Consider the following 144,179-nt stretch of genomic DNA (forward strand, 5'->3'; position numbering starts at 1 on the left):
AAAGAAGTGCCCTCAGGCTCATTTACAGAACACATCTCTCAGACAAATGATGATCAAGCAAGTTCCAAAAAATCCCAGTCATCTCAGTGATTATAGCTACCACTCCTTGATCCCAAAGATCCTCAACTTCCAGCAACTTGTCCAGCTCCATTCTGCAGTGACCCCATCATTACTCAGAACAAGCTGTGGAAGGAAATCTGTTTTAATATCTAACCCAACATTTGTTTGCCTCTCTTTCACTGACGGTCCACCATTCTCCTCTCCCCCATCACGTTCATTAACACCATTCCCATGGCATTGCAACAATAGAGATGTGCTGGCCTATCACAGTCCACCAACTATGTGATCCCTTCAGTGTTCAACCAAGCTGCTCAGACAGAAGAATCAATTTATGATTTTTCAGAACTACCTCTCATCTTTCCAAATTATTGTCCAGCACACAAAGCAGAATGCTTTCACACAAAGCTTGCTTCTCAATGACCACAAACTAACTGGGTTACCATTTCAAACTGCTAACACTCCACCTGCCCGCCACCCTTCAATATTAACATCGCTTAAGTATTTACTACCAGGAAATTTGGCTTTATTGGTCCATGTTGGCATTTATGCTCCGCAAGAATCTCGTCTCAACCTAGCTTATCTAACTCTATCAGCAAATAATCCTTCTCCCTCTGTTCATATCTACTTTCCCCTTTAAAGTACTTGTACAATTTGCCTTGGTGAGCTTCACATTCTCACCACTCTCTGGATAAAGAAGTTTCTCCTGAATTCCCTATTGGATTTATGCTGACCATTTTGGGTTTATGATCACTAATTTGGCCTCCTATCACATTGTTCCCGTGACCTGGATGACCAAACTCAAGAACACAACCAAAAGAGGGTCAATAGCTGACTGACACAACACAGCCCCCCTTCCAATCAGAGCTCTTTGGAACTCCCTCCGGATCAGCAGCCCAAGCCGCCTCGTGAACCCAACCCCCAGCCAAGATGAATAATTTACAATTGATTCAATGCAGTTTGGTTCTCAGATCCAGCAGCTCAGCCATGGATTGGTCTTCTCCCAAAATCTGCCATGACAGACAGGTGTCAACAACCATTCCTTTACACGTCATGCCAAGAAAATGGCCTCAGTGCCACAATCCTCTTGTTGCACATCAAAAAGCCATTCTCTCTGCTCACAACTGCACCTTGGAACTAACCCCATTATCTTTAGTGCAGGCAATCTCCAATTCCCATACTAAGCTTAACCACTGCCCTGACCTTCAACAGTACAATAACTGAGCGCACCCTCCCCTACCCAAGATATCTTGGAGTTTACTACTGACCAGTAACTTCACTGCACTAGACATATCAGTGGAATCTTTAGAAGATCATGGTAACAAGACTGCCCCCCCCCCCCCCCCCAATAAATAGAGGTCCATGTGTTGACCCACCTTTGCATTATCTACAAGGGTTCTTAAGGAGTGTGATGGAGTGGTCGCCACTTGCCTAAGTGAACACAGCTGCAATCAACAATCAAACAAAGCTCAATAGCAGACAGGCCAGAGCAGTTTGTCTAGTTACTCAAGAGTAGCTCCCATTTCTGTGGTCTCTTCCCCCCAAGAAGGAAGCAGCATTGTCATGGCAACATGTCAACTTGAAGTCATATACCACCCTCAACAGGACATACAATCAACCCCAGGCTAGCATCCTGAAACTCCCAAAATAACACCAGTTTGAGAACACCATCACCACACGAACGTCCAAGATCCAAAGTAGTGGCTAACTCCACCATTGCCCAGGGTGCTTGCCAACTGGCAGTAACTGCAGTCTTACCAGTGTCACCCCCATATTTTTCAAGGAAAATGAAAACATGCATTCAAAAAGGAAATTGTCACTACCCTTAAGAGACACGCAATGGTTTGCTGGTTCACAAACTGCCCTCCTGCTTGTGCCTCTCAGTGCCATATTATTCCGGGGTATTGGAAACTCTCTGGTACCTTGTCCGCGTACCCAAAATCTACAGCGGGCCTATGCTGCAAATCAGGAGGTGAAAGGGAGAGAGGAACTCGGTGAAGGTACAATCACCAGGGAAACGGTACTGAGCAAATTGATGGAGCTGCGGGCTGGCAAGTCTCCGGGTCCCCAACGGATTACCTCCCAGGGTCCTAAAAGAGGTGGTTAATGAGATAGTCGATGCGCTGGTGTTAATTTTCCAAAATTTGCTACATTCTGTAAAGGTCCCATTAGACTGTAAAGTAGGAAATAAAACCCCTCTATTCAAGAAGGGAGGGAGGCAGAAAACAGGAAACTTAGGCAACTTAGCTTGACGCCTGTCGTGGGGAAGCTGTTAGAATCTTCCTTAGAATTAAGGTGGTTGTAGCTGGGCACTTAGAAGAGCTCAAGGCAATTGAAAATAGTCAACATGGTTTTGTGAAAGGAAAATCACCTTTAACCAATTTATTGGAGTTTTTTTTGAAGGAGTAACATGCGCAATGGATAAAGGGGAGCCTGTAGATATACTGTACTTGGATTTCCAGAAGACATTTGATAAAGGTGCCACTTCAAATGTTATTACCGAAAATAAAAGCGCACGGTGTAGGGGGTAACATATTAGCATGGATAGAAGATTGGCTGGCTAGCAGAAAGTATGAATAAATGGATCTTTTTCGAATTGGCAGGATGTGATAAGTGGAATCCCACAGGGGTCTGTGCTGAAGCCTCAACTCTTTACGATTTACATCAATGGCTTAGATGAGGGGATTGAAGACACAGTCGCTAAATTTGCAGATGACACAAAGATAGGTAGGAAAGTATATTGTGAAGAGGACATGAGGAGGTTGCAGCTGGATATAGATAAGCTGAGTGAGTGGGCAAAGATCTGGCAAATGAAGTTTAATGTGGGAAAACGTGGAGTTTTTCACTTTGGCAGAAAGAATAAAAAAAGCAGAATATTACTTAAATGGAGAACGGCTGGGTAATTCTGAGGTGCAGAGGGATCTAGGTGTTCTAGTATGAGTCACAAAAAGTTAATATGCAGGTACAGCAAGTAATTAAGGAGGCTAACGGAATGCTATCCTTTATTACGAGAGGGATTGAACATAGAAGTTATATGTTATGCTTCAGTTATACAGGGCATTGATGAGATTGCACCTCGAATACTGCAGTTTTGATCTCCTTATTTAAGGAAGGATGTAAATGCATTGAGGGTGGTTCAAAGGAGGTTTACTAGATTGATACCTGGACTGAGTGGGTTGCCTTAAGAGGAAAGGTTGGACAGACTGGGCTTGTTTCCACTGGAGTTTAGAAGAGCGAGGGGTGATTTGATTGAAGTATACAAGATCCTGAATGGCCTTGACAAGGTGGACATTGGAAGGATGTTTCCTCTTGTGGGTGAATCCAGAACTAGGGGGCACTGTTTTAAAATTAGGGGTCGCCCTTTTAGGACAGACACGAGGAGAAAGCTTTTCTCTCAGAGGGTTGTGCAACTTTGGAACTCTTTGCCTCAGGGGTGATGGAAGCGTGGTCATTGAATATTTTTGAGGTAGATAGATTCTTGTTAGGCAAGGGAATCAAAGGCTTTGGGTGTAGATGCAATGTGGAAATCGAAACACAAGATGATCAGCCATGGTCTTATTGAATGGCGAAGCAGGCTGGAGGGGCTGAATGGTCTCCTCCTGTTCCTAATTCTTCTGTTCTTATGACAGTGCTATTATAGGTTTTAGAGGAACAAATGCTAACTGACCTTCCCTTTTCACAATTAAGCTTCTGAGCTCTCTGAACTCAACATGCACTGGGATCTTTCTATTCCACATCCTACACCAGATTTACCAAGCCATCAGAACAGTGAGTTGCCTTTACTGCAGAAATCATGTGTGTGTGTGTGTGTGTGTGTGTGTGTGTGTGTGTGGGGGGGGTGGGGGTTGTCGTCACCTTGGGTCTGATTTATAAACTTTGAATCTAATCCCATGACCCAGTCTGTAACAATTATAGTAACTAGGCCAAGCTGCAGAGGCCTGAAATAAGTTGCACATTCCAGATGGTGTCCGCGCCATTAACATTGTGTGCTACATAATGTGAGGAAATGCAGATTATCCAGTGTTAATGGCTTTACATACAAAGGACTGTCAACACCCACAGATATAGAACCAGCTCAGAAGCATTCAAGAACGATTCTTCTGATAACTTCCCTTTCACACTCCTGCACTGAAGGTCACCTTTTCCTAAGATGCAGCTGTATGGTCTCTGGTAGCCTGTCCACTGAAAAGGTCCAGCAGGAGGCCATTGAGCTGATTCACTACGTTATCTGACTGTAGATGATGTGCATCTCAAGTCATTTCAGACTGGTTCAGCTCAGATATTCAGACACAACAAAACTTGATAGACCTCGGCCTTCAAAGCTCCAGTCGCCCACAAGATTGACAGCCTTTAGCAGGGCTACAGGGTTCCATATTTCAACCAACCTCAGTGTGAAAAAGGACTTGCTGATTTCATTTTCAAATTGTCTGGCTAGAGCTTGAAACATTATTGCCCCCTTATATCCTGGATTCTAATACCCTAAATACCCTATCAAATCCTTCTAATATTCTCAACATCTCAAGACTCATTAACCCGCAAGATGGTCCACTCAGAGGAATACAAGTCAAGCTTACCGAACCTCATGATTTAACTGTTTAAACCCTGCCAGTGATTCTGCACTCTAGTCCTCTACTCATTCCACAATTATAGTAACTAGGCCAGGTTGCAGAGGCCTGAAATAAGCTGCATATTCCAGATGGTGTCTGTGCAGTTGACATTGTGCGCTACACAATAGCACTCCTAATATGTGGTGCCCAAAACCGAACACACCACCAGATGTGGTCTACCCAAGGGCTTTGCGTAACCAAAGTTTCGTAAAATCTAGAGAGTTGGCATATCTGACCTGGGAGTGCTGGACAATAAAAGGCAGTGGAAGGTTTACTTTCTAAATCAAACCCATGCTTTATTTGCCCTAGGAATGGTGGATGGGGAGGTGAGGGATCGAGGCTATTTTCTAAGCAAAGGGCACTAACCACAAAACTCAGTGTTCAGCCTGGCTGATGGGCAATGATGTAAAGCTGGGGGCCTCCATGTACCAATAAAAGATTGGTTGCAGTTTAGTTGAACAGATATGATGCAAACTGAAGACACAATGAAACTCCCCGTGCCCAGACACTGCTACAGCCAACTGAAATATTTAATTAAAGGTCTCAAAATGCATTAGAATTAAATATATTCAATTGAACAGTCAAAACCAGACTCGAAAGATAATCACCTTCAGCAGCAGCAGGTCTATCTAGACAAGGACATGGCGAGAAGATAGGAAGGAGGAATGGAGTGGATAAACGAGAGAGATAGGCTTTTTAGGTTAAGAAACCTCATTCCCTCGCCCTCAAAAAAATGCTGAAGAACAGAGCACGGTATTATTCCAGCAGTATTTCCACCAGTTTCAGCTTGTCAAAGTGATGGATGTTATGACCCAATCTCCACGCAGAGAGCAAATGAGCCTCTTCTGGCCCCAAACAGAGCTCCAACCATTTAAGGAAATGTTTGTGAGCTGTTTCTATATCTCCTCCATGCGAGTACCCCCCTCCTGACCTCCCATGACATAAAGCAGCAAGAGATGCTGGATACTTTCCAGTCCTTGCATCTCTGCCAGGCTTCTCCGCACGAGTGCTGTGTGCAGCAATGGAATGTTTTCTACTGGATCCTTACACCACATTACGAGAAGAAAAAAAGACACAGGGACTCAGTGGTTGAATAACCTTTCATTTTAGTTCATCAAAGCAAGAAAACAAATACCTTCTCCACCCCACCCCCAGAGCTGGAACTTTCTTACCAAGCCCAAGGGAGGGAGCATTACTGTCCGAGAGACTGACAGCGCGAGGTAGAGAGCGAGTGGGCTCACTTCAGCTGACCGTGAGCCACACAAGCCAGTTGAAAGCACCACAGAAAGTTGGAACCTGAAGCCTTACCTATTTCTTTCAGAGGCTGTGCCCTCCAGCTTCACCTCATGTTGCCTCAAGCGTGTCCAGTTGCTCACATAGTTACTATGCCACATGTGGCAACCTGGGGACCTGCAGATACAGTACTGACGTACGATACAACAGAGTAAGAAACTAGATCACACTAACCTGCCAGCTATTATACTTTAGCCTTCAGCTCGGACAGGTATAAGCTTGAAGGAGTTTCCAATAGTCATTTATTTGTTCACTGACCTCTTCATCCAGGTTCAGACTCAATGTCTTGTATTTGGGCCAATGTCATCAATGCTGTAATGCAAACTGCAGGTCTACATCTACAATTCCAACCCAAAACAGGCAGCTCCTGGACTCAGCTGCCGTGAGTGCAGCAAGCAGCGAAGGGGAAACTACATGGCTGAACGATGCACTGCAAAGTCATCCTGGGACATTGACTACGTCTTTCCCCGATATGGGTGGTCTCAATAACTCCCAGTTCAGATACAACGGTGCCAAGTCGCAGAGCTCCCTCCGCACTGTACTCTCCAGAAGCACTCCCGGGTCAGGCACAGTAAAGCTCTGGGCTGCTCTCCCTCTCCTCCTAGCTATTGGAGTGACATTGCAGTGACATTTTGCATTTCCCATATTGGGCATCTTTAGTGTCCGTTTAGTCCTGTTGGCCCCTACACCCACAAGGAAACCATACACAGTTGTTCAAAACTTATTTCATTGATGATCCTTGTACGCAGTGGGGTGATTTTTTCCCTCAGTCTAACCTGGGTTGGGACCCAAATTCCCAAGATTATATGACACCTTTAATGACTAAAATATCTCAAAGTGCTTCACAGCCAATGGGACGACCTTTGAAGTCACTGGTGTAATGCATAAAACACCGCAGCAGCTTTTACACACAACTTCCCACAAACAACATTATGAGCATTTGCAAACAATCTCTTTCTCACTTGCGAGATTGGTTGAGGATAAATATTGCTCAGGACACAACGGCTAACTCCCCTGCTCTTAAAAATACTGCGATGGGATCTTTCACATCCACCTGAGGGGGCAGATGTGGTCTCATTGAACACGTTATCCAAAATACGGCACACCCAACAGCGCAGCACTCCTTCCGTGTTACACTGCGGCTACAGCTTAAGTTTTTGTGCTCATGTCCTTTAAGTTGAAGGTGGAAGTTTCAAACTCCAGAGATGAACGTGCAAGCCATAGAGCAAAGATAGAAAAGTCGCCAATTCAGAAAAGAGTGAATTGAAGCATTGTCAAAACTAACGGCCATCTGAAGTAGGCTGCAGTACAAACCACCCAAACTTTAAGATAAAAAGAATTGGAGACCGTATGTGTTTACTAAATTTTAAACTTTTTTAATTGATATAAAAATACTTTCATAAATATTTTTGGAGAGACTGTACAATACTTAAATTACATGCTGAGCGCAATAAGTTACATTATAAAGTAGAATACCACCTGCAAATTGATTCAAGTACATTAGACACAGCCACATCCCGCACAGATCCACAGGACTGAGTACAATCAACAGCAGATCACTTAACTCCTCTTCTGCTCACTCCTCTCTTCTCTGCCAAAGCAGCAAGCGTCTGAGAGGCAGAGAAAAAACATGGAGTTGTTGCCTGTCCCCTCCTCTCCACCACTGGCTCCAGGGCAGCGTGACTCAGCCAGTATGATGGCCATTGTTTTTGCCCCTACCTCAGTAAACTGTACTCCGCCCACAGTTCAACCGGGGGTACAGATATTCACACTATGGCCAGCATTTAACCATGCGGCTGTATGGCATTTTCCTCATGCACCCACCCACACCCCCCCCACCCCACCTGCTCACTTTCTCATGACACCTGCACCTTTCACCAATCCCATCACTTCTACTTTCTCAATTCAGTCCTGCAGGATTTGCAATTTCTCCAGTTCTGCCTCTTTCTCTGTAGCAGCTGCTAGTTCCAATGTGATGCCACAGGAGCTGGTTGCTCAAGGTGGCACACTTGGTCTCAGGTCTTCTTCCTCACATCTACCACTTCTGTCAATTACACATATTCTGACAATACGTCATTGTCCTGAAATGTGAACCCACTGTTTCTCTCTCCACAGATGCTGTCTTGACCTGCAGAGTATTTGCAGAATCCTTTCTTCATGTCACACAAAGTTAATCCTTAGTTTCTCTCACTCCTGTCTGATCAGTATGCCACATCTTGCCGAGCATACTCTCCATCTTAACTAATATTCCATATTCACATGTATAGGATCTTCATCTGGCAATTCTAAAAATTCAAGGAACGGGTCATAGTTGATTTGGGATCTTGACTCGTACTATAGAGAGACAGTCTAACAATGCCATCGTATTCCTCCCTGTCAAATTCAGACATCCCAATCAGCTTTCCCCACACAACATATGATAGTTGCACACATGACCCCCAAAAATCAAATTGCTTTTACAACGTCTTCAACAGACTCTCCACCAGAAAATGGTCTGCCCAGAAAACAAAGATTAGCAGACAGATAAGCAAACTTCCTTCTTGTCATATTTACAGATACACACAGTTATTCCCACTAATTGCCAATTAACAATCATTGAGCTTAGTCATTATTTGACAACCATTAATCTTTCACTGGCACGCGAGCACTGCTGAGACAGCATCAATCCAATGCGGGCTTTGAAAACCACCTTTAAATTGGTTAGAAAATGTTTTCAAAACAAACCCCATGATATTCTTGGTATTCAATACAGAAACCACCCAAACCCACACATCGATTCCTTCCCAAAAACCCACATTCCAAGTACCCAACAGTCCAGGCAGAAACCATCTAAATCCTTGGTTTAAACTCAAGCATGAATCTGTTGCCTGGAGTCCAGAGTTCTCGGAGAGCACTGATTTCTTAATTATTCAGCCATGTTGAACAGCAGAATTGTTCTCGTCACCATTAACAATGGCTCATGCCATCAGCACCAAGTCATGTGGCAAATTTCACATCTCTCAACAAGGTAGTAGGAGAAGGCAGAACAGCCAACAGTCAGAGAGTGCACCTCATCAGATGGCACAGTTGATTTCAAAACCAGGGGAGCAGATCAGTGTCTTGTTGCTATGCTACATGATGCAATTAGCCTCAGTGCCACGAGTTGTAGCCTCAGTAGAACGAATGGACTTGGCTCATCAACGTGCCCATGTCTGAAGGGTGTGTGGCAGCAAGGAGTTTCTGATAGGTTCACTGCAGCAATCTCTGGTCTACTGATGGGTCACACTGTGGGAAAAGCATTGGTAGAGTTATATGGAGAGGGGAGCACAGGCAGACACTACACCTTCTGATGCCACACGTCATGTCTCAAGATCAAAATCATATTCTCTTGGCTACACAGCTATATCCGAACCAGCAGGTCTCACATTTTTACTGGTCGAGGTATTAATGTTGAGAGCTAGAACACATTACCGTTTCACAATCCAAAGGAGGAGACAGCAAATAGGAAATAACTGGAAGCAGAGAACAGTTCCGCCTGAGCAACCCTGCACATCACCAAAATGTCCACTTATAACATAAGCTGTTGTGGGCCTTGGAGAATGAGATGCAGATTGGGGCGCCCAGCAGAGCAATTCAACCAACATCCTACACAGAAACTACGCAAATCTTTGGATTAAACTCAGGCCTACATCAATGGGCTGAGGCAGAGTGGAACACCAACTGTGCCGATTTCTTTATTCAGCAACGTGCCCACTGAAAACATGAGGCAGGGTCAGCTTGAGCCCATTTTATAGAGAGCTCTTCATGACTGCAGATCACACGTGACCAGAACTTGTAAGACCATCAATGTTCTCAGTTCCTTCACATCCCAATCCTGCCCAGCAGCTGAAGGGCAGCATTGCCCGAGTCTCTTCGCACCCTTGTCTCCACACATTGCCTTTGTGAAGAGAGGTTGAGACTCCTGGCCAGTCCATGCACCTTAACCCATCACAGAACAGAAAGCCCTCAACACCTGTGATAGATTTACACCTACCTGACCAACCTGGCATCCACCTCGAACCACAGCAACCGTTGTAAGAAGGGGAAAAGTATCCCAGTTCGGAGCCTCTCTTCCTGTTCACAGTATCACACAAACTTGGCTGGAGAGATGGCAGGTACAGTGTATATAGACAGTCTGTGCGAAGTTAGATGTGTTACGTTTTAGGGATTTGTTTTGGTTGGGAACTTTAAATCTTTATGTTTTAAAAGCAGGTGTATTGTGGAATATATACATAATCTTGACAAAGTTTAGGCTTCAATGTGTGTTTGTTTTTATTCTGTCCTATTTACACAAAAGGTGAGGTAGCCTTATGCTGAATGGAGAGCCAACAGTCCCTCACACTGAAGACTCCTCCGGGTTTGCATCGGGCAACATCTGCCGCTGCTTCAGTTTCTTCCTCAGCTCCTCTGAGAAGGGGTCCACTCCCTCCTCGCCCAGTTGCAGCCGGATGTAGCCGTTGGTGTTGGCCCCGCGGATGTTGGCCAGGTTAAGGCGGGTGGGAGACTGGACGGCGGTGGGCAGGGGCTGCCCAGGGATCCCATTGGCGGTGCCGTTGTGCGACGGCGAGCTCCCGTTCTGGCACAGGGCATGGCCGGGGACGATCTTCAGGGAGCCGTCGGAGTAATAGTAGGAGGGCGACTCCCATAGCTTCTCGTCCGAGCTCGACGTCTGGCTGGGAATGAACTTGGTGCCTTTGGGCAGCTCCTTGGGCAGGATGCGCTCGGTGGGGTACACATTAACATGATCAGCTTCCTTGGTCACCACCGTTTTCTCTCGCCTCTCCTTCAGCTTGCGATTCAGATAGATGACCACTCCTAACAAGCAGACGCAGACTATACCCAGGACAAAGACGTACAGCCACACCAGTCCCAGAGTACCTATTGCAGCTTGGCTCTCCAACGCCATGGCTCTATTCGAAACAACACTGAGTGAATACTTGCCCATAAGAAAGGGCTCGCGTTTCTCCTCCGAGAAACAGCAGTAGCTGCCACCATGCTGTGATCCCACATCTGATATTAACAAGGCTTTTCGTTGGATCTCATAGTTGGCGTCAGATACATGGGCAAGGTCTTGCTGCTGAAATGTCCACTTGGGCACGGCCAGGTTGGAGATGAGTTGGCACGGCAGGAAGATGTTTGTGCCAGCTACAATGGTGAGGTTCTTCATCTTCAAGTTATCTGGAAAAATGTAGAAACAAAGACAGTACATCAGCCTTTATTCAATGCAAACATCATGGTGGCTGGCAAGTGGCAAAAGGAATACATTTTTATACAGCACCGCCCACAACCGCTGGATGTCTCAAAGTGCTTTACAGCTAATGAAGTGTAGTCACTGTCGCAACATAGCAAACGCAGCAGCCAATTTGCACACAGCAGCCAATTTGCACACAGCAAGCTCCCACAGATATGTGATATTGACAAGATAATCTGATTACGTCTAGGGCAAATATTGGCCACGACACCAGGAAGAACTCCCCAGCTCTTCTTTATAATAGTGTTATGGGATCTTTTATCTCCAGGCAATAAAGCAGATAGGGCCTCAATTTAATATCCTGTTTGAAAGATGGCACCTCCAGCAGTGCAGCACTCGCTCAGTACTGCACTAGAGCATCAACCTGGACTTTAGGCTCGCCCCTGGAGTGGGATTCGAACAATTAACTCAAAGAAGAGTGCGACCACTGCGGCTAGGCTACAAGTCACGTGCATCAGATGATTTTGAGTACAATATTGGACGAGCTCTCCTACTGCTGTGTGGCAATATAAGTATATGGCCTTAGCTGGAACAGGGACAAACACCAACAGCAATTGCATTGTCCCAGGTTTTTGCTCCATGACCTGTGCTCAGTTAGGAAATCTCAGCACAGAAGAGAGCCGCCCCCTGAGGCCTCATGAAAATGAGGAAGGGCACAAGCAATGTAATTCATGTAGCACGAAGGGGGTTTAAAGTTGTTATTTCCTCTGGCTGCTTGAGAACTCTAACAGCAGCTTGCCTGTTCCTGATGGGAATCAATGTTTTTACATTGGCATCTTCCCAATGCTGCCAGTGCCAAGAAAAACAACTGCTTGACCACCCACCCTGCCCAAGGCACTGAGCTCCTGTTACCTGAAGTGCGATGGCACAGACTGACATCTGCAAACTCTACGTCCTGGCCTACATCCTGGTCGACATCAAAAACCCTAAGAAAAAGCACAGGAGTGACCTGGGATTAGTCCTGACAGAAATGCACACATGGGCAACTCAACAGGGAGGTCAACACAACACCAACAGCCAAATGTTAAATTCCTCTTGCCAATGTTTAGGGGGCAAAGACAACCTAGCCTCCCTCATTGGCTCACACTGGCCATCCACACAACGTGCAGGTCTCTTGTCACTGAGCCGGCTCTAACACCACCAGTTAACCAAGTGCTTCAGGACACAATGCTCTACCCCTCCCCCACTCCTGTGAAAAGGAAATGTTTGAGATCCGAAGGCAACAAGGTGAGGGAGTGCCAGGAGTCGGGGCCCAGCACTGATTCATTTCAGCAATTCACGTCTCCAGTGATCGCTTCCTTTAAACACAATGCTCTAGTCCCAGTGGGCTGACAATAAACAGAAGACGCCCCAGAATTCAAAGCCTCAACGCTCTTCCTGCAAGGAAACTATGTACCTCTGGATATTAGCTGGATGTGGACTAAATAAAAAGTCATGAAACAGATCGAGAGTTTCAGCATAACTACACTGAGAACCTTACGTTCAGTGTGCCCAGGTTTATAAATCAAGTTTGCTTCAATTGTTTTCACACCAAGAGCTTGTGAATAGTCTCAATCAATTTTTGAATCAATGTCATGTTCCTCTCTTCTGAATTCATAAAATAAGATCATAAGAAACCGGAGCAGGAGTAGGCTGGAGCCTCCTACACCGTTCGATCAGATAACAGCCAATCTGATTCTGACTTTCCTACCTGCCCCGCAGAACCCTTAACTCCCTTGTCTCTCCCAAAATCTGCCCCAACACAGACTTGATTATATTCAATGACTCAGCTTCCCCAGTTCACCGGGGTGGAGAATTCCAAAGACCAGTGAGTGGACCCTCAGAGAAGAAATTCCTCCTCATCTCTGCCTTAAATGGGAGGTCCCGTATCTTTAAACTCTGCCTCCTAGTTCTAGCTCCCCCATGAGGGGGAACATTCTCTCAGCCTGTCAAGACCCTTCAGATATTTCTATGTTTTAATAAAATCACATTTTATTCTTCTAAACTCCAATGAGAAGAGACACAACCTGCCCCTTCAGCCCAGAAATCAGCCGCGTGAACCTTCTCTGAATTGCTTCCAACTCACTGGCTCTCATTCAACTACAGTTTCCAGGTTGCCAATTGCTGTCTGCTATCTCATCCAAGTGGCCAATTTTCATGTGTATCAATGGCTTATTTGACAAGGGAAGAGATCACAAATTAGCTTAACCTAGTCTTCACCCAATGCATGCGTTATTCTTTAATCAATAATGAGGTGGCTATGGAAATCCTATCTGACCTCCATTCCCTTTCTTAAACCAAGGACAAAGAGACAAATAGCGGTGGCTTAACGTAGAAGGTATTAACACAGTACATATCTTCCTGCTGTGGGTGGCTTACAATACAACAACACACACCATAGCATACAGGTGCGAACTATGCCCTTGGGTGACCCAACTCCGAAGGATTTCCCAGTGTCAGCCCAGGAAATAACTCTCCCATGCTTAATTCCTCTGACATTTACATTCGCCTCACATGCTTTAGACCAACCATTGTGCCCATATTACACTAACATTTGGTTTCCCTCTTGACTGATGCCAAAGCCCTGGAGGCTCACCAAGATGATAACAATGATGAGGGAGTTCATTTATTTACAGAGGTCAAAGAAGCTGAGTTTGTTCTCCTTAAAGCTGAGGTGATTAAGGGAAGACTTAGTTTACAATTGCACATATTAACTTCGCTCATCTCTCCATCTGATGCTTCCTGACCTGCCTTTTATTTCACATTCCCAGCAGTGGGTCAAGGCCCCAAGTCCTGGCTATGTATTTCCTTGAATTCAAAATAAGTCCACCACAAATTCACAAGCCACACTCCTTACTTTGGTAAGGCATCAATCCTCGTGCATTCCTGCTTTGTCCAGACACAGTACGGGTCTCTTGCCAGGATGCAATCCGCACAGCTTCTGTACTTCTCACAGTCCGCAAAGGGTATCTGGACAACCTGACTCCGAGACCCAGCAAACAGGAGCTTCTGAAGGAATGAGAGGGAACACCAGGATTAATGATACAATTATGAGAGACTCTTGCTCACTCTGCAAATCTTCACAACAACCGCCTGGGTTTATGGAACAGATTCAATACAGTAGAACACTGCAAGGCGCTTTGCAGCAACATTATCAAACAAGCTCTGACAGCGAGCCACAGGTGTGAGACTTAAGGCCACTTGGTGAAGCAGGAAGGTTTTCTGCAGTGGCTCAGAGGGAGAAAGGGTTAAAGCCCAAGCAGCGCAAGACACAGCTGCAGTTAACCTGCACCGCAGATGCACAAGAGGCCAGAATTAGATAGCGAAAGGGGTTATTGGACTGTGTGAAGCACAGAATTAGGGAGAGACAAGGCTGCAAAGGGATTTAAAAACAACAATGAAAATTTGAACATGGAGTCATTTTTCAGACCAGAAACCAATCCAAGTCATTGAGCACAGTGTGATAGTGGGCCAGAGGCAGCAAAATTCTGTGGTTTGTGACTGATGCTCAAAATTTTGATGGAATTGCACACCATCTGAGGCAGTTTTTTTCTGCCCAAACCTTCCAGCTGAGAAAGTTATTTTTTTTTGTAGGAATGGGGCAAGGGGGTTGGCGGAGACAGGCCAAGAAATAAAAACCTATCTTTCTGTGCAATAATGACAGTTTGCCTTGTCCCACTACTCCCTCTGAAGACAACGTGGCCCCAGTTTATCATGTGGCACTCCTGCAGCCATTATCCCGCACTGGGCTGCAGTTGCCAGAGTGTTTCTGTGACCTGGACACTCAGCGCCGACAGGTTATCTGACAACGGAAGCCCTACCACCCAGGAGGGGAGAACCCAGACAGCACAGGGTGGCTGCGTCGAGTCTGAAAAAGCCTGCTGTGACCGAATCCTGGTGGGCAGCCAAATGGGATCAACTTACCTTCTTCTTGGAGATGGCCAAGCTTTCCACCGGCTGCATTTCCTCAAACAGCTGGAGCTCTTCAATAATATGCATCTGGGAGCCAATCATCACAGCCTTGTGCAGCCAGCCTGCTCCTATTGATTGAGAGGGGTGGGGGGGGGGGGAAGAAGGGAAAAAAACAGGTGCCTCAAGGAGCTGTTTAAAATAAACTTCAGCAAACGAAACATTACCCCTCCAAAGCAGAAAATCACCACATAAACACAACTGCATGAAGGTCAACGCTGAGTGCTGCTCTCTTAGCTTAGTGAATTCAGCCAAGGGGGCCAGAAGGTGCCAGCTTTAGTCTGCCTGAAGTGAGCTGATCTTACAAGAAACGGTCCTCTCTCTCCTGAGGACACATTCTTCAAGCCTAAATGTAGACAAGGGCCAAGCAAGAACAACTTTTCAATTTTATACCATCTCTGACATGGTGTGTATCACCCCGAGGGTGTTGTCAAATATAATCTGACACTGGAGCCACCTCACGCTCCATTCGGGGAGGTGACCAAGAGATCAGTAAAAGGGTGACATTTTAAGCAGCATCATGAAGGATTGGAGAGAGGTCGAGGGAGGGCATTACAGCCTTGGCAGCTGAAAGCACAAGCATTAATGTTGCAGCGATGGAAACCAGGGGATGCACAACAGGCCAGAATTAGCGGAGGGCAGATATCTGGGGAGGTTATGGGGCGAGAGGAGGTTACAGGGTGGGGATAGAGGCCATGGAGGGATTTGAAAATAAGCCACATGACCACAGTAAAAACAAGGTGTTGCCAGATCAGTCAGCGAGTGAATCTATCAGAGGACCTCACCGAATCTGTCCCTGTAATTTCAAGACACATCGATACATACCAATAAGATGCCAGACGGGGCCAAGTTATCCCTACTTTAAGTCATGGCTATTTGGCCAATCACAGGAAGCCAGCTGCCAGAGATCCATTATGTGCAATGTAGACAAGGAACGAAAGCAGACACCTTTCGGGTCTAGCACAGGTCCACAGTCCGACGTTAAACATAACACAATGCTAATGGAGACTGTGCAAGTGCTCTGGGTAGTGGGCCTCTCCCAGCAGAAGAGTGGCCAACTACACCTTTCCTGACCCTCACACAGAGTTCCAAGACACAGTAACGTTCCCTCCTGTCAACAGCGGGTCAACTTAGTCTTTCCCCCCTCCCCACCTTATAAGCAATATCATGCTTGATTGTAGGAAGAAGGGCATTGCAAGGGAAGAGAGAAGCTTTACTCTTATTCATAGCTGGGACAAAATGATTTAGACAAGGAGATAATTAAATATTGCCATTGTGTGACTATTACCACAATTTGACCTCTCCTGCACTGCGCCCACCCCACCACCACCCCCCAAACCCGCACACACCCCCAGTTGGTGATCTAGCCTTCAGCTACCACAACCCTATATGCTGGAGTTCCGTCCCTAAACCTCTTTGCCTTTCTCCTTACTTAAGACACTGTTTCAACCAAAACTTCCTGTCCTCATTTCTCAAGTGGTTCGGTGTCAAATTGCTCCGGTTAGGTGCCTGGGGGTATTTTACTCCATTTAAGGTGGGCAATTGGGGGCTGTTGCTGCATCATGCCTTGAGTGTCTTTCCCAAATTATGGGTGTGCACATGTTTTTGGACTGAACATGTCGATGAAAAACTTCCAAAACAAACCATCTGCAAGCATCAGACATTTTCACGTCATGCTCCCTGCAGTTTCAGTCTGTTTGTTGTCAGTATCACCTTCGAGTTCAATCTGGCTGCAGTTTCAAGAGGGCAGATTCCCCACAGAGGGAATGTTAAGTAGCAGGGTCTCAGGACATGTTAGTCACTCCTCCTCAACAGCTTTTCCTTTTCAATACTGGTTTTCCTTTCGATGTTGGACAGAGAGAGACAGACCGTGGATTCACTGCAGCTTCTTGAGTCTCTCCCACATCCATTTGCTGCACTCAGTCTCAGGCTGTTTCTCTAAGCAATGCTTTTCTGCCAATCATAGAAGTAGATCATTTTATTCTCAGAACAGCCAAGCCATAATTAAATTTAACAGTTTGGTGGATCATTTCTCTGCTTCCTCCAGTATGGGGTACAGGAGCACAGTAGTTATGTTACTGGACGAGTAATCCAGAGACTCGTGATCCAGACAATGGAGTTGAAACACAGGCATGACCACCGGGGAATTTAAGTTTAGTTGATTAAATAAATCCGGAATAAAAAGTGATTATCTGTGATGGTAACCATGAAAGTACCAGACTGTCGAATAATATTCATCTGGTTCATGAACGTCCTTTTGGGAAAGGAATCTGCTGTCTACACATGTAACGTGCCTGCCCAATAAGGAACTCCAGACCACAGTAATATGGCTGGTTTTTAAATGCCCTCTTCAATGGCCTAACAAGCTACTTGGTGGTCCATGGGTGGACAATAAATGCTGGCCTGAATGAATAAAAATAAAAGTCCAGTTCCCAGCACACTTTTCCTCTTCCATTGCATTAATATGAAGACAAATCATCCATTGCTCACTCGAGCTCAGTCTTTTCTGGACCTTGCATGCTGTGGAATTCCTCACTTTCCTCATGTTCTCCTTCCTTCCGATTTACCTCGTAATTCACCTCATAATTTCTCCTGCTTCTTTGAACCGTAACAGCATCCTGTAATCAAGGGCCTCGGCCTGGGTTTCCTCGTTCAAAAAAAACATAAGCGCTCTTGGGTGACTTTCCAAAAACCATCTGGATCTCAAAATTGCCCCAAACGTTTAGTCTAAAGCCCAGGATTTTCTGGAAGGAAATCTGCCATTCTTGCTCAGTCCGGCCTACATAAGGCTCTAGGCCAAGAGCAGTATGGTTAACTCTTAACTGTCCCCTGAAAATAACCTAGCAAGAGCTCAGCTCAAGGGCAATTAACAATGGGCAACAAATGCTGGTCTCACCAGCCATGGCCACATCCCATGAAAGAAGAGGCTGTTAAAAAAAATTGAAGCATTAGGCACGTGGTCGTCTCCTTTTCTCCACAGCACAATCACCTGGTCCTTGCGAGCTAGTGTCAAAAACAACGCAAAGTGAGATTTCAAAAAGGCACAATCTTCTGACTCAGGTTTTTTTCCCAAATCTTTTAAAACAATTATTTTTCAGAGCTCTGCACTTACCCAGATGAGGGACAGTGGCAACAGACAGAAGGTGCCAAATGGCAGCATCAAGCAATCCCTAAGTTCTGCCCAAAACAAAACACATGTAACTGGATCTCGGCCTTTTGCACCAGTGTGCCAGCCACTGGGGACACACTGTGCGTTAGGAATTGCATTACAATGGCCTGACTCAATTTGCATGAAAACATCGATCCAAACTGCATTTCAGCCCAATACCTGACAGACACACAGCCTCTGCTTCCACTTCTAGCTTAATATAGATCTTAACCAGGACTGACCTGTCCCAATAAATAGGACATCGTACTGATTCCCGTTCACAGCCAGGACCCGGTCCACCACAATCTGCGTGTAGTTGATGTTTTTCTGGATGAGTAGAGGCTGGTTGTCTACTGGCTGCACTAGGTCGTCCATCAGTGGGTGCTTCTTGGCAAAGCTGAGGGTGTTGTCGGGCAGCTCCAGTGAAGTGTTGTAACCGTTCAGCCTGTGGCTGTTCATGATGCACTGGGAATGAGGGAAAAGATCACCATGAGGTCATGGAAAAACCAATACTGGAACGTTCACATACATCAACTTTGAACAATATTACTGGTGATGGCCGCAGGTAAGAGCTCCGCAGCACAGGAAGATCCCAGATGCACTGCAAAACATTCAGCTGATCAATCTCCAGCAAGAGGATGGTTGGGGCTGTACATTCTAGAAAAAGAGGCCATAGTTTTAGGCTAAGGGAGGGGGGGCGCGTAGATTTAAATCAGAGATGAGGAGGAATTACTTTTCTCAAAGGTTCATGAATCTGTGGAATTCACTACCTCAGAGTGCAGTGGATGCCGGGATGCTGGATAAATTTGAGGAGATAGACAGATTTTTAATTAGTAACGGGTTGAAAGGTTATGGGGAGAGGGCGGGAAATTGGGGTTGAGGCCGAAATGAGAAGATCCATGATCGTAATGAATGGCGGGGCAGGCTCGAGGGGCTGAATTGCCTACTCCTGCTCCTAATTCTTATGTTCTTATGTACGTGCGAATCTAGCGCCTCTTGCTGTGTGGTGGTGGTGGTGGTGGTGGTGGGTCAGGGCTGGTGGTGGTGAGGGAAGGAATCATTAGGGCTCCTGACTCCCGCTGGAGAGCGAGTGCCACTGTGAAACTGGTTTCAGTTGGTCACCCAGTTTCACAAAAGGGCAGCCGAGTACTTCCAAATATTCCCAAAACAGCCGGAGACTAAAATATGCCCAATGCAGATACAAGATTCTTACAGTTTGAGCATTCTGCAGAGTGAACTCCGGCAATTTGGGAGCTCCAGCATGCGCTGCGTGCTTCCAATCACAGTAGGTTGCAAGTTCCTTGACGATTCTCCAAATTAGCAGCCATAACTTCAGCACAATCCCCAAATTCGAGGCGTGCACAGATACTGACACCATTTATTTGGGGGTCTACCGCTAAAATTACAGGAGATTGACTCTACAGCGATATCAAGGCTGCTGCTGTCAGCGTCTGAACAGTGTCTGTCCTTGCGTATCATGAACTTACTTCGGAACATCAAACATGCATTCTATTCCACGGAATATCTCGGCTCTTTCACCCAGGGGTGGTGGAGATCCAAAACTCTCTGTCTGAAAAGGGTGGTAGAGGCAGATCCCTCCTAACAGTTAAAAAGTGCTTGGATATGCACTTGAATCCCCATCAAAATCAAGGCTATGGATCAAGAGCTGGGAAGTCCAATTAGGCTGGATGGCTACTTGAATGAACACCATGAGTCAAAAGGCTTCCTTGTAAATTTCTATGATTCTAAGGTTATGGGGTGAATTGATTTTTTTTTTCCGGGGTTTTTAGGATTTGGAAAGGAATTGATAAGGGAGAGATAAACACTTCCTGCTGGTGGGCACGTAGAGGGTGAGGGGTCAGAACCTGAACGATCAGAACCAGGTCATTCAGATAGCAAACACTCCTTCAGAGGAAGAGTTGTGTGAAACTCTCTCTCTCTCTCAAAAAGCAGCAGACAGTAGCTCAATTAGATGCAAGTCATTAAGAGTTACTTTTTTGCTAACCAAGTGTATAAAAGAATATAGAGCCAAGGCAGATTGACGGAGTTTGCACACGCATCGGCCACAATTTCCCATAAACAGGCTTGTAGCAAAATGGTCTTTTCCTGTTGCTGCAGCTTCAGGATGAGTAGAAACCCACAGTGGATTTCAGCATACATTGCCGCTCCCCCTACAATACACCCCAATGCTGCCTTGTCCTGAAAGTGCAGATTCTTCCTGAGTTACAGCTTCACAGGTGTTGCCCAACCTCTGGTACCTCAAGCCACGTCAGCACGGTTCATGTACAAGGTTAGACAGGCAGTGTGGGCAAGTTTTCTGACCCCCCAGGTCCCTCACAGCTTAACTCGAGCTTGCTCTCAGCCAGGCTGCAGGGAAGTTACGCCCACGCTGTATCGAACCTTGGTGAGACCAGAGAGCTGTGAGCAGTTCTGGTCACCATATAATAAAAAAAGGATATAGAGGCACTGGACAGGGTGTAGAAAAGGTGTACAAATTAGGGAATATTTGGATAGAGTGGATACAGTGCGAATGTCTCCTCCGATAGTGACGAACTTAACCACATGCCATCAATACAAGATGGTCATCAAGAAATCCTGTAGGGGACAGTGAAGAAACTTCTTTACCCAGAAGAGTGGCGATAACATGGAACTTCTAGTATAAATGCATTTAAGGGAAAGCTAGACAAGCGTATGAAAGAGAAGGGAATAGAGGCTTAGGATGATAGATTTAGATGAGCAAACACGGGAGGAGCATGGATTGGCTGCATCAAACAGACTGTTTCTGTGCTGTTTATCCAATGTAATCTAACTAGTGCTTGTACCTTCGCCGGGGGAGATGAAAATTTAGAGTGAGAAGTTATAATAATAAACTCATTTTTAATATCTTTTCAACCTTCAAAGCTGGAAGATATCTAAAACAGGAATCTTTGGCGCTGAAAGGGAATAGAATAAAAGCCTGTCCTCAGAGGAACTTACTGCTCCAGGCCTGGGACTTGGCACTTTGCCCGAATATCGACCCCATTTCTGTGCTTGGTCCCGGTACTCTTTGTAGGGTCCGTCGAAGGCCTGTTGGATGTCTTTGATCCTGTACTGGCAGACAGCAGACACGTCCACATCGGCCCTGTGAGCAGACAGAAGGTAGAGACACCGGTCAGGCAGGTAACCCCAACTCCCCCAACCGACCTTGCGGTTGTCAAGCTCCCGCCAGCAATCACGGTGCGCACAAACCGACTGACACATGAACTGGCTTGTACCGTCACTGCTCTTCACTCTGCGTTTGGCACCCGGCACTTACAGATGGTTGCTCCATTTATCAGGAATGCTTCAAGCTGTTTCATCACTCCTTTGCCAAGCCTGAAGTGATACGCTGCAGCTCAGCTTCCTGACATCATGGAAGAGAGGCACAGGAAAAACAGATACCAGCGAGAAATCCATCTGTTAAAACCGTGTCTAACCCATGCTGTACTGTGGGACAGTGCATTTTACTCCAGATAGCCAGGCTGAGAGAGATCGAACCGGGGTCTCAAACCTTAAACATTCTAGGGCGGATTTATGGCGATAAGTTACCAACATGCTCCTCATCTAACAAGCACAGTTTCAGCCTGAGCGCGTTACTCAATTACTGCACAATTAACCAAGTGTGGAGGGAGATTTCCTCTCCAGCAAACTCATGCAGTGCCTGCCCTGGAACAATGGCCAACTGCAACTATTCTGGCACTCAGCGCTGAAGCTCTCCCCGTGACATGAGATGGCCGATTCTTCAGCCAGTTGCAACAGACAAAAAAACATCTGTAATGTCAAGAGCAAACTGCAGTGGGAAAAAAAAAATTCCACTGATTTATAAACTTGCATAACGCTGATAGCAAGCTGCACTGAAAAGAAGCCTGGTCTCAATCACAGGCCAGACTCTCAGGCCTTTATCTGCTTACTTGTCCACAGCTAAAGACACCTTTCTTTCTCCAAAAATCTGAATCCTTGACCAGGTCCCGAGTTCATTTTGTTGTATTTCAATTTATTTCTGTTTAAAACACACCTGGAGCTGTAGGATATGTTGATTTAACTCATTTTTCATCCTTGACTGACCTTCTGCCCTGCTCACCTCACCATTCCCTTTTTCCTCTGTCCCTGTTCAGGTTTAGTTCAAATGCCCCCCCCCCCCCCCCCCCCCCCCCCCCCCCCCCCCCCCCATATTTGGAACTAGGTAGATTCTCTTTTTAAACAAAAGGGATAGATTCTGCAGTCCGTTACCTGGATTTCTGAATCACAGAGGAAATTCTGCCCCAGCATCATTTGGGAGTGAAAAATGTTCATGGGTTGATGATAACAACAAATGCAGGAGCTTTCCCGTGGATGAGACAGAGGCCCAGGTGAATAACTGCTGAAGATGCGGTACTGATCAGGCTTTGTTGAACCTGACACGACAAATGGACTCTGACAATTCCATTCGTACATCTTTTTCTAAGACTGACAATTCAGATACACTTCAGATGCTGGTCATGAGAAGATCTTGTACATTGTTCTGTTGTGGTACTGTGCCTTCATGTACAGTAGTTGCAAAATAAAATGTGAAAACTCAAAAAAAGTCAGTGAATTATCCTTTCAAAGCCAGAATCGTTGGGTTAAAAACGGGAACAAAACACAAATCAGTAGAATGTTAAATCAGGCTGCTGCTGCCTGCTGAGCTCATGTTTGTCACCTTCTGCCAAGTGGCAATCAGAAAAAAAACACACTACCTGCACCTCCCCCCACCCCCCCACCTCCGCCACCCCCCCCACCCACCCCCCAAGCTGATCTTATCACTCACGACCCCCATCAACACAATCTTCAAGTCCAACAGTTATACTTTGCCGTGTCTCATCTTCGCGATGAGGGAACAAACTACATCTCATCAAGCACGTAGAACTCCCTCCAGGGAACAATTAAAATAAAATCTCATTGGTGCAGCCTGCGACTCTTCAGTTTGCAGCCTCCATCCCCCGCCATTTGTGCCTTCACATACCGGCTGCGAAGGCAACAGAGCCCAGCCAGATTATGCCAGCTTCCTCGCCAATAAAGCAGAAGGTGAAAGGTGTCTTCCCCTCCCCACAGTCTCGCTTCATCACTCACATTCACCCCATTCCTTCCCCCACCACCACCCCCAACGCTTCACTGAGGTGTGGTTCCGCAGGCAATGGCAAGTCCTTTTGGCTGCTCTGCAGTCTTCCTTCAATGTGCCAGGCTGCAGTGAATGCTGGTAGGCTGTTTGACTACAGGGGGCATCGCAGCTGAGCAGAGCTTCCTGCCCGATAATCTCACATAGACTCTGCCCACTGGGAATTGCTGGAGAGCGATCATGGGCAAGAAAACCCCCCAGTGCTGATCCTCTCGGGTCTAACTCAGTGGAACGACATCCATTGTACATGGCTGGTCAAGCTGTTCACCTTGCCTCATCATCCTTCGGGGGTGAGTTTCCCCAATGAGTTCCAGTGAGGGGTGGGCAGCTGGGAAGAGGAGGGAAAGCATACAACTGCAGTTCTTACCCATTGCACATCATGTCTGTGATGTTAAGGGGGGGTCGAGACTTTCATGATAGCACCAACGCATAGACAGGCAGAGGGTGAGAACTAGCAACAATGTCACTCTCGGAACAATAAAAACAGGAGGCAAACCTTCAGCCTCAGACAGTGCAACGGTTGGAATTTCTACTGCAAGGAAGATTTGCCTCCTGCCATTGGTGTTCCAAAGTTTCAAGGTCTTGCTGCAGCATTCCTTGAAAGGCTGGTTTCATTTTCCCATCAGGAGAAAGTGCTTTGATAAAGATAAAGTGCTGGGTCGATAGCTAAACTGCTGACTGGCCGCACTGCATTCCGAGAAAGTGCATCAGGTTCTGGCCAGCAAGCTTCCAGCTGTGCACTCACTCTCCCTTTCAACACATGGAAATCAATGGAGTCCTTACCCTCCCCCAACCCCACAGCACCATCAGGCGCTTCAGCACTGAACATGCCTGGATTCCTGCTGTGATAAAAAGATGAGAAAAGCTGCCTGTCTGTTTACGGCAAGCAATGTCCAAAAAACAAACTTATGGCCTTTGGTCTATCGGGATGGACAGGACTTGGTGGCCAAGACCGGCAAGCAAACGCGGCCAGCAATATCTGTTGGGCTGCCTTGTGTGGAACCGCACAGACTGTGAAGGTCATGCTCAGTAGCTTGCTGCGAGAGCAGGGGTTCACCTCCCTGGGTGGGGTGGGGATCATGGACCTGATCGCCATCCAGACACTCATCCCAGGAAGATGCATTACGAAAGGTCTAAGGCTAAGTAGCGATGACCTGGCAGCTGAGTAGTTTTCCACCACTCAAAGGTCTAGGCTTACACATGCATACCACAGATTTGGCAGAGGTATTATCTCAAGAGTCAGCATCAGGACAGAGAGGTGGTGGGGGGAGGCTGCTGTCTTTGATGACCGGAGGGCTAAGAAAGAAATCAGAACTGCTCGACTTACCACTGCGCCCGGAAGATACCAAAGAACACAGTGCTCTGCCAGTTGCTGTCGATCAGCGTGTAAACAGACTGGAAATTGTTGAAGTGAAGCTGTTGCTCAGGGACCGAGCACAGCAAGCGGGCCTTCAAGAAGGTTGTCCATTTTTTCTGAAGGGTTCGAGCCCCACCCATGTCGCCCTGCCATTGGAAAGAGCAAACTAACATTTATCCAGCACAGTCAATGCTGATATGACTTCAAACATAGCAGCCCATTTGTAGACAATAATTTCCCACCCCCTCACCTCACCCTAGCCACCTGCCTCCCACAACAACGAATCAAAAACTACCCATGAATTATTTGCTCAATGAAACCTTTGGGATCGTGGCCGAGAAAGGAAGTTGGCCAAGTCACCAACAGATCTCCACCCCTACCGTTCTATTAACGGTGACATGTCATCCTTAGTCACGTGGCAACCACATGTATTTGCATTGCATCTTGAACATAGCACAATTCCCCAAGGAACTGTGTAGGAACTTTTATCAAACAACATTCAATTAGTTGAGCCACATACAAAGATACCAGGGTCTATGACCAAAAGCTTGGTCAAGAAGAGGCAGGGCTGAAGGATCACCTAAAAAAAGAGAAAGCGGTAGAGGACTTTGGGAAGGGAGTTTCAGCGCTTAGGGCCTGCAGAGTTGAAAGCACAACTGCCAACAGGGCAGCAATTACAGTCAGGGACACTGAAGACACTAGAACCGGAGGAGGGGGTGAGATAGGACCTCGGTTTAATCATTTGGGCAAAAGGCAGCACCCCCAGCAATGTGGCACTCCCTCAGTGCTGCGATGAAGTGTCAGCAGAGATTGCTGGTAATTAGATTAGACCTGGCTGCGGATTCAAATTTTTCGAACCAGTGATGAGAATGTTACTGACTGAACAAAGCTGGTCTCTGCATGTCAGATTTATTTTAAACCTGTGACCTCTCCCAATCTCGCTGTCAATTAGTGCGGAAAACAAGTCAACTGGGAATTGGATAGAGGCAGTCCAAAAACGTCTCAGTCAGTGCCCTCACCAGCTGTGCGGAGACCTTTGTGTGATGCTAATTGAATTGGAAATGAGGACTGTGGGGTCACAAGGCAGTGTTGTAAACCATAATAACTTCCATCTCCCTCCCCCAGACGGACAGAGAGAGAGAGAGAGAGAGAATCCCTGCTAATGATGGGATTTTGGATGGTCATTGCATGAAGGAGGAGGAGATTTTATTGGAAAAGGTTAGACCCGGAATGAGATGATGGGGGAGGAAGAAACACAAGGTTGTAGCAGAGACCAGATGTTACAGAGCAGAGGAAGGGGGATGGGAGATGACAGGCATGGAGATGAGAAGCTAGCAGGCGGAATATAAGGGTAGAGCCACACTACAATCAGCACAAAGGAAAGCAACAGATCATGCTCAAGAAAGGATTCCTCAATGTTCTGCACATCAGGAGCCTGAGGAACAAAGCAGGAAGAGTGCAAATCTGTGCAACTGCAGAGAACACAGAGCTGTGGTTGAACAATTATACAGATTGGGCACCGAATTCACCAAGAGATAAATTACTCCAGAGGGATGGAAAGTTGGGGAGGGAATGAGAGCGTGTCTTCTAATCTGAATGAAGCCACAGTGGGAAGAATGGTACTAAAGGAATTAGTAAAGGCTCATTTGGAGAGCTGCTGCAGACATGATGGGCCAAATGGCCTCCTTCTGCATTGCAACAATCCTGGATTCTGTGATCCTAACAAACCTTGCTGTTTCAGATTTCCAGCATCCGCAGTATTTTGCTTAAACCTTGATGTGGTGTGGAATACCAGGGCAGCATTGAGCCTCACAGCACAAAGAAGCAAAGTGAAGGGGTCGAGGCTCAGAGAAGTTAGCACTAAGATGCTGTTATCTTTGACGCTGGGAGTTCAGGGATAAGGATTCAATGAAAATATTATCTCCAACCAACAGCTTCATGTCTGTCAGAGACAACTGTAACTAGGTAAAAACCTTCACAGATGCAAAGGTAGCAAAATCTCTTACTGCATTGCCAGTTCACTGAAGTGATGATTAAAGGGGCAGTGTGGAGGGGAAGGGAAGAATGGAAAGGACTTTTACACATCATTATGTTCCAGCTTGTTTTACTTTATTCACTATCTTTGCAGTGTAGCAACTGTTGTAACGTAGGAAACACAGGAGCCACCTGTACTCAGCATGATCACACAAACAGCATTGTGATACATACGAACAAGGAACAGGAGTAGGCCGCTCAGCCCTTCGAGCCTGCTCCACCATTAAATAAGATGATGGCTGATCTGACTGTAACCTCCCGCCTACCCCGGTAACCCTTCACCCCCTTATTTACCAAGAATCTATGTACTTCAGCCTTGAAAACATTCAAAGGCTCTGCTTCCTCTGGCTTATGAGGAGTTCCAGACTCACTGCCCTCAGGGACATTTCTTCTCATCTGTCTTCAATGGGCAACTCCTTACTTTTACACAGTGACTCCCAGTTCCAGATTCTCCCACAAGAGGAAACATCATCTCAACATTGACCCTGTCAAGATCCCACTTGACACTGGTCCTGTCAAGACCCATCAGGATCTATTATGTTTCAATCAAGTCGCCTCGTACTCTTCTAAACTCCAGTGGTTACAAGGCTAGCCAACGCAATCTTTCCTCATAAGACAGCCACAAGTTCCTGGTCTTAGTTTAGTAAACTTTCTCAGAACTGCTTCTAATGCAGTCATATTCTTCCTTAAATACGGAGATCAAAACCTGGAATCCTGTGCCCATATTCCAGCTGTGGTCTCAGCAGTGTGCTGTACTACTGAATCATAACCTCCCTACTTTTGTATTCAATGACCAGATCATCTGCTTTTAGTTAAATGGAAGAAAGTACTGCAGGTACTGGAGATCTGAAATACAAACAAAAAGTCCTGGAAAAACTCAACAGGTTTGGCAGCATCTGTGGAGAAAGAAACAAGAGTCAACATTTCAAGTCCTCTATGACTCTTCTTCTGAAGTGCATTTAGCTATTTTGGTTGAGGGATAAGTGTTGGCAGGACACCAGGGAGAACTCCATTCGTGTTCAAAGGCTGACCCAGGGCCTTTTAGGACCAGCGAAGAATGCTGAGAGCTTACAATGGAGTTTAAAGCAAGACTTTTGAGAGATGGAGAGGGGAGTAGAATGGGTAACATGAAACTGCAGCCAGGAGTAAAGCGAGGAGATAAACAGGCTAAACATTGTCAGACAAGGAGAGTCAGAGCAAAACTAGAAGACAATGGGAAGAGGCTACCAAAGTAACCTTATGTACCACAGAAAACTGACAGCAAAAGGAAACCCATTTTGACGAAGGAACAAGCATATAAGACACACAGAGATCCAGAAGTCAAACATAGGTGTAAGGTGCCCTAACATCAATGTAAAGGTCAGAAAACTGCTCAGACTAGCAAATAAAAAACAAATATGGTGGCAAATATTCAAGCTCACGTTAAATACTTGCATAGCTACATCTACCATGTTCATCATTTTCCCATCCCTTCCCTAGCCTGAGGGGTGGGTGGAAAAGATGGGGGAAGAGAGGGAAAGAAAGGGAAATAGAACTAATTTCAACAGCCCTCAACTAGGGAGTGTGATTAAAAAACAGACAGGGTGCCCCCTCTTCAGTCCCAATCACAGCACAAACTCAGAATGAGTCCTCAGGGTTGTTCCATCTCAAATTGCACAATTAATTCCATGCAACAGGGCCATCAAAAAAGCCACCTCAGTGTGTGTCCTCTTGATTGGACTGACATGTTGGCAAGCCGACAGATGTCAAAGCTCATCTTACCTTACACACACGAGCAACCCTCGCCACCACCTGCTCTCTGTAGCAGTCGTACTCTACAGCTCTCTCGCTGAAGAAAAAGTAGATCTTATCATCATCCCCAGTCTCGCTGTTGGCACTTTCTTGGATGTACGCGGAGCCAACAAAGTTTGGTTCTGGAATAAATGGTAACAGTCAGTGTTCGGAGGAACAATGAAGTTTGCCATTAGCTTACGTTTCCTTTGTGTGCTTATAAGCCCTAACTTTGTGATACCAATGCACTGTTATTTGTCACAGTCCTACAACTGTTCAGGAAGAATGGGATTCAAAGTTGCTCTTCAGACACGTGGGTATACTTCTCCAAATCATTGAATTTGGACTGAGGTATCACTCGAAGTTGCACCCAATTAAACAGAGGTTTTGCCCAAGAAAATCCACATGCTTGATAGAGCAACTGAGTTTCACAGGAGCAACAAAGCGGCCAAATAGACTGAATAGATAATGGCCAGATCCTAGTTCAGGCCAGGCAGCAGTTCGACTATTGCCATCAGGTTTCAGCACCCCAGGCAGAGAGGTCTCCCAGTCCCGATGAGCATCTGTTGAACTTTGCTGATTGGTGCACACCCACTGAGATTAGCGAGGACCAGGCCCAGCTTGGCTGTGATGCTCCAAAAAAGATCAATTCTGTCTTCAACGTTCAAGATATTTTAACTTTCCTCAGTGAGTAAATGTTGCTGCTCATGGTCGGAACTGAGCTGTACAGATCAGGAAGATCCCCAGTTCGAGCCGTACCCTGTCTCCAGCTGGCTGAGGCAACAGTTGGGAGATCCAAGTGTTTCTACATGAGGAAGGAGAATTCAGATAACTCATGACTCCTGCCCCTGTATGCAAGCCAGTGACTGCATTCACGTCAACCTGTCCTTCCACCTTCAAAGATTTCTGCTGTGAACCCCCAGGTCTGTGCGTGAGTGAGTGGGTGAGTTTTTGAATGGGAGACTGGGCTGACGAGTAAGAGGTGTCACCGGCAGGAGCAGATAAGGAAACGTTTTTCAGGGTGATGTAGTTGTGTGGAAACAAAGGGAAAAACCTGAAGATCTGAAAAGCCTACCTGGGAGAATACATATCACGAGGGTAGGAGGAAGCTAGTCTGTTATGGTTACACAGTTGAGTAATCTCCTGACACACAATCCCAATGCTTACATACATCGAACAGTTTTTCGTAGCGCAAAATACCATTTGACACTCATGTCTGCTCTTTTAGTTGTCTAATTATTCCTACTTGCTGACTCTTTTCCCATGACCCCTGCAACACTTTTCTTTCTCCAAATTCCATTGAAGCTGTTTTTGCCACCTCTACAGATTGGTACAATTGGCTGCAACAAAATCTCTCCTCCTTTGGCTCTTTTGCTATCCATTTTCACTTACCACCTCTGGCGACCGACCCTTCTGCCAGTCAAACCGTTTCTCTCTATTTAGTCTATCAAAACTCCTCACAATTTCAAACACCTTTCATAAAAGTTTCTCCGTAACCTTCTCTGCTTGAAGCATAGCAATCCCAGGTTCTGCAGTCTTACCATGTAACATGATCCCTGGAACCATTCGAGTAAATCTCTCCTGCACCTTCTCAAAGGCCTTGACATCCTTTCCGAAGTGTGGTGCCCAGAATTGGACACAGCACTCCAGCTGGGGCCAAGCCAGTCATTTATAATCACTCAGCTTAACTTCCAGGCTTTTGTGTTCAGAATCTATTTATGAAGCCAAGGATCCCACATGCCTTCTCTTTAAAAATAAAGCAGCCACGTCAACCTGTCCTTCCACCTTCAAAGATTTCTACTGTGAACCCCCAGGTCTGTGTGCGTGAGTGAGTGGGTGAGTTTTTGAATGGGAGACTGGGCTGACGAGTAAGAGGTGTCACCGGCAGGAGATGAGGAAACATTTTCCAGGGTGATGTAGTTGTGTGGAAACAAAGGGAAAAACCTGAAGATCCGAAAAGCCTACCTGGGAGAATGATCCCAGGAATGAAAGGCTTAACATATGAGGAACGTTTGAGGACTCTGGGTCTATACTCGATGGAGTTCAGAAGGATGAGAGGGGATCTGATCGAAACTTACAGAATACTGAAAGGCCTCGATAGAGTGGACGTGGGGAAGATGTTTCCATTAGTAGGAGAGACTAGGACCCGAGGGCACAGCCTCAGAGTAAAGGGAAGACCTTTTAGAACAGAGATGAGGAGAAACTTCTTTAGCCAGAGAGTGGTGAATCTATGGAATTCATTGCCACAGAAGGCTGTGGGGGCCAGGTCATTGAGTGTATTCAAGACCGAGATAGATAGGTTCTTGATTGGTAAGGGGATCAAAGGTTACAGGGAGAAGGCAGGAGAATGGGGTTGAGAAACTTATCAGCCATGATTGAATGGCGGAGCAGACTCGATGGGCCGAATGGCCTAATTTCTGCTCCTATGTCTTATGGGAGTCAATTCCTCAAAGGCCACAACTTTGTTTAATTTATCCATTTGGCCCATCGAGCTGTTGACTTGCTCCCGACACTGAATTGGCTGCCTCACAGTTATGTGTTGCCTCTGCAGAAACCATACAAGTGCCTGGCTGTCACTTACAACCATCACTTTTCACAAACCAGGGCCAACAATTATAAGCCGTCTGCCAACCCTCTTTTCTGTTATTGCAAAGGAGGTTGTGTTGCTCTGACTCCCTGAGCACAGTCTCCCACTTGTTCCCATGTTGGCATGGGGCCTGTTTCTCAGAGACCACACCACCTGGCAGATTGAAGGGGAGATCAGCGCAAACTAATTTAGAAGCTTATTCCGTTTTGGGATGTTACAGAGGGACCTGGCAGTTGTCACATCATCTGCAACCCTCTGAAGCAAGACAATGACAGCCTGGACAATTTTTTTATGATTCACCCCAAATCACCAATTACTGCTGGGCTTCAGCCCACCACATGGACTGCCATCTTGTCTAAATAATCGAGCTTCACATGTCAGCCATGAGCAATGCAACGGAGCTCTGAACCTGCCCTTAACATCAACCTCACTACCGACAAGTGCGGCTGGACAGCAATCACCCCAGAATGGCTTTGGCCTCACCATTCCAAGCTCCACAACAATTGCAGCTTTTCCTCCGTTTCTGCACTGCAGCAGGGAAAGGGATGCTAATATAACAGGGGAATGCACTTGGGTCTTCGGCTAACACTATGTTTTTGCTGTCTTCTCCTTGGTTCCTATGTTTCCGGCTGGAGAGGCAAGCTCCAAAAGAGTTGGTGGGGGGGAGGGGTTCATCAGTGGGAGTGGGGAAATGAGGTAATCCTATGGCTAGATGCGGTAGTTCTTGGTTTTACTGAAATATTAACAGGGATTTCCTGCTTCAGTTGAAGAAAACAGGTAAAGGCTCTTGGAGGACTGAATGAAGCAGGAGGGCCAAGATGAGTTAAAAAAAAAAAAAAAAAATCAGTATTCTGGTATCACAATAAGAACGAGACCAATGCAGAACATGCGGGTGGAGAGAAAGCGACAAGCTTTCCTACAGCAATGCACCAGCCTTGGGGATAGGGACCAACGACGTTGCAGACTTCCCAGTTAACTTTGACTCGTCAATTTCTGTGGTCACCGTAAGTAATCTGCATTCAACTAAAAGGCTGGCAATGCACATGATCTTTATCAGCATCTAACAAGGGAGTTTCGTTCTATCTAATCCTGTGCTGTAGCCGACCTGACGCTAACATTCAGTGCTTGCTGTACAAATAATCCCATTGCTCAGAATTCCCACTGTTTATATTATCAGCGAGTTAATACTGCAGGGGGTGTAAGTAGTTACAAGACCTTACCATTCAGCCAGGAAGCTAGATGTTCTGTCTTCGTCGAGTAGTGTTGCCCCAGATGCCGCAGGATAACTGCTTCTGTGCCAAGAAAGTTGTTCAGGGTTGCGGAATAAAATTCTCCATCTGGAAAGAGAGCACAGGAGCAAAATCCAACTGAGATCTGCTTTTGTTGACAAATAAAACACGCCGGCTGAAAAGGCACCTGAAGCAACCCACATGTTTTTCACGTCAGCCTGCAACAGGGAACGTGGCCGAGCAGTTCACCTCGGTGGGCTGTCACGGAAAAGGAAAGGTCAAAGACAAGAAACTGCCATGCAGTGCACGGAATCACTGCTTCGAGGGCTAGCGAGGGGAGGGAGGCAACTCCCCAATTCACCTCCCCGCACACAACTCATCGTCTACCTCCCACTATTTCAGTTGGTAGATCATTGTCAACTTGGACCCAAGATTTGTTTGGAGGGCTGTTCACCCAGACTTAAAGCAACACACAAGCCCAATTCTCCTTCTTGTTTACCTAGACACCATGACATCAAAGATTCGCAATTCAGAAAGGTCCCTCCCTGCCCGGCTTTAAGCTGCTTTCTTTCAAGTACCTGCCTTTTGCCTTCAGTGCTTTTATGTGGGTGCGAGCCAATTGATGCACAGAATTCCCAAATGCATTGTGTAGCTCAGCGTAACCTGTTCTCCGTGCTTCCCAAAATCCCATTTACTTCACATTCTCCCCTTATCAAAAACACTGTATCTGCTACTGCTTTTCCCCCCTCCCCCGACTCCTTTCAGAGCCTCCTCCTGCCAATGCGGTTCCCTTCACTGCCCATCTGTCGATATTTTCCAAGCCAACGTCACTACGTCGGGTTTCATGGCGTTAAATTTTATTTTCCATCTTCTGTAGAGCAGCATAACTGATGTGAACCTTTTGAAAAGCCATTAGCTTCACTCTCTGCTCCTGCTGGCTCCCTACTTTAGAACCAGCTATAAATTTAACATGCTTAGAATTGGTTCCAGAATTCCAGGTCACTTATCCAGATGAACACAAGACTAAGTACTGGCCCCAGCATGCCTCCTCCATCAGTCTTACTCTCTATCTCACAAACACTCCATTTTCTATTCTTCAAGAACATCCTGCACTGTGCCACATTCCCATGACATTTAGTTTATTTTGTTCTTTTAACAAGCGTCACATGCACTTTCGAACAAGAGCCAGTTGAGAGCAGTCAGAACTGGGAATCCTGGCTGATTTCTTTTGACCCCCACACTCTTCCTCTCCTGAGGAATGACAGCCAAGCAGAATAGCTGACTCCATTGCAAAGTGAGAACACAGCTAATGCACAAAGGTGGGATTGCACACAATCTACAATCAGGTAGCCTGCCAACATTTCTGGTCCAGGCAACCTGCAGTAAATTGTGGAAAGGTTGCAATGGGGGGGTCACTTTTCCTTCTCCCCATCAAGCCTGTGCCAGCTCTCAACCAGAACCATCTCCTCCAATTTCAATCTGCTGCCCTTCCTAGTAACCTTCCTGACCAACAGCTAAAGGGAGACAGTACTGGGGAGTAAAAGGAGAGCTGGTGAGAGTCAGAAACCTTAGACAAGGAGAAATCAGAGGGTGGGGGAGGAGGGGAAAGATCTTTCAAAACATAACCAGAGTTGACGTCAATGCAAGGTCAACCATGTGAAGTTTACAGTGCAGTTGAGCACTTCCACTCCGTTTACAATTATCATATCATATTGCCACTTCCTGTTATGCATTTCCCATGCAAAGATAATTTTGTGGAAAACTAGCTCCCACGTGAACCAGAATTGACTTGTGCATTATGGAAAACTCAGAGACGCACACAACTCCCTGACAGGACTGGGTTTTGTTGGATAAGGAGTTTTGGAAGGAGAGACAGCTATCTTTAAGTGTAGTGAACACCCCTAGGCACATGAGAAGTCTACTGGGATATGCTGACAGTTGTATATGAGTTGGCCAGCAATGTGTGTTTGGATGGTTTAGGGGGAGTGAGAGGTCAGAGGGTGGCGGGGGGGGGCAGTGCAGTGTTTGGAAAGCATGCTCAATGTTTGTACAGATCAGTTTACTCTAGTAATCAAGTGGAAATGGAGCCGGCAGACAGGATAACTGGTAAATAAACACGCCCGTCCAACTTATGCAAACTATTCCCTCCCTTGAACATCAACAGTCCTCATTTCTGGGACTCACAAGCCTCTTTTGGCAAAGGAGCTCAACAACAAGCCTGGCACAGACCCTTGTCTCAGATACCTCTCCTGGGCTATTTCAATCCCATTTCCTCAAACCTGGCTTCCTGTGTTAAAGGCATTGACACACGCCGTGTGGCAGTTTTCATGGTGAATGGCACAATTCTCGCCAATTACAAGGTTGAGGAATGGAAAGCTGGAAGTCTGCGTGAGGCAATAAAGCGAAGCCCAACCCTGCCCTCATCCCACAGCGGCCAGCAGGAGCCGGTGGATTGGCCCAAGGTGCTTCCCTTGCCCACTGCCCCCACCCCACACATCAAACTGACTCAACGCAGACCACAGGGTGGAATCTGGTAACTCTGGTCAAGGTGTCGCCATTATCCAGGAGGGAAACTAAAACACTTCTGTTTATTTTCACACAACACAGCGGAAACATTCTGCTTAGTTTGCATCAACCAGCACCGGCTGAGCTTGAATCACAGACCGACGGGTACACAGCTTTCCGAGGGAGCCCATTACCTGGCACGCAATTGCACTGCGGTCCCATTGTCACTTCTAACTCACTGAAGCCACGATGTGGTACCACATCCAGGCTCACATTTCAAATGCATTGCCTTCAGGTGCACTAAACTACATACAAACATACGAACATACGAATTAGGAGCAGGAGTAGGCCACTCGGCCCCTCGAGTCTGCTCCGCCATTCAATACCGTCATGGCTGATCTAATTGTAACCTCTCGCCTACCCCTGAAAACCTTTCACCCCTTGCTTCTAAAAACATATTTGCTTCTGCCTTAAAAATATTCAAAGACTCTGCTTCCACTGCCTTTTGAGGAAGAGAGCTCCAAAGACTCATGACCCACAGAGAAAAAAATTCTACTCATCGCTGTCTCACATGATTTTTAAACAGCGGTCTCTAGTTCAATATTGTCCCACAACAGGAAACATCGTCTCCACATCCACATGGTCAAGACCCCTCAGGATCTTAAAGGTTTCAATTAAGTTGCTTCTTCCTGTTCTAAACCCCAGCGGATACAAGCCTAGCCTGTTCAGCTTTTCCTCCTAAGACAAACCGCCCATTCCTGGTATTGGTCTAGTAAACCTTCTCTGAACTGCTTGTAACGCATTGACATCCTTCCTTAAATAAGGAGACCAGTAGTGTACACAGTACTCCAGATGTGGTCTCAACAGTGCCCTGTACAACTGAAGCACAACCTTCCTACTTTTGTATTCAATTCCCCTCACAATAAACGATAACATTCTATTAGCTTTGCTAATTACTTGCTGTACCTGCAAACAAGCCTTTTGTGATTCAGGCACAAGGACACCCAGATCGCTCTGGAATCTGAGAGCATTGCAATCTCTCACCATTTAGAGAATATATTTCTTTTGGATTCTTCCTGGGAAAATGGACTATTTCACATTCACATTATACTCCATTTGCCAGATCTTTGCTCACTCACTTAACCGATCTATATCTTTTTGTAGCTTCCTTACGTCCGCTTCACAACTTAGTTCCTACCTGAAGAGTCATTTAGACTCGAAATGTCAACTGTGTTCCTCTCCGCAGACGCTGCCAGACCCGCTGAGTTTTTCCAGGTATTTTTGTTTCAGATTTCCAGCATCCGCAGAATTTTGCTTTTATCTTAATTCCTACCTATCTTAGTGTCATCAGCAAATTTAGCAACCGTACCTTCTGTCCTTTCATCCAAGTCATTTATATAAATTGTAAACAGGAGAGGCCATAGCACAGATACCTGTGGCACTCATTACAACCTGCCAACCAGAAAAAGACCCCTTTATGCCTACTCTGTTTCCTGTTAGCTAGCAAAGCTTCTATCTACACAAATACGTTACCCCCTGCACTATTAGCTTTTATTCTCTGCAATAACATTCGATGTGGCACCTTATCAAATGCCTTCTGAAAATTGAAGTACAGCACATCCAATGGTTCCCCTTTTTCCACAGCATATGTGACTTCTTCAAAGAGCTCTAATAAATTGGTTAAACATGCTTTCCCTTTTACAAAGCCCTGCCATAACATCTCTAAGAATAGCTTCTAACATTTTCCCAATGAGGGATGCTGCTAACTGGCCTGTAGTTCCTGGCTTTCACGCTCCATCCTTATTTGAATAAATGTCGTCACATTTCCTATTTTCCAATCCAATGCAACCTTCCCCAAATCTAGGGAGTTTTGGAAAATTAAAACCAACACAGCAACGGTCTCACCAGCCACTTTTTTTAAGACCCGAGGATGAAGTCCATCATTACCTGGTGACTTGTCAGCCCGCAGCTCCAACAATTTGCTCAATACCACTTCCCTGGTGAATGCAATTTTCCTGAGTTCCTCCCTCCCTCCCATTTCCTGATTTACAGCTATTTCTGGGATGTTACATATATCCACTGTAGTGAAGGCCGGTGCAAAATATCTGTTCAAATCAGCTGCCATATCCTTATTTTCCACTTGTTTTCCCAGGCTCACTTTCTATTGGACCAACGCTCACTTTCTTGACTCTTATCTTAAGTATCTACAAGAACTCTTAATATCCGTCTTTATGTTTCTAGCAAGCTTTCTCTCGGACTCTAATTTATCCCTCCTTTTTGTCATTCTTTGCTGCTCTTTATATTCTGTCCAATCTTCTGACCTGCCACCCTTCTCTGCCCAGTTATATGCTTTTCCTTCAAGTTTGATACCGTCTTGAACTTTTTCTAGTTAAACTAGTTTTTGTTTCAACATCAGGGACCAGGGAGAAACAAAAACAAAACGGATGCCCCAGATGCAACCCTCCCTCCAACTTTTCCCCCCACATTCAGCCACCAAGCAACAAGATGTCACAGCTCACAAAAACACAAGTACTTGTTTTGGAGGGATTATGCAACCAAGGGCCTGAGTTACTCACCCACAATCAGACCAGTGTGACTTTGGGCAGGGCCATAAGGGAACTTGCCCTTCCCATCCTCCATGGCCGCACTGTTTAAAGTGAAGTTTCGCACATCCTGGAAAATGAACAAAATAATTTTATTCCCAATTGTCAGACAATACCTCAATCTTTTCCCTTCATTGAAGTAATTGCATGGCGTAGATAAAGTACACAAGTATCAACCGAGAGGAAGTGCTACTAATTTGAACAGACCCTAGATCCCGAGATGAAAGGAGAGGCAGTGCCGTCGTGATATTGTCACTGGACAAGTAATCCAGAGACCCAGCGCCATGCTCTGGTGACCTGGGTTCGAATCCCACCACGTCAGATGGTGGTATTTGAATTCAACAAAAACAAAAGTCTGGAATAAAAGTCTAAAGGTACCCATTGTCGAAAAAATGCATCTGGTTCACTTATGTCCCTTAGGGAAGGAGATCTGCCATCCCTACCTAGTCTGGCCCACATGAGATTCCAGATCTACAGCAATGTGGTTGACTCTTAAGTGCCCCCCGAGATGATCTAGCAAGCCACTCCCTTTCTCAAGGGTAATTAGGGATGGCTAATACATGCTGACCTAGCCAAAGATGGCCACACACCATGAATGAATTTAAAAAAAAAAACCTTACCCAATAAGCACCTTTTGAATAGCAGCCAAGAGAAATGATGATTTAAAAAATGAATGGCTGGTGTCACCCTTCCCATATTCAGACGTTATCCATCTCTCCTGCCTGGTTTCACTCTTCCACCTCCCAAACCTCATGAGAATCAGCTGATAGCTATCACTGGCCATCCAGACAAGGAATACGCCAACAACAGTCATCACCCACCACATGCAAGCTTTATCTCTCTTGCACCCGCCCCACCCTCTGGTTGGTGTCACTGACCCAGTTCAGATACTACTGACTTCTGCACTTCTTTCATTCCAGTTTAGTCTCGATCTCCACAGTGACCAAATTTGAGGTATGACTGAAATCAACGCTCATTTTCAGGGCCTCCTTTCAAAATAGAACCAGTTCAGGGTGACAGGGTCTGACGACAAAATGGTCCCCTTCTGAGACAAGTCCTTTCCATCAGATCCACCCAGTAAACAACAGGTCTACTATTACCCTGGTTTAACCTGCCATTGCAGAGGATGGAGATTCTGCTGTGTGCATCCTATTGTGTCTCTCCCCAACCTCAGCAGAGCTGTGATCTCTGCTGATTCACAGTTTGATCAGAGGACATACAGAAAGCAACGGGTGGGATTGATCATGTGCTGGATTGGGGATTTGAAGATGAGTTGCTCTCCCCTGTAGCTAGGCGATTGGTGCACAGTTTCAGTGCCAGTGTAGATATGGAGGCTCGAGTCCCAGTCTGCTCATTTCCTGCTTTGTTCCATGCCAGCCAAGGGACAGACAGTGAACCAAGGCTGAAAAATGAGAAGGAGAAGCCATTTTGAGACCTTGGGCACCAGGCAGATTGTGTTACTGGTGAAATATAGATACCTGCAAATTTGTGTCACTGGAACGCAATGCTTGAAAGGGGAATGGAAACAGTTCAAATGATAACTTTCAAATAAGCACTGAGTATATACTCAAAGTGGAAAAGGTTACAGAGCAATGGGGAAAGAGTAGGGGACAAGGAAGAACCAGTCAGCCCTTTCAAAGAGCTAACACAGCCATAATGGGTCAAGTGATTTCCCGTCAATTCCTGGTGTGTCACATCATTGCATAAGTCCACACCCACTGCTAGAATGGAGAAACGACTTCTCCAAGACAATCGCGCTCCCCTCATCAGAAATCTCCTATGTCCACCCATAGAAGGCACTAAGGCAGGCAAAGGTTGCAGGAAGGGAGAAAAGGCATCATCTCCAGACTATCTCCAGAATCCTGCACAGACTCTGGTGGGATAGTGTGATTTTACCACATGACAGGGGAATGGGACATGGATTGGAACCTAGAACTCCAGCTGTCACCCCCCCAATAATCCCATGCTTTGAAATAAAAAAAGAGGCCTTCATTTAAATTGCTCCTTCTATGACCTAAGGACACCCAACGCCAGACAATGAAGCATTTTCACCTACATCCAGCCACGTGATAATGACCAGTAATCCATTTCAGTCATGTTGCTTAAGGGGTCATTTTTGGCCAGGATGCCAATACTGCTCGTCTTCCAATTGCGGTGAAGGGTGTTTTACATCAAGGGCATCCGTTTAACATCTCATCTAAAAGGCAGCACCTCAGTGCAGCGGCTCCTTTAACACCCCATGAGAGAAAAAAAGGAAGGAACAAGAAAACCATAATGGAAGACAACTGGAACCAGCAGCCTCACCATGCAAAGGATACTTACGATATATGTGCACCTGGGCTGAAAGGCATAAGTCCCACAGGCGTATAGATGAGTACTGTTGAAGTTCTGCAGGAAACGAATGTAATTGAAGCAGTCAGTCTGCAAGGAGAGAGCAAACAAACAGCTTAGTCCTCAATCATTAGCAAAAGCTACTTACAAGATTCAGGCACGGTTGCCTAAAGCACAAAGCTGTCAAGTGCCAAGTCCATTTTGTTGATTGCCTGCTATACAAACATTGCATGGGGTATAGAAGTGAGCTCAGGCTCACTGATCTCTGCTGGGTGCTGGAATTGCCCTCTGTACTCAAGGGCTACAAACAGAGAAGACAGAAGTACAGAATTAACTGTATTTATCACTCCTGAATTACGATCCAGTCACTCAACAACAACCTGCACTTACCTCGTGTCTTTAACATGCTAAAATGATTCAAGGGAGTATTATCTCCCAAAAAAAAAAGTTGACATATAACTTGCATCAGAAGATACTAAGACCAAAAGCTTGGTAAAAGATGCCAGTTTTAAGAAGTATCTTTGAGAGGAAAGGCAGGGATGCCCGAAGCCAACAGAAAGAAGAGAAGGCATTAAGCCCAGACTATCTACTGGAGAAGGTGGGGTGGAAGAGGTTGGGGGCTGGGGGCGGTGGTGGGGGTGGCGGGGGGGGGGGGGCAAAAGAGAGAGAAAAAGAGGCACAGAAAGAGAAGAAGGGAGAGAAGAGGGGATAAGACTGTAGAGCAGCCAAGCCCAAATGGTCTAATTCCAGTTTCGCGCGGCAACAACGGGCTTCAGTTTAGAGGGAGATTAGAAAACCGTGTCCAAAATGTAGCCCTGTGCAGCAGTCTGGCTTTTGTTCAGGATGCACAAACTTACAGCCAGAATTTAGGCGCACTGTGTTTATTTAAACTCATAGCACTGGTGCGCTGTCAAAATTTCTTGGTTCTAATGAAAAATGGCAATGGTGTCCTCAGATTGGCAACCACCCAGCACAAATTAGAAGGCAAAAGGAAAAACGCCACCTTATCCCAACATAGTCCAGGCTGCAATGTTATGCTCCTGTGCTGTGTGCCTGCAGGATGACCCCAGGTTGCCCTTTGCATGCCTCGGTCTAATCCGTTTACAGTACGCTCTGTGCTTCTGGAACAAACAGCCATTTCATAATCTCACAGCCGACGCTTGAATATACCTGGTTATCTTTCCCCTTCTGAACACACTCCATTTTCTTCTCAATTGGAGCATCCCAAACAATCTGTTTCAATAATGAAAAAAAAAAGAACCCATTACAATGCAAATCACTGAAGCACACAAATGGCCTTTGCTTTTCAGACCCTGCCAGTGTCGCGCACCCTCAATTTTCTCTCCCAAGGTGCTGACTATCTGGGATCCAGTTCCATGGGCACGGGCGATTCTCTGGTAGCTCACCCAACCACGCATCCCTCATACATGCCCCCAGACTAAGCATGATACAGTACAGGTTATGTAAAGTAGGCTTGGATTCTCTGACATATCAAAGGCTAATAGGTGATGGACTGGAACATTTCTGGCTTTTGAAAAGAATCGATGAGGCGGTTGGTGGTGGGGGTGGTTAAATCAAGGACAAAATTATAGCCAGGCCACTCAGGCAGGTGTTTCAGAAACATCCTTCACATGAACCGTGATCTAAGCATGCAACTCTATTCCACTCATAGCAGGATTAGTTATGTTAAATCTGTGGTTGATAGATTTTTGCAAGCCTATGTATTAAGGCATATGGAGTCAAGGCACATAGGCTGGGGGCAGTATGATCCCACTCAATTGTGAATCAGGCTTGAGGGGCTAAATGGCCTCTTCCTCTTACTATATGGGCCTGTCACAGTCGGACTCTGGGTATTTGACCTGTGCTCCCCAGCAGGGATTGCAGGTCAAGGATTAGGGCAGGAACCCTCTCTCCATTCCAAGAGTGTGTGGCCAAATCGAGTACTCGTGCCGGAGGAGTCAGCTAAACTTGCAGTCTTGACCATCTGCATTAGTATCATAGCAAGACGTGCATGTACCAACTGAGACATGCCCACTGCCCGACCCAGGTCCCTCCTGCCAAACTCCACACTGATGTTTGCTGAAGCACCGGTTCCAACATCACCCTGCAAAATGCTTGCTGCAAAGGGGTCTGCTGTTATCACCAATAGTTTATAGTAGCATCCTTAAATGTAGCAAAACATCCCAGTTAAGATTGTGGCAACAGTGCTGCCATAGAAATGACCCCAATCAGGGACAGCAACAGCACAAGGTGTTGTCGTTCAAGAGGGTCTTTGAAGCAGGGCAGGGGAGCAGGGGAGTAGAAACCAAGGCAGAGCGACACAAGGCTATACAGGGAGGCAGAATTCCAGATTGCAGGGCAATAATGGCAAGAGAGTTTGCAATCGACAATGGAGGAGTTAGGGCAGGGGGAAAATGGAGCCCCATTGTGCTCCTGAGTATTAAGGCTGGAGTGTGAACCATAGTTCAGAGGTAGAAAGAAACAAAACCATTGATCGCGTCATATACCAGGCGAAGGAGTTTGAAACAACATGCTTTGGGTAGGAACAGGGAGCAAGTGAAGGTTGAACAAGACAATGGACAAATGGCTGAGTTGTTGGATGAGTTATTCATCCTCTTTCTACTGCTATTCAGACCAAAGAAGGGAACAGCAGCAACCTCCCACCTACAGGTACTGGAACTCCCACCTCCTTCCTTCATTCACAGCTGCCATTTCCTCTTTGGTTGGAAGGCAACCACACAAGGCCAAGGGCCGGAACATTGTTAATTGTGAAGTGCATTACACAACTTGGCCTGCTTCACAGCCTCAGGACATCCTAAAGTGAGTCAGAGTTAATGAATGACCAAATAAAACCAGCCAGGCTTGGGGATCTGACTTACTCGCCACTACTTCGCAACTCGACCAGTGTACCAGAGGGGGTGAATCCTAAACAGTGTGAATAAAACTGAGAAGAGACTTTGATAACAGGGCCCATCCTGTTCCTGCGGCCTGTCAGTGTTTCTGGGTTTACGATGTGGGGTGGTACACACATAGCAAATTTCTTCTTCAAAAGACGAATGCTAAGGGACAGCAAATAACTGATTCGACTCCGATTAGTTTATCAGATTTTATCCAATTCTCATACTTTGGGTCTTTTTAATTTTTTTTTCTCTCCCCACAGAAAGCATTTGGGAATGCGAATGTATTTAAATGTGGATGTTTTCTGGCAACTTGCACTGAGGCATAGGGTTTGAAAGTTATTCAGCTGAGCTTTGACGTTGCTCTTCATCAGACTGAACATTGAACAGTCAGGTGATCCCAGTGATCGACGAACATCCCCAACGCCAGTGTTAGCTTCTGGTCGTGAACACAAAAGGAGATGAAGAGGAGAGGTGTGGGGGGGTGGGGGCACGCATGGAGTCAGTTTGACCCAGCAAAGACTGAGAAGCCAGTCAACTTTTTTTAAAAAAAAACTTCAAGTTGGAAAGGCATTTAAGCGCAGACCAGGGCAACATGGAGCCAGCATGAATTTAGCAAGGAGTTATTTTGTCCAGGCCGTGCTGCTGCAAGGAGATGTGCTTTGCGCAATATTTTGCATTGTTCACCAAAAACAATTTGCACACATGGAACTGAGAGAGTCAGATTACAGCTGTTCACCCATTGTGAAAGAAAGCAGCTGAACCATTCTCATGTGGCCTGTCTTATCATGCCCACTCAGTTCTGAGATTGAAGCAGCACACGTGAAGTATGCTGACTGAGGCACTGATACATTTACGTGAAACCGATTAATATCTCAGGTCAAAAGAATCTGGAACACACAGACACAGACACAGACTCTCTCGCTCTCTCTTTTTTCAGGCTTCAGGGGGCTGAATAGACTGGCACAGAGCTACAAGCCCATTTGTCAGTGAGCAGAACAATACCATTCATCCAAAAACGCCCTTGAATTCGAGCCAATGCCACCAAAATTAAACATGGTAATTAAGGAGATATTTATAAGACAACGTGTGAGCAGCGGGAATGGAGAACTGATTTTAGCTGTAACTTAAAACTGGCTATCCTTTCTCCCCCTGACGATATTGTTATGTCTCTCTGTTGTGACAGGTAAATATGCTAGGTTACATAACCTTGCTATATTCTGCAGGTTGCACCGAGTTTAATAGAATAAAAATTCTAATGACCCCTTAGGAACAGTGGTACATGCTGTGTGTGTGTGTGTGTGTGTGTGTGTGTGTGTGTGTGTGTGTGTGTGTGTGTGTGTGGGGGGGGGGGGGGTGGGCGCCAGGGGTGGGGCAGTCAATTAAAGCCCTCGTCTTGCTCAAAAGCCTTTTCGGCAAAGCAGCAACACGGCTCAGATTAAGAGCTGAGCCAGTGAGGCCCCACTCCCAAACCTGACCCACAGATGCACAATGAAACCTCCAGATTTCAATTGTTGCACCATAACACAGCCAAGTGGACACTAGACATTTCCCTACACAACAGCCCTGTAAGCACAGGAGACCATTCGGCCCGTTGTGCCTTTTCCTGCCCTTTGCAAGAGCTATCGAATTTGTCGCACCCGCCTCATCACGCCTAGGCATCCCGGAATTTTCCCTTTGTGCAAATACTCAAGTCCCTTTTCAAAATTATCTGCTTCCACCGCCCTTTCGGTGCGTTGCAAATCATAACAGTTGTTTGCATTCGAGAAAAATTCTCATTTCTTCTGTTTATACCCATAACTTGTACCCAAATCTGTGTCCTCTAGCTCCTGACCTACCCGCTACTGGAAGCAGTTTACATCTTTTGGAGGGGGGGGGGGAGGTTAGGGGAAGATACATGGGCAAACTGTAGGCCCCGACCCCCCACCCCCGAAGAGGGTGACGGAACTAGATTTTGGGGTTGCCAGCTCCCAGGCTGCGATGGCAGCCATGGGGATCACAGCGAGTTTTGAGAGCCGCACGATCCCTTCAAGATGTTTGGGTTTCTTGGTCCGTGGGCATGATTTCATCATCTGTCCTCTGAGGCCTGATTGTTGTGACGGCCACAGTTTATACTAAGGTGGGTCTTGGCTTTTCTATGGGAAAAGCCAGCTGTTTTAAACCTCGGCCTCCCCCTCCCCCTCAAGCACTCACTCCCCGCCCCCTCACTCCCATGTTCACTCTGGGGTCGCACAAAGTCATGGGCGTTAAAATGGCGCCACGTTGGTGAAAAAGGTTTGGGAAGTACTGGTTTACCCGATGAAAAGCATTTCAGAGGGTCAGTCGTACCAGCTGAATACGTTTCCCCCCCCCCCCCCCCCCCCCCCCCCCCCATTTGCTGTATGGGGGACCACAAATAACTAGTCTTACTCACAGCCTGGTTGGCTTTGGTCAAAGAGCAGGAAAAGCAGAAGGAAGCTGCCACATCTCGCACACTGGGCAGACCGTAACAGGCTGGCCAGAAGCTGTCCAAGAAGCATACGGACCTGCGCTTTACTCCACGAACGGCCAAGGAGGGGGACTGCAAGAGTCAACTGTAACAAGCCTAATGTTGTCTGGCTTACCAACAAAATGTCCTTGTAAACGAGTGTGGTGCAACGTCACACGGTTAAGTGACAGAGACCCGGCGGGAAGCAAGAAGTGCAAACCTCATACGTTGCACGGCGATATACATGCCGACCTGAATGGTTCTTACGAATAACAGCCGGCAGTAGTATCGTCGAGGTGACGGACGACCTCTCAAGAATCCTATTCCAAGCTCCAAATTCAAGACGAAACAGAGGACAATACAGGTAACTTATAACAACTTGCCTTGGCACCATTAAACGAGAGGATTATTACGCTTCCCAGTTGCTCAACTTGCCAGCAGCATCAAGGCTAATACACAAACACTGGTCATTTGGGTGAGGAGCACTGAGTCATCCCAGCAGACTGCTGAAGTCATATCTGACACAGGCTGTGTAAAGTAAAATGTTCCTTACCGTTTCTTTCACCTCCTTTGTAATATTGTGCACGAGAAGAGCAAACACTGCCTCTCGAGCACCGACGTACAGAATCTGTTCATCTTCATCCAGTCGCAGGGTGGTGTAGTTGAAGATATTGGGTTTTGAGAAGCGTTTCACCTCTTTCAGGGCTGCAAGAGAGAAGGAGATTAGCTTCCAGGTAATTGTCAGCTGTCATTTCAAACTGCAGCCAAAGCCTGCACATCAGGAAACTGAAATACCAGTGAAAAAAATCCCAAACAAACCACAAAACCCCTCCCATCTTCCCCACAACTTGGAACGTTCTGTGTCGGCACGATCGCAACCCTTCATCATCTTCAAGTCCTCTATGAGGTGAGCCCTCGGCCTTTCTCTTTTCCAGAATGAAGATACCCAGCCTGTCAATCCTTTCCTGCTATATTATCCGTGCATTTTCATTATCATCCTTGTAAATCTGGTCTCCGCCCTAGCCAGAACCTCCTTATATCCTTATTGTAATATGGCGACCAGAACTGTACGGAGTGCTCAAAGTGTGGACAAACCAAGGTTCGATAGACATTTACAATAACTTCCCTACTCTTCAATTCCGTTTCTCCCGCAATAAACACCGGAACTCGGTTTGTCTTTTTTATGACATTATTAACCAACATCACAACTTCGTGATTGGTCTATTTGGTACTCGTAGATTCCTTTGTGCCTCCACCACATCTAGATTCATTTAGGTATGTTTGCTCCTTAACTTTATTGGCACAGCGTGATACCTCACGGTTAGAGAGTTTGGATGTGAAAGGTGCTGGGTTCAAGTCCCAGTTAGGGGCTTAGACATAGGCTCAGCTAGAAGAGGTTAGATTAAATAATTTAATGGTGGGACTCAGTGCAGAGTAAGATCAAGTGCAAACTTAATGATAACTGTAGGGAGTGCCACCAGAGACTGCTCAGTTGTTTTAAACTCTGACATTGGTGGTTCAGTGGTAGATTCTCGCTTACCATACAGCAGGCCCAAGTTCGATTCCTGGCCAATGCAGAGCAAGTCCCTTTATTTAGATATTCATTTGCATTGTTATAACCTCCAGGGCCATGAGCCAAGTGCTGGAAAATGGGATTAGTGTCGTCAGATCTTTATTGACCGGCGCAGACACAATGGGCCAAAAGGCTTCCTTCTGTGCTGTAAACATCTATGAGGAGTCATTGTGGGCATTCTCCCTGCTATAATCTCACCACTCTTAACTCATCCTGCTTTTCGAGGCACACTGGAGGTTACTAATAGCTAACAGCCAACACCAGGAAACCACAAGGGCTTGCATCAGCTGTCGCTTGTGGTCTGATTTTTTTTAGGAGATCAAGGAGTCTCCGAAACTACAAATACCACATAGTTCCGGTTTCACTGGAGGTGGAGGGCGATTACTACAATCTGGTACTGCCCCTGGTGAATTATTTCCCATGGTTTCAAACTTCAGTACCCACCCAGGACACGAGTACCATTCCAATGGTGGCAGGCAGAGCCCCAACCCACATTATAGCTGCCCATGAGATGACTTCGTGTTTTATTACTACAATGACTCAGAGAGCGGAATGCTTATTTTTAAACCCAACATGCTCGAATGCAACAGCATAATTTTCTGTGTGGCACTTATCCTCCCTTCAAACCTTGCTCCCACAATCAATGACAGATTGGGAACCACCAGCACTTGACCCTAGTGTTAAACTCTCAATATGTGTCTATGGGGAAGGGGTAAATACATTATTGTCCTGCTCCATAGTTGGAAGAGTCTTTGTAACAACACTGCAGTGATAATGAGAAATGTGTGCGCAGTACAGTCAGATATTCCCCTCCAGAGGGCACAGGGAGGTATCCAACTTTTCCTGTCTCCCGTAATTCCTCTAATCGGCACAGCTGAGATCAAGGAGATAGCAGAAGAGGTTGGGCAGGTGACATCAGATGCCCGCATCACCACGAGAAACCAGGCCACAGTGAAAATGGGATCAAGCTCAACTTTAGAGCTGGTATTTCTGTTCCACCAAATGTTGCATTGCTGCATGTCCTTGATATTACAAGTGAACACGAAATCAGGCAGTCGGATGTTCTCCCTACTTGCTGCTGTCACACTACGAACACTGTGGAAGTGTACTTAGCACTTAGAACACTCAGCACACTGTGGAAGTGTAGAACAGCTCCCTGGACACAACTGGGAGAAATCTCAAAAGATTCTCCTCCCTTATCGAAGGTTTCAGGAGATTTCTGTTATCGAATGAGAATAGCCTCTTAATTTCAGAGTGCTGGAAATGTGACATCCTTTTTCTGCAGGAACACGCACTTGTCACCTAAGTGAGGGTATGAGGCCGATAGAACATGAACAGCCAAAAACTGTTGAGTCAGCTCATTTGGCGAATGTTCACTGAACCGGCTGCATAGAAGGAGTTATCTTTAGAACTGCTTGCTTTTAATCTGCTGACACTGAACGCTACAATGCAAAAACATAAGAGGAGAGCGGTTCCCAGGATCCAGCCCCCAAGTCAGACCCCAATGATAAATGCATGAACACTTAATCCATGATGACATGGAATCCACCCCTTTTACACTGGGCTGCTCCACATTCCTCCAAACATTCTCCACAAGGGTTCACAGATGAAACCTCTCACTCTGCTGCACAAATGCTGACTGTGCTGTTGTGCCTTCGCCCACTTTAAGCTTTTGTTTCAGGTTTCAAACATACAAAGCTTTCTTTCTTTTCCATTCAGACCCAGCTCAAAGTCCTGAAATCAATTGCAAGGAGTGCTCAGTTACTCCAGTCAGATCCTGGTTAGGCCAGGCAGAGAGTGATCGTGTACCAAAACATTTAAGTCATCTCATTGGCCACAGTGAGGTGGGCTAGGGCTCTGCCTGCGGTCAGTGGTACAATTCCAATGGTGTCCTTCTGGCTGCAGCAGGTGGCACACTCATTGCTGTGCACAACTTGCTCAACCCAGATCACCAGTGTTGCCAATTCCCTCATCCCACTACAGTCCAATCATGTTCCATCAGGCTCACTGCACTCTCCAAAACCACAATATACTACTCATTGCAGTGTCATTAAGCATTCATGCAATTACCATGCTTTAACGTGGAACCTGATACGATGGCACTTGCGGTGGGTTGGGGGGGGGGGGGGGGGGGGGGGGGGGGGGTGGTCTAGATTCTGGGAACCACTGGCCTCCCCTTCATATCTTTGTATTCTAGTGCTTAGTATCATTGCCGTGTCGCTCTACCGATGCCCGAGCTGCTTTGGACAGTGAAGGAGCCGGGAGACAGGGCAGCAAGGAGGGGGGGGATTAGAATGAAGACCAATAACCAGGGTTCCTGTTCTTCAACACTATGCTGTGACTTCTGGTTGGGAAGAGCGCCACGCGCCTTTGATCTGAAGCTCTCATCCACACATGTCCCCCTGTCCTCCCCTACCGAGAAAGGCAGCCAGATATCTGCGTCGTACTCCCCATGTTAGCTGAGAGATAAAGAATGCCATGGAGCAACCAAATAGTGAAAGGACAAGTGACAACACCTTCAGGAACGGACAGCATGGAATGAAAAAAAATTTACCACCATCACTGTGCTGGTCTTTTCAACATTAGTTAGTGGGCAGGAATTTTGTAAAGGTGTAACAAGAAGTTGTGCTAATAAAAGGTGGCGGGCAAGGGGTGCTCTAGCCATTAAATATTTTCACTTGGCAACTTCAACAAAGTTATTCAAAACCTCAACGAACAAGAAGCAGGTGTAGTAGGGGAGATGAGTGGGACCTCCGCATCCTGACTTCTGATGCAGGTGTGGGGTTGGATGCCAGTACCCACCCACTGCAGAGCACTTGGCCCCAGCCAAATGCCGGGCAGGAAACCCTGGCTCAAGAAGAAAGGGGATGCCCCAGCTCAGCAGGTAGGGGGTAGGCTGGCAGACAGTGGGTGTTGCGGAGCCTGAAGCCCAGGACCCAAGCTGAGGAGGGGAAGCCAGAAGCTCAGGGAGAATGAGAGCGCAGGCCAGCAGCAAGGAGCAGCACCACAAATCCGAGACTTCTGAGCCACAGTGTCGAGGAGTCAAGGTCACGAATAGGGCAGACCAGAACCTCTGATGGTGACTGGAGAACCGGGAAGTGGCACTGCAGCAGGCCAACAGCAACTGCAGACTCAGTGGGCCGCCTGGACAGCACCCGAGTTCAAGAAGCCACGAGCAGGGGAAGGCGCTGTTCGTGTCCGGGAGGTAAGGTAATCTGGTCAACGTGGTCATAGCAGATGAGCAGTAGGAGCTCCACCAACTGAATTTGCTTCCCGGGTGATTTATAGGTCAAGGGTTAATCTCCGGCACGTCAGCCACCTATGTCCTCTGTCGTTAGTCCATTGCTCTAAGTTGAGCTTTTCCATTATCATTTATAGGTTTGAGGCCAGTAGAAAAGGATCCCCATTTTGTAACCTTCGAGCATTCAAAGTGGTTGAATTTCACGTTACACAGGCAATGGAACCAGTTCAAGGGATTGACTCGAGAAAAGCAAGAGCACAATAGGCACCGGAGTTCAGGTGATCCTGCTCCCCCAAGAAGCCCGAAGAAACAGTACCACAAGCTCAACTCTCAGAAGGAGTTCCAACATTAACAACAGACGCACACAGCGACTCAGGCTGAGCTGAGGTCGTGTTAAGACTGGGTGACCCTGCCCATGGCATCATCCTGTTTTAGCATTTCACCTCCCAAACACCATTTGAAAACTGGCAGTAAGGGTCAAATACTGAAAAGATTGAGCCAAATCCCCTCACTACCTGAAGCTATCAGCAATTAACACTCTCCTCCTACACTCCTGCATTGTGTGAGCTCATGTGACCCTCACCCAGTCAAAGCAAAGGTGCTGGAGTGGCACACTAAAGGTTGGGGCAGGGGAAGGCAACTGTCTAGTACAGCCAGGGGCAGGAAACAATGAAAAATCCTTTTGGGCTGTATGCTAAACAGGTAAAGAGTATGATAAATATTAAATATTGGTTAAGTATGGAAGAAACTGATTTGGTTCGATTTTATCTAACATCAACCTTGGATGATCACGTCATATACTTTTGTATATTTTATGAATGAAGAATATTTCTGGCATACAAGACTTTAGCCCTCCTACCCTAATATACCTTGGGGGCTGATGACCGAGCAAAAACACTCAAGCTTGTGAGGCGCTTGTAACTGGAAACTGATCTGTATGGCACCCTATGTAGTGTCAAACATGAACTGTTCAGTGATTTACCTCAACAAGTTACAGTTTTGAAAAAAATAGTGATGGAAGGTTGTTGACCTGAAACATAACTCTGTTCCTCTATCGAGAGATACTGCCTGTCCTCCTGAGTATTTCAAGCATTTTATTTTTGGGAGAAGTGTATCTCCTGTCAGCCAAGTTTTAAGTGCGATTGTTGACTCCCCTCAAAAGGTGAAGCAAATTGGGTAAAGTTCATGATGGCATCAGAACTAAAACTGCAACTTTACTTGTGTGAAAAGGATTCTGGATTTACTGCCAACTTGCACTGAGACGAGATGCTCCCACAGTACTGACAGGCTAGCTGCGCAACTGTCACCAATTCCTAACCATAACACAAGGTGCAGTCAGTTTTGGCTTATTTTTATCTTACCATTTCTCCTGGAGACTCCTTCTGGGCTAGGATTCCCCTTAGTACTTCACCCCGAGGGAGATGTTCTTGGCTGAGAGCTGGACAGCCTTGGCCAGAAGTTGGCAGCAGGATAAAGCACAGCAGAGACCAATCTAACCACAAAGGTTAAAACTGTGACTCACTGCAGGGGTTCAAAATCAAATGAAGCACTTTGATGCAGTAAACAGGGAGAAACTGTTTTCAGCGCCAGACACGTCACGAACCAGAAGACAAAGACAACTGAAGACAAATTAGAAGGACCAAAGAGGTGACATCAGGAACCTGCAGGGTTGATGTGCAATCTGGAATGCACTGGTTGCAGGAATCAATACTAACTTGCAAAACTGGATTAGATAATCACATGAAGGGAAAGTTATCAAGAATGCCAAGCGTGGGCAAGTGCAACTCATTGCATAGCCCTTCAAAAGAGCAAGCATAGACATGATAGGCCAAATGGCCTGTCTCTGGACATGCAGACAGTAAAATCCTGCCTCAACCAAAACTCGACAATAGCTGCCCTGACTGCTATAGCATGGTAAAAGCAAAATACTGCGGATGCTGGAAATTGAAACAAAAACAAAAATAGCTGGAAAAACTCAGCAGGTCTGACAGCATCTGCAGAGAGGAATAGTTAATGTTTCGAGTCCGTATGACTCTTCCTCAGAACTAAGGAAAAATAGAAATGAGGTGAAATATAAACTGGTTGAGGGGGGTGGGACAGGTAGAGCTGGATAGAGGGTCAGTGATAGGTGGAGGCAAAGAAGAGATTGCAAAAGATGTCATAGACACAAGGACAAAGGGGTGTTGACAGTGGTGACATTAGCTAAGGAATGTGCTAATGGGGACATTAAGGGTAGAAAGCAGGACGAGCAAGTGACAGCCCGAGTGGGGGGTGGGGTGGCTACTAAGGCTATCTTTACCTTGCTCGTCCTGCTTTCTACCCTTAATGTCCCCATTAGCACATTCCTTAGCTAATATCACCACTGTCAACACCCCTTTGTCCTTTTGTCTATGACATCTTTTGCAATCTCTTCTTTGCCTCCACCTATCACTGGCCTTCTATCCAGCTCTACCTGTCCCACCTCCCTCAACTAGCTTATATTTCATCTCATTTCTATTTTTCCTCAGTTCTGAGGAAGAGTCATCCGGACTCGAAACGTTAACTGTATTCCTCTCCGCAGATGCTGTCAGACCTGCTGAGCTTTTCCAGCTATTTTTGTTTGTGATTGCTACAGCATGGTGTCTGGATGATGGGATCCCTTTCCTACATTACTACACTGACTGCACTTCAAAAAGACTGGATATGTTATGGTAAGAGCTGCATAAATGCAATTTAGTCTTTTGTCCTCCACATGGACTTGCCCAATTTTGCTTTCATATTTTGCAGATTTTCGATGGTATCTCCAGAATATTTCATTGCACTACTTGTAGACCCCGCAAGTGGAAAGTGTAACCCTTTTAAAAGATTAAGACAGAACCACTTCCTCCTTGGCTTCATATTTTCACCCTGTAATGTTGCATAGCTCAGGTATTTCCAGGTGCTACTTTTGCCAAGTTATCCCACTGCTCAGACAAAAAAACTCCTCCCTTAAACCTGACTTACAGGCTAAAATGCAGATGAACTTGTTTACTCCAAAACAGAAGTATCAGCTTGCGAGTCCAAACGTTGAGGCTTGTTGAGGACATGTTGAGGCTTGGAGACAAAAACAATGTGATATTGATCCCTGGTATGCGATGAGCGAACACAGCTCAGTGGAGGCAGCAAGTGGTCACCATTGCTCGATTAGATCCCAGCCTGCAAACTCACTCCAGTAAACTCTGAAATTAGCTCCCAGCGTCTAACTCGCTCCAGTTAATCTATTATTCTATTTATAAACCATCCAAATTGCTTGGTTAGATTGTCCCCTGTAACTCATCCCCAGGTGTCCAGTCATGTATAAGCCATTCGATCCGCATTAGATCGTAGTTTGTAACTCACTCTTCAGGTATCCATTATGCTGCACATAAAAAACTTTAATCAGTAAGTGATTCAGAAGGTTAAACTCACTCTGCGAATCCATTACTGTCAGCAGTCAGATCTAAATTTTGGTGTCATTTCACTTCACAAGGCCAGCAACAACTCTTCCAGATTACAGTACTCAGATGTCATCCGTAAAATGCCAGATCACAAACATCATTAGAAGCTGAATATCTCAATTTTGGCTGGAAAAAAATCTTTCCTTGCAAACACTGCTTGCCAATAAAAGTTCAAGTAACTTGAGGGCTGTCATCATACCTTCCATCGAATTTTCCACACAGCCTATTTAGGTGAGAAAGAAAGGCTATTCCATCAGAATACAACTAGAGTGCTTTTCCCCACTCCTCTGCTGGGGCAAGGAGTCATCCACAGCATGACCCCCTTGAACAATTCTTCTCAAGGTACTGGCCCTTGCTAGGGTTCAATTCAGGATATCATTCCAGCAGTATGTAGGTGCTAATACATAGGTCAGTTCCCAATGTTTCTGCGCATTTAGTTCTGTGAAAGCTGCCCATCATCTTGTCTTTAGCTGATGTTTATTCTGTTATGATCCCTGTGGAGACCCATAAGGTAAAGAACTCAGCATCCCAAATGACCCCAAAAGGAAGAAACCAATGGACAAGATTTCACTCTTTGAAACTTTTACTGCAATAATCAAAATCGACATACATTAAAACGTGAATTAACAGGCTAATTGTATTCAATAGATTACACTTAAATTACACTTGAAATAGTCAATGCAACAAATTTCTTAGGCAGCTCTCTTAGTACACATGTGGCACTGCGCACATGTGCATTCCCAAGTCTTTCATAATAACTCAGTCTTCCTTTGGTACAGTTCAACCACTCCGAAACGCAAGGTCTGACCCTCAAGTAGCCTCCATCAACTGAAATTTACAGATACCAAGGCATAGTTCTACAGAGCCTCCTTCATTCAATTCCTGACGGTGCTGATAGCGTAGCTTTCCCAGAGTCATCTGCATCCGACCACACAGCAAGACATCCCAGTACATGGTATGGTCGGCTATGGTTTAAAAAATAAACACCCGGCTTCTCAGTGTACCTCAACTGTTCATGCAGCTCATGGCTTCAGTCCTTGCAGCTGATGCACCACACACTGCTTCACAGCCACAGTCTCATTTTGACCACTGGCTGAAAGCCGATCTCTCAACCTTTACTTTTACCCAATTAGTTTCATTTTTCTAGCAACGTACCAGAGTATTGATTTCTCAGAAAGTTTGATGTCACAGCCAGGCAATCAAATAAATTGAACCCCCCTTCCCATTAAGCGACTGGCTGTTCCAGTTAGGGGCCGTCTCAAAAAAACACAGGCTTTGAAATTCCAATCAATACAGGTCACAGCCTACAAATGTCAAGTATTGGTCACAATGTGTGCACTTTAGGAACACACAAAAATAACAGACATGAAAATCCTACCCCACAATCATAATGGCCAGCCCAACATCATCAAATACTTGTTCAAATCGTAGGGCTGAACAGACAATGCTCCAGAAAATTCATCTCCGATCTCTTCAGATTTAAGATCGATCCAAGAGATCACATGAACATCTTGCTATTGTATATAACTGGATGGTGATCAGGAGCTGAAAACCTTGGCTGCTTTCTCCCTCTTCAACAAACCCAGGGATCCTACTGCCTAACAGGAGATAGACTTGCGCCCGCTGTCCTTGGCGAGATTGGCTGGCTCTGCATCGAGCAGGGTGGGACCTGTGAACTTCTGTTCTGCATGATTCAGTTACCACACTGGGCAGTGCATTCACCAAGTGAATCTCTCAGAAAGCAACATGGAATATTCCTGACCACATTTATTTTGTTAAATGCTTGATTTTACAGAGTGCACAATGAGATCATTGACAACGTGGGTTTTACAACAAAGCTATGGCAGAGTGTGCTACCTCTGAGGCTCCCTGTGCTACGAGCCATCTGTCAATACATCTGAGGAAGTTGCAATATCATCCAGCTCAGCAACTCCCTCATGATGGAGGAATCATCAACCAAACGGACGATTGGACATCTGAAGTTTCCAATGCAATGACTAACAGATATCTCTTCAACCGCCTACAGTACACACGTACAAGACACATTCCTAATGTCTAAGGAATCCTGCAGTCTTGCTAATTTGAGAGTTGGCAACTTTCTCACTTCAGCATCAGAAGTTTTTTTTTTGAAGTATCTATTCTTTCACGGGATGCAGGAATCGCTTCCCAGTCCAGCATTTTTTTCCCCACCCCCAATTGCGCTTCAAAAGATGAGTTACCTGCTTAAATCACGGTAGAGAAATCTGGTTTAGGTAGAATCACAGTGCTGTTAGGAGGGAGTTCCAGAATTCTGACCCAGCGACAGTGAATGAACAGCGATATAATTCCAAATCAGGATGGTGAGAGGCTTGGAGGGGAACCTCAGGTGATGGTGTTCCCATGCATCTGCTACCCTTGTCCTTCTCAGTCATAGAGGTTGTGGGTTTTGAAGCTGCTGTCGGAGGCAGCTTTGCAAATTGATGCAGCGCATCTTGTAGAAACTAGAAACTGCTTCCACCGTGTGCCAGTGGTGCAGGGAGTGAATGTGTAGGGTTTTGGATGGGGTACAAATCAAGTGGGCTGCTTTGTCCTGGATGGTCTCAAGGTTCCAGTGTTGTTGGAGCTGCACTCATCCAGGCAAGGGGTGAATATTCCATCACACTCCCAACTCGTGCCTTGTAGATGGTGGACAGGTTTCAGGGAGTCAGGAGGGGAGTTACTGCAGAATTCCCAGCCTCTGACCTGCCCTGGTAGCCACAGTTGTGGGATTATTCCCAATCACTCCAGATTGAGCACAAACATCAAGGCTGGCATTCCAGTGCAGTACTCAGGAGTTAACCAACATCACCTAAAACAGATTATCTGATCGTGATTACAATCCTGTTTGCTGAAACTTGGTGTGCAAACTGGCTGCCACATTTCCCACATAACACTGCTGACATTTGAAAAGTACTTACTTTGCTGAAACGAGCTTTGGTACAAGCAAGAGGTTGCGAAAGGCACTATGCAAATGCAAGTCTTTTTAATCTCATCTATCGTTCATTCTTCATACTGTTATGAAAATAGGGTCACTGCTTCCCCTCAAGTGATTGCTATTGGAGCAGGTGCAGTATTAACACTCTGCAAGCCATCCACATATCGGTTAGTCATTGATTCCAAACAATATGCAAAGTTATATGCCTGGGTTTGATCTGTGTCAGGTTAAAAAGGGCCAACCACCTCCATTGTTTGTGGTCTTATGGAGTCTGTGGACCATGTGTACAGAGTGTTGTAGGCTGCACTCACTTTTCAGTTACTTGAAAAACCTTTTACCTTTGTTTTGTTTTCACTTCAGTCCCATGCTCCTGATCTACGGGCACCCGGTGCAGAGGGGAGCAGGGAGGGAGGAGGACCTCCTCATGTATCGGATCCTGGGCTTGGCCAAGTTGGCCATTAACAGGTCCAGGCAGCAGGTGACCGAGGGGGTCACCCGGCCCGACTGTCTGCCCCTCTTCCACGGCCACTGTCATGGCTGGGTGCCCCTGGAGAGGGAGTACATGGTGTCTACCGGCACCATCAAGGCCTTCCTTGGTCGGTGGGCACCGCGGGGTCTGGAGTGCTTTATTGGCCCCTTTCACCACATTTTGGTTTGATGTTGCAAGTTTCCTTTAAGATTAGTTTTTATTTTTGCAGTATCCCTTTAAGGGCCTGCTTTTTTAAAAAAAATTTGTACCTCACTGTGTTAATTTAGTTTAATTGGTTTAATCAAGAGTGAAAAGGGCCAACAGATGAGGGGCAACTGGTCTCAGCACCCAGTGCTGGGGAGGGTAAATGTGTGCAGCTCAGACAAAGTCCGAAACAATTTGTGCCATGATCTCCTCCACAACTGAGCATGGTACCGACACACAGAAAGACACCATCTGGCTCAGTCTCTGCCTACATTCCACACAAGCCCCCTTGCACCTTACTTCACCCAATTCCACCAACAGAACCTTCCATTACTTTCTCAACCACAGCCACAGCCCAAAGAGTCAGCAGCTTCAGGACAGATGAGAAAAACAGGGAACCAAAAAAATCCTCTGAAACGTCTCCAGCAATGTTTTCTTGCATCCACACGGCGAGGGAGCCCATGCACCTGGGGACCTCAGTATACTAACTGGCTTGAGAGAGATGCAGGATATCATTGCAGATACTGACTCGCTGGAGACTGCGGAAATGCTGGAGAATGCTCAAGCTAACAATATCTTCCAATTCTGGGTTAAGCAACGTGTGTCCTTACCACATCATATAGGCTGCATCTGAAACCATTTGAACCTGGAGCGTCTTCATGGTGGGAGGAGAATAGTGGTACAGCTGGTTTGACTGTGAGCTAGAGCGCAGGGGGCCAACTCTCCTCGGAGATATCGGCACTCCAGCTTCCCAGTGATTCTGCATTTAAATATGGCACCAGTCTGGAGTTGCTCCAAGTTCAGCATCAAGAAAAACACACCCAGTCTCAAGAATAAATGGGATTAAGCTAGAATGTGGGCACCTCTTTGAAGAATCCTGGCACACTCAAATCTAGTATCCAGTTACAAAGGAGGAGAGCTGTTGTTTAAAAATTATTCTCCATGCTCACGTCTCAACAGAGTGTGCTGGGAGGCTATTGAATTGCAGGGGCCATCATTGCCAAACCTCCTGCCCTCCTCCATATGTGGGCAGTCACCAGCTATGGTCACATGGGCCAAATGTAGCTCTTCAGTTGCTGCCTAGGCTTAGTACATCCTGGGGTTCTGGGGAGGGAGATCAAAAATGGCATCTTCTTGTGCACTGAGCATTGCACACATGACAAAGTAAAACAGGGAATCTGGGCCACTCAACTCCCTGGCTTCTTCACTCATGGGCTGACTGGGGGAGCTGGCTTGACAGAGGCCGCTCGCTCCCAACATGGACAGGCCCACCTCCTCAGAGATGGAAGGTGCTGCCAACACGGTCAGAGAAAAGATGCCAAGCTGCCTCTGATCAGTCAGCTGCCCTGAGACTTACAGCTTTCCAATTCTGAGTGCTGCCTGGCGAGCTGCGGAAACCCTCACTCGAAACGATCAAACAAGCAGCTGCTGGGCAAAGGAGCCGTTTGAGTCATGGGATTGTCCCACAAACATCGGAGTGGCCTTATGCAGATCTGTTCCTGGATAGCAGGATCGCAGTGTATTTGTAGATTGGGGACTTCATAAAGCTTTCCAAGTCCTCTGGACAGCTGTGTGGGATCTATGAAATGGATTTATTTCAGAAAGTTCATTTCCTGTTTGCTTAACTTAATGACGGCCAGTTGGGCCTCCACAATTGGCTTTAGTACTGAGTGTTCTGGACAGGGGTTAAATTTTTAAAAAGTCAAGGTTCTTGTCCCTGTTTGCTGGAAAAAGTGTGCATGTGGATTTTGTGCCAGGGCATCACCTCCCTTGACCGTGAACCCTCAACTGAAAAGGGCAGAGTTTGACCGAGAACTCATGACTTGCCCCAATGACTGAGGCTGCAGGAACATTCAGGAGGCTGGACAACTTGAGGTGCTCAATCAACCAGTGCCTCAGCCACTGAGCTCAAAGCCCATCCCATCTGTCAATGGCACACAGTGGCAAATAACAGGGTGCAAATGCAGCAACTCACCCAGGCTACTTGCACAGCACCTCCCTCTCCTGCCAGCAAGGGCCAGAGCAGCAGCTATCACCTTCAAGGTCACCAACAATCTGACGTGAGCATTATGTGGCCATTCCTTCACAATGGCTACAGTCAAACCCTGGAATTCCCTCACTCACACCACTGTGGGAGCACATGGGACTGCAGCCGTTCAAAAGCAAGATCCAGCGCTGCCACCTTCTCATGACCACTAGCGATGACCTTGTCAGAGATCCTCATTAGAGCTGGCCTGCCACCACCCCGCCACCCCGAGACATAAATTAACCCACATTCGCATCCCAGAGTTAGAAACAGAGGTCCTGTCACAAAATGTTGACAATGAAGCAGGAGATAACTGGAAATCTTGCTGATGATCCCCAAGTGGAAAGACTTGGGAGCATTCATCAATCAAGCCTAAGGCTCCTCCGCCAAGAATACTTGGCAAATAGGCAGTTACACACCCTTAAAATTGAAGGGGTCCAAGCCAAAGCACGATCGGGAATAAAGAGCAGTCCACGTCATCTGGTAATTTAACACCCGAGCTCCTTGCACTTGGTTGGCTGAAGTTGCATTATTTCAAAGCCAAGTTGGACTGGAAATTCCCGTCTTCAAACTTCCTGCAAGCATTTTGTCATTATTTTAATTGAAGGATTGCATGTCCTTTCAACGCAGCCTGTGCTCAACTCCGTGCGAAAGGTCACGGGTTTAATCCCTTCAACTAGGCACTCACTTAACTCAGCCAAGCTAATGAACTCAAAGTGACCTCGGTGCCACCAACTCCCATCTCCATCTGCTAACCCCCACATTGGAAAGCATGCATTGCAGGAAAGAGCTGGTGACCAGCAAGGACAGCATCAGGCCTACTTCCGGTGAACCCCAATTGACTAAGACACACTGGTCATGAAGAATGACTACTTGGGCAAGATGCTGGAGGGAACTGGGAGCTGTATCCTTGCATGATGCAATACTAATTGGCAAAAAAAACTACATCTGAAGGTGGAGCAGGAAAACCTCAACTGTTGGGTGGAGCAAATGAGCAATTGCAAAAGCTATTGGCTCATGTTGCAGTGCCAGTGAAGCAATCAGCTATTAAACTAAAGTCCCAACCTTCTTGCTACTCAGAAGGGTACAGAGGACCCCCTTTCCTCCCCCACATGCCAGTTCTCACACCTGCATATTCAACCACTGAGGCATCACAAAAGAGCTGAATCCTATCCGCACCCAAAGCCTACTTTGCACCCGTTGGCCCCAATCACTGGACAGCGGTCAGGAGCGCAGGCTCCTGGTTCGTCAGTCTCCTTTCCCCTACCCAGAGGAGTGGTTAGTGCCACCCTTTACTGCTGCACCCACTTTTAAACAATGCAAGGTTATAAGGTTAAGCATTAGAGTCTCACTCAGTGCCAACTTTTAGGTGGGTGAGTGGGCACTATGACTGGTCACCACACCACTACGACCCAGTGCTGCAAACACACAATGGTTTTGGCTGACTCAGCAATTCACTGGCATATAATAGGGCACCATATTTTATTCTAGTAGACTATAGCTATTACTCCATCATGCACAAAGGAATCTTCAGAAAAGCTTCTGGAATAAAAAGCACAAACGTTCATTGGCAATAGAAATGCAGAGTGGTTGCCTGATCCAATTCGACTCATGAAACCGTAATTCCAAGGGCCAGATATTGCAGTGGGTTGAGCAATGGCCCTGCTCCTCCATGGCAGGTCAACGACTGGTCAATGAAAGCCTTCTGTGCAATAAGTCTGGGGCCTCATCAATCCACTTTTCACAAAACAGGAGCCAACTAACTAAACCTCAACAATTAACAGCTTCACTCCAAAACCACAGAAGCAGAAATCTTACGATTACTGCCCTTGATACAGGAAGGGCCCTCAGAAACACACCAAGCAGCCAAGCCTCAGAGGCCTCATTTAGACCTCCTGGCAATTTGTGAATGAATTTTCACTCTATTTAACCTGCCTATATACAAACCTGGGAGTATTTGATGAGGCGATGTGGACAAAGTTTAGTTCTGTATCTGCCTTGGGAGTGTTTGGTGTGGAAAGTGTAGTGGGAGCTTTATCTATACTGCAACTGACCAGCTGGTGCTAAGAATGGAAAACAACATATTTCACACCGGCAAGTACCAAATCCATAAGCGGCAAAATAAAAGAGGAACCTTGAATGGATATGAATGATTTTCTTTACAAACCCTCGGCTTCCACACCCTTTTATGCTATTGATCTCCACTCTTCCATAATGGAAACAGGAAATATTATTTCCCTCGAGGAACTCTACATGCTGTGTATGATGTTACAGTTTAGTAACTAACTGGCAGTCTCTGTTGATGTTACAAACCTGCTCTCACTGGTTGTACTATTAGTCCGTTCTCACTTCATTCATACAGCATGAAGGTGCCAAACCAATGTGTACACGTTGGCAATGGCTGGACCATTTTCAACACCCTGCCACAAAGGCATACTGCTGGCCAAAATGGACAAAACAGTCAACCTAAGTCCTCTGGTGCAAAAGTTGTGCAGTCTGCAATCTTTCTGCCACTCCCTTTTCAGTTCCTTGCCAAACAGACCTTTCAGACCCACTGTGAGCTCCTTGCTGATCTCATGACAGTTGTCCTACCTACTCAAGAGAAATCTGACCTTCAAAGATCACAGCGCTCCTCTCTTTTTCATCTGAACATTCTGGTAGGAAACCTCCCACCAAGTGAACCAACAGCATGTTTCCTTCCTCCTTTCAGATCGTTTGGATTCTCAATCTATTAGACTCCATGAAAACCTCTGCTATCTCCCCTGTCATCCTGTAAGTACGTGGTTTAAACTTGGCACTAACTTCTGCTGTTTTCTTTACTCTCAGTCCATCTATCCTCCTCCTTCAAACGTAGCCTGTGTTCAGCTCACCCAACTTGCAATTATGAAATATCTAGAACCAGAAAAACGCCTGCAAGCGCTTCATAGGGAGCAAATTTAACACCAAGCCCTATACCGGGACATTGAGATGTTTATACAAGTAGGTTGTAAGGAGCATTTTGAAGCAGGAGAATTTTTGGCATGATCAAATTTCTGACAGTCTTGCTTTGTTGCAACATGCCTCTTGAACTAAAGTTCTATTGAAGGGTCATGAGGACTCAAAACGTCAACTTTGTTCTTCTCCGCCGATGCTGCCAGACCTGCTGAGTTTTTCCAGGTATTTCTGTTTTTTATTTGGATTTCCAGCATCCGCAGTTTTTTGTTTTTATGCCTCTTGAACTGTTTGGTGAGTCATCTTCCATTGTTTTGTAAAGTTCCTCAATCTTTCATCTGGCTTCAGTCATCTCTAAATACCACCAGCATATTGCCGTCATCATCTTTACCCTCCAATTGCTCCATCTGTGTTGTACTTGATAGTAAATTTGCTGATGGTTTCCATTCCCAAAGCTCTCTCCCACACTCTGTTCCTTCCTCATATCAGTAACCTCCTCCTACGCTCATGATCTAAAGTCATTCATTCTTTTGCTGATGACTTCAATCTGTCATTTCATCAACTGCCTTCAGACTGCACACTAAGTACTCAAACGACTGAATTGCAACACCATCATCACCCAAACATCCCTCACTTCAGTCAACAGAATCCTCTTTTACTTTTTCAAAGGTACAAGTCAACACCATTTATTTGGAACAGGTTCTTGTCCAATGGAAAAATCAGGTGATTTTCTGTCTCTTTGCAGACTGAATGAACTACAGTCCTTCTTACCTTCAAAGACTGCACCTTTGCTCCTCCTCAATATACTGGCATTCTTGGCCATAGCATCTCCTCTCACCTCAAGTGTAGTCCTCAATCTCCTTCAACTGCTGAAACAACTTCAAGAATCATGCACACCAAACCTTGCTTTCTTCCTCAGCAATTTATAAACAAGACTTATATATTACACTGTAAAAAAGTGGGGTGAAAAAATACAACGCACACCCGAATCTGAATGGCACAGACCAATAAAAGCACCAATGAAGGTTTTTGATGCAACCCCAATACTGGCACTGGTTTGTTCAGGCTGAGAAGAGGGTTCCCATTAGCAGCCCTGAAACAGCCTCAATGGCCTACTCCTAGCTCTCAAAAAAAAACCAAAGACGACATAAAGAAACACTTAGATTTTGACAGCTAGTGGCTATGATCTGAAATGGAATGTGAAAAGGAGCGATGGGAGCAAATTTAGTCCTAACTGAATTAAAGGAATTGATGAAGTACTTGAAGAGGAAGCATTTCCAAGGCTATGGGAAAAGAGCAGGAGAGTGGGATTAATTTGACAGCTCTTTCAAATACCCGGCATAGCCAGGACGGACTGAATAACTACCTTTCTCACTGCAATATCCAAGGACGACACCACATGTAAATAATTTGCTCATCTGGTCACTGGGCTTCAGTACCAGTGGAACCACATTCTCGAGGCAAAAAGGAAGGAAATATAACTCCCTCATAAGATTTTAAGTCAAGGCAGAAATCTCCCTAGTCCACTCTCGGGGCCACAAGGACACAGTTTTTTTTTTTGTTACAATGGTTAACTCACTTTTCACTTGTGATATTGCTGGTCTGCTTTAAACAGGAAGCAGATGTTTGCTAACTCAGGGGGATGTATGACCCTAGACCAGTGTGTGGTCATGCTGTAGGAAGTACATGCATGTATTTGCCAACCACCTGCATTTGGTGCAAGTGCTGAGTTTTGAACTTATGCTCAATGACAGGAAATCAACACTAGTCCCAGCTTCTGCTTAAAGGAGCGAGCCCAGTGGTCATTGAACCTGCAGGTGGTAATGCTTGCACTGACGTTGCCAGAGATCAGTTGTCAGTTCTCACAGCTCACATACACTTTCAATCCTCTCTAACGGGTAAGAGTTTTGAAGCAGTGTGACAGGAGAAGAGAGAAAGAGGCACAGGCAGGTCAGCATCCTTGTACTCTACTGAAACAGAATGCTGCCTGTTCCCACTCTTCAGGCTATCCAGGGGTTGTCAGCTTCTGGATTTGGTGTCATTATATGTCATTGGCCTACATTCAGGGCTATTGCTGATTTTTCTGCTTTTTTGAAGGCTGTTGCTCAGGTTGTGTGAAATGTTCCTGTGGGCCTGTCTGGGTGCAGGCTTTCTCGGAGTTCCAATACAAAAATTGTAATCCTGTGACTCTGCCACCTGAAGCCCAGTCCCTACTGGAATGCAGAGGGGATAGTGAGTAAGCAGAGGCTCTCCCTCAGAGAGCTTCAATCAAGGTTGATCCCAGATCTGGTGAAATCCCTGTGGGTCACAGGCTTTCCTGATGCAAAGGAAAGACACCTCTGGTAATAGGGAAACTCCATGAAAACACTGACCAATATGTTCAGAGGGAAACACAAGTGTAACCTGACTTAGGCTTTCAGCTTCTCTAGTTCAACCAAGGCACAAAAACAGCAATGAACAATACTTTTGTTCTCTTTGAAGCAGCCCACTAAACCCCCTTTATAGGCTCTTGTACAGGTAAATATCTTGGGAGGACCAGTCCTCTCCAGCACCCCATCATTGATTTATGAGCTCAGATAGTGACTTTCATAAGATTATTTATTCAGTACGGAGGGCTAGAGCAGAGGCTAATGCTGTCCTCAAATATACTTTCTACTTGGGAATCACAGGAACAGGGAAGAGGCCATTCAGCTGCTCAAGCCCCTGTTCTGCTTATTCAGAGATCATGGCTGGTCTGTATCCGAGCACTATTTGTCTGCATTGGCTAGCAAAGCTCTACCAATCTCAGATTTAGAAGATTAGTTCAGGTAACATCTACTGCTTTTTATTGGAGAGAAGTGCACACTTCTCACGCTCTTTACATGAAAAACTGTTTCTTAAATTCTCTTCAGAATGGCCTGGCACTGATAGTACAACATGCTGCATTTATTCTGCTAATCATACATTCTGCTTTCTTACCTTTATGCCACTACCAGTACCTTCTTCAGCCCTTACCCTACCTTTATGCCACTACCAGCACCTTCTTCAGCCCTTACCACTACCATTAACACTCCCTTTGTCTTGTGTCCATAACATCTTTGTCACTTTCTCTTTAGCCCCCACCTATTGCTGACCTTCTATCCTGCTATACCTGCTCCACCACCCTACCCCCCCATCACTTACACAGTATAAATTCCACCACTTTCTACTTCTCTTTAGCTCTGAAGTGTCATGTGGACTCGAAACATTAATTCTGTTTCTCTCCCCACAGATGCTGTCAGTCCTGTCAAGTTTTTCCAACATTTTGTGTTTATTTCAGATTTCCAATATCCACAGTATTTTGCTTTTATCCCTTCATCCTCCGCTTGCCCCACAAATGCAAAATGTTTTTCTCTCTCTCCCTCATACCCTCAAAATTTCAACAAAGTAACCCCCTTAACATTCTGCATTCTAGAGAATAGAAACATAGTCTATGTAAAACTCATAAATTGACCCTTCTACATCTACATTTGCAGCTCCCTATCCTTCGGGTGTCAATGGTGAGCACTGTGACAAGAAGTGTCATCAACAATGGAAACATGCGAAGAGTTCCTTTCAGAAACAGCATGTGGGACGCTCAGGTTGCTGCCCAAATTTGTGTCCAATTCTTCCTAACATCAAGGTCCCAGGATCTCAATGAATGAAAACAGAAGGCTTTCTGTTCATTTTTTTTAAAAAAAAATCAGTGGCCAAAACAACTTTAACTGCCTTCAACTGCTTTTGTATTTTTGTGTGGGAGAATTGATGTTTTTGAGATGACACAGGGAATTGATGGGATTGGTCTGGGGCGAATGGGAAATGATGCCAAGGTTGCAAACACCAAGCACTGCTCTCTTAAAGACCCGGCACAAATGACCTCCTCCTGTGCAAGCTGGGATCAAGGAGGAAATGTTTTTTTGTCAAAACATTATTGGAGTTCTGGAGTACAGATGAGTTCAAATCAGTGTAATAGGCTTTTGGGCTCACACAGCATTTGAGTTCAAGAATTTTTTTTTTTTTTTTTTTTTTGGGCGTGAGCAAACCTCCAGCGCCAGAAAACAAAAAAAGGTTGAGAATTTGTCCCACAAGCTTATCCAGAAGTCACTCACCAAAGCCGAACAAAAAGCAGAAACAACTCCAACTAGAGCCGGACAAACTGAGTCACAAGGCCAGAAGCCTGCTCCTCTAATCCACAAACATAGGGTAGCCCATATTCAGATACTATTTCGGTTTGCAGGAAATTATATTCTTTGCTCTAATTATAGACCTGTAGCCAAATACTGGCAGAGATGCTGTATAATCTGTGGAGCTCCAAAGATTAGATACAAAAACGGGATCTGCATTCAACTAAAACACAGTGCGCAGAGCACGGACTGGATGCTGGGCGCAGGAGTGCGGTGTTTAAGTAGACAACCCCTTGCTATCTCTGTCGAGTGCTAACCTGTTTCTTAGTTCTGAAGAATCATCTTGGATCAAAACATCAACTCTCTTTATCTCTCCACAGATGCTGCCAGACTTGCTCAGTTTTTTTGCCAACTCCCTGTACTTCTTAGCCTTGTTTGCTCTGATGTCCCACGTGCAGGTGGCAGGGTTGGGCATGTCACAAATAAAAACAGAAAATGCTGGAAAAAAACTCAGCAGGTCTGGCAGCAGCTGTGGAGAGAGAAACAGAGTTAAGTTTTCGAGTCTGTACAACTAATGGCCCTTCTTTGGAGCATATCACAATGTCACTGAAGTAGCAGCAGCAGCAGCAGACATCCCAGTGAGGAATGGAAACAGGAGTTGTGGGAAAATGACTGCAAAAATGAGGAATAGATTTGGGAGTTGGCAGAAGGTTCAAGCACTTTCGCAGAGGAACAGGAGTTTGGAGATGGTAGGATAGTCTAGAAGGACAGCAGGGTCATAGGCATTGTTTTTAGAAACATTAAGAGCAGTGGGGTGGGAGGGGGGGAGAAGCAGGGGAGTGTCAGGGGTGGAAACAGTCCCAGAGGAGAAGGAACTGTTTACAATATCAGCTAACATGCGGGTCAGACAAGAAATCCGGGGGGGGGGGGGGGGGGGGGGGGGGGGGAGGCGGGGGGTGGAGGAGGGTCAGCAGACTGCAAGTGGATCTCATGAACAAGATAAGGTCAGAGAGGACTTGAGTTATGGTTAGCACAACATGGTGACTACCAGCTCAGAATCACTGGGCTGAGGGACAAACAAAGTATTTGGAAAACAAACAGGCGATATCTTGCATTACAGAACCAGTCGGATGAATTGATAATAAGTCATGTTGGGTTGGGGTGAGCTCACTGGAAATCTTCAAATCCAGCACATTGGAACAACGATCCATGTCCACCCAGCACTGAATACTGGAGAGCTGGTATGTCTGCCAGCTTACACATTACGATCACCAAGCCAACTGACAGAATGGCACAACAACAAGCCTGCTGGCCTGCCACACAATTTCCCTGTGTCCTCTACTGGGCCAACAATTAGCTGCCAACATGGTCACTCAGTTAAGAGATGACAGCCCGTAGGCAACTTAGTGTTTTCACATGACAGGGAGCTCATTGTGAAGGAGATGGGCACAAGCCACTCAGAGATAGCTCACTGCCATTTCTGCATTTTCAGTGGGACAGAGAGGGAGAATCAAAACATTTCACCAGCACAGCGAGAATAAAAAAGACTTGATGACCAGTTTGCAGTCCTGGACAAGGCAAGAGAGTTCCACAGACAAGAGGATCAGCAAGCTAAACTTTGCAGCCATCCCCCATCTTTTGAGAACTTGACATCAGTGTTATAATATTTACTACACTGTTTGGTGAAAATCACTTGTTCTTTAAAAGCATCGAGTACTAATTGCATATACCGAGTCAAATGTCAAGGGAGCTGAATTCCTGCCCGCAGATACTCTATTACTCAGTAGGGCTCTGGTGTGATTGCATTCAAATTATCCCTGGTAATTGACTTCTCTCAGACATTTCCTGACACAATAACTCCACTCCCAACTCGCCTACCATCCCCCAACCCCCTCCCCCACTCCCAACACCCTGCCAGGTCCCTCACTGAGGATAACATCAGTGATTGAAGACAGCAACAATAGTCCCACTGGACACAGGAATGGGACAAGTCCCACAGAGGAGGGTGATGCATGAAAGTAAACTCTCTTCCCTTTTATAAAAGCAAAATACTGCGGGAAAGTTAAAATAAAAAACAGAAAATGCTGGAGAAACTCAGCGGATCTGGCAGCATTTGTGGAGAGAGAAGCAGAGATAATGTTTCAAGTCCATTTGACTCTTCTTCAGAGTTCCCTTCCGTTTTAATTTCCTCCCCCATCTTGCCTCTCTTTATCCACCTCTAATATGTAAAAACAATTATAATAGGTACTGCCCATCATTGCTTTCTTTGTCCAATCAAACTGCCTTCAAGGGCTTCCATTTTGACTTTTGTGCTCAAGACCACAATTTTTTCTCCACTCAACAACTCATGAAGAAGTCCAAGTCAAAGCATGACATCAGAGGACATTCTTACAGGATATCACACACGCGTTTCAGGAGACCCCTCCCATATACCCCTTACTTCCATACACAAGCTACAGCAAAGGCTGCACATCGCAAGATTAGTTTCACTTTGTTCTATCTCATGCAAGCAGTCCGTTCTTGCCTTTCATTTATTGACAGCACTCTGGTCAGTGCTCTTCTGAACTCCTATCAACTGTTCCACATGGGTAAGCATGAAGGGAGGAGGCAAGTCCATGTTGGAACAGACAGTGCGTATCTTGGCACGCACTGTTCTTCTCCAATTCATGGGATCCCAGAATGTCACCTCTCTGGAACTCCTCACCTCACTCGCTTTCTAGCTTCAGACATCAACAGGCGTTTCAAATCCAGGCTTGGGCACAATCTCATCAGTGCTACCTGATTTAGATTTTCACTCTAATTTTTAGCCTTTGGTGAAATATTGCATCGAGTGCCACGGTTGCTTGGTTTTGGTTGAGTTTTGAGTTGCTTTCCCACTTGCTCAAACACCAGTTTGGTCACCTACCTCAAGGGTGAGGTCACACCCAAGGCTTAAAAGCAAAAGTGACACAGAAAGAAACGTGCTACTCACCACTGTGGCTCACTGTCTTGCGTGGCACTACCTTCCAGCCACTGGCTTGTGTGAATTGAAGTAGCGTCATAATCACAAAGTTGAAGACGAGGAAACGTGAGCCGCCAACAGCAGCCATCTCTTCCATCCCTTGGCAGAGCACCGTCACGTCTTTGTCTTATTTTGTGGCTTCCCTCACCGCGTCAAGAGTCTTCAACTTACTGGTCACCACTGCAATGGTTATTAAATAATAAGTGAGTTTTAGGTGACGAGCAGAGACCATGTCCACTTGCAAACAGCACAAAGCCTGCACTAGGGAAAATGGCTAGGCAAAGTCCATCTGGTCAATCAAGCCCATTGCATTTAAGCAGTGAGACCTCGTAGAGCCAATCGGCCACTGCCTCCTCCCCACACCCACCATCACACAATACCTTATGAGATGCAAAGAGGAAACAGTATCACAAGAATTATACATAACAGAGGCAGCATTCGGCCCATTGCCTCTGTACTGGTTCTTAGACAGAGCTATTCAATGCTTTTCCATTTTCTTGCAAGTACTTGGTTTACATCTATCCAATTGCCTTTTGCAAGTTACTATTGATTCGGTTTCCATCACCCTTACAGACAATGCATTCCAGGTCACAAGTTATTACATTAAAAAAATTCTCACACACCTCCCAAGATCTTTTTGCCAATTATCTAAAATCTGTGCCCTCTGGTTACTAACCTCCTGCCAGTGTGAAGAGTTTTTTTCCCTTACTACTCTGTCAAAACCTTATTTATTTTAAATATTTCTATCAAATCTCACTTTACCCTTCTCTGCTCTCAGGAAGGTGATTGCAGTTTTTCTACTCTCTCCACATCCCTGTTGCCGTTCAAGTAAACGCGCTTCCCTTTCAATTACAAGAACAATTTCTAAATCTGTGCGTGAGTTTCTGCCCAACACTGAAGGATACAAGTTAAATTAACCCGAGGGACTGAACAATTCTGTTGCCCATGTTATAACAAAGGACATAGAAGCACTGGAGGAAGTGCAAAACATCACAAGGGTCACAGAACTGAGAATATAGGCTCTATAAAAGCAAGCTCCAGGAGACAGGGTTAACACCTATCTTTCATAGGATTGATGGGGCAGTTTCTGTCTAAACTTATCCAACTCCTTTTCAAAGCCTATTAAATCGTTTCAGGTGTGGTGAAGTGCTAAGAAAACTTACAACCCGAGGTTAGGCTGATCAATGATCTAACTCAACCCCAAATCCCATGCCCCACTGGAAGAGGTCTGGAACAAGTCAGATTGCATCATGTGTAGTGTTACATGCACAAACCAGGACACGCACAGATCTTTCTCTGCAATTCGCTTCCACTCTCTCCAAATCTAAAATAAAAACTGAAAATGCTGCCAACACTCAGTAGGTCTGGCAGCAGCTGTAGAGAGCAAGAGAGTTAACGTTCCAATTCGAATACAGTTTCTTCAGAACCCAAATCTCGATGAGTTTACGATTTCCAAGAACCTCAACAGCCTCCCAAGAGGCCAGCCCTCTAGTGAGAACCGCCGACATGAATAACATTAACCATTGGGTGCATGGCTGACAAGCCCAAACTCTCATCCAACTTTGTCGGACATGTACACTTCCCAAAAATTGGAAGGGAGCTTGCAATTTCTCCAGAACTCAGCATGTTATAGCTCGGCGCCTCAGCTGCTTCATCGTGAGCACGGGGAATTCGACATGGAAGCAGCGAAATAAAACTCACAGGTCACTAGCTAATTGTTACATCAAATGTATACCACAGACAGGCCACTCAGCCCAACTGGTCTATGCCAGCCCTTGTATTCTACCCAAGCCTCCTTCCCTCAACATTACAATGACAAGTTCCCAGAGGAGTGCCGCCCGATACTAGGCTCGACAAGGTCAGCGATGAAACCAGTTACCCTATCGGATCTGCATGGCTTGTGGTTTCTTCAGTCAGTGAACCCTACAACTGTAGTCAGTGGTGCAATGTAGGCAAGTTGTTAACATGCAGACAGTTATGCAGTCTGGATACAACCACAATCTGTGTCATAGTTACCATCCAACTGCAGTTCAGCTATCTCAAATCCCAACCGAGCATTCCTATCCAAGCAAGTGAGTCCTCAGCAGTGAGATCATTGCCATCATTAAACGATTCGTCATTGACATTACAATGACAAGTTCCCAGAGGAGTCTCATCCCCCTAGTCGCCCTGGCGTAATTGCAGGCAAATGAGATCATGGCCTATTCCCTCATCACCATGCTGTGTTGCGGGCAAATTAGATCGTGGCCTGTTCCCAATTACATCATGCCAATGCTGCGGCAGGGAGCTTGCAATTTCTCCAGAACTCAGCATGTTATAGCTCGGCGCCTCAGCTGCTTCATCGTGAGCACGGGGAATTCGACATGGAAGCAGCGAAATAAAACTCACAGGTCACTGGCTAATTGTTACATCAAATGTATACCACAGACAGGCCACTCAGCCCAACTGGTCTATGCCAGCCCTTGTATTCTACCCAAGCCTCCTTCCCTCAACATTACAATGACAAGTTCCCAGAGGAGTGCCGCCCGATACTAGGCTTGACAAGGTCAGCGATGAAACCAGTTACCCTATCGGATCTGCATGGCTTGTGGTTTCTTCAGTCAGTGAACCCTACAACTGTAGTCAGTGGTGCAATGTAGGCAAGTTGTTAACATGCAGACAGTTTTGTAGTCTGGATACAACCACAATCTGTGTCACTGTTACCATCCAACTGCAGTTCAGCTATCTCAAATCCCAACCGAGCATTCCTATCCAAGCAAGTGAGTCCTCAGCAGTGAGATCATTGCCATCATTAAACGATTCGTCATTGACATTACAATGACAAGTTCCCAGAGGAGTCTCATCCCCCTAGTCGCCCTGGCGTAATTGCAGGCAAATGAGATCATGGCCTATTCCCTCATCACCATGCTGTATTGCGGGCAAATTAGATCGTGGCCTGTTCCCAATTACATCATGCCAATGCTGCGGCAGGGAGCTTGCAATTTCTCCAGAACTCAGCATGTTATAGCTCGGCGCCTCAGCTGCTTCATCGTGAGAACGGGGAATTTGACATGGAAGCAGCGAAATAAAACTCACAGGTCACTGGCTAATTGTTACATCAAATGTATACCACAGACAGGCCACTCAGCCCCACTGGTCTATGCCAACCCTTGTATTCTCCCCAAGCCTCCTTCCCTCCAACTTCATCTAACCCTGTCTGCTTTCCCTTCAATTCCTTTCTCCCTCTTTTTATCAAGCTCCTCCTTTAATGCATCACAGTTATTTATTTCTTCTGTCACCAAGCTCCACATTCTTAGCATACTCTGCGTCAAAACGCTGCTTCTGAATTCCCTACTAGACTTATCAATGACTATCTTATAATGATGTCTGCTCCTGCTCCCCATCCTGCTTTCCTTGTGTTCAAGCAGGGCAGAAAAAATGCTAATGTTAAAACAGTACTTCCAAACTGGGTTTGGACCATGCAATATTTATCAAATGGGTCGGTCTGTATCAAGATCATACAGCTCAGAAGGTAGCCATTCAGCATATCATGTTTATTCTTTCAAAGATAGATCCGTAAATTTCTCAAGTAAAAGCTCTCTTCCCTTTGAAAAGTCACTGCTGAATATGTTTCTGCCACTTTTCAGGCAGTGCACTCTACATTCAACTCATTCCCTGTATAAAAAGGGGAAGTTTTCTATGGTTTTATTTTGCCAGTAACCTTACATCTGTATTCACTGATAACCAACCTTTCTGCTCGTGGCAAGTTTCTCCCTATTTATTCTATCAAAATCTATCGTAATTCTGAAACTCAATATGAAATCCCGCCTGGGCTTTCTTTGGTTGAAAGACAACAATTAAAGCTTTCCTCACCTCTCCATGTTTTTCACTGGTACCATTGCTGTAAATCTCTTGTGCGCCCTCTCCACGGCCTCAATATCCTTCCTGAAGAGCAGTGCCCAAAACTGAACACAATACTCCAGCTGAGATCTAACCAGTCCATTTGCTATGACAGGAAATATAGCACAATCTCCCTCATTTCATTTTCTCTCACGTTCATTGTTATCGCGAGTGATTGCCAACCTGCAGTCCATTATTCTCCCAAATGGGAAAGCTCCTGATGTACAGCTGGCTGCCCTCAGGACTCTCACCCAAGTGACCATAATTCACCTATGAGTACAACAGGCAGCGCTCATGAATATCTGACCACGCCAGGAGACGGGATCATGGTCAATCCATTCTCATGCGACATTCAAGAAGAAAACACTTTGCAGCGGCGGTCAGGAGCAGGAACGTTGGTTGATTCATTCCCTCGCTGACCAGCTAACCCAAGAGGAGGAGTGTTGCCACGCTCATAGAAAAGCTTGGCCAAAGAGTCAATGAAGACAATGGTCATCAAACCAGCTTCATTACAACAATAAAGTTTTCTGGTCATGATTGCAGTGCAGCTTGAGGTAACTTGCTGAGCACAAACTGATTCCCACATTACCTACTTGACAAGTGTTACTACACTTCAAAAAAAAAAAAAATACTGCACAGGCTGTGAAGCACTTGGGGCCCTAAGGTTGTCAAAAGCTGGTAAGACTTGCTTTTCTGAGTTAAAATCGGTGGGGAGGGTGCTCAGCAGCTGAGAATCTGTCTTAAAGCAAGATCTATAATCTCTCCTGCCCTCACCACCACCTCCACCCTCCACATATCCATTTACAATGTGCTATTTGCTTTTTAACTTATCAAAAAGTTCCAAAGCACTTTTTATTTCCCCCCAAAGACAAGTTCAAGATCACTTTAAGTTACAGAGCCGACCACAGAACAGCGAGTGTGTCCAACCAGGCTGAGCAACATGGCCTCTCTCTACAAGTGATGGGCACCCGCCAGGGAAATGACCTGGCGGCTTCATGTTAAACACACTACACAGTGGCCAAGTAAGCCATTTGGATTGGAAGTGTCCCAGGTTCAATCACTGACTATTTTTTAATCGTTCACAGGATGTGGGCATCGCTGGTGAGGCCAGAATTCGTTGCTGATCCTTAATTGCCACTGAGAAGGTGGTACTGAGCCACCATCTTAAAGCCCTGCAGACCATGTGGTGTCAATGCATCCACAGTGCTGATGGGAAGGGTGTTCCAGGATTTTGACATTGTAACAGTGAAAGAATGTAGTTACGAGTCAGGATGGCGTGTTGTTTGAAGGGGAACGCGCAGGTGGTGGCGTTTCCAAGCATCTGCTGCTCTTGCTCTTCGAGGTGGTGGAGGTCACGGGTTTGAAAATTACTGTCAAAGTAGCTCTGGTGCAGTGTATCTTGTAGATGGTGCACACTGCTGTTACTGTGCGTCAGTGGTGGAGGGAGTGAATATTTGTGGATGGGGTGCTGATCAAGCTAGCCACTTTGTCCTGGACCACGTTAAGCTTCTTGAATGTTGTTGGAGCTGCACTCATCCAGGCAAGTGGGGAGTATTCCATCACACTCCTGACTTGCGCCTTGTAGATGGTGGGCAGGCTTTGGGAGTCAGGAAGTGAGTTACTCTCTGCAGAATTCCTAGCCTCCGAATGCTCTTGTAGGCACACTATATAAATATGGCCGGTCCAGTTCAGCATCTGGTCAAAGGTAACCCCCCACCCCCCACCGGTTATTAATAGTTGGAGATTCAATGATGGTAATGCCATTGAATGACAAGGGGTGATGGGGGATAGATTTTCTCTTGTTGGAGATGGTCATGGCCTGGCACTTGTATGGAGCCAATGTTACTCACACTCATCAGCCCAAGCCTGGATGCTGCCCAGGTCTAGCAACATATGGACACAAATTCTCAGAATAAGTTGTCACAAATGGTGCTGAATGCTGTGCAACCATCAGCAAACATCCCCACTTCTGACCTTATGGTTGAAGGAAGATCATTGATGACGCAGCTGAAGATGGCTGAGCCTAGGACACTGGCCTGAGAACTCCACTGCAGTGATGACCTGGGACTCAGATGATTGACCTCCAACGACCACAACCGTTTTCCTTTGCGTGATGTATGACTCCAACTAGTGGAGTGTTTTCCCAGATTCCTGTCAATATCAGTTTTTCTAAGGCTCCTTGATGCTATACTCAGTCAAATGCTGCCTCCATGTCAAGGACGGTCATTCTCACCTCACCTCTTCAGTTCGCGTGCATATTTGGACCGAGGCTGTAATGAGATCAGGAGCCGAGTGGCCCTGGCAGAGCCCAAACCGTGCGTCAGTGAGCAGGTCACTGCCAAGCAAGTGCCAATTGTGAGCACTGTCGATGGCCCTTTCAATCACTTTACTGATGATAGATAGTCGTCTGATAGGGCATTAATTGGCCAGATTTGATTTGTCCTGTTTTTACGGACAGGACGTACTGGGCAATTTTACATATTGCCGGGAGGATTCCATGGCTGTAGCTGTACTGGAAGAGTCTGGCTAGGGGCGCAGCTAGCTCTGGAGCACAATCTTCAGTACTATTTGTTGGCAAGTTGTCAGGGCCAATAACCTTTAAGGTATCCTTTGCAGAATCTGCACTCCACTCAGTCTTCAGCCAGTATAGGGGCAGGGACGCGTCAATTGGCTAGGGGTCAGCCATGATTCCCGATCCTGACCACTACCTACCAGAACATGTGCGCATCTGGGATGGGAATGGGGCTGGGCTCAAATCGGATGACCAATACTCAACAATACGTCCAGATAAGAATGAGACAAGTGACTCCTTTAGTGGATCGTTGGTGAGTACTTTTGAAAATGGAAGTCAAAAAGACGCAGCACCATTGGGAAAATGAAATATTAGTGGGATTCTTTGCAACAAAATCTTCGTCTGCAGTCTGCTGAAGGACTTTTGATAAAGTAGATATCGAGAGCCCATTTCCACTTGTGGGAAACTGAAGGCTGTTTGTTTAAAATAGTCACCAAGGAATCAAATAGGCAATTCAGAAGAAACCTCTTTAACCACAGAGTTGTGAGAATGTTGTGGGACTCACTACCATCAAGAGTAATTCAAACAAAGATTATAGAGGCATTTGGGGTAGCTTTGTAATCAAATGAAAGAATAGGGAACAGAGTTTTACACTGCTCAAGCTAGATCAGAAAAGATGGGAGGAGATGGAGTCTAACATAGATGCTGGCATGGACTCGTTGGGTTAAATGGCCTGCTCCTCTGCTGTATATTCTATGTGACTGCTGTAACCAGCTTCAGCACATAAGAGTGCCGTCAACAGCTGGCTGCAGTCATCCCTCCTAATGCCAGATGTCCCCATAGACCAGGCTCACGTCACAACCTTATCCAGGGCTGCGGGAACTGTATCCAGGGTCCTGAGTGGGCCCTTATCTAAATCATGACAATTCAAGATTTAATCACTGGGAACAAACAAGAGAGACAGCATTTGAAGACTTCAGAAAATCTCATCTCAGCTGTCCCACAGGATGTGCCAGCTTTGTTCTTCGTTTTATGAGTGCAATCATTCAAGTTCAAAAAATACAAAGCAAAACCTAGCATCAGTACTTTTTTCTAAGCTTCCTGGCCAATTATTTGCTGCCCTCATTACCTCCTTAAGCAACTGATTGATACAGTTTGAGATATTGCACGCCCTCTAAATCAGGCTTGCGTGAGCTGAGAGAGTGAATGGCAGCAGGGGTTCAGCAAACAATAATTACAGCTGAGACCCAGACCCTCAATCGAATGTCCAGATACACAATTCGCAGCAGGGGTCACTGGAGAGTGAAGAGGGCTGACAATCGTAATTGGCCTTCCTCCCCACTTTATCCAAAGGTACAAATTTATGACTCAAACTCTAGATCCTTGCTAATCACCACTTGTCCCTTGGTGTACCATTGGCAGCCTTGTCCATAGTTGCGCAAGTCCTAAACTCTGAAATTCCCTCAATGAACCTGTCCGCCTCTCATCTCTCTCTCTTCTCCATCACTCCTCAAAATTTCATGGACCAAGCTTTTGGTCATCTGATCTATCTCCTTCAATGCCTGTGTCAAATTTTGTTTGACAATTCTTCTGTGAAACACTTGGAGATGTTTTACTGTGTTACAATTTATTGCTGGAGATTAAACCTTTGCTCAGTCACTCTCAAGATAAACTGATTGTGCCTCAACTAGGATGGAGTATTTATCAATGGCTCCCACCCTCAAGATTTTACACTTGAGAATTAAGCACACATCCTTACTTTCAGACTGAAGCCTAATTTTCCAGCTCTCTTCTCTCTATTTCTAACTTCCTCTGCATCACCCCACCACCACCCCTCCCCCTCCTCCTCTGTTCCTTTTACAAAGACACTACTGTAGTGGGATAGCCAGTCACCATTTACTAGTCAGGTTCATGCCTCATGAATGGCCACCTTGTACGAGGTACCAGATGATTGCCAGCCCCCCTCACCCCACCACCAGAATCCAAATCCTGCAGCAATCAACTTCGGAAGGGAAGAAATCAGGAAGAATATAAAACTAAATTACAGCTTTGAACAGTCAGTTGTAATTAAGAACAAGGGGCTCCATTCAGTCAGCTGTCCCACCCTTGAAATCCGTGCTTCATGTCCTCAGTTACACCTGGTTTGATTCCTGTGTACTACATTTCATTGTTCCATTAATAAAAGTGGTCAGAAAGGTCGATAAAAATAAAGCCCAAAATTTAGTCTATAAATCGAAGACAATATTAATTTGCTCATGGACAGGAGTTCAACAGAAGGTGAGCTCCTCCCTTTCTCCATCAGGGACCTGGCGTGGAGGGTGTTGCATGCAGCAGTGCCATGCAATCATAGGTTAAAGTAGTTCACGGAGTCCCAGGCTACATACTTTTTCTGTGGCCAAAGGGAGCCTGTGTTCCGTTGCCCAAGGCTGCAGACCCTTTTTCATTTTTTGAAGGGGGTTGCTCCTCAACTTTGGGTTGCACTTCAGGTGACCTAAGGTCTGGTGGGGAGGGGAGCGGGGAAGGAGGACCACCTCCTCGTTAGCCTACTCCTGGGGCTGGCCAAGGTGGCCATCAACAGGTCCAAGCAGTGAGCAATCAAGGGGGTCGTTTGCCCCCTGACTGTCTGCCCCTCTACCGCGGCATGTTCGCATCCTTGTGGCCCTGGAGAGGGAACACATGGTGTCCACTGGATGCCTTCCATGACTGGTGGACACTGTGGGGGCTGGGCTGCATCACTGCCCCGGGAAATGACATTTTGATTTAGTTTTGTGAGTTTCCTTTCATGTTTTTGTTTTAGTTACAGTGCCTGTCACCCCCCTCTGATTTATTGACTTTTAGTTTAATTTGTTGATTTTGTTTCTCAAAAAAAGAGTCTAAAGGTGAACTCAGGCATTCCCAATCATGTTATTCACGGGCATAGCACTAAAATTTCCTGAATGCAGCAGCAAGTCAAGTCTTAGAGCACATCGAATGACTAGTGTAGAAAATGAGTGGAGAAGAGATCAAAGATTACAACTAAGGTAAGCTGTTGTGGCTACATCAGATGAAGCTTTACTCTCAGGCACTGGTAAGAAGAGTTTAGAGGGAGTTTTGCTCTGCGTTTAACTTGGGGTGAAGTAGGCCTAGGTGAATCACCCGAACTAAATATTTCAAGAAACAAATCCTGATCATTATCTTTATTAAATTGAAGGGTGTTAAGGAAGGAATTGTGACTAATTTAACTAGGTATGTTCCATTGATTCAAATTGGCCACATGCAGGACTCCAACTGCTTGTGCAGTGAGTGTACATATCATCATGAGTCTCTGGTTTACGCTTTAGGCATTATCATGCAGCAAGTGCTCAGTAATCCAAGTTGGCAATTCCCAGCTCAGGCAGAACAGTAATCAGTGAACTACGGTAACACCACTTTGAAGCTGCCCGCTAGGAGATGAGCTAGTTGATCTGATTGGGGAATATAGAGAGAAACGTGTGTTCTGCAGAACGAGACCACAAACACGAAGCAGGCAGAAATGTCTGTACAACCTCACCACCCATCTGCCATGCCACAGCACCTCAAGTCCATCTCCCTGAACCAGTATGCATTCAGCAGTGCTCAACTTGGACAAGGCAGCCAAAATCATGCCTGAATATGCATGGTCTGGTGTGGTATGGAGCGAGGCAAAGCACACTGGTGTGGTTTCCCTCCTTGCTTTGTGCTTTGATGGCCTCTTCAAGGGCTGAGGAACGAAGAGGAGGTTCCCAATGTTGGTCACTGTGACCTCTACAAAAAAATGTCGATATTTGGGAGGAGCCACTACTCTGCCCCACCAAGTTGAATACTTGGCCAACTGTCTGGCATCACACGAGGGAACCACTAACTGGAAAACACAGAAGGGAAGAGCCACTCACGACATCTACACTTGCTTCCCACATTTGGTAATGAAGTCATTGACCCAGCCATCAGGCATCTCCCGAGAGCTACTGGTGTGTGCAGGGAACTGAGTAAAACCCACTTGCCACAATTTCATCAAGGTGTGTGTGTGTTGAGCTTCCATGTGATTTACAACAAATCAAATGACAGGAGAGGTAGTCAATACAAGCTGTGTCTCCTGTTGCTTCAGACCAACTTGTATTTCTCGTAATACAGGAAGCGTAGGTCTGTAAATAGAACACATTGCATCCTGGATGGAAAGCCAGAACTGAACACATACAAAAGACAGGAGCAATAACAGGAGTGGCTGTATCACTGAACATGGATTGCCTGAAGAAATATGGTCACAAGATACTTGACAATTTGGTGGGCTGGCTGGGGCTGGGAGTGAGAAAGGCTGTTAGACACTGAAAGGAGCAGAAAGAAAATGCACAAAATGCTCAGCAGGTCAGGCAGCACCAATGGACATAAGCAATCAACGTTTCAGTCAGTGACTGTTCCCGAGAACCAGTTCAGAAGTTACGGCTTGTACTGAGGGAGGGTCATCAATCTGTAATGTTTACTGTTTCTCTGCACAGATGCTGCATTTTCTGTTTTTATTTTAGATTTTTAGCATCCACCGTATTTTGTTTCAGGAGGAAGCGAGTAGGGTTATTAGACCATTAGTAGAAGCTATTTACTTGCTCTTCTATGAAGTGCTCTCAAATCATACTCTCACAGAGATGACAACTGGGACAGCCACTCTCACCAACACTCCGGGACTGACAAGGTTGTCCCCGTACCGGAGCTCAATTTGACTTCCCCTTGGCTCTTCAAGTCTCAAAGCTTAAGTGTACACATCCTTATAAACACCAAGCCAAATGCATTTATTAAATATCAGCTCTTCACTCACTCTTACAGATGCAGTATTATGCATCCAAGCTCTGAACCTCACTCAGATCCTGGTCTGCAACTCACTCCTATTACTCCTTACATAAACCATCTGTATACCTTCATTACATTCGAGCCTGTAACTTGATCCTGGTTTTAGCAATTACCTTATAATACGTTTTGACTGAATTATGATCCTGTTGTATAATCACTTGTGGAAATACATTATCCCTTTTCAGTGACAGGACAATCTGTTTTATAAATGCTCTGATGCATTTACAGCACAAATGGTTGATACTCTTTCTATTTAATTTCTTGCACATCCAATTATGCACTTCAACCCAATCACGCAGAAACCCAAGGCAGCTGCTGAAAGAGCAGGCAGAACATACCACAAGCATGGAGCTAGCATGGCTAAGCAAGTCAGTAACACAGGAGGAGGGCAATTAACTTGACATTCAGCTACTCACATGCGTTAATGCAGCTGTTGTGCACATCTGTCCGAACTTCAGGCAAGAAATGAATGCACAATGTCCTGATCAAGAACAGTGCAGCAGTAAAACAAAACTGGGATAAAAGAGGAAGAGTCTCAAATGAGCCTGCACATAAATCCCACTGCAATGAAAGCAAACCACTCCCCAACTGATTACTTACAGACATCTCCAACAAGGTGGCTTTTGTTTCATTTTCATCTGCACGTTAAACATTACCGTATGCAATAGTTGTTATATTACATAACGAGAATAAAGCAAATCAAAGATTTAAGAAGGGATTTTATGTCAGTAATCTTCATAAGGAACCCAAGTGGGGGGGCTTTTCACCCCAGGCTCCTGTTTGTCTTCAAGGTACTGACTTTCACTGGAATACAGTCTCAGAAATTTCCACGAACCCTCCAGTAGTTGACCGAGCTCAAGACGCTGGGTTGGAAGCTTGGTGCGACAGAGGGGACACACTCAGCATCCACAAAACTCCTGCACATGGTGGCGCTGAAGCTCAGGCTTGGCTCTGGAAGTCTTCAGCAAGCAGAAAAGATGATAGCATCAGCTTACTAAAGATATGTTTCTTCCCTATAATTAAACAATGTCAGCTCACTCCTAGGCTCACCTAAGAATTACACACCTCCCAGTACCAAGCATTATACACTCGGAAGGTCGTCTCCTGTCTATACTGAATCAGTTCAGCTCAGCTGAAACAAAATGGTTCCACAATCAGCCTCAACATTGCTGTGCTGAGTAAGGGTTTGAAAACAAGTATTCAGCCATTTCTGATCATCGAGTGCTCTTTGCCGGAAAACGCATGTGGTTTTTTAAAAATATATTATTTCATGGGATGTGGACATTGTTGGCCAAGCCAGCATTTGTAGCTCATGCCAAATTATATTTTTATTCATTTTACAGGATTTGGGCATTGCCAGCAAGGCCAGCATTTATTGGCCATCCTGATTTCCCTTGAGGTGGTGGTGAGCTGCCTTCTTGAACCACTGCAGTCCCTGCAGTGTAGTTACACCCACAGTGCTGTTAGGAAGTGTGTTCCAGGATTTTGACCCAGCGACCGTGAAGGAATGGTGATATATTTCCAAGTCAGGAGGCCAATGGCTTAGAGGGCAACACTACCGCCTGGTATTCCCATGTTACTGCTGCTGCCCACCAGTCCTTCTAGATGCTAGAAGTTGTGGGCTTGGAACATGCTGCCTAAGGAGCCTTGGTGAGTTGATGCAGTGCATCTTGTACATAGCGTACACTGCTGCCTCTGTGTCAGTGGTGGGAGTAAAAGTGGTGGCTGGGGTGCCAATCAAGTGCACTGCTTTGCCTGGGATGGTGTCGAGCTTCGAGTGTTGTTGGAGCTACATTCAATCAGGCAAGTGAAGAGTATTCCATCACACTCCTGACTTGTGCCTTTTGGATGGTGGACAGGCTTTGAGGAGTCAGGAGGTGAGTTACTTGCTGCAGGATTCATAGCCTCTGACCTGCTCTTATAGCCACAATATTCATTTGGCTATCCAGTTCAGTTTCTGGTCAACGGTAACCACCAGGATGTTGACAGTGGGGGATTCAGTGATGGTAATGCCATTGAACATCAAGGACAATGGTTAGATTCTCTTGTTGGAGATGGTCATTGCCTGGCACTTTTGTGGCACAAATGTTACTTGCCACTTGTCAGCCCAAGTCTAGATATTGTCCAGGTCATGCTGCATTTGGACGTGGACTGCTTCAGTATCTGAGGAGGCGTGAATGGTGCTGAACATTGTGCAATCATCAGCGAACATCCCCACTTCTGACCTTATGATGAAAGGAAGGTCATTGATGAAGCAGCTGAAGATAGTTGGGCCGAGGACACTACCCTGAGGAACTCCTGCAGTGATGTCCTGGGACTGAGATGATTGACCTCCCACAGCTGAGTGCTAGGTATGACTCCAACCAGCCTAGCATTTTTGCCCAGATTTCCATTGACTCCAGTTTTGCTAGGGCTCCCCGATGCCACACTCGATCAAATGCTGACTTTACGGAGGTCAAGTACCAGTCAAGGGCAGTCACTCTCACCTAATCTCTGGATTTCAGCTCTTTGTCCCATGTAATGAGGTCAGGAGCTGAGTGACTCTGGTGGAACCCAAACTGAGCATCAGTGAGCAGGTTATTGCTATTGAAGTGCCACTTGATAGCACTGCTGATGGCCGCTTCCAACACTTGACTAATGGGGTGGTAATTAGCTGGGTTAGATTTGTCCTGCTTTGTGTACAGGACATACCCGGGCAAGTTTCCACATTGCCATATAGATGCCAGTATTGTACCTGCACTGGAACTGTTTGCCTAGAGGCACAGTAAGTTCTGGAGCACATCTCTTCAGTACTATTGCTGGAATGTTGTCAGGGCCCATAGCCTTTGCAATATCCAGTGCTTTCAGCTGTTTCTTAACATCGCATAGAGTGAATTGAATTGGCTGAAGACTGGCATAGGTGATGCTGGGACCTCCGGAGGAGGCCAAGATGGATCATCCTCTTGGCACTTCTAGCTGAAGGTTGTTGCAAATGCTTCAGCCTTATTTTTTTGCAGTGCTGTGCTGGGCTCCTGAGGGTGGGGATATTAGTGGAGCTGCCTCCTCCGAGTTGTTCAGCTGTCCACCACCATTCACGACTGGATGTGGCAGGACTGCAAAACTGATCCGTTGGTTATGGCTCTGTCTATCACTTGCTGCTTGGCACTCATTTAGTCCAGTGTTGTTGCTCCATCATGTTGACACCTCATTTTTAGGTAATGCCTGGTGCTGTTCCTGGCATGCCCTCCTGCACTGTTCATTGAACCTATGCTCATCCCCTGTCTTGGTGGTAATGGTAGACTGGGGGATATGCCGGGTCATAAGGTTACAGGTTGTGGAGGAGTACAATTCTGCTGCTGCTCATGGCTCACAGTGCCTCAAGGTTGCCCAGTCTTGAGTTGCTAGATCTGTTCGATATCTATCCCGTTTACCACGTGTTAATATCACACAACATGATGGAGGGTATCCTCAATGTGAAGACAGGACTTCAAAAGAACTGTGTGGTGGTCACTCCTACCTGTACTGCCATGGACAGGTGCATCTGGCAGCAGGCAAGTTGGTGGGGATGAGGTCAAGTACTAAGCCGCTCTTGGTGACAGGTATTGAAGTCCCCCATCCAGAATACATTCTGCGCCAATGCCACCCTCACTGCTTCCGCCAAGTGATGTTCAACATGGAGTACCACCGATTACTCAGCTGAGGGGGAGCTGGGGTGGTAAGTGGTAATCAGCAGGAGGTTTCCTTGCCATGAGACTTCATGGGGGCCAGAGATGATCTTGAGGATTCCCAGGGCAACTCCCTCCTGACTATATACCACTGTGCTGCCACATCTACCAGTAGGACAGGACATATCCAAGGATGATGGTGGTGGTGGCTGGGACTTGATCGGTAAGGTATGATTCTGTGACTATGTCAGGCTGGTGCTTGATTAGTCTGAGACAGCTCTCTCAATTCTGGCACAAGCCCCCAGATGTAAGTAAGGAGGACTTTGGCAGGGTTGACAGGGCTGGGTTTGCAGAGGACAGTTAAAAGTCAACCGCATTACTGTGAATCTGGAGTTCCATGTCAGCCAGACCTGGTAAGCATGACATTAGTGAACTAGATGGGTGTTTACAACAATCAATGAGTTCCACGGTCACGATTACTGCGACTAGCACGATATTCCAGATTTTGTTCATTGAATTTAAATTCCAGCTGCTATGGAGGGACGTGAACCCTTGTCCCCGAGAGTGTTAGCTTAGTTCTCTGGATAACTAGTCCAGTGACATTACCACTATGCCACCATCTTCCACTGGATTGGGATAAGCCTTTGCTGTGGGATAGGTCTGGCTGTATTACAACAGGAGTGGCCCATTCAGTTCCTCAAACTCCTGTTTCGTTCAATCACAGCTAATCTGAAACTTAAAATCCACTGATCTGCTTTCCGCCATAGCAGTTAATATCCTTACCCAACAACAATCTATTCCTTAAATCTTGAAAACTTCAATTGACCTAGAGTGCATAGCACTTGTAAGGGAGTGAGTGCCAGGTTTCCACAATCCTTTGTCTGAGAAGGAGTTTTCTGATTTCACTCCTGGGTGGCCAAACTCCAATTTTAAGATTGTGCCTACTGATTCTGGATTCTCCTTACCAGGGGAAATGGTTCCTGTGTATTGAGCCCACTGAAACCCTTCAGCACTTCAAACATGATTAGATCATGCCCCAACCTTCCAAACTCAAGGGAATATTAAGCCAGGTTTACGCAACCTGTTGTATAAAAAGTTAACCTTATAAGCTCCAGGATCATTCCATAGTGTAGAATACTGGCTGGATTCCTTTCAAGGCCAAAATATTTTTCCCCTCAACAATTTTCAGCTTATTCATTTGCACATTGAACTAAGCATTGATGTACAATTCCAAATACTGCAGCCTTTCACACTGAGCAAGAAAAGGGCCGAGTGGAACATAGTGAATTGCACTTGAAAACAAGCACATGATAGTATTCTCGTCTGTCACCTGAAGATCCTCTAACAAAGCAATCCACAACCCTGCAATTGTCTGACAGAGACACTTGGGTTGGTTTCACACTCAATCTACTTGTTATGGTTCAGAGAGTTCTCAGTTAACACAACGCATAAAGCTTTTGGGGTGTGGGGAGTGTTTAGTAAGGCAAGTAGCCTGTTTATGCTGTGGACCTGAGTTCTATATCAAGCACAGCGACACAGTCACTTGCACAGATTCATTAGGCTAAACACACATCTCCGAAGGCAGAGCTTTGTCAGATGGTGTCACTCCTGCCTTAGACGCTAATGTCTGCTGCAAACATTGACATAGCAGACCCAGAGCCGCCACTTCATTGCTTATTACTGGCAGCCTGAGCTCCCAACTTTAGAGAACAGCTGCAAGATGAAGTGGCTCAGTGATGGCAACGCAAGACTCCAACCTGGTCCATTTCTAGTCACCAGACTTGAAGAACGCAAGGGTCTGAGAGGTTTTCTAGATTTACTGGAATTGTCCCAGGGATGAGGGATTTGAGCTACAAGGTTAGCTTTGAAAGCTTCAAGGAGAACAATCCAAGTTAAGGAGAATGGGAGAGATTTAAGAGTTGTACAAGGTTTTGAAAGGTTTAGATGAAGTGCACAATTAGGTGATGGTACAAGGACTAGGGGGACACAAATGCAAGATTTTGGGCACAAGAAGCTGAGGTGGGGGTGGAAGATGGGATGAAGGACTTTTTTTCTAAATGCAGCCAATGGTAATGACCCAAAATAGTCACGATTGCAAAAGGAAACTGGATGGTCACTTGGGGGAGAATAAACTTGCAGGGCTACAGGGTTAGAGCAGGGCAATGTAACTGACTGGAATGATCGCCAGAGGGCTGGCATGGGCTGGATGGGGCAAATAGTCTCCTATTGTGACGGTATGACTCTCTGATGGTGTGTCCAGCCTCCAATAGTCTGGAGCAAGTCTGCACCATGCTGCCCTAGATATAGATGCTTTCTACATTGGGCAGGTAAGGCAAGAGAATTAAAAGCTGCATTGACACAATGCCTGCTCACGTGAAATCTGCTTCGAAAATAAATTATTAGAACTTGTCATATCGGGGTTGGTGTTCAGGACAAATTGAGCTGAGGCCCAAAGTTCAGGACAGCAATGAAGATGGTGGGGAGGGAGCAAAGAAATAGTGCAAGAGGCATAAATCAAGTCGTGATTAGTGACTAAAACGCAGGAGGAAAAGATGACAAATGAAAATTTGCTGGGACATTGACAAACAACAGAACAGGAGGTGGTGTAGACTCTGAGAATCTTAACAGCACTGAAGGAGACTATTCGGTCCATCCTGCCAGTGACAGAGAGCAAAGGAAATGAGCTCACAATGTACCAAAATAATACTGGAGATGAGATTGGTACCAGTACGAAGAGTTTGTCCAAGAACGTCACTGATGGTAACTTCTAGCTGCCGAGACTCTATTTCTAGTGCAAAGAAACAATAACAGGGCTGAATCGATGACGCAGAGATATCGAGTGTTTAGGAAAATTTTCCCTGCTGAAGATCCTGTGAAAAAACATTGGCTGTGCCAATTATATAAACACAGTGGGTCTGTGTCATGTTACTAGATAGGTTTCTCTTACCACAGTCAGGAACTGACGTGTGCCTACATTTAGAGCACAATTTTCTTCTGTGCAATTAGAAAATCAACAGGATACTTCCAGGAACAATCTTCCAGCAGAGAAAGCTTCCACACGCTACAATCCACTCTTCCCATATCAGCTTCTCCATTCCCACCTCCCCTGCTTTCTTTTGCTCTCACACCATTCTTCTCCCCCAATCAACATGATCTTCCATACCATTACATTCCCCTCCCCCAGCTATCAGGTTGTCAAGGCACAGGGATTTAGGAAGTGCAAACAAACTGGTGATTCAGTAACTTAAAAAACACATTATAAAGGCACATTCAATTGCAACAACAAAACCTGGTGACTCATTCTTAAAATCTGCCTAACAATGGCACAAACATGCTATAAAACGGAACAGGATTACCTGGGACGTTATTGACTAAGCCATCTCTTGCTGAATGCTTACACAAGCCTATTTTTCCTACAAACAGGCATCTGAATAACAGAAACAAAGAAAGATTTGCCTTTTACAAGCTCAGGATGTCCCAAAGCACTTTACAGCCAATCAAACTCTTTAGAAATATAGCCACTGTTGTGATGTCCGAAAGTTGGTCTTTCCCGAGGGCTCAGTGGGGGTAGGTTAGCTCAGTTGGCTAGAGAGTGGTGCAGAATGATGCCGACAGAACGGTTCAGTCCCTGTACCAGCTGTGGTAGTTCATGGAGGGCTGCCTCCTTGCTTTGCCTCAACTTTGATTCGGAATGGCACCCCTCAAGATATATAACCACTTTTCTCTCTCTCCCCCTCTTTAACAAACAGAGAATCCTTTGGGTCAATTATGGACTGTGGCTCATTACCATTACCCGAGGCTGAACGCACCATCCATTGAGCCACACAGATACCAACAACTCTCGTTTATCTAACGCCTTAAACAGCTTGTACTGAAATAGAAACAAAAACAAAAATTGCTGGAAAAACTCAGCAGGTCTGACAACATCTGTGGATTGGAAGACGGAGTTAACGTTTCAAGTCCGTATGACCCGTCATCAGAACCTTTAATGTGCCAAAACATCCCAATGCTTGTGGAAGCATTATAAAGCAATAGATGAAAAAACATCGCAAGAGGAACAAGGGTCCACTTACAAGCCACAGATGAATGTGCTCTTGCATTGCTTAGCTGAGATCTGTGTGCCAGCTTAGCCCTGTTATTAACCAATAAATCCAAATACAGAATTCTGAAGCAACCTCTTTACCCAGACAGTTGCTGAATTTGCCACCACAGGGAGTTCTTGACACGAGTAGCAGAGAGCTATATAAGCGCACGAGGGAGAAAGGAATAGTTATATCTGCTGGAGTGAAAGGAGGCTCATGTGGAGCATTAAGACTGGCCAGGAGCTGTTGAGCCAAAAGGACTTCTGCTGCAAGAGATCCCTCAGTAGCACAAGTTGCAAATTGGTAGGTTAGTGGTCACCTCAAGCCTCATGGGCGAGGGTACCCAACCAATGCTTAGGGGGAGAACAGGGACCGCACTCCCAACAATGGGTGAATGGTGCTGGTGGAAACCGTTCTCCACAGAGATGGTGGTGCTGGCTCTTATCACTGCACCACACCTCAGGCAAATGAATGGTCAAATTTTCCAGAGGACTATGATATTAAATGGACATCACCAGTCTGGAACATTCTGCATCAGACTATCAATTCCTGTCTGATTTACCGGAGCGGTACACCTAACGAACCCGGCACTTGATTTTGCAATTACCATAATGAGGAAATTTATGAAGTCAAGCAGGCAGAACCATGAGTAGGCGTCAAACGTGAAAAACTTTTCCATCTTTTCTCTTGAAAGCTGCTGCGTGTGCTGTGCCCATAAACTGGCACAGTACGATCCAGAGCCAACATCCAATAGAGTATGGGTTAACAGCTGCCGTTCCAATTTTGACCACCTCACTGTGGGAGGTAGACACCCATCACAGAGCAATGAGGACTCTTTTTACTTTGACCCCAAATCACACGATACTGACACTAACAGTCGATTGGCTACTCAGTGCCTGTCTATTAATGCTCCGTTTTGCCAACAGTAAGAAGCAAGTGCTATTATTGAGGAGAACACTTGGCAGCCAATGGACTGGCACAGAATAAGCAGCAACCGCGCAGGGTCAAGTCGGATCAATAACTAACATACGCCGAGGCTATCTGTAGCCTTCTGAGCCACAAAGCAGCTTAGCAAACACCGCTCTTCTGCTTCTCAAAAAGATGAACAATTGAGAAGGGGGACCGAGTGGCGCAGTCAGTTGGAAATCAACGCGGATTAGCCGGGGATAGCTTTCCGCTGCTTGAACGAGTCTGACCATGGGGGAAAACACAACGCAGCTCCAAAAGGGGACAAGTTCAAAACACACAACTACCCCAATTGAGTAATCTCACTTGGAAATCCAAGGAGTTTGAAGTCAAAGAACGTTACAATGCAGGTAGCAATGTGTGTCTGAGATTGGAGCACAATCACACTTTTGGGATGCTAGAAGAAAACTGCTTCACTCTGTATTGACCTCATGCTATGTTGCACTGGGAATTGCTAAACGGGAACCCCTCTCAATTGCCTGACTGCTGCTTACCATATAAAATAAAAACGCCACGTGCTGGCAATACTCAACAGGTCTGTCAGCATCTGTGGAGAGAGAAATAGAGTTAACACTATGACTTCTTCGGAACTTGAGACATTTCAATTAGGAGGAAAGATTGGAGAAGTTGGGTCTGTTTACTTTGGAGAGAAGGCTAAGAGGAGCATTGATAGAAGTTTTCAAAATCATGAGGGGTCTGGACTGAGTAGATAGGGAGAAACTGTTCCCGCTCAAGTGGACCGAGAACCAAGGGGGGCACAGTTTTTAAAAAGTGTTTTGCAAGAGAAGCAAATGCGAGGCAAGAAAAAACTTTTTCACACAGCGAATAGTTTGGGCTTGGAATGCGCTGCCTGGGATTGTGGTGGATGCAGGTTCGTTTGAGGCATTCAAGAGGGCATCGTCTCCACTTACATAACCATCCAATGTGCAGGATTACGGGGAAAAGGCAGGAGATTGGCACTAAGTTAAAATGCTCAGAGAGCCGGTGCAGACACGATGGGCTGAATGGCCTCCTTTGGCACTGTAACAATTCTGTGATTCTGTAAACAACGAAGAAGTCATATTAAATCTGTTTCTGTCTCCACAGGTGCTGCCAGACCTGGTGAGTTTTTCCAGCACGCAGTCTTTTCTTTCAGATCTCCAGCATTTGCAGTACTTTGAATACTTGCCCACTATCAAGAAATGAACACCAGAAATCTCCTTCATCTAAATAATTGGGAGGACTAGTCAGTCCTAACATCAGCTCTTCTCCCCTGGCTGAGCAAGGCTTTTTTGCCCAAGAGGGAGTTAGTTATAGCTCCTGGGGCGAAAAGGATCAAAGGATATGGGGAGAAAGCGGGAGCAGACTATTGAGTTGGATGATCAGCCATGATCATAATGAATAGCGGAGCAGGCTTGAAGGGCCAAATGGCCTACTCCTGCTCCTAGTTTCTATGTTTTTTTTATTCATTCATGGGATGTGGGTGTAGCAGGCTCAGCCAGCAATTATTACCCATCCTTAACCGCCCTTGTTCAGAGGGCATTTAAGAGTCAATCACACTGCCGTAGGTCTTGAGTCACATGTAGGTCAGCCCGGGAAAGGATGGCAGATTTCCTTCCCTGAAAGAGGTTCGTGAACCAGATGGTTTTTTATGGCGATCTGCAATGGTTTTGTGGTCATCTAAAAGCTTTAAATTCCTGATGATTACCGAATTCAAATTTCACCATCTGCCATGGTGGGATTCTAACCCAGGTCCCCAGGGCATGACCCTGGGTCTCTGGAATACTGTTCCCATCACAATACAACCATGCCACTGCCTCCCTTGTGACCTTGGGTCTTATAAGTGACTACGAGATCAGCTCCCTACCTCCCTACCTCATATTGCACCAACATGACCTATTTCCACCTCTGGAACATGGCCCGACTCAGCTTATCTGCTCACCCTCACTCATGTAGACTTGACTATTCCAAAACACATTTCTGGCCAGTCTCCCATTTCCACATTTCGCTGGTCATCCAAAACTCTTCCCACATTGTAACTCAGATCAAGTCTCTTTCTCCCATTACTACAGCATTCATCGACAAGCAATGGCTCCTGGTTAAGTCCTGCCTCCGACGTTAAACTTTTCATGCTTGCATTCAAATTCCTCACCCCTCTCTATCACTCTAAGCTCAAGATGTAAACTGTCTGTGGTCTCCGTGTTCCTCCAATTCCCACCTTATACAAATCCCCATTTTTAACCGCTCCACTATTGGCAGCCCTGTCTCCAAGTACCCTGAACCTCAGCTCCAGAGCTGCCTCCCTAAACCTCTCCATATCTTCCATTCTTGAAGATGCTCCCAAGATCCAATCCCTTTGACCAAATTTTTGGTCAACTGCCTGAGCAACACCATCTGTAGCTCAGCGTCAAATTTTGCTCGGGTTCCAGAGCAGAAGGTTGCTGAATAAATGCCAGTTTGTTGGTGGGGGCTTTATTCTTGGTCCCCTTGCTGCTGTATCTGACCTGGGAATGTTAAAGGTGGAAGCTTCACTTGATATCCACCCCATGTTCTACATGACCCAGGTCGTGGGGTGATTATGGAGAGATTGGTGTCTTGTTTCCAACCTTAATACTGTTGCTGCAAGCTACACAACGGCTCATTTGCCGCACTCTCCAACACGATGAGCACCGAATTGAAACTGGCGGGGCAGTTATGCCTCCCTCACCACCAACCCACTTCCCCTCACCCACCGGTATGGACTGACAAGAACAAAAATAAAAATACCTGGAAAAAAGCTCAGCAGGTCTGACAGCATCTGCAGAGAGGAACACAGTTAACGTTTCGAGTCTGTGTGACTCTTCAACAGAACTAAGGAAAGATAGAAGAGAGGTCAAATATAAACTGGTTTGGGGGTGGGGGGGGGGGGGGGGGTGGTGGGACAGGTGGAGCTGGATAGAGAGCCTGTGATAGGTGGAGGCAAAGAAGAGATTGCCAAAGATGTCATAAACAAAAGGACAAAGGGGTGTTGACGGTGGTGATATTAGCTAAGACACGTGCCAATAGGTGACATTAAGGGTAGAAAGCAGGAGGAGCAAGGTACAGGTAGCCCCACTGGGGGTGGGGGAGGGATCTAAATAGGCTAAAAGGTATGGATATGACTTTTCTGACACTGCCCCTTTAAATGAAATTGCGTCACACGCAGTTTGAAACAAAATAGCCCGACTGAAGTTACAAAGATCCTCCTCCTACACATCCCATCACTCCGCCTTCTACACAATCAACATTTAATAACAACCTTAAAAGCTCGATTTATATATATATATTTTTTTTTAAATTAAAAAAAAAAGCTTTTTGTGTCTTCCCTATACAAGAACTCAGCATGCGTATCGGAAACCGCTCCCGTCTTGTTGCATCTCTCTTCTACCTCGTCGATTTACAAATATTATGCAGATCAGGACAATAGGTGTTTTATACACACACACACACACACACACACACAGAGGATTCAGGTGCACGCATAGTCCGAAATGTTTAAAATAGGAGCTCCAGCTCGTGTCTAAATCCTTATAACAACGAAACGGGCAAAAAAAGAGAAATATTTTCTTTTAAAAACACAAGAAGTTCTTGCCCAGGGCATATTTTCAATCTACCATCATACGGATTGAACCAATTTATTTGCAAACCTATTTATTCCCCCATTCGCTCCTATTTTATGACAGGTCCCTCCAAATTCTGCAGCCTCCTCCTGGCATTCAATAGATTGGCTTTCCCCTCTTCGGAAAAAAAGTCCCCATGCACGGCAGAAAAAAACGCAACTGGCTGGTCCCCCACAACTGGACCTTCTCTCTGGCAGCACAACAGGATAAATTACATGTGTTGAATACAGGGAGGGAGGGGGTGGGGGAATAAAATACTGCCGAACGCACCGGGAGGCATATATATATATATATATATATAAAAACTAGCTTTGCTTTGAAAACAGAATATTTAGAAACCCAACAAATTCAATACATAACGTTTAAACCCGCAGGAATGTTGAAATCTTTGTTCTGGTGGGGTCTTTCTGTCCCCAGCCCACTTAATGTATTCCGCTCTCGCCCATTGCTCCTGATTTTCATTGTCCTGAGCCAATGGAAGAGACTGGGTCGGATTCGGGACCATTGTAGTCAATCAGGATGGGAAGGAAGCAGATGGAAAAATAACCAAGGAATCATCTTCGGTGCTGACCGCAACTGGAGGATTTGATACAAAATATTCAGCGAGCTACAATGCATTAAAACGACCCGGGGATTTGCGTCTGCCTGCCTGTCTGTCTGTCTGCCTGTCTTGTGCACAGTCGCAGAGTGAAGTGCCAGCTCCTTACCCGAGTTCACAGCAAACGTTCCCTTCCCGGGTTTCCGGCTGCAATGTCTCTTTTTTTCTTTCCCCCAGAAAACTTCTCTCCAAAAGCAGGAGCAGCATCGACAGGAGATGTTGGGTGAAGGTCCAGGCGGAAAATTGTCAGCAGGAGGAGGGAGGGAGAGGGAGGGAGGAGTAAAGGGAGATGGAGAAATGATGTACAGCCAGTCAGTCCCAGGCTGAAAAAGACCAGATGTTTAAAGCCCTATTGTTTACTCGCCTAAAACCTTACAAGAAGCGAACCTTTCTCTCTGCATCTCTCTCACTCCCTCTCTCCCTCACAGCACATCCTTCTTTCCGGTAAGGAAATGGATATTCTTAACGCTGCTCAGGGTTTCTTCCCAAAGCAGTTCACAAACCACCACCACCACCCCCGCCAATCTCCTTTTTTTGCAAACTTGTCCCGATTACCCCGCGCAGCCTCTAATCCAGCCCTGAGAGAGACGCGCCCATTTAAAGAGACAGTGTAGCCTTAAGAGAGAGAGAGAGAGAGAAACCCATACACACACGAGTGGCAAAACACACACAGACTCCCAGACACACTGAATAAACGCAGATTATCACAGTCACACAACTGTACAGAATCACACAGTATCTCACTAAAAACACACCCACAGATGCAGAATGGGAGACCATAAGACATAGGAGCAGAAATTAGGCCATTCGGCCCATCGAGTCTGCTCCGCCATTCAATCATGGCTGATAAGTTTCTCAACCCCATTCTCCTGCCTTCTCCCCGTAACCTTTGATCCCCTTACCAATCATGAACCTATCTATCTCAGTCTTAAATATACTCAATGACCTGGCCTCCACAGCCTTCTGTGGCAATGAATTCCATACATTCACCACTCTCTGGCTAAAGAAGTTTCTCCTCATCCCTGTTCTAAAAGGTCTTCCCTTTACTCTGAGGCTTTGCCCTCGGGTCCTAGTCTCTCCTACTAATGGAAACATCTTTCCCACATCCACTCTATCCAGGCCTTTCAGTATTCTGTAAGTTTCAATCAGATCCCCCCTCATCCTTCTAAACTCCATCGAGTATAGACCCAGAGTCCTCAAACATTCCCCATATGTTAAGCCTTTCATTCCTGGGATCATTCTCGTGAATCTCCTCTGGACCCTCTCCAGGGCCAGCACATCCTTCCTGAGACACAGGGCCCAAAATTGCTCACAATATTCTAAATGTGGTCTGACCAGAGCCTTACAAAGCCTCAGCAGCACATCCCTGCTTTTATATTCTAGTCCTCTCGAAATAAATGCCAATATTGCATTTGCCTTCCTAACTACCGACTCAACCTGCAAGTTAACCTTAAGAGAATCCTGGACTAGGACTCCCAAGTCCCTTTGCACTCCAGATTTCTGAATTCTCTCCCCATTTAGAAAATAGTCTATGCCTCTATTCTTCCTACCAAAGTGCATGACCTCACACTTCCCCACGTTGTATTCCATCTGCCACTTCTTTGCCCATTCTCCTAACCTGTCCAAATCCTTCTGCAGCCTCCCCGCCTCCTCAATACTACCTGTCCCTCCACCTATCTTTGTATCATCTGCAAACTTAGCCAGGATGCCCTCAGTTCCTTCATCTAGATCATTACTGTATAAAGTGAAAACTTGTGATCCCAACACTGAACCCTGCGGAACTCCACTAGTCATCGGCCGCCATCCTGAGAAGGACCCCCTTATCCTCACTCTCTGCCTCCTGCCAGACAGCCAATCTTCCATCCATGCTAGTACCTTGCCTCTAAAACCATGGGCTCGTATCTTACTGAGCAGCCTCCTGTGCGGCACCTTGACAAAGGCCTTCTGGAAGTCCAAGTATATAACATCCATTGGCTCTCCTTTGTCTAACCTACTCATTACTTCCTCAAAGAATTCTAACAGATTTGACAGGCATGACCTCCCCTTGATGAAACCATGCTGACTTCCAAATATTCTGAAATCTCATCCTTAATAATGGACTCTAAAATCTTACCAACGACTGAGGTCAGGCTAATCGGCCTGTAATTTCCCGTTTTTTGCCTCACTCCCTTAAACAGGGGGGTTGCATTAGCGATTTTCCAGTCCTCTGGGACCCTCCCTGACTCCAGTGATTCCTGAAAGATCACCACTAATGCCTCCAATATCTCTTCAGCTATCTCCTTCAGAACTCTGGGGTGTAATCCATCTGGTCCAGGTGATTTATTCACCTTCAGACCTTTCAGTTTTCCTAGCACCTTCTCCTTGGTAATGGCCACCATACACACCTCTGCACCCCCACAGCCCACCTCCCCCACCACCACCCCCACCCCCCACCCCCCCAACCCCCCCAACTCTCTTGAACTTTGGGGATGTCACTGGTGTCTTCCACTGTGAAGACTGATGCAAAGTACCTATTCAGTTCCTCCGCCATTTCTTTGTTCCCCACTACTACTTCTCCAGTCATCGATGAGTACAGCAAGTGGCTATTCAGCCCATCGAAACTGTCCTGGCTCTTTTTTTTAATAATTAATCCAGTTCATGTCAATCCCCAACTCTTCCCCTCTATTCCTGCATTTTCTCCACGTTCAAATATTTGTACAATTTCCTTGTGTGGGACACAGTTGAATCTGTGTCCTCCAGCCGATCAGACACTATTCCAAATCATCACCACTCATCTCTCTGCAGTGACGTTCCCCGTTCCTGAGCACTCATGCTGTGGTTGGACGGTGAATACACCGCTGCAGTTGACCTCGAAGTAATTTATGCTGGCAGAGGGAGAGCAGACACTGATAACACCTCACCTTGCCCAGCAGAAATTACTGAACAGTTTATTTTAAGCGGGCTACTTGCTGCTTTCCCAAGTCTGGAAGGGTAGCAAGTAGGAAGAATAAATGAAACAGCTCAAGAGGAGGAAAAACAGTCACAAGTTTGGAGAGGAAGGGACAAAGGGGAGCTGTGCAACATTCTACCAGTTATTTGTTTCAAAAATGTTGACTTGAAGATTTGAAAATGAAAGAGTTAAAATGTTGTTTCTTTAAGTTGAGGGAGACAGCAAGCTAATGAGGTGCACACAGAAATCAAAACACAAAGTAAAACACACAACTTCCCTAATGTGCAGTGATTAAGAATGGGGTAATATACGTATGGTTTATATAGTGATACGTACAGAATGTTATGCACAGTGGTGCACAGTGGAGTAATGCACAGAAATAAATATAATTTCCTTCTCTGTTAAATTAAAGGAAACACTCCTCCTAAACTGTTAAAGATTGTTATGTTTACAGTTTTCTTAAAAAGTTTCTTCAGCTTTATTCATAGCACGACCTATTGTACTCCAAATATTGGTACATGACATGCCAAAAGCACCCACCGACTAAAATACAAAACCTGACATAAATAGACACAGATTGCTCCATGGAATGGGAGAACTCCTGGGGAGTACAGGCTAGTTAGGCTAAATGGCCTGTTTGTATGCTGCACGGTCTCAGTAATTCTATGTATGCAGTTGGAACCACATGCACACGGACAGTTCCATGTAAGAGATTAGAACCATAGACATGTTACGGTGCAGAAAGAGGCCATTCAGCCCATCATGTCTACACTGGCCAAAAAGAGAAAAAAGAAACTAGCCGCTCATATTAATCCCACTTTCCAGCACCTAGTCTGTAGCCTTGCAGGTCACAGCGCTTCAGATGCAGACCCAGGTACCTTTTAAAGGAGGTGAGCATTTCAACCTCAACTACCAATTAGGCACCTCTGGGTGAAAACGGTTTTCCTCATGTCCCCTCTCTTCCTTCTACCAATCACCTTAAATCTATGTCCCCTGGTAAATGACCCCTCAGCTAGGGGAAGCAAGTCTCTCCCTGTCTACCCTATCTAGGCCCCTCATAATTTTGTACACCTCAATTAGGTCACCTCCAAGTCTCCTCTGTTCCAAGGAAAACAATCCTAGCCTACCCAATCTCTCCTCATAGCTGCAATTTTCAAGCCCTGGGGTTAACTGGTTTACTATTCAGTTTAGGGTCGAATTTTTCATGAAGGTTAAGTAGTGAGGTATTCTAAAGCTGACCATGTTGGGACAGCATGAAATGGTGCTGTTCAGAGGTATGGCTACCAACGGAATGAAACCAAGTTAGTGGGGGTCCCCATGAGTAGATAACAGAAAAGGGGGAGGCTGCAGATGAATGGGGTGGTTGACCATGTCATACAGGTAGAGAATTTGGGGAGAATAAGTCGAGGCAATGCAAATGTTATGATCCCCAAAGAGACTGATAACTTTTAAGAAGAGATGTGAATTCCCAGTGGCTGACCCAAAAGAAGCACATGACAAGATTTCACATTTTAAGACTTTTACCAGCTGTATCAAATTAAAACCAACCTGAACTAAATATGACTTAATTTGTAAATAACACAAACTTCCAGAAAAGATATCCTCCCTTAAGAGGATAATACAAGATGGAAAACCCCGCCCTGCGTTGAAACATTACACCAGACTCTCTGCTGAATTGTAGTCTTTTGGGGAATCAGTCCCAAGTTAGTCCCAACATCCAACAGGCTCAATTCTCTCCGTTTCACTGAGTCATAATGTCCAGTGTCCATCCAAAATCTTCGGAGAACCCCTGAACTGACTTTAAGCAGAAAGGCCCAGTCTAATGACTCCTTCTCCTGACCACACCAGGGTGAATCTTCCCGTGTCCTTAAGTATTCCCAGGTCCCTTTGACCAAACAACAAGCTCCCACCAGCATCCTGTCTGGTGGCTAACAAAAAGCAGCCTTTTCCTCTGCCAATTACAGAAGCTGCTGTTTTCCTATCTGTCTGTCTGGGACACACTCTCTCTCTCTCCCTTCAGGGTCTCTGAGTTATTAAGTCTGGCAGTAACAAGGCGAGCTGCCTGTTCTTTTGTCTCCAGGTGTTAAAAATTGGCACCTTGCTTTCAACAGGCCTTGACCTGAGCCAAAGTCCCCATGGCAACTAGGTCACATGAGCTTCTCACCAAAAAGAACTACTGGAGGTCACATGCCCCTATCCACTGCTCCATCTTACCGTGACTTAAAGGAGTTAGTTTAAATCATGACCCTCATAAAACCTCATATTCATTGTAAACCACAGTTGCAGAAAATGCTGCTGGTAAGTTGAACTGGGATAATCTTGAATGGGTAGGGTGTAAAGGTATTGAAGGGATTTGAAAAGGAAAATTTAGGAGAGGAGAGCACAGAGTTGGGAGGTGACAATGCATTCCCCTTTGGAGGAGAAGCAGGATTTTAGATATGGATGATAATTGGAGAGAAAGAACGTAGAAGGCTTAGGTTTTTAATGGGTGTAGAATGGTACTGGTGTAAAGAAAGCCATCTTGGATGGTTTGATAGAAATCTACAATAAATTGAACATTTGACCCTACTTTGACCCTACACTGAATACATACTGCACTAAAAATACCTATACTGAGCATCCACTATACTCTGAATTTACTCAATGTTGCACAGATGCTCCATATACTAACTGTATTGTCACCAAACATACTATGCATTGATGTACGATGAATGGAATGAATACAACAGCAAATCTACTCTTTCTGAAAATACTCTGCATTGAATGAACATTAAATATACTCCATATTGAACGTGCACGACACTTAAAGTGCTCCAGACAAAATATACAGCACGCCAGACATTATATTGAATGTTCTCAGGACAATTCAATCGTCTGTAGTGAATGTATTCGACATGGAGTACTTTGTCCTGAATATATTTTCAATGAACACATTGTAAAATGAATGTAGTTTGCATCTAATATACAGTATGCTGAAGAGACATTACACTTAATAAACCCTGCACTGAATGCTCCATGGACTGGATATACCCATAACAGTCTTCTCCAGGTTATGTCTTGTTCTACAGGAATCAGGCTTGCTCTGGTACCCAACGATGAGTCTGCAAGTGAGGCTAGAGTCTGGATTTCAGTGCTCTGCTTGACTTAAACACCAAACTCAAACCCAGTTCCCACCCCAATGGTTTTCAGCCAGGATCAATTGAGCAGGGATCACTGTTAATAATTTTCAGAACCTTAACAGTGCTGAGGGACAAATGTGACCCTTATCACAGCCTCAGCCCAGAACAGCTAACTGGCACAGGGAGCAGATGGACTGTACCTTTTCTGGTCTGCTTGCTCAGCACAGCAGGCAGTATCTTTCACTACTTGGCTGTTGGGGGTTTGCTTGTTGCAAGCTTTCCTTCTCACCTCCTACCGTTTGAGACCATTGATTAGCATTAGCTGTTGCAATTTCACAAGAAAGATCAAAAGGACAAAATACAGAAAAATTGAAAAAGGTATTCATTTATATAGCCCCTTTCATAACCACAGGATGTACCAAAGCACTGCACTGTTTTTGAAGTGTAGTCACTATTGTAATAGAAAATAGAGACAATTTGTGCACAGCAAGCTCCAACAAACAGCAATATGATAATGGCCAGATCGTGTATTTTAGTGATAATGATTTATTGTTGGTGCTAAGCATATGAATGTTACCCAGGCAATGTCACAGTAATGTACTGCTGATGGTGACATGCTTATGACTGTTTCTCATCTGTCTTGGAAAGCATGTGTCTCTCTGATCATAAAAGGCCTGTTTGTTGAAAACTGTATTTCTCTCCCATTATGGTTGAATATATTAAAGTTGAGAGGAGCAGCAGCAGAGTGCAGTCACCCTTTGAAGGAAGTCTCCAAGGCAACACTGCATTTTTACATATTTGACAGCTTGTTTGGATTCTAAAGAGACATTGCTTGTGAAAGGTTGCCGTCATGAAACCGCTCATTAAGCCCATCACAAATTATTGGCTCTACTTATTTTCAGTTTTCACTTTTGATGTTCTTTTGTGCTGCTCACTGTCAGGATTATTAATGCTGAGGATCAAACATGTTTTATTCTCGGAGTCAATATTAAGCACTCCTAGGTCATTTACAGCTCAGTTTAGATACGGGGTAAAGTTCCCGTGACACTGTCCCCATCAAATACCCAGGGTAGGTACAGGATAGGTGAGATGCAGAGTAAAATTCCCTCACTACACTGTCCCATCAAACACTCCCAGTGTAGGTACAGCATGGGTGAGATACAGAGTAAAATTCCCTCACTACATTGTCCCATCAAGCATTCCCAGGGCAGGTACAGCATGGGTTAAATATATAAATAAAGCTCCTTCTGCAGTGTCCCATCAAACGCTCCTAGGGGCATGTGCAACATGGGTTTAAATACAGAATAAAAGTCCCTCTATTTACACTCACAAGGCAGCTACAGCATGGTTTAGATACAGAGTAAATTACTCACATTGGGTTTAATGATTGCTGGCCTTTGATCAGGTCTTGCTGACAGCCCTCCTTTCTGTGTCCAGCAGGTTCTCTAGCTCTGAGGGACCAGCCCATTTGGAGCCAGTGACAACAAGAACCCAACCAGAATGAGAGAAGGAGAAGGAAAGAAACAACCTGACTTCATGTTTCTGATCATTCAGAAACCCCTGCTGGAAAATATGATTGTGCAGAAAGGCAAAATTCAGTTTTCCCTGTTGTTCTCAATGGTTGAACAGACGTCCATCCCTCCCCTGGTTAACAGGTGATCCACACCGTAAGACATAGGAGCAGAAGTAGGCCATTTGGCCCATCGAGTCTGCTCTGCCATTCAATGAGATCATGGTTGATCTGATAATCCTCAACTTCACTTTCCTGACTTTTCCCCATAACCCTTGATCCCCTTACTGATTAAAAATCCGTCTATCTCAGCCTTGACTATACTTAACGACCCAGCCTCTACAGCCCTCTGAGGTAAATAATTCCACAGATTGACTACCCTCTGAGAGAAGAAATTCCTCCTCATCTCTGTCTTAAATGGGTGACCCCTTACTCTGAGATTATGCCCTCTGGTCCTAGATTCTCCCACAAGAGGAAACAACCTCTCAGCAGCTACCCTGTCAAGCCCCCTAAGAATCTTATGTGTTTTAATAATCTTGCCTCTCGTTCTTCTAAACTCGAATGAGTACAGGTCCAACCTACTCAACCTCTCCTCATAAGAAAATCTCTCCATACCCGGGATCAACTTAGTGAACCTTCCATGGACTGCCTCCAAAGCCAGTATATCTTTCCTTAGACAGGGGGACCAAAATTGTTCACAGTATTCTAGGTGTGGTCCAACTAGTGCCTTGTATAGTTTTAGCAAGACTTAACTATTTTTATACTCCATTCGCTTTGAAATAAAGGCCATCTTTCCATTTGCCTTCTCTATTACCTGTTGAACTTATATGTTAACTTTTTGGGATTCATGCGCCAGGAGTAAGGTTTCCTGGTCTGTGCAGAGATGGGTCTGACCCTGGAAGAATGGATGTTTTATTCCTCTCACAGTTCATGGATAAAAGTGGGGACAACTGACCTGCATTCCTGCTGCTGGTCATTAAACAGGGGCACCTGCTTGAAATGCCTTTGTGTGCATAACAATATCCTACTAGAGTCATGCTCAGCTATAGCTCAGTGGGTAGCATTCTTGCTTCTGAGTCAGAAGGTTTACTCCAGAGACTTGAGCTAAAAAAACCCAAGATGCCATGCTCAGTGCGTACTGAGGGAGTGCTATATGGCCATTGATGCTGTCTTTTGGCTGATGCTTTAAACTGAGGGCTTATTTACTCTCCCAGCTGGATGTAAACAATCCCATAGCATTGTTTCAGTGAACAGCAGAGGAGTTCTCCCCTATGTCTTGACCAATTTTTATCCTTCAACCAACATCATAAAAACAAGCTAACTGGTCATTATCAGACTGTTGTTTGTGGGAGCTTGCTATGTGCAAATTGGCTGTTTGTTTCCTACATTGCAGCAGTGACTACACTCCAAAAGTACTTCATTGGTGGCAAAGCTCTTTGCCATGTCCTTAGGTCATGAAAGGAGATAGCCTGTCTTTTCTCTGACATTCACAGTGCAAACCCAGACAGGAAAAATAGCTAAGAGGATGAGATACTGGCAATCAGCAATGCCTGTGGAACTGTGCCTCAGCGGAGGTCAGTGCCCTCATTAGAGGAAGGAAGAAGACCTGAGAGTAAAAATCCGCTTGGCTGACAGACAATCCGTTTTCCGCACAACATCCGTCAGTGCCAAGTTTCACTCCCTCCAGGGATGAATGACTTTGTCAAACATTATTTAACAAGGTGTCTCTTATTGATTATATGCTTGCTGTTTTCCATACCATCCTTTACCAAGGACAGAGGCTGCAGATCCACCCAAGTAAATATTGCTTCACAGCTAACTGGTACTGGGGGGAAAGTCCTTGCCCTGGGTTGGATTGACTCCTGAGTTGCCTTATCCTGTTCCCTAGTGGCAAAGAACCACCCTGGCCTCCACTTGCTCCTCCCGTTGTTAATCCCTGCTTCATGCTGAGTTGGACCTCACCTTGGATGGCAGAATGGGTGACGTTCGTAATGTTGGGTGCATGTGAGAGGAAACCTGCTGTCCTGTTGGCTAGGGACTGTGATTCTTCCATGCTCAAAGACTGCATGGTCTAGGCTGAGTAACAGTGATCCCCTTGGGTGAGGCACTGGGTTGCAGTGGTCCCCTGTGAAACTATAGTCCATCAAAAAGAGGGGCGGGGGTGGATAAAAGCACGTTTGCCACGTTGGGTGTGTTAGCAGATAATTACGGATAAGGAAGGCAAATCCTGCTTTGTCGACAGAAAAGAACACAAGTCCTGCTGTTCTCAGCATCGAACTGTTTCAACAAAAAGTCCAAGATGTCTCGCTCCATTTATTCTGTTTGGAAAAAGTCTGCTCCACATATTAATCAATCTGTGAATAATTTCGTCATACCAGCCCTAAATTTACTTTTTACTATTGCCCACTTGCCCATCAGCATAAAGTAATAGTCTGGATTCCATCCCCTTAGTAATCTTGTCGGACTCTTATCAGATCATCTCTCAGGTGTCTCCTTTCCAAGCTGAAAATTTCAAGTGCCTCAGTCTTTCCTCATAGTTAATATCCCCTCACATGGGATGAGTCTCGTGGGTCATCTCTGAACTGCCTTCCATGCTCAAATGTCTACAATGACGTGTAACGCCCTTCATTTAGTAAAGCTTCCCAAGATGCATCACAGGAGCATTACCAAACAAAGTTTGACATCGAGCCACATGAGGAAATATGAGGACAGATGATCAGCAGTTTTGTTAAAGAGATAGCCTTTAGGGGAGGGAGAGATCAAGATGCAGAGAGGCTCTGGGAGGGAACTCCAGAGCTTTCCAAACTCAGTAGCAGGAACTGGACATTGCGCTGAAGAGCAGAACACTCGATTCCGAAGAATTGGACTCAAAATATTAACTCTGTTTCTCTCTCCACAGATGCTGCCAGACCTGCTGAATTTTTCCATTTCTTTTTATATATAGCAGGACAGTGCAGTTTGTGCTTGTCCCTCCTTATTCAGTTAGTTTACTGGCTGACCTTTATTTGGTAAATTCAGTGAGTTCTCAGCGAACAGTAGCTCCAGAGATGCTGCCCCAACTACCATTGATTAACTCAGAACAGGCCGTGACACTGAGCCTGCATGGGAAAAAATCAAACTGATGCTCCAGCGCAGTCCTGAGGGAATGCTACATAGTTGGTGGTGCTAGCTTTCAGAGGAGATGTTAAACTAACGCCCCATCTGCCTACTTGGGTGGATATAATAGATTCTACAGCCATAATTGGAAGAAGGATCTCCATTGGAGCCTACTGGCTGAGTGCAACACCAAGCCTGGTTGGTTTTATTTACAAACCAGAAGGAAAGAGTTTCATTTGCTTGCCAATCCTGTTGGAATCACACACTCAGGCCACAACTGGAGTATTGCATCCAGTTTGGGTCACCACACTTTATGAGTGATATGAGGGGTCCTCGAGAGGTGTGGAGGAGATTTACCAGAATGGTTGAGGGATTTTGAATGATGTGAGGGGTCTTCAAGAGGTGCAGAGGAGAGTTACCAGAATGGTTGAGGGAGTTTAGCCACAAGGTTGGAGAAGCTGGTGTCCTTGGACTTGGAGCAAAGGATATTGAGGGGAAATTTGATAGTTAGGAAACTTGTGAAGGATTATGACCCATTTGAATAAATTAAACAAACTGTTAGCTGATGGTGGGGAACACAGATTTAAAGGTTTGGACAAAGGAAGTAGGGGGTTGCAATGAAGATTTTTTTTGCAGTGAGTGTAATGACCTGGAACTCACTGCCTACAAGGGTGGAGGAAGTGGAGATGATCAATGATTTTGAAAAGAAACTGCATGGGCATTTAACTTGAGGGAAATAAACCTGAAGGGTTACAGAGATAGAACTTGGGAATGGGGCTGACTGGATTCCTTCACAGAGAGCCAGAAGGGTCTCAATAAGCTGAACTGCCTCCTTCTGTGCCTTACTGACAAGATCTTTCGGATCCCTCCTTTTCCAATAATTAAATGTTTTTTTTACATATATATTTTTCTTTTCCCTCCTATTCTTAAATTTATTTCGACCTATTGTTTCACCTCCACCTTTTAGCCCATTTCGATCCCTTCCCCCCACCTCACCCCCACTAGTGCTATCTGTCCCTTGCTCCTCCTGCTTTCTACCCTTAATATCACCATCAGCACATTTCTTAGCTAATATCACCACCATCAACTCACCTTTGTCCTTTTGTCTATGACATCTTTTGGCAATCTCCACCTATCACTGGCCCTCTATCCAGTTCTACCTGTCCCACCCCCCCCCCCCTTAAACCAGCTTATATTTCACCTCTTTCCTATTTTTCCTTAGTTCTGATGAAGAGTCATTCGGACTCGAATCGTTGACTGTGTTCCTCTCCACAGATGCTGTCAGACCTGCTGAGCTTTTCCAGGTATTTTTGTTTTTGTTTTGCCTTCTTAGAACGTTGTTCTGGTAAATGCAGTTCTCCTTTAAGACCGTACACAGCGGGCCCTCTGATGGTGAGAGCGGACAGAGTGGCATCTTTGATGCATTAACAGCCGAGGTCTGTTTCATTTGTCAATGAATGGGTCTCTGTTACACAACATCTCAGATCATGATCGGGACAGTCCACACTGCGCGCTGTACAGGATGTTCTGTCCTATCATTAGGAATTATGACTGGGTTTGCTGCAACTCCCCAGGGAGTTATGGGGGATGGGACAGCGTGCTGTTTGGAGCAGGGCTTTTATGCACAATCATCAGTGGCACTCAATCCGCACAAATTAACTTCTGGTTTGCTTTTAAAAATAAAAAAAAACTTGCCCCTTGCCTATTGATGATGTGTACTAGAGGTGCTGACTGCCTTCTGTGTGCCTCATTCTTCATTTGTGCCCTGAGGCAGTGCACAATAGCAGGCTTCTTGACCACAACCATGCCTGATGGTATCATCTTACTTGTAAGTTTAGGTTCTACGAGAGCAGCATGCCATGGGCCAGCTTCAGGAATTTGCTCTGCTGAACCCAAATCTGTTATCCCAGTGGCCAGACCATTGAGATGACACCCACTCTTCTGTCACGTGAGTAACAGAGTCATAATATGCAGTGCAAGTTAGGGTATTAGCTCACGAACACCAGTGTCATGGAATTCGAGCTCCATAAGCAGCATTGTAAAACATTTGAACTGATCACTTTGCTCGAAACATTTTTTTCAATTTTAATTAAATTTTTGCCCTCATGTGGCTCTGGTCCTTTATCCTCAGCTTCTACCTCACCAGCCTCTGCATGTGATGGATTGTCCTTTGCCATTGTTACCACCACCTTCAATATGACCCCACAGCCGAAATCATCTTCCCATCGCCATTGCACTCCCCACCCCTCACCTCTCAGATTTGCAAAGGGATCAGTTTCTCTATGACACTCTGGTTCACTCTTCCCAACAATTTTGATCCCTTCCCCCCACCCCACCCTCACTAGGGCCATCTGCCACTAGCTTGTCCTGCTTTCTACCCTTAATGTGCCCTTTAGCACATCTTTTAGATAATATCACCACCGTCAATACCCCTTTGTCCTTTTGTCTATGACATCTTTGGCAGTCTCTTCTTGACTCCACCTATCACTGGCCCTCTATCCCGCTCTACCCGTCCCACCCACCCCCCTCTACCAGCTTATATTTCATCTCATTTCTATATGCCTTAGTTCTGATGAAGGGTCATATGGACTCGAAACGTCAACTGTATCCCTCTCCACAGATGCTGTCAGATCTGCTGAGTTTTTCCAGGTATTTCTGTTTTTGTTCTAGATTCCCAGCATCCACAGTATTTTGCTTTTATCTCACTCTTTGGCTACCGGTTGAGGTCAGGACAAGACCAGTCTCCTCAAGGTGCCAAATCAACCAGATGCTTCTCCCTCCACCATCAGTTGCCTGAAGAAATGAACAAAGTGCCAACTAATCTAGGTTGAGTGACAGTGGCGGACATTGAGGCTTGAAAAATTTACTACCAGTCTCCTTCCTCGGGGGTTGGGTTCACACGAGAATGTCACTGGGACTGAGTGACGTTCAGGAGACTGCTTTCCTGAAATCACAATTGCAAAGGAAAAGACACTTAACATGTTCGCCTGCCACCCTTTCAGCTCTGTGACCCTGAAGCCCAGATAAGAGTAAAGCCCTTTGTTGTCAATTGCGCTACACTCCTGCTGAGATTCACTGACTTTTGTTCTGTGGGCTGCTCCATTCATGTACTATTACAACCCCCACTCGCATCACAAAGGCCGCACATTGCGTTAACGGCCTGCTCATTACAAAGGGGAAAATAAGCAAACAGCAGGCAGGCTCAAAGCGACAGAATTTCCCAACATCGGTGCCAGCTGGTTGAAGAGCAAGATTTCGTTCAGTTATTGGGGATGTAAGAGTCACTGAAAAAGAGCCAATATTTGTTGCCCGTCCCTAGGAGCCATGAGAGGGTGGTGATGATCGGCCTTCTCGAACTGCAGGTCGTGGTTTGATACAACCTAGTGACCAGCTTATAGTTGTGGGAGGTTTCTTTGAAAGCATTATTTTTTTTTTTTGGCCTTGATTTTCATGTCAGCTTTCTGCTGAGCCTCCTGGGGGCATTGTGCCATCTGCACCTGCCATCTTCTGTGGCCGTTATTCGTCTCAGAGCTTTGATAGCCTGCATTGCCAGGCCATTAAACTGTCAGTGATATTGCAGGCAGACCTGATGGCCACACACCAAGGATCACTGTGGGATGATCAGCAGCAGGGACCATGGCTGATTTCTCCTAATCTTTTGCATTTGCACCATCTTCAGCCAGAAGTGCCGAGCAGATGATCCATCTCAGCCTTCTCCTGAGGAGCCCAGCGTCCTGTATGCTAGTCCTGAACCAATTCGATTCGCTCCACATGATATGAAGAAATGGCTGAAGGCACTGGATACTGCAAAGCTTATGGGTCCTGTCAACATTCCAGCAATGGTACTCCAAAGCTTGCTAGGTCCCGAGCCAAGCTGTCCCAGCATGCCTACAACACTGGCATCTGCCTGGCAATGTAGAAAATGGTCCAGGTATGTTCTGTACACAAAAGCAGGACAAATCCAATCAATTCAATGACTGCCTCATCAGTCTACACTGAATCATCAGCAAGGTGATGGAAAGTGTAGTTGACAGTGCTGTCAAGCGGTACTTATTCAGCAATAACCGGCTCACTGACGCTCAGCTTGGGTTCCGCCAGGGCCACGCAGCTCCTGACCTCATTCCAGCCTTGGTCCAAACATGGACAAAAGAGCTGAACTCCCAAAGTGTGGCGAGAGTGACTGCCCTTGACATCAAGGCAGCATTTGATCAAATGCGGCATCAAGGGGCCGTAGCAAAACTGGAATCGATGGAAATCAGGGGGAAAACTCTCCGCTGGTTGGAGTCATACTGAGCACAAAGGAAGATGCTAGTGGTTGTTGGAGGTCAGTCATCTCAGCTCCAGGACGTCACTGGAGGAGTTCGTCAGAGTAGTGTCCTAGGCCCAACCATCTTTCGCTACTTCATCAATGACCTTCCTTCCATCATAAGGTCAGAAGTGAGGATGTTCACTGATGTTTGCACAATGTTCAGCACCACTTGCAACTCCTCAGATACTGAATCACTCCTGTCCAAATGCAGCAAGACCTGGACAATATTCAGGCTTGTGCTGATACGTGGCAAATAATATCAGTGCCACACAAGTGCCAGGTGTTAAGGCCGGTCCCCGGGCAAGATTCCCCAATTTGTTACGATCCTGGACGAGATACTCCAAATTGTTAACTTCCCAAACGGGACCCCAATTTTGTTGTGTTCCCGGGTGAGGAGGATTGAGCTGGCTCCCCTTCTTTATTCAACCTCGATGGTTGGTTGCAACAAGTTTAATTTAAAAGGGATCCCTTCCCTCATAGATACCTATTCCCCATCGCCGTATATTTTAGAAGGAGCCAATTTAACCAGGCTTTCTTGAGTCAAAGAAAGAGTAAGTTTATTTGTAGTAAAAACCCAGGAAAAAAAAAATCAAAACCCAACACACATAACACACAAGTTAGAAACGAGAAGTTGAGTCCAAAAAATAAAAGTTAAAAAAGATATACAAAAGTCTTTGGCTTGCCCATAAGGAGTAGATGGTGAAATGTTAAATTGGGTGATTCCAGTACAGCTGACTATGTCAGCTGAACAGTTGGTTTGGAGACACTTGCTTCTGCAGGTTAGATGAAGGAGTTCTTCTGTTTCCGTTTTGACTGTGGCTTTTGTTGACTTGCCTCCAGCCAGAGAGAGAGAGAGAGAGAGATAGACTTTTAGCTGCAAGCTGCAGGGATATCTAGTTGATGTTCTTCTGCTGTGACCTTCACAGAACACACTAGAACACCAGAACTAGAACACAAAGGTCAGGTTTGCGGCTGGCTTTTTAACCCATTTCCTTGCGTATTGCTGAAAGGGAAAAAAACAAACATGTCTTTCACCCAGAATCTGCTTTCTTTCAACTCAGACCATGACCAGAGACATAATGCAACAGGAGATAGTTTCTGTTGAGATGTGGTAATTAGTCTCCATTGTCTCTGCAACCACAGGAGATTGAAGTTCATTCTTTTACATTGCACCTCTCCCTTTCAAGTGTCTCTGTCTCAACATCTTTTTTAGGTGCAACATTCCACGTTCTCTCTGTACTAGTCGGTCAAATACAATCCACATAGGAATTTTCCAGAAAGTGGTTACTTTAAATTCTCAGCCAGCTTTTGCTTGTAGGTGTTTTTAAAAAATGCATATCTTCCTTTAAAAGGTTCAATATGCCTGTAAGTAATTTGGGGCTGTGATCTGCTGTCATGACACAGGTAATGAGCATCCCCAACAAGAGATAATCTAACCATCTCCCTTTGACATTCAATGACATCATCATCACTGAATCCCCCACTATCAACAGCCTGGGGGTCACCTCTGACCAGAAACTGAGCTGGGCCAGCCATATAAATACTGTCATTAGAGGAGCAGGTCAAAGAGGCTGGGAATTCTGCAGAGAGTAACTCACCTTCTGACTCCACAAAGCCTGTCCGCCACTTAGAAGGCATGAGTCAGGAGTGTGATGGAATATTCTCCACTTGCCTGGATAAGTGCAGCTCCAACAACACTCAAGAAGCTTGACACCGTCCAGGACGAAGCAGCCCATCTGATTGGCACCCCATCCACAAACATTCACTCCCTCCACCACTGATACACAGTGGCAACATCTGCAAGATGCACGGCAAGAACTCACCAAGTCTCCTAAACAGCACCTTCCAAACCCACGGCTGCTCCAATTGTGAAGGGCAAGGGCAGCAGACACAAGGGAACACCACCACCTGCAAGTTCCCCTCCAAGTCACACAGCATCCTGGCTTAGAACTATATTGCTGTTCATTCACTGTCACTAGGTCAAAATCCTGGAACTTCCTTCCTAGCAGCACTGTACAACACATGGACTGCAGCTCACCACCACATTCTCAAGGGCAACAAGGGATGGGAGATAAATGCTGGCCCAGCAACACCCACATCCCATGAATGAATAAAAAAAACCTTATTCTCGCAATTCTCAACTTCCACTTGCTTTCAGAAATGCCTTGTACATAGTCAGATGTCTCAAGGCACTTCACTGGACCACCGATTTACAATAATAACAATACATCACACAATAGTACGTAAATTGATACCAAAAATGACATGTAAGGAGATAATGGAACAGAGAACCGAAAGCTTAGCCAAAGAGGGAAGTTTGAAGGAGCATTTTAAAAAAGAGATAGCGCGGCAGAGAGGCTTAGGGAGGGAATTCCAGAGCTTTAGGCTCTGCAGGCATTGACAGTCAAAGGTCGTGCGATGATGCTGGAGACGTATGGGAGGCCGCAGTTGGACAAGCACAAAGATCTTAGGGGGTTATGAGACTGGAGGAGATTACTGAGGTAGGGTGAGATCTTGGAGGGATTCGAAGAAGAGGATGAGAACTTTAAAAATAAAGTACTGCTGGACCAAGTGCCGATGTTGGCCAACAAGTCTATGGGTGATGGGTGAATGGGATTTGATGCAAATTAAGATGTGGACAGCAGAGTTTTGGATGAGCTCAAGTTTATGGAGGGTGGTAGGCCAGCCAGGAGTGCTTTGTAATAGCCGAGTTTGGAGGCAACAAAGTACCAGATTTGCTGAGGCAAGCTAACTCAGCGCAAAGTCTATACTTAAATAATACGGAGCTAGTGTTGGTGTGAACCTGAAGAGCTCAGGGGAAGTTCAGGTTGAAAGAACCTGTATACTAAGACTGAGGTCCAGGAAACCAGACATTTTCACCTCCCATCAGTCTGACATCAGCTGATTTAGCATTCAACAGCATCAGTGCACTTCAGTACAATATTAGATGCTGCAGATACCCAAATGAGCTATCAAATCATCTCCCTTTTTTTAGTGAAAGAAGATTGTAAATAAATCCTGGTGTCTATGTTTGATCTCATCAGCTTTGAAAATCCAAAGGAACATAGTCAGACAAAATGAGTTTCCAAAAATTATATTTTTAAAATGTTAATCTTTTTTTAAGTTAATTGTACTCTGAGGAATTGGAGGGAGCTCTCTGGACGTGAAATACTGCAGTTATAAATTAAGGAATCTGCAAGCATGGGATGTTTCAGTGGGGAAGTACTATGCTTCATTAAGACTGCATTAGTTCAACTTTGGCCTCGTCGAGTTTGAAAACACCCATTATAATCTCCATGTAAATGTGTGTAAAAGCCCATTATCATTCAGCATGTAACTTTGGCACACAGAAATCGATCAGAACCAAAGTCACTGAAACCAGTGCTTTTTAAAATTCATTCATAGGATGTGGGTATCACCAACAAGGCCAGCATTTGTTGCGCATCCCTAATCGCCCTGGAGAAGATTGTGGTGAATTGCCTTCTTGAATTTCAGAGGGCAGCTTTGAGCCAACCACATTGCTGTGGGTCTGGAGTTACGTGTAGGCCAGACTGGGGAAGGATGACAGATTTCCCTCCCTAAAGGGCATTTGTGAACCAGATGGGTTTTTACAACAATCTGGTCCTTTCACGGTCACCATTACTGATACTAACCTTTTGCCCCATTTTTATTTAATTAGCTGTATTGAACCAGCTGCCACAGTGGGATTTGAAGTCATGGCTCCAAATCATTCGTCCAGGCCTCTGGATTACTAATAGGCCAGTAATGTAACCACCAGACTGCCGTATCTCATTGCTCATATACCTAATCCCCTTGCAAGCCTGAAATCCTTCAAGATGGCCAGTTAGCCGTCTGTTTGCTGTTCCAGCAACATCCCCACTCCTGATGCTGAGCCTGTCACTGGCAGACCTGACATACCCCAGCTGAGTTCCCATTTTTCACATGCGAGCGTAGACAGGCTACCCTGTTCCCAACTTACAACCAGGTGCATTCCGGCACCTTCTCAGGAGTCACTGGAGAGTGATCAGGATCGAGAAATTATGACTGACTTGCCCAGGGGCAACGAGGACTGATTGCAACACTTGTCCACTGACCTCTCCTGACTTGAGTTACGGCTCAGACGGTGCTGCAGTCAGCCTTAACATTTATTCGCTGAGCCATTTCTGACAGCCTGTTCTCTTGGGATAATGAAAAAGGTGGATATTTGTCCCTGACAAAATAATACGTTAAAGACACTTTCCCATTTCAGACGCCAATCTGTAAAACCAGATTTGACCCCATGATTATTGCTTCCTAGCTTGGTTTGGCTCTGAAGGTCGTCTGCATCCCACTCTGGAAAATGATGGCAGGCTGAATCACTGCTCCCTCATTATGAACTGTGAACAGGCCTGGGGAAAGTGGCAGCTGAACGCAATTACCTTCCAGACTCTGTTCCGGTTTAACAATTACTGCCACTTAGCACAGGTCCTGGATACTAAATCCTTCACCTGCAATATGAGACAGAAGGACAGGACATTTGAGGAGATGCTTAAGTGTTTGAATGAACGCGCAATAATTTTCCAGTTACTATTACTGCAAATGTTGCAAAAGAAAAATCAGATTTCTCAGCCCCATGGAGAAGTGGCACAGGTATATCCCCCATATGACAAGGCCTCCTGGAGCAGCTCCATTAATTGCCATGGGAGGCACTGCTGCAAATTGGCCTCTGAGGTGCTGAAGTGCCTGATAGCAGAAACCCTGCAGACAACCCAAGGTTGTAAGTGCCTTTGTCAGTGGGACCAGTCAGCTCTCGCACTGATCCACAGTTACAGCCTACAAGTCCAATTAAAGATGGAGATAAACCAAGAGGCACTCAGCTTCTCATTGTCCATGTCATCAACAGGGGTGGTCATGGGAATATACCCAACACTATGGCCATTTGTGAGAGAGGGGAAAGACCCAACACAATGAATGTTTGGTGGGAGAGGGGATCAACCCAACACAAGAATGTCTGGGGGAGAGGGGAGATAGCCACTCAAGAAACCAGCAGACCTGAAGTGAGTATTTGCGTTTGTAGGGATGTGAGGTTTGGCACTTTTAAAAAGGGGACATTTGTTTATACCATTTTAATAGACATTGGAGCAGAAACTTGAATCAATATTTATGTCCCCCAAAACTTTCTAATCCCTTTAACTGATTATACCCAGCTTGCTTCTGCAGAGTAGTTTTGGGTCCTCCTTTACGTTGTGATTTTGTATCTGTCTAGCCCCTAACAAAGCTGCTCTATCCAGGTCTTTCTACAAAGAGAGAGGTGCCTGTCCCATTCATTACACAGCAAAGGCTGAGTGTGAGCAGAGATTTGGCGAGTAAAAGTAAATTACATTTTGTTGCTATTCAAGGGCATCAGGACACAAACCTGCTGCCCAGGAGGTGAAGTTTCTATTCCAACAGTTGCATTCACCAGTGTCAGGAGGTTGTGTCACAGACAGTCCATCTGGTTAAGGAACAGAGATTCGTTTACATCCGATATGGAAGCATTTCTTTCCACACCGTGCACAGCAGCCCCCACTCTCCTCACCCCTGGAATTGTCTCCCATTTACCCCAAACCTGGAGTTTAGTTCCACAGGGTACAGAGACTCCATGAAGTAGCGAGATGGTGAATATCAACAAACTATTAATCCAGGGAAGTACTGGAGAGCAAACCGAGTTGATTGTAATCGCCTGAGTACAGAGCTGTCAGAGCCATTTGTACTTCCCTCTAAACTTACCTATCAGCAGTTAGATACAGGGTAAAGCACCCTCTGCTTTGCCCCAACAGCACTTACAAGTCAGGTAATGTACAGGAGAGAAGAGGAAACCTCCACATTGCTGTAAGGACCATTCCAAAGTCTTAAATGGTGCAGTTCAGTGCTCTGTCCACAATGCCAACGTACCTTAACTGGAAGAGTATTCCTTCCTGTACACACTTAACATTTCCATTAGAAAGCATCTTGTTGGGTTTTAATGTTTGGTGCTTAACATTAAATTATGCAGATGATTTTGTATTACCATGAACTGGATTGAAATTGACTGAACTCATCTCCTGTCAGAAGTTACCTCTCAGCTGTGGCTCAGTTGGTAGCATTCACGCACCCCAGTCTGAAGGTTGTGGGTTTAAGTCTAGCTCCAAGGACTCGAGCACAAAATCTAATCTGACACTTCCAGTGGAGTACTATGAGAGAGTGCTGCACTGTCAGAGGTACTATCTTTTCGTGAGAACCTACACCGTAGCCCTTTCTATCCTCTCAGGTGGACATAAAAGGCACCATGACACTAGATGAAGAAGAGAAAAGAGCAGGGGGGTTTCCACCCGTCCTCCCTGCCCTGGCAAACCCCGACATGTCCTCGCCAATAGTTTTCCCTTGATCAATATCACTGAAACAGATTGTCATTAGTGCATTTGCTGTTTGTGGGATCTTGCTGTGCGCGACTGGCTGCTACGTTTCTGACGTCCCAACAGCCAGTTCGCTGCAAAGGAACTTCAAGGGTTGCAAACACCTCAAAATCATGAAAGGTGCTAGAAAAGTGCAAGTCTTCCTTTCTTTCAAACAGCAGCAGGTCAGGGAGGGCCACACCCTCTCCCATTTTGTGCAGCTATTGAATCCAGACTGCAAAGATGAAAGGCCGGAGCTCATCACATTTTCCACCCTTTAGATTTGCAGATGGAAATGACACTAAGAAATCAACAGCCTAAACCTTTTATTGAACTCACAGATGCATGGTGGAGCTCCACCACCCCGCACCCTCCCCCACCCTCCACCCCCTCCCCCCCCAACTCGATTCACAGTTCCATTACACCGTAATTGAGAGCTGAATAGAACTTAATGGATTCTAATTAGGATTATTTTTGTTTTAAACAAGAATGAAATGGCCAGCCTCAGGCAGATGTTACAGTCAGGCCAAGGAGAGCTGGCTGTTCAGCTCTGCTCCTCCAGATGCTGTGTAGGGAGAATTGTTCTTTTGCACTGGTAATTGCGAGTTCCTAATGTGCACCATCATATTGAAAGCTTCTGTTGCAACGACTGCTTGCTTTTATATGCGAGTCAGACATTGGTCTCCTGCAGATAATTTTGGAGGCCTGCTGGGTGCATGGAGACAAGAGCCCCACATCGCTCCTCATCCAGAGTCTCGATCAATGGGAATGCCCTTCAGGGAATCAGACATGGGGTTCACACTTTTGATTCACAGCATTCCCAGCTTACTGGCCATAATCAGGAAGCAGAGATAAAAACAAAATAAAAAAAAACTGCGGATGCTGGAAATCCAAAACAAAAACAGAATTACCTGGAAAAACTCAGCAGGTCTGGCAGCATCGGCGGAGAAGAAAAGAGTTGACGTTTCGAGTCCTCACGACCCTTCAGCAGAACTGTTCTGTGGAAGGGTCGTGAGGACTCGAAACGTCAGCGCTTTTCTTCTCCGCCGATGCTGCCATAATCAGGAAGCATGCCATTTCAAGACGTGGACCATGTGTACAAACAGGGAGATTCCATTCCATTGACTAACGTGTGAATTCCGAAGTCTCCAACTGGTCCATGCAATGCTCAGCCATGTCAGTCAGCAAGAAATCAGGGCTCTAAGCTGATTCCATATCAAGGTAGCTGGTTTCAGCTGCGGTGGCGATACGAGTGCTACAGTTAGCCACAGTTTCTCTGAGGGCTGACGAAAAGAAAGAAAGACTTAATTTATATCAAGCCTTTCACAATCGCCAGACATTCCCAAAGCGCCTTGACCAATAATTATTGACCAGGACGCTGGGGATGATAACTCCTGTGTCCTTCGAAATGTGGGATCTTTTACACCCACCTGAAAGGGCAGACGGGACCTCAGTTTAATTCTCATCAAAAAGACAGCATATCTGACAGTGCTGTACTCGCTCGGTACGGCACTGGAGTGTCAACTAGATTTTTCTGCTCAGGCCTCTGAAGTGGGACCTTCTGGCTCAAGGCCAAAGGGGTACCATCTTAGCCATTGCTGATACTGTGGAGAGCAAAGAGTCCTTCTGAGCATTATCCAGTGACTGCTTCTCAGAATGTTTGTGTGCTTGCATTAAGATGATACCATCAGGCATGGTTGTGGTCAAAAATCCTGCTATTGTGCACCGCCTCAGGGCACAAATGAAGAATGAGGCACACAGAAGGCAGTCAGCACCTCTAGTACACATCATCAATAGACAAGGGGCAAGTTTTTTTAATTTTTAAAAGCAAGCTAGAAGTTAATTTGTGCGGATCGAGTGCCACTGATGATTGTGCATAAAAGCTCTGCTCCAAACAGCACGCTGTCCCATCCCCCATAACTCCCTGGGGAGTTGCAGCAAACCCAATTGTAATTCCAAATGATAGGACAGAACATCCTGTACAGCGCGCAGTGTGGACTGTCCCGATCATGATCTGAGATGTTGTGTAACAGAGACCCATTCATTGACAAATGAAACAGACCTCGGCTGTTAATGCATCAAAGATGCCATTCTGGCCGCTCTCACCATCAGAGGGCCTGCTGTGTAAGCTCTTAAAGGGGAACTGCATTTACCAGAACAATGTTCTAAGAAGGCAAAACAAAAACAAAAATACCTGGAAAAACTCAGCAGGTCTGACAGCAACTGCGGAGAGGAATACAGTTAACGTTTCGAGTCCGAATGATTCTTCATCAGAACCAAGGAAAAATAGGAAAGATGTGGGACAGCTAGAGCTGGATAGAGGGCCAGTGATAGGTGGAGCTTGCCAAAAGATGTCATAGACAAAAGGACAAAGAGGTGTTGACGGTGGTGATATTAGCTAAGAAATGTGCTATTAGGTGATATTAAGGGTAGAAAGCAGGATGAGCAAGGTACAGATAGCCCTAGTGGGGGTGGGGTGGGGGGGAAGGGATTGAAATAGGCTAAAGTGTAGAGATAAAACAATGGATGGAAATACATTTAAAAATAATGGAAATAGGTGGGAAAATAAAATTCTATTTAAATTATTGGGAAAAGGGGGATCGAAAAGGGGGTGGGGATGGAGGAGAGAGTTCATGATCTAAAGTTGTTGAACTCAATATTCAGTCAGGAAGGCTGTAAAGTGCCTAGTCGGAAGATGAGGTGCTGTTCCTCCAGTTTGCATTGAGCCTCATTGGAGCATTGCAGCAGGCCAAGGATGGACATGTGGGCATGAGACCAGAGTAGTGTGTTTTAAATGACAAGTGACAGGGAGGTCTGGGTCATGCTTGCAGACAGACCGAAGGTGTTCCGCAAAGCGGTCACCCAGTCTGCGTTTGGTCTCTCCAATGTAGAGGAGACCGCATTGGGAGCACCGAATGCAGTAGACTAAATTGAGGGAAGTGCAAGTGAAATGCTGCTTCACTTGAAAGGAGTGTTTGGGCCCTTGGACAGTGAGGAAAGGGGAAGTAAAGGGACAGGTGTTGCACCTTCTGCGGTTGCATGGGAAGGTGCCATGGGAGGGGGGTGATGGAGGAGTGGACCAGGGTGTCCCGGAGGGAATGATCCCTGTGGAATGCTGCCGAGGGGGTGAAGGGAAGATGTGTTTGGTGGTGTCATCGTGCTGGAGTTGGCGGAAATGGCGGAGGATGATCCTCTGAATGCGGAGGCTGGTGGTGATAAGTGAGGACAAGGGGGACCCTATCATGGTTCTGGGAGGGAGAGGAAGGTGTGAGGGCGGATGCATGGGAAATGGGCCAGACACGGTTAAGAGACTTGTCAACCACCGTGGGTGGAAAACCTCAGTTAAGAAAGAAGGAGGACATGTCAGAGGAACTGTTTTTGAAAGTGGCATCATCAGAACAGATGTGACGGAGAATTAGGAACTGAGAGAATGGGATGGAGTCCTTACAGGAAGCGGGGTGTGAGGAGTTCTAAGAAGGCAGAGAGCTGAGTGCTTACTCCTGGTGTGTCCCTGCTCTTCTCATGGCCGGATTAGGTTTGAAAACATCTGTTGGAAGAATGCCTCCCGCAAGCAGTTTCAAAGCTTGTGACGTTGTAACAGAAAGCAAATAATTCCCCACTCTTAGCACAAAGTCATATTCAGTGGAATTGGGAGACTCCGTCCTTTGTGATGGTGCTGGAACTATCAGCCATGGCTCGCCTCTGCAGGTTGCAAGTTCCATTTCCATTGCAGACACTTGAGCACAAAAATCTAGAGGGACACTCCAATGCAATACTGAGGGAGTGCTGCACTGCTAGAGGTGCCATAGCTCAAATAAGGCATTAAACTGAGGCCACGGCTACTCTCCTAGGTGGATATAACAATACCATTGAACTATTTCAAAGAAGAGCAGGGGAGTGATCTCCGATGACCCGGCCAATATTTATCCCTCAATCAAAAGCAATAAAAGTAGATCAACTGGTCCTGACAACATGGCTATTTGTGGGAACTTGCAGTGTACAAATTGCCTGCTGCATTTCTGGCTTGACAATACTGTCGTAATTATACTTCTCATGTACTTCACCGGCTGTAAAGTGTTTTGGGATGTTCTGAGTTCTGAAAGTAGTTTGCTAAATGCAAATCTTTAGTTATTAACTGTGCAGGTTAGCTGCTTTGAAGTCATGCTTTGCAATTTTACAATGGCTGCAAATCTTCACCAGTAGGAAGGGAATTGCCATTCGGGCCTGAGATTCTGCAATAGCATGGCAGAGGCCACAGAGTGTACCAGTGCCTCACTATTGAGGCTTCCATGCTATTGGGAGCCCAGCAATATGGGTCATCGAACCTGTGCCACTGCGTTGGTACTGTACCACACCTTAAAGCTTTCCAAAACAAACTATTGTGCTCACCATATGGAATAAACAGTCAAAGGATTTCCCTGTATCAAATGTGAATTTACGAATGGTGTTTCTTTTGTTGGGCTTTTGATGTTCAAATCAATCAAGTCAAGAACAATCAAAAAAAAGATGCCTTTCACTTGAGTTTGTCACCCATTCCATCCAAGCAACCTGCGGGTTCCAAGCAGTCTCCATTACATCGCCTCCTCAAATTTACAATTCACAATCTTGTGTTGAAGTCTTTCCCTGGCCTCTCCCCTCCATAAAACGCTAACCTAATCCAGCCTATCAACCCGAGCTGCCTGATCTCACCATTCCTACGGCTCTGGTCTCCGGTGCATCACCTCCCCAAGCCCTTCGTTACCTTCATCTACCTGGGCCTTGCATGCTGGAGTTCCCTCCCTAAATCTCTGAGCCTGTCACTTCCCTCTCCTTCTTTAATGTTCTCCTTAACCGTCCCCTTCGACTGAGCATTTTGCCCCCTCTTAATCTCTCCTTCTGTAGCTCAGCAACCATTTTCCTCAAAGTGCTCTAGGAAGTATATCTTCAGGAACAGCACTATTTAAATGCAAGTTCTCGTGAAAGGTACTGTTATATTGCATGTAGACCATGCCAATGGTGCATGCTCCTGACTGTCATAATACCCGAAGAATTTGCAGATTCATAGATGCCATCGTCCAGGAAGAACTTAAAGCCTGCCAGCTTCAGCAAATCATGGAATTATCGAATGGTACAGCATAGAAAGAGGCCTTTCGATCCTTTGTGCCTGTGCCAGCTTTTTGAAAGAGCTGTCGCCATGTACAATCACCAAGCTTATGGATGACATGAAAAATAGGTAGGAAGGCAAGTGGTGAGGATGGCACAAAGAGTCTACAGAGGGATATAGACAGGTTAAGTGAGTGGACACAAATGTGGCAGATAGAATATAAGGTGGGAAAATGTGAGATTATGCACTGGGAAAACTGCCAATATAACACCCTTGTTCAAAAAGGGAGGGAGACAAAAAACAGGTAACTATAGGCCAGTTAGCTTAACATCTGTCATTGGGAAAATGTTGAAGTCTATTATAAAGGATGTAATAGCAGAGCATTTAGAAATGCATAATACAATCAAGCAGAGTCAGCATGGCTTCATGAAGGGGAATTGATGCCTGCTAAATTTATTATAATTCTTTGAGGAGGTAACAAGCAGGATAGATAAAGGGGAATCAGTAGATGTAGCATATTTGGATTAAGATACTGCACATAAGGCTATTTAATATCATAGAAACCATGGTGTTGTGGGGTTAAACATTAGCATGGATAGAGGATTGGCAAACTAATATAAGACAGAGAATTGGGATATGGGGGGCATTTTCAGGATGGCAACCTGTAACTAGTGGAGTGTCACAGGGATTAGTGCTGGGGCCACAATTATTTACAATATATATTAATGACTTGGATGAGGGAATTGAATGTACTATGGCCAAATTTGCAGATGACACAAAAATAGGTGGGAAGGCAAGTGGTGAAGATGACACAAAGGATCTACATTAGGTATAGACAGGTTAAGTGAGTGGGCAAAAACTTAACAGATGGAATATAATGAGAGAAAATGTGAGGTTATGCACTTTGGCAGGAAGAATAGAAGAGCTGAATATACTTAAATGGAGAAAGATTGCAGAAAGCTGCACCGCAGAGGGATTTGGGGGTCTTCGTGCATGAATCACAAAAAGCTAGCATACAAGTTCAACAGGTAATAGGGAAGACAAATGGAATGTTGGCCTTTATTTCAAAGGGAATGGAGCATAAAACTAGGGAAGTCTTTCTAAAACTATACAAGACACACCTAGAATGCTATGAACAGTTTGGTCCCCTTATCTATACTGGCATTGGAGGCAGACCAGAGAAGGTTCACTAGGTTGATCCCAGATATGGAGGGAATTTCTTAAGAGAAGAGGTTCAGTAGGTTGGGCCTGTACTCATTGGAGTTCAGAAGAATGAGAGGTGACCTTATTGAAACATATAAGATTCTTTGGGGGTTTGACAGGGTAGATGCTGAGAGGTGGTTTCCCCTTGTGGGAGAGTCGACGACCAGAGGGCATAATCTCAGAGTGAGGGTTGCCCATTTAAGACAGATGAGGAGGAATTTATTTTCTCAGAGGGCAGTGAATCTGTGGAATTCTTTACTGCAGAGGGCTATGGAGGCTGGGTCATTAAGTATATTCAAGGCTGAGATAGAGAGATTGTTAATCAGTAATGGAATCCAGGGGAAAAGGCAGGAAAGTGGAGTTGAGGATTATCAGATCAGCCATGTCCTCATTTAATGGCAGAGCAGACTTCATGGTCCGAATGTCCTACTTCTGCTCCTACTTCTTAAGGTCTATCCCATTCATTCCACTCCCCAGCTTTTTCCCCATAATCCTGTGCATCAGACACTTCCAAGTTCCCTTCGAAAGTTGCTGTGGGATCTCACCTTCAAGCCATATGTGCCAGATCTTAACAGCCCTCTGCGTGAAGAAATATCTTCTCACTTCCCCTCATTATTCTGCCAATTACCAGAACCTTGCCAAAGAAAATAGCTTCTCCCAACATGCTCTGTTTATACCCCTTGGAATTTTGGATACCTCTATGAGTACCCCTTAACACCCCTTAACTTTTCCTGCTGCAAGGAGAACAATCCCAGTTGCTCCAATCTCTCCACATAGTTGAATCCCCTCATCTCAGGTATGATTGTGCTAAACCTCCTCTGTAACCTCCACCTGGAGTTAAGCCACAGGTCAGCCAAGATATCACTGAATTACAGAGTATCCCCAGGTCCTACAATAATAAATAAAAACACAAAATGCTGGAAAAACTTGGCAGGTCTGACAGCATCTGTGGAGAGGGAAACAGGGTTAACATTTTGAGTCTGTATGACACTTCTTCAGAGCTTTATTTCAGATTTCCAGCATCCACAGTATTATGCTTTTATTGCCAGTTGCTGTGTTCCTCTCCAGGTTACCATGACATTGTTTCGCAAGTGTGGGCCCAGAGTTGTACACAAGACTCCAATTGAGTCCTAATCAATGATTTGTAAAGCATGACTTCCTTGTTTTTTATTCACTAATCCTACATACAAAGCCAAGACTCACAAATGATTTCTTAAGTGCCTTAACTTGCTGTGTTACCTTCGAGGATGAGTGAATATGCACCCTGAGCTGCCTCTTCTTTTGCACTCCCTCAACCCATTCCTCCCACTGGTTATTTCAATCTTCCACCAGCTGCACGAGACACTCACATTGGGAGTGGGGGGGGTGGGGGGTGGGACCAGAGTAAAAAACGGTATTGTGCTTCACAACTTCACTTCAGAATTACTTCATCAACCCGGGAGAACCAGTTCCAGGTGGACATTTCTTGCAACGATTCACAGCTTTTAGTCACCAAATCACAACGTCAGTTCCATTGGCTGAGGTTCCAGGAAACGAGCTACTGGAAATGTTTATAGTTTCAATCCTCTTTTGCTTTTTTTTGACCAGATTCAGGTACCCACTCACACCTCCTTTGTACTAAGAGCCATGCTATGAATTTGCTACCCTGAATTTGGAAGCCATGAGCTTCCTGTTGTTAAAAATGAGTCCACTGAGGCTGCATTTTTTGCTTTGAAAGGAGTTGACAGGGTTGCTAGAAAGAAACTTCTTTAAGGAGAGGGGAGTGCAGGACAAGGGGACTAAGATCAGAGCCAGGCCATTCAAGATAGGAGTCAAGAAACTCCTCCAAGTAAGGTGTGGTAGAAGTGTAGAGCACATTGCCACTAAAAGCAGCAACAACTTATCATAACATAGCATTGTTAATGTAATAAAGCATCCCAAGACACTTGACAGGAATGTTTGCAAATAAAGTATGACACCAAGCTGCTAAAAGGAGAATTAGGCCAAATGACCAAAAGCTTGGTCGAAGAGATAGGAATTAAGGTGTATCTTACAGGAAGGAAGCGAGGTAGAGAGGCACAAAGGCGTTGGGAGCGAATTCCAGAGCTTGGGGTCCATGTGACAGAAGGTACGGCCAATGTTGGGGGCCATTAAAATCTGGGATGCACTGGAGACCAGAATAAGGCGAATGCAGATATCTGAGGATTGTGGGGCTAGGAAGGGATAGGAAGGAATTTGAAAGCAAGGATGAGAATTTTAAAACAAAAACAAAAATACCTGGAAAAACTCAGCAGGTCTGACAGCATCTGCGGACAGGAGCACAGTTAACGCTTCGAGTCCGAATGACTCTTCATCAGAACTAAGGACAAATAGAAAAGAGGTGAAATATAAGCTGGTTTAAGGAGGGTGGGGGGGTGGTTGGTGGGACAGGTAGAGCTGGATAGAGGGCCAGTAATAGGTGGAGATTGCCAAAAGATGTCATAGACAAAAGGACAAAGAGGTGTTGAAGGTGGTCATATTATCTAAGGAAAGGCTGTAAAGTGCCTAGTCGGGAGATGAGGTGCTGTTCCTCCAGTTTGCGTTGAGCTTCACTGGAACATTGCAGCAGGCCAAAGACAGACATGTGGGCATGACAGCAGGGTGGAGTGTTGAAATGGCAAGTGACAGGAAGGTCTGGGTCATGCTTGCAGACAGACCGAAGGTGTTCCGCAAAGCAGTCACCCAATCTGCATTTGGTCTCTCCAATGTAGAGGAAACCACATTGGGAGCAACCAATGCAGTAGACTAAATTGAGGGAAGTGCAAGTGAAATGCTGCTTCACTTGAAAGGAGTGTTTGGGCCCTTGGACGGTGAGGGGAGGGGAAGTAATGGGGCAAGTGTTACACCTTCTGCAGTTGCATGGGGAGGTGCTGTGGGAGAGGGTTGAGGTGTAGGGGGTGATGGAGGAGTGGACTGGGGTGTCCCAGGGAGAACGATCCCTGCGATGTTTAGGTATGTTACAGCCTTCCGGACTGAATATTGAGTTCAACAACTTTAGATCATGAACTGTATCCTCCATCCCCACCCACTTTCCGATCCCCCTTTTACCAATAATTTATATATATATTTATTTTCCCACCTAGTTCCATTATTTTTAAATGTGTTTCCATCCATTGTTTTATCTCTACCTTTTAGCCTATTTCGATCCCTTCCCCCCAACTCCACCCCCACTAGGGCTATCTGTCCCTTGCTCATCCTGCTTTCTACCCTTAGTGTCCCTATTAGCACATTCCTTAGATAAAACACCACCATCAACATTCCTTTGTCCTTTTGTCTATGACATCTTTTGGTTATCTCCACCTATCACTGGCCCTCTATCCAGCTCTACAAGTCCCACCCCACCTTAAACCAGCTTATATTTCACCTCTTTCCTATTTTTCCTTAGTTCTGATGAAGAGGCATTCGGACTCGAAACGTTAACTGTGTTCCTCTCTGCAGATGCTGTCAGACCTGCTGAGTTTTTCCAGGTATTTTTGTTTTTGTTCTAGATTTCCAGCATCCGCAGTATTTTGCTTTTATATGAGAATTTTAAAATTAAGATGCTGCTTGACCAAGTGTCAATATAGGTCAGTGAGCACAGGGGTGATAGGGCAACGGGACTTGCTGCGAGTTAAGACACGGGCAGCAGAGTTTTGGATAACGCCGAGTTTATGGGGAGTAGAATGTGGGAGACCAGGCAGGAGTATGCTGGAATAGTCAAGGGGTAATAAAGGCATGAACATGGGTTTCAGCTGCAGATGAGCTGAGACAGGGACAGAATCAGGCAATGGTACAGAGATGGAAATAGGCAGTCTTAGCCATGGGACAAATCTGAAGTGGAAGGCACATCTCCAGGTCAAATATACATCAAGGTTGCAAACACAAAAGCAGTAATGTCATTTTAAATCTGGGAACGACAGACAAGTGTCTGAAGGGAGATGGAGCCAAGGCAGGTGGATGAAGTTAAGCTACTCAGTCAAATAGATTACCAGGTAATAGGATCATCCTCCCTTCCTTGGTCATTTTTGTATGGAGTGACTCCCAATTCTCGGTGACTTCGATGTCCCTCTCTGAATTCACTGACCTCACCCTGTCTTCTCGAAACTTCTTGTTCCACACAAATACGTCGACCTTCATTCTCAGCCAGTCCTTTCACCTCACCCATCTCTCATTGCATCTCGACTCCCATGTACTTAATCATCAACAAAGATATCTTTGACTCCAGACATTCTCCACCATGAAAACCGTCGCTTTCCACTCCATAACATCGCCCCCCTCTGCCCCGATATCAGACCAAGTCGCTGCACTTGCGGACTTGTCTCTTGCAATGCTCTCCTGATTGGCCTCCCATCCCTCATAACGCAGCTCATGGCAAACCAGGCTGTCCGTATCCTATCCTGCGCCATCCCACTGCCCCTTTGCTGTTAACTTATACTGGCTCCCAGTCCCCCAAGCCTTCCAATTTTATAATTCCCTTATGATCAAAAGCTCTGCAATGGCCTCTCCTCACTTCCTCTCTCTTACCTTTCCCAGCTCTACAAATTCATCCTTCTGAATACGGCATCTTGTGCATCTCTCCTACCCTTTGCCCCGCCATTGATAACTCTATGTTCTGCAACCAAGGCCCAATGGTCTGGAATTCCTTCACTAAAGACTTGCTCCCAACTCATCCTCCTCCATCCTGCTACACCTTTAAAAAATACCTATTTTACAAAGATTACGGACCCATCCCAATACCTTCTTCTTTGGAACACCATGCAATTTGGTACTAGAATATGCAAATTGGGCTGTACTACACAGTAAACAGGTCAGCCACACAAGTGGACAAGATATGGCCATCACCAAGCTTCTGCTTTCTTCCCCAGTTTTCCCCCCACCCCCAATCTCCACTATATTGACTTTTACTTTTCCTGCATTAAAAGAGTGACAACAGCCCCAAAGCTGAGCTGTTGCAGGACAGTGACAACAATGGCATTTACTGAACAGGACAGAAAATTGCTGTAGTTGTGTTAGGACAGAAAATTGCCCAGGTATGTCCTGTCCACAAAAAGCAGGAGAAATCTAATCTGGCCAACGACCACCCCAGCAGCCTACCCTCGATCATCAGCAGAGTGATGGAAGGTGTTGTTGACAGTTCCATCAAGCAACACTTACACACAAATAACCCGCTCACTGATGCTCAGTTTGGGTTCTGTGAGTCTCCTGACCTCGTAACAGCCTTGGTCCAAACATGGACAAAAGCTGATTCATGAGGTGAGAGTGACTGCCTTGACATCAACGCAGCATTTGACCAAGTGTGAATCAAGAAGCCCTGGCAAAAATGAAGTCAATGGGAATCAGGGAGAAAGCTCTCGACTGGTTGGAGACATACCTAGCAAAAAGGAAGATGCTTATGGTTGTTGAGTTCAATAACGTCAGTCCCAAAACATCACTAAAGGCGTTCCTTAGGGTAGTATTTTAGACTCAACCATCTTCAGCTGCTTCATCAATTCCCTTCCCTCCATCATAAGGTCAGAAGCGGGGATGCTCGCTGATGATTGCACAATGTTCAGCACCATTCATGACTCCTCAGATACTGAAACATTCTGTGTCCATATACAACAAGACTGGGACAACATTCAGGCTTGGGCTGATAAATGGTATTTATGTCACACCGGTGCTAGGCAATGACCATCTCCAGCAAGAGAGAACCTATCTATTTCTCTTTCACATTGCCATCGCTGAATCCCTCACTATTAACATCCTGGGTGTTACTATTGATCAGAAACTGAAATGGACTAGCCATATAAATACTGCAGCTGCAAGAACTGGTCAGAGGCTGGGAATTCTAAGACAAGTAATTCACCTCCTGACTCCCCAAAGCCTCTCCGTCATCAACAAATCAGGAAAGTGATGGAATACTCTCCGATTGGCTGGGTAAGTGCAGCTTCATCAACACTCAAGAAGCTCGACACCATTCAGGGCAAATCAGCCAGTTTGAGTGGCACCCAAACCACCACCTTCAACATCCACTCCCTCCACCATTGATTAACAGTGGCAGTGGTGTGTACCATCTACAAGATGCATTGCAACAAATCACCAATCCTCCTTCGCCAGCAACTTCAAAATCCACAACCTCCACCATCCAGCAGAACAAGGGCAGCTGATGATGGGAACACCACAAAATGCAAGTTCCCCTCCAAGCCACACACCATCCTGACTTGGAACTATATCATTATTCCTTCACCGTCACTGGATCAAAGTACTGGAACTCCTACCTAACAGCACTGTGGGTGTACCTACATCACACGGACTGCAGCGGTTAAAGGCGGTGGCTCACCACCATCTTGTCAAGGGCAGTTAGGGATGGGCAACAAATGCTGGCCTTGCCAGCGACACCCACATCCCATGTTCGAAACTACAGTTCAAAAATCCTTCACTAGCTGCAGGTTCCTTTTTGACATCTTTAGGTTGTGAAACGTACAATATAAATGCACATCTTTCTTTTCCTTTGCTTGGACACAATTCCATGGGCTGCAGTTGGCCTCCCCATCCTGACTCAAATAGCCATTATTGCTGAGTATCAGCAGGTTCTGTGAACGGGGAAGACACTGCAGTGGAGTCTATGATCACATGGCATTAACTCGCTCCCTTTCTTGTGGGTGGGATTGGGGATGGGGGCAGCGGGGGGGGGGGGGGGGGGGTGGGATGTAGTCACTGGATAGCAAACAGGAGCATGAACCCTCGCTTATTTTCACTGCTCCCGTGGCCCAGCAATTGTGAGCTTAACCGCAGATCCTTTTTCCCAGCTGAGTTGAGATCAAGCAGCTCAGCACAGACTGAGGATCAAACCTGGAACAAACTTACTGAAGCATCAGAAGTGCTCCTGTTTTAGATACTTTACATTGAAAGGTTATTGCAACTTTAAAAAAACATACTTCAAAGAATACTAATTGTGCCTTTTTTTTGAACACCCAGATATATTAAGATCTCGGTCTGATTATGTGTAACCCAGTCTGAATATGATGGATCGAAGATCCAATTACCTTCTGCACTGAAAGCTCTTACATATATATAGAAGAAAAGCCTTTTTATAGTCAGGTTTGATTCAACAACTGTAAGTGCTGATAATTAACTTGGTTTGATGCAGATTTGCACCAATGAACTGAACAAAGACCTGTCTCATATTACTGGGTGGGAACAAGTGAGGAGAAAGGATGATAGAATCATCTTCAGAAACATCAAACATACAGAATCTGACTTGGGTGTAATTCAATCATATTCAGTGGACGAATCATTGAATTAACAGTGACAATGAGCCTTGCTGATGCTTGATTGTGCGTCAGTGCCCAGATCAATCACTCCATTTGGCGGGAGTACATGTGAAGGACAGCTCTGAATAAACACAAGGATCATTCTGTTTCCATCACCTCCTCTCCTGAATGGCCTGACTGTCAATGGTGTACAGGCCCCCTGTCAATGCTTCAGCAAAGTGACCATTCCTCATATGTGAGCCTTGGATACTTGAATGACATGAAAGCGATGCTGGTGTGCAATGGCACAGCTACATTTAAACCTCATCTGGCATCCTTCCTGTAACGATCTTGGCTGATTCAACTCCCTGCCCACACAGGACTGGAAAAACTGAGGTCCTGCCTACTTTTTATGGCTTGAGTGCCCATTGGATAGAATGTTGATACAGTAAGAAGCAACAATTGCTTCCAATCTTGCTGTGCTTCCAACAACCTTTTGGGCCAAATGCATAATACACCTGATTTTTTCAGCCAGCCTTACTTGTAAGTTTAGGTTCTACGAGAGCATCATGCCATGGGCCAGCTTCAGGAATTTGCTCTGCTGAACCCAACTCTCTTATCCCAGTGGCCAGACCATTGAGATGACACACACTCTTCTGTCACGTGAGTAACAGAGTCATAATATGCTGAGCAAGTTAGGGTATTAGCTCACGAACATCAGTGTCATGGAGTTCGAGCTCCATAAGCAGCACTGTAAAACATTTGAACTGATCACTTTGCTCGAAACATTTTTTTCAAGTTTAATTAACCCTTTGTCCTCATGTGGCTCTGGTCCTTTATCCTTAGCTTCTATCTCACCAGCCTCTGCATGTGATGGATTGTCCTTTGCCATTGTTACCACCACCTTCAATATGACCCCACAGCCGAAATCATCTTCCCAACATCATTGCACTCCCCACCCCTCACCTCTCAGATTTGCAAAGGGATCAGTTTCTCTATGACACTCTGGTTCACTCTTCCCTACCATGTGCTCACCTTTCCTTGGCACCTTCCCATGCAAGTGCAAGTGGTGCACTTATCTCTTCCCACACCACCATCTGGGCCCCACACACGTTGAGTACAACAGCAATTTCCCTGCATATCCTTCAGCTGGTAGGCCATATTCACCACTCATGTTGCAGTTCCCATCTACCTTAGGTAGACTAATCACAGGTGAAGTGACAACTTGGCTGAATGTCTCCTCAAAGGCTTTTTTGTTTGCTCCTTCAATTCCCTGCCCCACTCCCATTCTGACTTATCACAAAAGCAAAATGCTATAGATACTGGAAATCTGAAATAAAAACAGAACGTGCTGGAAATACCCAGCAGATCGCACAACATCTGTGGACTGAGAAGCAGAGTTCATGTTTCAGGCGGTTGACTGTCCTTTCTCTCTTTGGATTCTGAACTCCTGAACACCTGTTTGGGGAACAGCACCGTATCTTTTGAGCAGGCACTTTCCAGCCACCTAGCCGTGAGATTAACTTTATCAACTTCAGAAACAAACCACAGCTCCAGTTTTCTCTTCGGAATAATCTGTGTGAATTGTGGGATTCGTGTGTCGGCGTTTCCGAAATGTGGTCACCGAGTGACTGGTGATTGACGGGGAGCACCTTCCCCTGACCCCCAGCCCGCCCTGAGAACATTGCAATGGCAAGGTGGTCAGCACTCTTAGTTTGCTTTCTGCCTCCTGGGAAAATGCAATCTGCCCCGCTTTGGCTGTTTTCCAAACTTGCTCGCTCCCTGCTTTTCTCTCACCTCTTTGGCAATTCAAACTCTCTTGTTGTCTTTAATTTTTTCGTTTATGCCTCCTATTGTCTCATGTTAATATCTCTTGCTGTTCTCCACTTAAGCCTAATTACAGGCGATCCCTTGTTTCTCCTTGTGGCTGTCCTTTGTTTCTCTGTGCCCTTTCATTGCTTTTGATCTGCTAATCTGTTACATCTTCCAGTGTTGATGAAGGGTCCACACCCAAAACATGAACCTTCTTGTTCTCTGTGCAGACCGGCTGAGTGCTTTTGCCGTTTTCTCATTTTTGTTCACTCAAGGGTTGAAAGCATTGCTGCTGTCAACCCCTAATTGCCCTTGAGAAGGTGATGGTGAGCTACCTTCTTCAACCGCTGGAATCCATGTGCTGTAGGAACATCCAGAGCGCTGTTAGGGAGGGAGTTCCAGAATTTTGATGCAGTGACAGTGAAGGAATGGTGATATATTTCCAAGTCAGGATGGTGTGTGACTTGGAGGGAAATTTGCAGGTGTCTGCTGCCCTTGTCCTTTTAGGTGGTTAGGTGTGAGTTGCTGCAAAGCATTTTGTGGATGGTGGACACCGCTGGAATAGTGCGCCGACAGTAGACCAGGGGCCAATCAAGTTGGCTGCTTTGTCCTAGATATTGTGGAGCTTCTTGAGTGTTGTTGCAGTTGCACTCATCCAGGCAAGTAGAAAATATTCTATCACACTCCTGACTTGTGCCTTGTAAATGCTGCAGAGATTTTAGGGAGTTGAGTTTTCACATAGAATTCACAGTCTCCGACCTGCTCTTCTAGCCACAATACTTTTATGACTGTAGAGCTAAGTTTCCAGTCAACGGTAACACCTTGAACGTTGTTGGTGAGGGATTCAGAAATGGTAATGAGAAAGAACATCAAGGGGAGATGGTCATTGCCTGGTAATTCTGTGAACATACAAATTTGGAGCAGGAATAGGCCATTCGGTCCCTTGAGCCTGCTCCGTTATTTAATAAGATCATGGCTGATCTGATTGCGGCCTCTACTTTCCTGCCTCACCCCCATACCTTTGACTCCCTTTTCAGTCAGAATCTTTCTAACTCAGCCTTAAAAATATTCAATGACCCCAGCCTGTACTGCTCTCTGGGGAACCGAATTCCACAGATGAATAACCCTCAGAGAATAAATTTCTCCTCATCTCCATCTTAAATGGGAGGCCCCTTATTTTTAAATGGTGTCCCCTTGCGCTCGTCTCTCTTGTAAGGGGAATCGTCCTTTCAGCATTTACCCTGTCCAGTCCTCTCAGGAGCTTATATGTTTTGATAAGATCACCTCTCAACCTTTTAAACTCCAATGAGTACAGGCCCAGCCTGTCCAAGCTTTCCTCTTAAGATTAACTCCTTCATTCCAGGAATGAGCCAAGTGAACCTTCTCTGCACAGTTTTGAATGCAAATATATATTTCTTAAATAAGGAGACCAAAACGCCAGATGTGGTCCTACCAACAACCCTGTACAACTGTAGCAAAACTTCCGTGCTTCTATATTCCACTCCCCTTGCAAGAAACAGCAATATTCCATTTGCCTTCCTGATTCACTTGCTGTACCTGATTACTAACTTTTTGTGAATCACATGCAAGAACACCCAAGTACCTCTGGACCACTGAGTTCTGCAATCTCTCTCCATTTCAATAATATTTACTTTCTATTCTTCCTGCCAAAGTGGACAAGTTCAGATTTTCCCACATTATATTCTATCTGCCAAATTTTTGCCCAATCACTTAACCTGTCTAAACCCTTTTGCAGAGTCCTTGGCCGGAATTTTACAGCCCAGTTGTGGCGGGCACATGGCCATAAAATGCAGGGAGCCATTCTAAGCTCCTCTTATATCCACTTCACAGCTTGCTCTCCTACCTAACTTTGTGCCATCAGCAAATTTAGCAAGCATACATTGAGTTCCTTCATCCAAGTCCATAGATAGATTGTAAATAGTTAAGGCCCCAGCATTGATCCTTGTGGCACCCCCACTCGACACACCTTGCCAACCCGAAAATGATCCATTTATCCTACTCTGTTTCCTGTTAGCAAACCAGTTCTCCATTCATGCTCATGTGTTACCCCCTATACGATGAGCTCTTAGTTTGTGTAGTAGTCTTTGATGTGGCACCTTGTCAAATGCCTTTTCGAAATCCAAGTATACCACATCTACAGGTTCCCCTTTATCAACGTTGCTTGTTTCTTCTTCAAAGAACTTGAATCAATTAGCCAAACACAATTTCCCTTTCAGAAAACCATGCGGACTCTGCCTGATTGCGTTAAGGTTTTCTAAGTGCCTTGCAATCACCTCCTCAACGGTAGATTCTAGCATTTTCCTTATGACAGATGTTTGTCTAACTGGCCTGTAGTTTCCGGGCTTTCTGTCTCCCTCCTTTCCTGAATAGAGAAGTTACATTGGTAATATTCCAATCTGATGGGACCTTTCCAGAATATTGGATATTTTGCATCACCTACCTCAGCAGCCACTGCTTTTAAGACCCGAGGATAAAGTCCATCAGAACCTGGGGACTTCTCAGCTTTTAGTTCTGATCATTTTCTCAGTACTGTTTCCCTAGTGATTGTAATTGTTTTAAGTTCCTCCCTTCCTTTCACCTCTTGATTTACTAATATTTCTGGAATATTTGTGTCTTCTACAGTGAAGACAGACACAAAATATCTGTTCAATGCATCCGCCATTTCCTTGTTTCCCATTATTAATTCCCCAGATTCACTCTCTCTCAAGGACCAACGCTCACTTTAGTTACTCTTTTCCTTTTTTAAATACCTGTACCTGTCTTTAATTTCTAGCTAGCTTTTTTCATACTCTAATTTCTCCAGCTTTATTCTTTTTCTGGTCATTCTTTGCTGGTTTTTATATTCTGTCTAATCTTCTCACCTGCTCCAGTCCTCATGGAATTATGCATTTTTTCTTTCAATTTAATAGTAAGTTCCTTAATTAACCATAAATGATGCATCCTTCTCCTACAGACTTCCTTTCTCACTGGAACATATCTTTGCTGGCACAAATGTTCTTGGCAACTGATCAGCCTAAGCTTGAATGTTGCTGCAGATGGGGATGGACTGCTTCAGTATCCGAGGAGTTGCAAGTATTACTAAACATTGTGCAATCACCAGCATCATCAGTGAACATCCCACTTTTAATTTTATAATGGGGGGGAAGGTCAATGATGAAGCATCTGAAGATGGCTGGGCCGAGGACACTACCCTGGAACTCCTGCAGCAGCACTGGGGCTGAAATGATTGACCTCCAGCAACCATCTTCCTTTGCACAAGTTATAAACCCAACCAGCGGAGAGTTTTCCTCCTGATTCTCATTGACTACATTTTTGCCTGGGGTCCTTGATGCCGCACTCGGTCAAATGCTGCCTTGTTGTCAAGTGCATGTCACTCTCACTTCACCTCTTGAGTTCAGCTCTTTTGTCCATGCTTGAACCAAGGCTGTAATAAGGTCTGGACCCAGAGGCCCTGGCAGAACTCAGTTGGTAAGCAGGTTATTGCTGTGTAAGTGTCACTTGATTGCACTGTCGACCACACCTTTCATCACTTTGCTGATGATCGAGAGTAACCAGATAGGGTGGTATGATATAGTCTTCAGTACTAAAGCTGGGATGTTGTCAGGGCCTATAGTTTTTGCTGTGTCCAGTTCCTTTAGCTGTTTCGTGATATCACATGGAGCGAATTGAATTGGCTGAAGGCTGGTATCTGTGATGCTGGGACCTGAGGAGGATGACAAGATGGGTCACCCACGCGGCACTTCTGGTTGAAGTTTGTTGCAAATGCTTCAGACTCGTCTTTTTCACTGATTTGCTGGGCTCTCCTATCATTGAAGATGGGGGTAGTTGTTAATTGTTTTAATTCTCTGCCATCATTCACAACTAGATGTGGCAGGACTGCAGAGCTTTGATCTGATCCATCAGTTGTGGGTCTGCTTAGCTCTGGCTATCGCATGCTGCTGTCTCAGTTTGGAATGCATGCAGTTATATGTTGGCGTCCACAAATACCCCCATCTTCAATGATGGGAGAGCCCAGCAAATCAGTGAAAAAGATGAGTCTGAAGCATTTGCAACAAACTTCAACCAGAAGTGCCGCGTGGGTGACCCATCTTGTCATCCTCCTCAGGTCCCAGCATCACAGATACCAGCCTTCAGCCAATTCAATTCGCTCCATGGGATATCACGAAACAGCTAAAGGAACTGGACACAGCAAAAACTATAGGCCCTGACAACATCCCAGCTTTAGTACTGAAGACTATATCATACCACCCTATCTGGTTACTCTCAATCATCAGCAAAGTTATGAAAGGTGTGGTCGACAGTGCAATCAAGTGACACTTACACAACAATAACCTGCTTACCAACTGAGTTCTGCCAGGGCCTCTGGGTCCAGACCTTATTACAGCCTTGGTTCAAACATGGACAAAAGAGCTGAACTCAAGAGGTGAAGTGAGAGTGACATGCACTTGACAACAAGGCAGCATTTGACCGAGTGCGGCATCAAGGACCCCAGGCAAAAATGTAGTCAATGAGAATCAGGAGGAAAACTCTCCGCTGGTTGGGTTTATAACTTGTGCAAAGGAAGATGGTTGCTGGAGGTCAATCATTTCAGCCCCAGTGCTGCTGCAGGAGTTCCAGGGTAGTGTCCTCGGCCCAGCCATCTTCAGATGCTTCATCATTGACCTTCCCCCCTCATTATAAGATTAAAAGTGGGATGTTCACTGATGATGCTGGTGATTGCACAATGTTTAGTACTATTTGCAACTCCTCGGATACTGAAGCAGTCCATGCCCATCTGCAGCAACATTCAAACTTAGGCTGATCAGTTGCCAAGAACATTTGTGCCAGCAAAGATATGTTCCAGTGAGAAAGAAAGTCTGTAGGAGAAGGATGCATCATTTATGGTTAATTAAGGAACTTACTATTAAATTGAAAGAAAAAATGCATAATTCCATGAGGACTGGAGCAGGTGAGAAGATTAGACAGAATATAAAAACCAGCAAAGAATGACCAGAAAAAAGCAATAAAGCTGGAGAAATTAGAGTATGAAAAAAGCTAGCTAGAAATTAAAGACAGGTACAGGTATTTAAAAAAGGAAAAGAGTAACTAAAGTGAGCGTTGGTCCTTGAGAGAGTGAATCTGGGGAATTAATAATGGGAAACAAGGAAATGGCGGATGCATTGAACAGATATTTTGTGTCTGTCTTCACTGTAGAAGACACAAATATTCCAGAAATATTAGTAAATCAAGAGGTGAAAGGAAGGGAGGAACTTAAAACAATTACAATCACTAGGGAAACAGTAATGAGAAAATGATCAGAACTAAAATATGTCATCCGGTTGGCATCTAACTTTTAGGTATGCTCTCCTCACTGAACCGGGATTGGTCCACTGGCTTTGTAGCAAAGGTAGAGTGGGGGTATGCCGGTTATAGATTGTGATTGAATGCACTTCTGTTGCTCCTGATGGCCCACAGTGCCTCATGGATGCCCAATTTTGTGCCACTAGATATGTTATGTATGTATCCCATTCAGTGGTAGTACCACACGACATAATGGATCGTTTGCTCAGAGTGGAGATGAGACTTGTCTCTAAAAGGACTGTTACTCCTACCAACACTGTCATGGACAGATGCATTTGCGACTGGTAGTTTGGTGAGGATGAGGTCAAGTAGGGTTTCACTCTTCTTGGTTTTCTCACCACATGCCACAGGCCCAGTCTCGCAGACATGCCCTTCATAACTCAACCCATTTGGTCAGTTGCGGTGCTACCAAGCCACTCTTGGTGCTGGACGTTAAGGCCCCCACCCAGAGTACATTCTGTGCCCTGTACCCTCACTGCTTCTTCTAAATGGCGTTCAAAATGAAGGAGCATTCATTGAGGAAGTGTGGGAGGATGTTTCCTCGCCCCCTGTGAGAAAAGCAAAATACTGTGGATGCTGGAAATCTGAAACAAAAACAGAAAATGCAGTAAAAACTCAGCAGGTCTAACAGCATCTGTGCAGAGAAAAAAAAAGTTAACATTTCCAGCCCGTATGACTCTTCTTCAGAGCTGATGCTGAGTTTTTCCAGCATTTTCTGTTTTTATTTCCTTGCCTATGTTTGACAGTATTTGTTTCTATAGCCTAAGGATTATTCATGAAGCCAGTTAGAAAGAGGTGAGTCATAAGAATCAGCTGCCTCCTGCAAATCTGATGGGTGTCAGCCTTAACTCGATGGGTAGCACTCTCACTTTTGAGCTAGAGAATTGTGAGTTCAAGTCCCAATCCAGGGACTTGAGAAAAAAAAACCTATGTTATCATTCCAATACAGTACTGGTGGAGTGCTGCACTATCAGATGTGCTGCCTTTTGGATAGATATTAAACCGAGGCCCTGTCTGCCCTCTCAGGCGGATGCAAAAGATATGCTTGCATTTTTTTAAAGAACTGTGTACTTATCTATAAGTACCTATCCCTCTGTCAACATTTCTAAAACTTCTCACTTGGTTAGTTATCTTACTCTTGTCTGTCGGATCTTGCAATGTGCAAATTGGTTTTCATGCTTTAAAGCACTGAATATGATTCTTCCTTTTCCTTTCTCTTACTTGCTGGCATTTGGAAGCCTTTGGTGAAACACCTGCAGATGCTCCAGGCAAGACCTTGAATGTTAAAGGAAGACAATTTGAAGATCTATACAATAGAGAATCGAATTACACATCCCAAATTGCGGTACTCCAAAGATGGATCAGTGCCAGAAAAATGGGAAAGACTAGGAATATATTTTCTCATTTTAGATCGCTTCATTTGCTCCCCTCCCTCATCTTGATCTTCGATCCTGTAAAGTAAGACTGCCCTGCTCATTAATTCTTCAGCTCCTAGCAGGTCAGAGACTGGAAATTCTGAGGTGAGTAACTCACCTTCTGACTTCCCAAAGCCTGTCCACCATTTACAAGGCACAAGTCAGGAATGTGATGGAAGACTCACTACTTTCCTGGATGAATGCAGTGCCAACAACACTAAAGAAGCTTGACACCATGCAGGAGAAAGTAGCTCACTTGATTGACAACCTGTCCACCATCTTAATCATTCATTCCCTCCACCACTGGTGCATAATGGCAGCAGTGTGTAACATCTACAAGAAGCACTGCAGCAATTTGCCAAAACTCCTTCGACAGAACCTTCCAAACTCACGACCTCTACCATCCAAAAGGTCAAGGGCAGCAAATTGGGGCGTGGGAACACCATCACCCATCAGCTTCCCTCCGAACTATCCTGACTTGGAACGATATTGTTGTTCCTTCACTTTAACTGAGTCATAATTCTGGAATTCTTTCCCTAACAGCACTGTGGTGTACCAACCACATGAACTGCAACAGTTCAAGAAGTCTACTAATTTCTCAAGGAAAATTAAGAATGTGCAATAAACACTGGCCTTGCTAGTGATGCTCATATACTGTGAATGCATAAAAATAAGCCTGAGCTCCAAGAGGGATAGGGTTAAGACCTGGAGACACTGTTGAGTAGGACAATGGATGCATCAGTATGCTCCATCAGTGAATGGGTGGACAAAATGGAAGACATGGACAACTTGTCAATTACCACCTCTGCTTCCTTATCCAATTTATTTATGATAATAGTTTCAAAGTACACTGAACTTGGCATCTTTCCAGGCCAACATGAATAGGTGGAAGGTGCATCAGTCAAAGTATAAGCTGTCATCACAGAAACCATCCACATTTCAGTAATTGAATGGTGATGTGGTTTGAACTATCTGTTGCCTCGACTTGTTAAATTAACCATTCCTTATGCTTCATGCCTCTATTGTTTAAAACGTCTTTGTGTCTTGAACTTTGCAGCAAAAGTGACATTGAGCGAGCTGATTGTTACTTTCAGCAAACTGATTGTTCTGTTCAAAGTATGTGAAAATATCGGAAATTGACACGAGTCAACTCGACATTACAACAAAGAGAACACCATGTTTGTACCTGTCCCTGAATTAACTTCGAATCCTGTTTTTCTGGGTTGACAATGGACATAATCTCCACTCCTTGGATGCTGGCATCAATCTTCTCAGGCTCTCAGTTGCTCCCTGCCCTTCCCAATTATCTCCTACTTCCATTTTATCATACCCTGGAGGCTACCCCTATTACCCAGCACCAGGTCTCCCCACTGTCCTAGACCCTGCTGTTTGTAATCTGCTCCAAAAGTCCAATCCTGCTTTGATTTCATTCTTTGTGGGCAATACCACAGGAGATGAACTTGGGATTTCAGAATTCAGAAGATTGCTTAGAAAAATAACAGGTTTTTCCTTGAGGGCTTGATAGGGTAGATGTTGAGAAGCTCCTGTGCCCTGGATGGTGGGTCCAGAAACAGAAGGTCCCAGTCACATGTCAGCTATTTAGAACTGAGGAGAAGTTTCTTCACTCAAAGGGTTTGGAATTCTCTACCCCAGGGGGCTGTGGCTGCTCAATCGTTCAGTCTATTAAAGACTGTGATCAGTAGATTTTTGGACACAAAGAGAATTGAGGGAAATGGTGATAGGCAGGAAAGTGAAGTTCAGGTGGAAGATCAGCCATGATCTTATTGAACTAGCAGAGCAGTCTCAAAGAGCCAAATGACTGAGCACTGATTTGGTTTCTTATCTTGTTATGAACTGTTGCAATCAGATGAGGCCTTTTTTGTCATCCCTCGACTGCTCTCCTGGAACTGCTGCCGAGTTATGGTTTCAGTGTCTTTTCTAAGTAAAGAATGGAACCCGGGCCAGGGACCTTGGGTAGGCTCTTTACCCGTCACTTCTATGCTTGATGCCATGGTCAGTTGATGTCCTCAACGATGTACTTTGAGTGAAAATCACAGGATGGCAATCAGGAGTGGGATCCTGAACAAATTCCCCCCGGCAGCACAAGGGTGGCAGTACTGCAGCAAATTCTCGCACTTCAACCAGGGACATGGCCTAGATTCTTCAGCACAGAAAGAAAAGAACGCCAGCACAGAAGTAACTCACTGGGAAGGGCGAACAAATCTGCTTCAGGTTCTGATGAGGCCTTGGGCTTGTGCTGAGTTTAAATCTCAGTCAGGATAGCTGTTGGCTTCAGTGTCCTTTAGCGAGCGAGGATAAGGCTGGTCAGGGCTACTGTTCAGAATTCCTATGCGGTCTTTCTTTCATCAAAATGGTATTTTGCGTGTTTTGGGTGAGAAAAGAGTCAGGGTAACTCAAGCCCGAATCACCTTTGGGGAAAAAGCTGCCAAGATTTGCCTCTCTACCTTTCTCTCTCTTTTTTTTATGTCACTCCGTAAAACCTACCTCTTTGACCAAGTTATTAGTCGTCTGCGAATAGCACCTTATCAATGTTATATTTAGTTTGACAATGTTTCGGCGAAGTGCCTTGGAATGATTTTTTTCATGTTGAAGGCATTATATAAGCTCAAGTTTTTGTAGTTGCTGTATGCTTCAGTTCCCAAACGGACAGCTGCTGCTATGTGAGGCACCAGGAGGCAGCCAGCACTCTCGGAACCATAGCTCAGGCAGAATCAGCAAGAGAGGAGGACAAAAAAATCAGGAGATGGGGGCACATATATAGAAACAAGAACCACTCCTGGAAGGTTGGCTCTTGTACATAGAAATGAGACAGTGTTGGTAGAAAGGAAACTTGAACAGAACAAGTCCTGAAGTTGTAATCTACAATGTGCTTGCCTCCCCTGCTCTGACATTCAGCTGCAATGGCTAAGCTATTTTCCTAGCTTTACCTTTGGTTGGAGGTTGACCGGTAGTGGAGAGAGAGGGAAGCGTACAATTGTAAATTGGTGCTCCTGGCACAAAGCTTTGCTCCACAAACGTGTACTCGGGATCGGAGCCCAGAGCACAAACTCCTGCAGAGCCCCATGTGTTTTGCATGGAGATCCCTAATGAAGTGTTCATACTGCACGCCTAAACCATGCAGTCATAAAATCTACCCTATGATTGGAACGCTGGCAAAGAAAGACCAGTATATACACGGCACCTATTAGCTCACTCAAGGACTTGTCAAACCAATTCATACATAATTACTAAGATAAAAGCAAAATACTGCGGATGCTGGAAATCTAGAACAAGAACAAAAGTACCTGGAAAAACTCAGCAGGTCTGACAGCATCTGCAGAGAGGAACACAGTTAACATTTTGAGTCCAAATGGCTCTTCATCAGAACTAAGGAAAAATAGAAAAGAGATGAAATATAAGCTGGTTTAAGGGGGGTGGTGGAGGGGGGAGCAGGTGGAGCTGGGCCAGTGATAGGTGGAGATAGCCAAAAGATGCCATAGACAAAAGGACAAAGAGGTACTGACAGTGGTGATATTAACTAAGAAATGTGCTAATGGGGACATTAAGGGTAGAAAGCAGGATGAGCAAAGGACAGATAGCCCTAATGGGGGTGGGGTGGGGGGAATCGAAATGGGCTAAAAGGTAGAGATAAAACAATGGATGGAAATTTAAAAATAATGAAAATATGTGGGAAAAGAAAAATATATATAAGTTATTGGAAAAAGGGGGATTGGAAAGGGGGTGGGGAAGGAGGAGAGAGTTCACGATCTAAAGTTGTTGAACTCAATATTCAGTCTGGAAGGCTGTAAAGTATCTAGTCGGAAGATGAGGTGCTGTTCCATCAGTTTGTGTTGAGAGCTTCACTGGAACATTGCAGCAGGCCAAGGATGGACATGTGGGCATGAGACCAGAGTAGTGTGTTGAAATGGCAAGTGACAGGGAGGTCTGGGTCATGCTTGCGGACAGACCAAAGATGTTCCGCAAAGTGGTCACCCAATCTGCGTTTGGTCTCTCCAATGTAGAGGAAACCACGTTCGCTGCTCCCAATGCAGTTTCCTCTACATTGGAGAGACCAAACGCAGACTGGGTGACCGCTTTGCGGAACACCTTTGGTCTGTCCGCAAGCATGACCCAGACCTCCCTGTCGCTTGCCATTTCAACACTCCACTCTGCTCTCATGCCCACATGTCCATCCTTGGCCTGCTGCATTGTTCCAGTGAAGCTCAACGCAAACTGGAGGAACAGCACCTCATCTTCTGACTAGGCACTTACAGCCTTCCAGACTGAATATTGAGTTCAACAACTTTAGACCATGAACTCTCTCCTCCATCTCCACCCCCTTTCCGATCCCCCTTTTTCTAATAATTTATATAGATTTTTCTTTTCCCACCTATTACCTTTATTTTTAAATGTATTTCCATCCATTGTTTTATCTCTACCTTTTGGCGCATTTCGATTCCTCCCCACCCCACCCTCACTAGGGCTATCTGTACCTTGCTCGTCCTGCTTCCTACCCTTAATATCACCTATTAGCACATTCCTTAGCTGATATCACCACTGTCAGCACCTCTTTGTCCTTTTGTCTATGACATCTTTTGGTAATCTCCACCTATCACTGGCCCTCTATCCAGCTCTACCTGCCCCACACCCCCTTAAACCAGCTTATATTTCACCTCTCTTCTATTTTTCCTTAGTTCTGTTGGAGTCATACGGACTTGAAACGTTAACTGTGTTCCTCTCCGCCGATGCTGTCAGACCTGCTGAGTTTTTCCAGGTATTTTTGTTTTTGTCATACATAATTACTTTTGAAATGCACTGACCATAATGCAGCAGCTACTTGTGACACCAAAAGATCCCGCATACAACAATGAAATGAGTGACCAGTTGGTATGTTTTTTTTTCAGTTGAACAGATATCGTTCACTGGGAGACCTGGAACACTCCTTGCTATACCTCAGGTCATGTCATGGGATCTTTAGTAACGAGACAGACAAAGCCTGTTGAATACTGTAGTTCAGCCAAAGGGTGGCACCTCTGACAGCACGGCCTTAGGTGGTCCTCAAGTACCAGTCCATAGTGTCTGCTTTAACCCTGGAGCAGGCTTTGAGCCTACAATCTTCTGATTCAAAAGCAAAAGTGCTGACACCTGGCAGTAGTAAAATTGAGTGGTGCAGCTATATGCTGTTCATCCCACAAGCTGTGTGCAAATTGGCTGCTGCCTTTCTGTCATTACAACTGTGGCAGCAACACTGCAAAAGTATTTCATTTGCTATGAGGCACTTCAGGCTGTCTGGAGGCCATGAAAGGTGCTTTATAAATGCCAGTCTTCACTTCTTTCTTATTGTGTCCAACAAGTTCGACACATTGCAGAATTTTTTGATATAGAATAGGTTGCCTACCAGGAAATGGCAGGGGTGTCAGGATGTGGGTCTGTATTGGTGCGGACATCTTTGTACATAAGACTCCCTTGTCAGACTTTGCCTGGGTGGTGAGCTGACTTGATTTGCCTCGGTTCTCCAATGCTTGCCCTATCTCTTCCGGGTATTTCACAAGACAGGCTCAGTAAGTGGCAATGAGCTGAGACCTGAAACACAAGAGTCAAAAGATCAAAATGAAAACAACTTGTATTTACCTATTCCCTTTATTCTAACGAAATGTCCCAAGGTGCTGCACAGGAGCATTGTAAAACACAATCTGACTCCAAGACACAGAAGAAGATATTAGGGCAGATGGCCAAAAGCTTGTCAAAGAGATAAATTTAAAGGAATATCCTAAAAAAGACAATTTTAGGAAGGGAATTCCAATGTCTAGACAATGTCAAAGGCAGCTGGAGGCACAGCTACCAGCGGTGGAGTAATTAAATCAGGTTATACTTAAGAGGCTTCAGTTAGAGGAGTGCAGATATCTCGCAGGTTTGTGGGGCTGGAGGAGACAGGGAGGGGTGAAGCAGTGGAGGAATTTGAAAGCAAGGATGAGAATCTTAAACTCGAGACATTACTTATTTTAATGGGGAATCAATGTAGGTCGGCATGGAGCTGACGGGGGAATGGGGCTTTCTGCGAGTTTACACATGAGCAGCAGAGTTTAAGTTGACATCAAGCTCAGAGTGTTGATCGTGGGAAGCAGGCCAGGGGTGCATTGGAATACTAACGTCATCATCATTATTCATCTCTCAAAATTCTCTCTCTGCCCACCCATACTTTCCCTCCTGAAGGTGCTGCTTCTTTTGGCTAGGCTGCAAGTTCCATACATGAGCATCTGTTTAAGTGGCAATTTGTCATGTCTGAATCCCAATGGTGAATGTGAGCATATTGCTTTAATGCAGCGTGTTTCAGCTGACAGCTAGAAACTTCCTGGCATGAGTCACTGGATGGTGATGAGGAGGAGGAGGAAGCCTGGTTGATTTTATTCCTCTATCGTGTGACAGAACGACATCGAAAACAACCACAAATACTGAGCTAAGTATCATGGAATCAAAGCAAATTTCCTCATCAGCATGGAGTGAAGAGAACTGAAGCTGTGAGGTTGGAGCGTTCTTCATGCAGCATAGCTGGAGGGGAGGAGACCACGCGGGCAACGCGCGACTTCACAATGAGTCCGTGCCTGATCACACTTCCACTCGGCTCTTGAATTTAGACAAACAGCAAGCCTGCGACGTCAGACTCCAGTTACGTGTAGGAAATAATGGAACAAAGGAGAAATCGAACCGGCATCTTAAAAGTGCGGCTTTATGGGGCGGTGTGGGGGCAGTGGGGAGGGGTGGAGAGGGGTTGGTGGGTCTGTCTGTTTTTGTTGATTCTTAAGGAAGGAGAATTGGAGAGTGAGATATTTGCCAACGGATTCTGGTATTCGCAAAAAAGGAGGGATAGATAACAGCACTTGTGCATGGTGAGGCAACCGGAGCCAGGTGACCAGTGGAGTGTCCAAGGCTCCACTTCCAGGAGGCTTGCAAGTGTGACAAGAAGGCCCTATACATCGACTATCGCCCCTGGGAGTCACTATCTGGCAAAATGGGGAAATAGCAGAACCTCTTGTGGTCTGGTGTGCACTACAACGATGACCAGTGGCTACAACAGCTTGACGATGGACATCAACCCTGAAACCAACAACCTACAATGTTATGTGGCAGCTCACAGTCATCAGCCAAGGTGCACCAACTGAAGACCTCTCCCCATCTAAATGGATTGTTTCCTGCCCGTTCATCATTCTTCGTAGGTAGAAGGATAGGGGTCCCAATACATTTCATTTGCTCTGAGTGGCCTGTTTATTTCAATGCAGAGTATATTTAAATCATTTCTGGGGGGGGGGGGAGATGTTGCAGATATCAGTATCTTAAAGGGCTCAGCCTGCTGAGTACCTG

The 144,179-nt window shown here is 45.5% G+C and overlaps 1 protein-coding gene across 4 annotated transcripts; it reads right to left on the reverse strand.

Annotated features, from left to right (window-relative positions):
• Positions 1-7,317: 7,317 nt before the first annotated feature.
• sema4c (sema domain, immunoglobulin domain (Ig), transmembrane domain (TM) and short cytoplasmic domain, (semaphorin) 4C) lies at positions 7,318-93,892 on the reverse strand. 4 transcript variants are annotated; one of them, XM_041209334.1, is made up of 17 exons: positions 93,472-93,892; positions 89,642-89,694; positions 69,199-69,408; positions 45,808-45,959; positions 41,061-41,123; positions 39,882-39,980; positions 37,533-37,629; positions 32,443-32,559; positions 28,627-28,778; positions 24,802-24,977; positions 21,299-21,443; positions 18,565-18,787; positions 15,130-15,245; positions 14,063-14,214; positions 12,079-12,152; positions 9,970-11,153; positions 7,318-9,221 (listed from the first exon to the last, which is right to left on the reverse strand). In XM_041209334.1, exons 3-16 carry the CDS (start codon positions 69,323-69,325, stop codon positions 10,312-10,314), a joined length of 2,535 nt encoding a protein of 844 aa, XP_041065268.1. In that variant the 5' UTR covers positions 69,326-69,408; positions 89,642-89,694; positions 93,472-93,892; the 3' UTR covers positions 7,318-9,221; positions 9,970-10,311. The 4 variants fall into 4 exon arrangements, with proteins under 4 accessions (XP_041065268.1, XP_041065270.1, XP_041065267.1 ...); XM_041209336.1 differs by lacking the exon at positions 89,642-89,694 and having other exon boundaries at positions 9,979-11,153; XM_041209333.1 differs by lacking the exon at positions 89,642-89,694.
• Between the last annotated feature and the right edge of the window lie 50,287 nt (positions 93,893-144,179).

The sequence above is a fragment of the Carcharodon carcharias genome, chromosome 17 (assembly GCF_017639515.1).
Source record: "Carcharodon carcharias isolate sCarCar2 chromosome 17, sCarCar2.pri, whole genome shotgun sequence".
In the NCBI taxonomy this organism is placed as follows: Eukaryota; Metazoa; Chordata; class Chondrichthyes; order Lamniformes; family Lamnidae; genus Carcharodon; species Carcharodon carcharias.

Excerpts from the sequence above, each read along its gene's own strand:
- sema4c (XM_041209336.1), bottom strand. The coding sequence starts at position 69,325 with ATGGAAGAGATGGCTGCTGTTGGCGGCTCACGTTTCCTCGTCTTCAAC. Across the intron at positions 41,124-45,807 it reads CAAAGGAGGTGAAAGAAACG|ATTGTTTGGGATGCTCCAAT; the intron begins GTAAGGAACATT and ends TTATTGAAACAG. Across the intron at positions 15,246-18,564 it reads TGTCCTATTTATTGGGACAG|GAGCAGGCTGGCTGCACAAG; the intron begins GTCAGTCCTGGT and ends CTCAATCAATAG.